Source organism: Haemaphysalis longicornis, unplaced genomic scaffold, assembly GCF_048455015.1.
Source record: "Haemaphysalis longicornis isolate Haplotype H1 unplaced genomic scaffold, Haemaphysalis longicornis Haplotype H1 scaffold_7, whole genome shotgun sequence".
In the NCBI taxonomy this organism is placed as follows: domain Eukaryota; kingdom Metazoa; phylum Arthropoda; class Arachnida; order Ixodida; family Ixodidae; genus Haemaphysalis; species Haemaphysalis longicornis.
Window position 1 is genome coordinate 65,561,455 of NW_027526422.1, and position 144,179 is coordinate 65,705,633.

The window sequence follows — 144,179 nt, forward strand, 5'->3', positions numbered from 1 at the left end:
GGCTTTTAGGCGCGGGATGAGCAGCTCGGGCCGTTGGCGCCTCATGTCGCCGTCGTCGCTCGACGTCGTATTCTCATGTGGTCACAGAACTAAAATAGCGGGACACTCGTTTTGTAACGCCTAGCGCTAGAACGTTTAGTTTCCATGCGCTAAAACGCGTACTAAAAGAACACAGCGGGACACTCGTTTTTTAGTTCTCGTTTTCTTGCTTTCTCCTATTTCACTCCGCAATCACTTTAACTTTAAAATTTGCAGTTCTCCATTTTAAATTTCACTTCTCTTCCGTCTTCGTAATTGGGATGTCGTGTGTATCAGAGCGCGCCATGTGGCAAAAGTAAGACTAACAGTCTTTGAATCCACTTATACGCTGCATGGTTCTCCCCTCCCCATATTTCACGTTAGTGGAGATGGTACGGTTTTTTGCTGGCGAGAAGCAACCCACAAGCGAGCGGCAGTGACGAGCGACAATAGATGGCGTTGGCGGCAATTCATTAATTTATTTCGCTTTGTACACGACACCTTGTTTGCAAGTTCCAAACTGTGTGGCATGCCTCTTAGCGCAGCGGTTGCTATATTTCTCGCTGGTCATAGCAGGGCGCATCCGTGCTAGTTTGGCAGGGGCTGAAAGCACGACGTCAACGCCACACTTCCCAGCCACCTTTCTAAAGAGATGGGAGAAATTTTGAACGCAGGGGGCGACCACAGGGGACGACCACGCCTTTACCTACTGGCCGACGACACGCCATAGTTTGGGTGCACCGAAGACAAAAAATTATGGGTCTGTTTTCAGATTTGGGCGGTTCTCCACCGGGGTCTTGAGCCGTGGTGTGATACAGCTGCTGATTAGGTTAAGTAGGAACGGTGCTCTTGGATGATGAAAAAAACTTTATTATAGTCGTCTCTGTTAAGACGGAGTCACTGCTTCGGAGTGGCAGTGTCCTCGTCCCTTCAGACGGCGGTCAGGAACCCATGGGCCCTGGCGGCGTCTTCCGCCAGCTGGACGACTGCTGTTTGGACGTCGGGTTGGGAGCTAAGCAGCGCGGCCTCCCATTGCTCGTGCCTCGTAATGCGTACACCTGGTGTCTCCGGTTTACTGGGACACGCCCAAACCATGTGTTGGAGCGTGGCGGCTGCGGCACCGCACCACTTGCACTTATCTGTGTATATTTCTGGAAAGTTTCGGTGGCACAGGGCGGGGTGTGGGAAGGTGTTCGATTGTACCCTGCGCCATGCAACCGATTGCCTTCTGCTGAGTGTACGATGAGCGGCTGGAAGTGTACGTCGGCCTAATCTATAATGCTGGGTAATTTCTTGATATGTAGCCAGCCTGTCCCTCCCCCCCGTCGATGACGGCACGTTATCTTCGAAGTCGGCCTGGTAGCTGTATCCTCGGGCCGCTTCGTGTGCCATCTCGTTTCCCGGGAGAGACGAGTGTGCTGGTGTCCATATCAAACGGATATGTTGTGAGGGCAGGATTGGTTTGCTTTGAATTATCTTGGCTGCAGCTTTGGATATTCTCCCTCGTAAATAATTTCGCACTGCGGTCTTGGAGTCGGAGATAATGGTCGTGGCCGACGTGCCCGCAATGGCCAGAGCGATGGCTACTTCTTCCCCAATTTCGGGATTAGCCTCTGTGACGGAGCATGATGCGACTGTATTGCCCTGCTGGTTTACTACAACAGCCACTGCCGCTCTTCGTCTGGGGTAGTCCGCCGCGTCAACGTAGCAGACTTCTGAGTTGGAGTGGTACTGCTTGTGAAGTGCCGTGGCTCGGGCCAGCCGTCTCTCTTGATGATGCTCCGGATGCATATTTTTAGGTAAAGGGGCCACACTGAGGTGCGCGCGTAACTCGTCCCCAAGCAAAATTTTTGTTCCGTGTTGGTCTGCATAGGAGATGCGGAGAAGATCTAAGATGGCTCTTCCGGTGGCACTTGCAGCTAGTCTGTTGTACTGTGCTGTGCGCTGGGCTTCGACGAGTTCGTCTAGGGTGTTGTGTATGCCCATCTCCATCAGTCGTTCGTTAGAGGCTGAGAATGGGATGCCCACTGCAAAGTTGATGGCTTTGCGTATAATACGCTCAACTTTTTCTTTCTCTGTTCGAGTGAGCTTGAGGTACGGGGTGACGTAGGTAATTCTGCTTATAATGAAAGCATGCACGAGACGTAGGATGTTGCCCTCTTTGAGCCCATGGTGTCTGTTGGCTATTCTTGCAATTAGCCTACTAATTTGAGTAGCCGTGTTTTGCAGGGCCCGTATTGTGACCGTATTGGTTCCCGTTTCCTGTATGCGGAGACCGAGAATACGCATACACTCTGTTCGAGGAATGCATCTTCCCTGTAACTGAACCTGTATATCCGGATCATTTCTCGGCCTTCGACCGGCTGCGGTGGGTCTGAAGAAGAGGCTCTCCGACTTCTGAGGCGAACACGCGAGTCCGCGTGAGGAGACGTAGTTTTCAACAATCGTGGCAGCCTCTTGTAGTCTTTCTTGAATGTCTCCGTCCCTGCCTCCTGCGGTCCAGATTGTTATATCATCAGCGTAGAGGCTGTGATGCACGTCAGGAATTCGCTGTAGTAGGGGAGGTAACTTAATCATGGCCACATTAAATAGAAATGGTGATAAGACCGACCCCTGTGGGGTGCCACGGCTACCCAGACTTATAAGGTCAGATTTGAGGTCCTGTACCGTTATTCGGGCGGTCCTTTGGGTCAGAAAGTCGCCTATGTAGTTGTACGCCTTGTTTCCCACGTTTAAGTCACTGAGATTATGAAGGATGGCACTGTGGGCCACACAGTCAAAGGCTTTAGTCAAGTCAAGCCCCATTATGACTCGAGAATCAAGTGGGGACACACCCGGGTTGTCAATTATTTGATGTTGAAGTTGTAACATCACGTCTTGGGTCGATAGGGAAGACCGGAAACCCACCATGGTGTGCGGGAAAAGGTGATGCGTGTCCATGTGGTGGTTGAGACGGGTCAAAACCACGTGCTCCATTAGCTTCCCGAGGCAAGAGGTCCGTGAAATAGGCCTCAAGTTCTCTAACATTAGAGCCTTTCCAGGTTTGGGAATGAGCTTAATCAGGGCGCTTTTCCACGTGGGTGGAAGGTTTCCCGTGTTCCACACCTTGTTCATGTAGGCGGTAAGAGCCTGTATGGACGAGTCATCAAGGTTGGTGATTACACGATTGGTAATACCATCAGGGCCTGGTGCAGATCGCGTGTTGAGATGAGAGATAGCCTCATACACTTCTGCTTTGGTGATAGGTCTGTCCAGCTCGAGGTTGGGTTTACCGGCATATGGCCTAGCTGGTTCTGAGGGGGCAGTCTGAATGTAGAGGTCCCGCAGCTTTTGCAGTAATGCGGTTTCATCTCCTTGATGCTCGTGTAGAATACTCAGTAAGTTGTTATGCTGAGTGACGCGTCTTCCCTCTGGGTTTAATAGGCAGCGGATGGTGTGCCATGTTTTGGGGGTATTCATCTGCACCTCCATCCGATCACACAAAGTGTTCCATTGTTGGTTGCTGAGGTACGCGGCGTGTTTTTCGATTTCCTTGTTTAGTCTAGCGAGCCTTCTGCGCAAGGAGCGGTTATGCCGCTGCGTGCGGAGCCTCTTCTGTATACTGTCTTTGGCCTCCCACATGTGCAGAAGTCGTGAGTCTATATTTTCAAGACTAGCCTCTTCCGGTACTACGTGTGTGGACAGGTCAACGTCATTTTGTAAACTTTGCACCCATGTGTCCAAGTCCTCGATGGTAGGGTCCTCTTCTGTGTCCGGCACCCGCCTTAGTTTACGGAACGAGTCCCAGTTTACTATCTTGTGCTTCCGGCCGGTGGGTTTAGACGGTCCTGCTGTAAGCGTAGTCTCCAAGATGAAGTGGTCACTACCCAAGTCTTTAAAGGTGTTTGTCCACGTAGCGCTTGGAGCATTATATACGAGTGTGAGATCAGGGGTGGTGTCTCGTTGGACACTGTTGCCTCGCCTCGTTGGGTGTGCCGAATCCGTCAGAAGTGTCAAATTGAGTTGTTGTATGGCTTCCCAGACTTTCTGCCCTTTTTTAGTTGGCCTTGTGTAGCCCCATGCGGGGTGTGGAGCATTGAAGTCGCCCAAAATAGCCAACGGGTGTCCACGGGACGTGTGGAGGGCTTGGTGTAGTAGCTGCGTGAGGTTGCGCGACTGTTTGGGTGCGCTGTACACATTTAAAATGTACAATCTCTGGACGTGCCGGGCAGACGTAGGAAGAATTTCTAAAAATACGTATTCAGGGCCAGGGCTGTTGACATACAGTTGTTTGGCGGGGATGTTTCTGTGCAGCAATGTTGTTACCCTCTGCTTCTGTGGGGCGTCTGTGTCAGCTGCGGTAGAGTGATATGCTTTATACTCTGAGAGTTTGGCCGGAACTTCTGTTTCTTGTAGGGCGATTACATCGGGCGTTGGCTGTGAATTATGATACAGGAAATTTAGGTACTGGTGCAATACTCCCCTTTTAGATCTGTACCCCCTACAGTTCCACTGCCATATGCGGTAGCTGTTATTACGTCTTGTCGTTATCATTGCGAGCTGTGTTTTGTTCAATCTCGTTGCTCAGAATCGTGGCGGCCTTCATTGCATGCATACGAGCGTAGGGAGGAGGCCGCGTGGGACCTGGGGAGCTGTGCGGAACACGCGTAATGCTATATTCCAGGGATGTCACCTTCCCGCCAATCGCCTCTTTGAACTTGGCGAGTGCTCCGGCCAGAGTGGTTACCATGTTGGCCAGCTTGTCAAATCGCTCATCGAATTTCTTTTCCAGCTTGCTTTCCAGTAATTGTAGGTCGTTGTGTACTATTGATTGTTGACGGGACGTGTTGTCCTCGGCTCGTCGTTTCGGTGGGGAAGGGGTCAGTTCTGAGGAATGTTTGACTTGAACTGCGGGCGTCATGGCCGGAGTGGATGTAGTGGTTGTGCTACGTTTCAGTTGTGCTATTTCTGCCTTGAGCTGTCTGTTTTCAGCCAAGACTTGATCAAGTGTAGTGCGTATGCTAGCTAATTCGGCGTGTGCGATACCGGTTGATGTTTGGGAGGGGTCTTGGTGAGTGTGTCCCTGCGAACTGCCCTTTAGGGAGGCCGTCGCTGCCCAGCTCACCTGTGACATTCCATCCGGTGTTCTGATGCTCTGTCGATCATGCTGTACAGTGGAGCTGTGCCTCGGACCACGCTTCTTCGATTTAGAGCGAGGTCGTCGCTGGGCTGGTACACTGTCGTCTCTTGCCGATGCTGTGCCTGCAGGAGGCCAGGCGTCGGGCAGCCTGGGGAAAGAAGCGGAGCGGTCCCGTCGGCGTCCTTGCGAAGACTGACGAGCGGCTTGTTCTTTCCGCCACTGACGCTGTTTGAGAATAAATGGAGTGCGGTAGCGCTGCGCGCACTGTTTGTCGCCCGTGGGATGGTCTTTGCCACAAAGGGCGCACTGGATGACACATTCATGTTCGTCCATAGGGCTAGCGAGTCCGCAGGCACTGCAGTAGGAACGGTCCGGATAAGGGCACACATCCATTCGGTGACCCAGCTTGCCGCAGGTTGAGCAAACCTCATGCTTCTTCTTGTGAATGTAGCACCTGTACTCGGCTCCCCTGTAGTAGACGAAGTACGGCACTCTATTGCCGGAAAAGGCGATAATCGCCGAATTTGTTCGGCCCATGCGTCTCGCATGCAATGCGGTGGGGTTCCTTGAGTAAACTATGCTGCGAGCTATATCCTCTGCTGAGTCGTATGCAGGGATATTGTGGATCACGCCTTTTACGGAGTCTTCTGGGGTCGTGACATACGCTTTGGCGGAGAACGAGGTTTCCCCTACTTTGAGCTCTTCGATGCGCGCATAACGTTCAGCTCGATCTAAGAGTGCAGTACTTACCACGAGGATGTTCTGCTCGTGGTTAACTCTGAGTAGGTCTTCGGGTGCTTCGGCCGGTTCCAGGCCGGCGGCTTGTAGTACGCTGTCCCTCAACGTCGCGTCACTTACACGAGCTACATTCATGCCTTCCCGCGGGCGGATGACGACCTTGATATCGTCTCTGGGTAGTCTGGGACGGGGGCGCTTACTTGTACGGAGGCCTGGACGTCGTTGTCCTTGGGGGGTCTTCCCATTGTTGAACGTCGCTGTGTCGTTGACGGTGGTGGAGAGGTGGTGTGGACTCGTTGCGTCACGCTGGAACTGCTGCAGGGCTTGGCCGAACTTTCGGCGATGGCATGGCAGCCATCCCACAGTGTCACCGTGCTCTTGAGCTGTTATCGGTTCCCCTTCAACAACGGTTACCATCCGCACCGCTGTTCCAATGACTTGCCGCGACGTGTTCGGAGTTTGAGCGACGACTGTGCACTCGGGCGATGCGTCGTTGCTCTGCGCCGCAGCTGCGCCTGCTGCTCCCCGTGGCTCCGCCATGCCGGGAACAGCGAACCCACCACCGCCTCGCTTGGGCTTAGCGAAGCGGCGGTTCGGGCTTGGCTTGAAGCGCCGATAGCGTGGTCGCGGGTGACTCTGGAAGCGTTAGGCGTACCTCCCCGGGTGCCGAAACACCCCAGGAAGGTCGTACACTTGTCAGGTAGGCGATAACTCGCGAGTATTCGGCGTTAGGTCATGGAAACCACGGAGCCGATGTGGAGATAGACTGTTCGCTTCTAGGCGCACGTGCACCCCTTGCACGTGCACGTGCACGTGCACGTCACGGTGCACGTCACGTGCACGTCACGTGACGTCACGTCACGTCACGTCACGTCACGTCACGTGCACGTCACGTGCACGGTGCACGTCACGGTGCACGTCACGTCACGTCACGTCACGTCACGTGCATGGTGCACGTGCACGGTGCACGTGCACGTGCACGTGACGTGACGTGCACGTCACGTCACGTCACGGTGCACGTCACGTGCACGTCACGGTGCACGGTGCACGTGCACGTCACGGTGCACAGGAATGCAATTGCCTGCCTCTGCTTACCGCCCCCCCCCCCCCGGTTTACCATACCGGCCTCTCACCCGGAGTGGTCTGCGTTAGCACATTGCTCTGCGTTAGTGTTTTAAACGGGATTGTATTTCATGGGCTGCCAAATCAAGAAAATTTTTCTGTGCTGTCTGTCTGTCTGTCTGTCTGTCTGTCTGCCTGTCTGTCTGTCTGTCTGTCTGTCTGTCTGTCTGTCCTTCAGCTCAGTCGCTAGGCCAAAGGTACAAGAATTCTTGAACAAGGCATTTATATAGGCAAAACATTTCCGGACTACTAAATCTGGTGGCATATTTCATGCTTGCCAACACTGCATGGCAAAAGGAAACATTTGTTTAATAAAATAAACATGGCCGCAATTTCTTGAGACAGAAAACACAAAAATGTGTTTCAACATTACAGATCCTAAATACAAAACCCGCCCGTGTTGAAGCCGAGAGGTCATTGATCGAGCGTCAAGAATAGATGGCGTGCCAGCAGTGACAACGCGCTGTTTCAACGACGGCAGAGGGAAAATTGAGTTCAATTGAACAACGTCTATGGCGTTTATCACGGGAGGACCGAGGCAGGAGGCGAACACCGTGAGAGGTTGGCGGGGAAGGAAGAGAGGCCGTTGCGTTGCAGGGGCTGTAAAAGACGCATTTCCAGTCTTGGCTACAACCATTGCCTTTTTTCATTCCCATGGTGTGGTACTTGGAGCGTTTGCTTTTTGTTGCACCCTGGGCACGCGTCCGCATATTGAGACGGGTAAATTTTTTTCGATATGTTACCTTTGGGATGGTGCTTGTCTGCAAATTCGTCTGGTGCATACTCTCCTGACGGGAGCAAGACACTATAAACATAAGAAACTGCTGCGATTGTAAATGCCGGATGGCTCCCAATCTGTGATGTGACTTGATTGCTTCCCTTCATCTTTTTGTGTCTTATTTCACGTTATATTGGCTAGCCCTACCGCTTGGTCATCTTTGGGTCGTCCCAACCCGACGTCCAAGCGGCAGTCGTTCAGCTGGCGGAAGACGCCGCCAGGGCCCATGGGTTTCTCACCACCTTCTTCTGAAAGGACGAGGACACTGCCACTCTCAAGCGGTGAGTCCGTCTGGAAGAAACGGCAATTAGGTTTTTCATCATCCTTTTCATCCGCAGCGTCTTTGCAGTCACGATCGGCCTACTTGTCATCGCCATAACGAAGGCTCCCGGAGTCTCGCGCGTTTGTATCAGTCGAAGAAGAAGAGAAATACGACGTTAGTGAACAAGATGGTCAGCAGCCGTTGCATCCAGGCCATCTGCGTCATCTGCGCAGTAAGCCGATTTGGTTTTTTTCTGCTCTTCAGGCTATTTAAGGGAACGGAGTTTGCGCACAATTAATCATTCGCTCCGTCAACACGCTGTTCAATGCAGTAACCATGTGGGACGCGGCATGTAGGGCTACCTCCGATATCAGTTCTCTTGCACGAGTATTGATTCTGAATAACTGTACATTGAGCAAGGCATTTGAGTAAAACGGCAATGTTCCTAGACACAAGTATCAAGCATCGCCATATAACAGCCCAGGGCCTTAATTGTCAGTATTTCTCTGTCAGTAATTTAAAACGAAATTTCGCTCCTCCTTCCATTACCCAAAGCTTCCAGATGGGTTATGAGCGTTATCTTTTTTCTTACCCACAGTTCGCGTGGTGCAGAAATTTAACATGATCGTGGTTGCACTGCTTCCATGGTTGTCGCGTGAGGTTCGAAAACTGGCTCTAATTCTATTGAGATGCAACGTCCTTTGAATGATTTGCCCCAGTTTTGCTCGTAAAGATGAAACGTGTGGCAGATATGATCATAGCGGAAGTCAAAGACAGCCTTAAGCTGTGTATGTGAAAGTCTCCTGCCGGGTGGCTACGCGTTTCCTAGATTTTTCAAGGGCACTGCACTTCTTATAGCTGATCACAATGCTAGTGCTCACCTGTGCCTACGCCGTAAGGAATTACGCCTTAGTGCTACAGATGCGAACCATGTGAAAGGACAGGAACGCAGCGCTTCTGTTTCGAAACATGCTTCGAAGTGTACCGCAGCCTGAGGAACAGATAGCAGGCGGCGCTGTGTTTACAGATAGCAGTAACGCAGTGCTCTTCACTCAGACGTGGGTGACCATTTAAAGAGCTAACGTGGCTTTCCGATATACCGTGCATTTTCTTCTTTGGGCGCTTATTCCAGTCATATCGCACCGGGAGTGAAAACGTGTGTTTCAGCTTGTGTGCCATGTTTTTAGAGCGAAAGCTCTACTACAGCGTGCTACGCAAGGTCATCCAATGCGTCGCAATGACCTTGAGACGCGGGAACCCAAGTGTGGCAGTGAAGACGCAACGCGACAGGCTTCGCAGCTCTGAGGCGTCGCAGCGGCGCTCGCTCAGTGCTTTGTCCCTGCGTTACCACGTGTATATACCCGCGTTTCGCGACTTCTTCGCCGGCGCTTGGTCTCTCAGTATAGTTAAGGGTGGCGCACCGACTTGGGCGTCTTTGCGTGCGCTTCGGCCCAAATGACGGGATGAATCAAATCATGAAGTCATAGTTCGGCAGGCTCACTCATGATTGCACTCACCCCCCCCCCCCCCCCCTCACCACTCACGAGTGAGTGGTGATTGAGCCTCGCCATCGTTTTGGACTGGTCAGTGTGAATGCGAGTAAGTGCGAGCCACTCGCAATCGCGAGGGGCATTCCGAGTGGCATTTGCGAGTGCGAATGCCACTCGTCGTGAGTACCGCTCACCACTCGCGAGTGCACTCGCGCTGCTCGCGCCATTTTCGGGGCTTACCGTGGTGAGCGCCACTACTGAGCTTGTACTCGCTGTTGGCTATTCGTCGCAGGAGCCGCTATAGCTGTGATGGTTGTTGATGGCGGGATTGCTTTTAGATTCGGAAATATGTCGTCACTGAGCTCCTGCTATGGGGAACCTTAGAATTAATTCTGTGGTGACGCGTGGATTTACAAATATGGTTTTAACCGCCTTCGGACGCCGTAATGTACTAATACTGTTCGGTTTAATGACTCACGGAAAGTCTGCTGCACACACTCGCGTGTGAAGGGGGACGACGAGTGGTGAGCGCGAGCGCGAGTGAGTGCGAGTGGGGACGGTGAATGGTGAGCGTGAGTGAGTGCGAGTGGCGATGGCGAGTGGTGAGCGCGAGCACGAGTGCGACTGGTGACGGTGAGCGGTGAGCGTGTGCGCAAGTGAGTCGATTGGCCACGGCGAGATAGTCAGCGTGAGCGCAAGAGGGGGCGAGTGTTGGAGGGCGCGTACTGACCATGAGTGTTAGTGAGTGCTACTGGTGAGGGCGACTGGTGAGCTTGAGTCCCGCTCTGAGTGAGTGCGTGAGGGAAAATATATTTTTCTGTGTGAGTGTGAGTGGGTGGCGCCCAGTTTTTCCGAGCTATGGATATAGCTGCACGGCAGTCTGCCAAAAAAGGGAATGTGTGCTGCTTTGGCACAATATTCAGTGTTTGGTGCAGCCAAACCTTGTCATTTTTTAGTCTTGCGAGTAAAATGTGTTTAGGAATCTGACAACCTAAAAATCCCTGTAGGGAGTATTTTTGTGTAATCGCTGGAGATGTAAGACAGAAATAAGCAAAAGCCAACTCAAAGGCCAGCTTTAGCCTATGGGCTTTTGACGGGTCACTCTGAGTTAGCACAACTCCCAGTCACTTCTATCTGGCATCTCCGGAGCTAAGTACACGGCTTCAGGTGCCGCTGCGTGTAATTTGGAGAGAGAACAATGATATATTTTGATTGAAACAAGATAATTATAGTCGCTATTTTCTTTTTCATGCTGCATTTTTATTGCCTTTACAAATACCTACTCCGTGGAGCATCCTGATACCGCGTCGTGTAAAATGTATCCTAATTTCGAACATTTGCCTCTGCTCCTTTACAGGCACTGAACGTCATATATATTTTGCAAGGAGGTCTTTTTCTTTTACTTTCGCCTTTTCGTAAGTATCGTATGGTGGCACCACAAATAAGCTAAAACAGTTGCAGCGCGGATTACGTTGAAGAGGTTTCATTTATACTTGATCACAATATTCCGCCTTGCATTTAGATTAAACAGCAAAGCGTTGACATCTAGCAGCAAAACTTCGACGTGGCCACTTGCAACTTGCAAGGTTATGCCGCCTTTATAATTCCGCGAAGCTGCTGTGGTGGCGCGTGAGAGCCCACCTTTCGCTTTCCTCTCGTAGCCACACGCCAAGTCATGAAGGGTGCTAGATCGCCGTTGACTGATTTTCTAGGGGTCGGCAGCCATAGAATAGGGGGAGATCGAATGGGTGTGGCCTGGCAGCGAGCGGGTTTGAGATCTCCGACAGCCATAAATCGGATACGCGGTGCTCACTACTAACCTGCAGACTCAGCACTAACGTTACTGGCTGTTCGAGTTGTTTATGGATATACCGTAGTTATCGCGATGACCTAGTCGTCAAGAAAACAAAATGACCACGTATCTGCTCCTTTCGTTGCAAATGTCGGCGAAAGACGATCGTCGACTGCCGCCACGGCCAAGTAAATGCCTCCCTCCTCTTTCCCGCTCACCTCTCATGCTGTTGCTCCCCCGTCTCGTTCCTCCGAAAATAACACGCCGAAGGTTTGCTCAAGTCAATTTATGTATACCGTGGTCCATTGCTCCACGCCAAATGCCTCGATGCCAGTGCTGCCGTAAGGCGGAGACGCGCGTGAATCGAGGCACCCTGCTACAGCGTTTATAGAACCACGTTGCCCAAGGGGAGCGTAGAACATATCTAGTGGAACCTTTCGTTGCATTTGCCATATGATTTCTCAAATGCCGCCAGGAGCTATAGTAATACAAGCGGCAGCAGGCGATGGGTTTCTGCAGTTGATGTAGTATTTAATTTGCTCTCGCAAATGCCAAACATTCATGAATTTTTAAATACATGAACACTCAAACATCATTTAAGTATTGATTTTCTGCCCTATATTTCCGTAATGTCTTGTTCTTGTTCAACAGTGTTGACAAGTATGAACATTGACAATGGACTTGGACTTTTAGACTTGGCTGTGGGTATATAAGACTATTCCGCATCTTCTGTTTCACTTTGGCCGAGTGGCTGAGTCGAGTCACAGACAGACAGACAGACAGACAGACAGACAGACAGACAGACAGACAGACAGACAGACAGACAGACAGACCAACATTTCTCCGTTTAAGTTAGCCAAGAAGGACTATTGTCTTCAAAAATGCACTGACGGTTACTACACTCCCTAATGCGAAATTTGGGCACAGCTCGAGCTGCAGACTTCTCGGTAACGTCGCATATGCTGTGTTTAAGTCAGTGATCACGGGATCAACGAACGCACGGTGGTGCGCACGAGCCTGTTGTTATCGCGCAGCGCAACGCCGCCGCCGGCAAGCGTGTTGTTGGAAATCATGTTTGAAACTGCCGCGTAAACGTCACGTGGTTCGGATTTGCCACGCACGGGGAAGCAGCGAGCATGTTGTTGCAAATTGTGTTTCAACGTCCCGCGGAAATGTGACGTGGTTTGGATTAGCGGCGAACGGAACAGCGTCTGAGGAGGGGAGGGCGCGAAGGACGCTCTTTGGCGGCGACCACGGAGCAAAACATGTACACCATTTGTCAAAATTTTGTGGGCAATCCTCAGCCTTCTTGACCACAAAGAATTTAAACAATCAGGTTTGCCTTTCAATGTGGAAAAAATATTTTAAGGCAGTAAGAAAGAAAGGTATTTTCTCTAGCTTTCCTGCATAAAAAGTTTAAGCCTCGCTTGGGATGTCAGCTTGTACATAGAATTTTTTGCCTCCTGCGCGTTTATGTCTTGGCCCACAAAATTTTCACAAAGACTGTACATCCTTACCCCCCCAGGGCCCCATGGCCTCTCGTCTAATAAAGTTTTTCACTCACTCACTGTACATTCTTGCTCCGTTGCGGTGACGCATGAAACAAGAGGGAGAGGGTGGCCCCGAGAAAAATGACGCCAAAGCCGCGCGTTCCGTCCTCCTCCTCACCCTTCGCCAGACGCTCCTCTCCATTTTCTTTCTGCCATCGCTGCTGCGTTCGGTCACTTGGTTACGCGGCCGCCTCCGCCGCGAAACCCAGGTAACGGCTGCCAGAGGGCTGCGTCCAAATGACAATGAAAATGCGCTCTCCGGCCTGCTCTACAAAACATGATCCATATTACTCGCTTGAAAGGCCCCAAGATTGCAAGCACTCAAATCAGGTTGAAGTAGACAAAGATAGTGTCAGGCGAACAGCGCCATCTCGTGGCGGAAGAGCGTACCATGTCTGTCTCTAGTGGGTAACCGGGAGAACTGCAAGGCATCATGATTCTTTTAAAGGATGCGCTGACACGTCATTCTGGTAAGCTGGGTTGCTTCATTATGGCAGAAAGGTCTAAAGTGTCAGAAACAGCGCACCGCCCGCATGTGGTGGCTCGAATCTTGCGGGGAATTTTTTCCTTGATTTTAATGCATAGCATTCTTTGCCGAGTACCCCACAGCCAGGACCGTGTAACGCCCTGCATTTCCACAAAAATGCAGATATCGCAGCAGTTCCATCTGTAATCGCTATAACGGTGCAAATGGAGATAAGTGGTCGCAGGAAATCTTTAAAAACTAAAATACAAGGAAAATATAAAATAAATATGTAAAATCACGGACCGTGAAAAGCCCTGCATTTCCACAACAATGCAGAATTCGCGGAAGTTACAAATTGAATCGTTGTAATAATGGAAATGAAGATAAATGGTCGAACGAAATTTAGAAAAACAAAAATATTAAAAAAGGTACGGAATATGGCAAAACGTATAAAGCATGACATTTCCACCATATTACAGATTTCGCGAAAGTTCAACCTGTAATGGTTATACTAGCGTAAATGGAGATAATTGGTCGAACTAAATTTTGAAAAACTACAAAAATATAACATAGTTTCGGAAAATGGCGAACCGTGCGACGCCCTGCATTTCCACAATAATGATAATTTACGAAATTTGTAAATGTACCGTAATTACCCGATTCTTACTCACACCTTTTTTCCGGAAAAATAGGCCGAAAAATCGCATGCGCGTTAGAATCGGATACGAAACCGAAACTGCCGAAACAGCGAAAATTTCGTCCCACCCATCGCCATCGCTATCTCAAGATGGCGCCAAAGCCTTTAGCAACATGGAGGAAGACTTCCTCCATGTCTAGCAACAATTTTTTGAACGCAGGAAGCATAAGCGCCTATGGTTTTCTATCGGCGTTCACACAAATCGTCAAATCGTTCCACTTGCGCACTTGATAACAGCAATGGCAGCAGCGGCTCTCACGCGTTCAAAACGAGCGGTCGGCTGAAGCGTACGGCTCTGGAGAAGCTCACGGGATGGGTGTGCGAGGCATGGGCCACTATCCCATCGACCGTGGTTGAACGTTCGTTCAGAAGTGTGGCATCGCGAACGCTCTTGGCGGCACCGAGGACGAGATGTTGTGGTCAGCGGAAAGCGACGAGGAGTGAGACGAGTGAGATTACTTCGGGAAATAAATAGCCCATTTCTCTCGCATTCGTTGGTCTGGGTTACAAAGTTCGTGCACGTTACAATCGGAGGTGCAAGTTTTTTTGTTTTTTTTTCCAGGAAAATCGGGTGCGCGTTAGAATCGGGGGCGCGTTAGAATCGGGTAAGTACGGTAGTTTTACGAACTAGAAAAAAAATACCGAATTCGCGTAAAAACATCATTTCCTCTAGCTCAGATAGCTACCGTCTGGTACTGACACTTGAAAATCCGCTGGGAAAAGGAACCAACGTCACGCTCTTGTTCAGACATTTTCCACATTGGAAACTAACGTCTTCAAGCATAGTTATTCCTTTTGTAGATGTAGGCTGTGCAATTCTCGTGGGAAATCAGCAACGCAGTCACTATGCCCTTCAACAACAGTGGCTATCCATTTGTACACCTGCCATATCGCGTCGCGCTGGTTCCACCTGAGGTCACCACACCGCAATGAAAAAGGCGGATATGAAGACAAACGGGCTGTCTCTGAGGTTCTACAGGAGACAGACGCCCGCACCTTGGACATCGACCCAGGTCTTTCTACCCCGACAAGCATCTTGCAGCGTCTTGAGCATCTTCCCAGCGTGTGTCTTGTCCTACTCTCTCCTGGTGTACTCGTTTTCAAGGCTGGGTTTCACCGTTCTTCAAAGTATATACCAACAGGGCCAACACCAAACTCTACTACTACATGCTCAAGGATCTGGCTGATACAGGTGCAAGCCCTTATATGCAGAACTTTGTTCAGGCGTTCTTACGACGTCGAAACTTTGAGTTTGCTGTCTCAACAAGAGGTATCATCTCACCCAAGGTATTCCATGCTGCCGGTGTGGAGTACCTTAGGGGGCCGTTATATCGCCTACCCTATTGGACACCGTGATGGCTAAGACCGCCCGGGTAACAAGCGAGACACCAGGCCTCACTCGACTCGACTGCCTACGCACATGACGTGACAATCCGAGCTATTCCACAGCAGTATACCACCACCGAAGCCACAGTTACTGCGCTTCAAGCGGGCCTCAACACGCTCTCAGAACACCTTAAATCAACGGGCATGCAAGTGTCTCCAATTAAGATGCAGTACCCGGACATTCGGGGCTCTGAAGCTGAGCGTGCCCAACGCCTTAATCTATATAAAAATGCCTTGCCGGTATCAACAGATGGCTGGACGCGAATACTGGACATTTCCTTGCGGGAGAATGGGAGCCCCAACGAATGTTTATCGTATGTCTGAAGGTTGTAAAAGTCGATACTGCACGTAGTACAGGAGATCGATAGCCGCTTCGGCGGTGCTTGCACCGAAATGCTGAGAACGCTTGTTATCACTGTCCTCACATCCAAGGCTTTCAACGGAGCCGTGGCCATTGACCTAACCAAGGCACCAATTCTGAAGTGCTGAAGCTAGAAGTTTTGCACCGATACTCCCTTTGGAGGTCACCGTTCAGCCATGTCACCCAAAAGATAAGGACTTACTTAGGTGCACTCCACTGCCATCATTGAAGGCCACGCTCACTGTCAAAAAAGACAGCAACGCATCGAGGCCAACTATAACGAACGCTGGCAGGCGCATCGTACGCCTTAATGATGAATGGGTCAGTCCTGAGTTACCCCTCTAACGCTTGACCCCACCGTAGGAGGACACGCTCGTTACTCGACGTAAACCACTACCACGGAGACGAAACAAGGAGCGTCCTACGAAGGAACAGAAGGCTGGTGCACGAAGCAGCAATGACCGAAAGCTTCAGACAACTTCTCTTTACTCAGACGCTGCTTGGAATTAAGAGGCTCGGGAGGTCACTCTTGCAGTAGTCCCACCATTTGGGTCGTACAGAAGGTCACAGGCCTGCAAATATCACGAGCCTAAATGCACATAACTAGAGTTCGATGTCTTGTGAATGGCGAAACTCGTATAACTCACCGAGGTGGCATGCTCACTTTGGACGACACGACAAAAAATCCCTGCAGAGCTCCCCCACAGCATCCATCAAACGCTCCAAAATACAAGCATCTGTGGTTCAGTGTTCCACTTCATTAAGAAGAGGTGCAGAACACCAGAAAACCAGCACAACGTCCAGGTATGGATCGACTGTTATGCCGGGATAAACGGATATCCTCGGATATGAGGTTGCTCACGCGGTGGCGGGCACGTAAAACTCCACTCGCTTCCCGACCACTCGGTGCCACCACTGCTTGACGTCGACCCGGCCACCCTTGTTGAACACGAGAACAACGAAAAAGGAAGAAGCTGCATGGCATGCATGACCCCCCAAAATCAACACCCTCTTCCAAAGGGCTTACCTGGCGGGGTTCAAGGTGTAACCTACAAAGCCCGGACACGGGGCACCCTCACCCGGGGATGTGGTGCGCAAGTGGCGCTCCTAGCTTAAAGTCAAAGCGCGTAGATACCCACAAAGGCACGGCGGCTCTGTCACTCTCATCGGTTCACCGTACCCCTGACCGGACTCAAGGACTCCACAGCAAAGCAGTGCATTGGATACCACCTCCTGTGGGAATGTGGAGACCTTCGAAAACTCCGAGCAAGACACGTCCACGAGGTGCCACCCTATGAAGAGTGGACGACGCCAACGAATCCCAGTTATGCCAAAGAAACATTACTCTCCCTGTGGGAATTCGCAAAAAGCAGCAAGTGAAGCCCGAAGAAGTAATTTAGGGCTTAGAGGAGCCCTCAAGATTAATACATACCACCGCATGACTCGTTCCATGAAACATAGGGATCTAAGGCTTGTGCGTTGAATAGTGCATCGTTTTATGTGCTGGGGCTAATTCTAATCTCCAACCTCAGAGGTGACGTCGTAAGAGGAGTGGTAGCAACTGGAACCAAAAAATGCGGACATACTATGGCGGGTTGGGACTCTAAATTAACGATCGGTGAAGTAATTACTGATCACGATTTGGCAATGCACAGAGACAGCGGTACTTACGCAACTCGTGAACTCTGTCGCCGAAGAACCACAGTGTGCTGTGAATGTGTGCCAAAATAAATAGTGGCTGCGCTCACTTGCCATTGCAGGAGAAGGCGCAAGAGCTGTGAAGCCATCCATTTTTATTCGACACCGGCTTTAACATGGCTTTTTCTTGTGGCTCATGATTGAAACTCTCCCTTTGCCGCCATTCTTCGGCGCGTGGGACTCAGTACCAGCGTACCCTTACCGTGTACAAGGAGCATATACTTGTTTGTTGGGCTGCTTTCTTCTGGCTCGTATTTAATCGTGAACACGAGCAGAGATGTTGAACAAAGGGAAAGGCGATGGCGGAAATCGTAGCGGCTCCAAGATCACGGCGTAAATGGTCGCTTACGTTGACAAGGCAAGGAGTCGGAGACCAGAAAAAGATACGACCAAAGCACTCCCGGGACATTATTAAGTGCAGAGCACTTTATGGGCTCGCCTTGTCGTCTTAGCTCGCTAACGGCCGTTGCGACTGCCGTAATCAGGCGGCGCAGCGAGATAACGGACCAAGGTAGAGCCTTCTATATCATAGAGTTTCATACTAATATATACTAGAGGGAAATCTGGCGCCACTGTCTAGGGGAGCCGCGCTTCGGCGAGCGTTCCGTCATGTACCAGGCAGGCACGTTCCACTTGTCCTTGACATGGCTCATGAACAGGCTGAAAAGTTGGTCTGGATGCAAAAAAGCAACAATATTACTGCATAACGTTCATCAAATTTGTTTTGTTATCATAAAAGGGAACCTATGAAAAGATTCATTTTTCGGTGATTATGTAGAAGCTTCAGGCACGACGAACAAGAAAAAAAATTCCCCTGCATTACCCCGAAGGGGAGTATGAGGAAGTGCGAAGCACGGGGTGATGCTATGAGCGGGAGTTTGTTGAAGTTTGGTGGCATTTTGCCCGTTAGTTACATTAACACCCCCTCGTGATCACGTTCGGCTTAACACGCCTCGTTTGTCCCTCTGCGGAAATCTTGGTGAATTAACGTGTATGTTCGAGAGGAGGAGCGCACCGCACCGCAGCGCACCGCAGCTGCGAAGCACCGACCGGAGTGAAGGGAGATGAGGCGCAGTCACGTGAGAGAATGCAGAACTAGCGGGTTTGTAATGAGGCGCAGTCACGTGAGAGAATGCAGAACTAGCGGGTTTGTAGTATCACGTGTACAGCACGCAGTTATCAAGCCGCTATAACGCCGCTGAGTCGCCAACGCACGCCGCTGACGACGTAGTTTGAATGCGTTAAAGATATAAGGCGCGTTACTAACAAGGATATCGACGCCGTGCCCGTGGCTTAGTCGGTAGAGCGTCGCGCTGCGGCCGCAAAGTCCGCAGATCGAAACCTGGCGCCGGATGCTGTTTCTTTTTTTATATAGTGTAGTGGCCTGGCTGGCGCGCCGAGAGAGGGTGTTGCGAGCTGGAGAGTAGTAAAGGGGCTTTAGGAGAGTAGGCGAGGGGGGAGAGGAAGCGCTATGCGAGCGCGGCGATTCAGGCTCGCTTAAGAAGTGCATTCGCACTTATTCCTGGCCAATCTCCCACGTGGGTATGTGCCATGTCAGCGGCCAGGCAGCGCGCGCCCATCTCGCCCCGTTGCTAAGGAAGACGAAAAGCGCGCGCACCCACAGCTGTTGCTATGCGGACGGCGGAAGGTTCGGGGTCGCTTATAAAGTGCATTCGCACTTAAAAAAAATGCTTCCCTTTTTGTTGACCTTGGCTTCGAGACAAAAAAGAAGACGTATGGGTAGCTAAGCTAAGTGGGCAAGGAACGTCGCTCGCGGCAATGGCGCCGCCCACGGCAGCATGCGACGGCAGCGACAGATTTCCTCTTGGTGTATATTAGTATGAAACTCTATGTTCTGTATCGGCGTCGGGGAGTCGCGTTAGGCTTCGAAAACCACGTGGTTTAAATAGACATAACCATTCAAACCTCGGGAACCGCTGGCGCTTGTCACACATCTCCCCGTTATTTAGCGCAAAGAAAACTGCAGGTTCATTTCAGGCAAAATCTGTGTATATAACCGGCAGCCCCTGCGTTTATTTAGTTTGGAACGCACGTTGGGTTGCGTTTTACGATAGTAAGCGAAAACAGCGGCCGTGCAAGAAAGAAATGGTGCGTTCGAAATGTCGCAGAAAGCCTCCAAACACGCAAGAAAAAAAAAATGGCGCGTTCGAACAAGGCTCCAGCCATGCAAGAAAAAAAAATGGCGCGTTCGAAATGGCGCAAAACCGCTCCAGCATACAAAATTCAAGCAAGCGCAAAAAGAAAGAACTCCTACCGGCGCAGCACGCAGGGTGCGCACGAGCACTCCGAAGGCGGGAAATTTGAAATGCATTGGGTGGCAGCAGTGAGCAGATAACGGCGCTTCGAGCGGATAACGGATAACGGCCGTAAACGGATAACAGCTTTCCCATTGAGTGGAACGGCTTTAATATATTCTTTGTTCGTGCTGCATGATGTCCGCGTGAGTCGTCAAGCTGAGAGAATTTTTATTTCAACGAGTCTTCATAGTTTACCTAGAATCAGCTCTCCTGCCCCTTTTTCTCGCAGCTTTCGAGGCCGCTATTTGCTGCTTGCCAAGCCAGAAAAACCTAAAATCAACTAATTGAATTTTTTTAAAGATTCACGTGAATGACACACCAGCGGCATATTCTGCGCAATCCAGGTTTTTCCCACCTTTTATTGGAAATGCATGTGCAGTGTAGTGTCAGAGTCCTTCAATGCTTCTGACTCTGGTAGTGTGAAACTGTGCTTCAATGCTTCTGACTCTGGTAGTGTGAAACTGTGCTGTACTTCGCCAAACAAAAGCTATAGTTTTTTAAAGCCATGCCTTCGAATTTTTGCCGTGGCTTCTTTGTCACCCTTTTCTTTGCTGCGGAATGTGCGAGATTTACTATTTTATGCACTACCGTCTTCTTCATATGTTTGCAGCGTATGCAGTAGTGTACAGCTTGGTGGACCTGGGGGCAACGGTGATGAGCTTAGGCGCCGACGTCCTACTGATACTAGCTGTCCTATCGGCGGTACGTTCTACTCCAAGTGAAAATATTTTTTCCACAGACTTTCTTTCCTGCCTAGCGAAGCAATTTTTTGATACAAGTAAATTCGTGCCACATATTATAAATAAAGTTCTATCGAATGGCCCTAATAGAGCATGTAGTTTGTAATTCTTAAGATTTTGTCTATTGCGCCATTGTGGGACACTATCTGTGTTGTATAATAATGGTCGTCTTAAAAAAAACCGGGAGTAGACAGTCAATTTTGTAATGCAACGAGGCACGTGTTGCTAGCAGTGCAAACACTGAATTGTGCCCAACACGCTCCGCGTGCGAGTAACAAGCCCACCTGCCCTAAATGGAGCACTTGTTGCTAATTATTTAAGCGCCTGCCCAAGATGGAAAAAACAGCACACAATATAATCAAGAGTTTGTACCTTTTATCCTAGTAAGCCTCAACTATACCGATTTTGTGTGCTACTAGAAAGATTTCAAGCAATTGTAACGGCGTTCTTTTGAAGCGTCCCAGTAATCATTGCAAGCCAGCTCATTCAGCCAACGCTGCCCAGAAATCACACGTTTACTTTACTCAATGTGTCTAAACATCCGCTTCCTTTCCCCCTTTTCACGCTTTTCACCTCTCACTAGCCTTTCCAGGTGATGTCCCCATGCAGCGACCCACAGTGTGGAAAGAAAATGTCCTTGTAGCCTTCGCCTTAAGTTGATGCAGATTCTAGAGGAAATTTATACAATTAGTTGTGGAGCAGTGATTGTAGAGTAGCAAAGATTACAGCTGCAAACAAAATAACAGTGAACTGTAGTGCCGAGAAAGGTTGGAAATGGCAAAGGGCTTGCACCCTGCGTGCGAGATTAGATGATGGGGCATATTCTTCTTGACTGCCCATCTCGCCTAACTATAGAGAAGGCAAATACGCCTCCTTACGTTTCAAATTTCCTAGGATATTTCTGTCCACGAAGACCGTAATCACTTCTCGCTTATCGCCACTAATGGCCTTTAACGCTCCAAACCCGCTCCTTCAGGAAGCGGAACGTTCCTTGCGATTATGCGGGATGGATGCTTTGGTATTCCCGCCCGACAGCTTTCAGGTTTTATGCTTGTGTGACACTTCATGCACGTTTCACTCCATTGAAAGTACTTGCTACTGGAGTTCCATGTTTTTAAGCTGCTACATCGAGTCTCAATATGTCATATTCTCGCCCTGTTGCTATATCGTCACTTCGTCTAATTGTAAATGTCTGCGCCATAATTCCTCGCATGCTAACTGTTGGCCTCCATCGACGTGCTTCTTCCCACAAGCTCTGCCGACCTAAGTTGGCACGGTTCTTTCAGTTCGTTTGAGACGGACCGTGATGGTTAATATGCGGATACAATTCGGTCCTTCGTAATCATCTTTATAACCATCTTTCTCCATTGAGTATTTATATTTTTAGTAGGAAGCCATCACTTAAGTACGCAACAAAGGGGGGAAGGACTGTAACTGGAGAGGGACCCCAGAGTATGACACTGAAAGGGACATACAAGAGCCACAAGATTTCTGGCTAAGCAAGCGTAGGTTATCTTGTGGTTTATCTAAGATAGACGAGGCCAGTGGCACCGCCACTCACCAACGGAGGACTACGACGGTCAGCAATTTTAGAATAGCCACGAAGAAAACGGGTAAAGGAAAGGGGTTTACGGAAGATGCTACTGCTTAACACGCCATGCCAACAAAAGCTTGCTCTTTTTATTTCAGCCGCAACGAGGACAAGGAGACCTGTGGAAAGTAAGCATAAACGGCCGTCACTTGGAAATGTAACGTGTGTTCACTATGAAGGCGTAAAACATAACGTCTAATAGATGTGTGATCATCGTAGGTTAAAGTTTCAATTACACGTATGAGCCTTACGGCTCTAACCGCTGGTGAACATCGCTTGTAAATGAACGCTTTTGTACCTATTGATATCATTTAAGGGTAGGAATACAAGTGGTTTAATGCGAAGAGTTGTTGTTACGGGCAAACGAGGCAATCGCACCGCATCTTACTCGGAATCTGAAACAGCCCCTTCCGGCCCTGTGGAGGGAGTAGGGTACGGCACAACACGGCGAGAGCAATGAAACTGCACAAAAATTTCCAGTATATGTATACTGACAGAACTTGTTCACAGTCCAATAGTCCCCAAATACTGTTCCTCGAAGGCTATTTCGCGAGATATTTTTTGAACAATCCCTGATGATATGAGATAATATAGCCTGAACGCCATACAAGCAACAGGTCGAAGTGAGACATAGCTTTAGGTGCATGTAGGTCAGGACGGCCGGATTTAGTGTTTGTCAGAATAGAACGCGCAGTTTGAGAATTATCGAAGTGTTTTTCGCAGTGTTTACTGTGCTGCGTTAGGACTTCCATGGGTGTATGCTCTCCTGCTCGTCTGCACTGTCATATCCTCCCAGTGTATGCCGCTGCTAACTTCAAGGATGTTCTGCAATGCCGCTGGGAATTCTTTGACCTATATGTTGAAGAAGACGGGCGATGCGCCTTTTGTTTCAGAGTACCTCTGAAGCCTAGGCATAGAAGTCAGCTCGAATTGGTGACGCTGTGAGCATTGATATTGTCACGAAGACAAGGACGATGCAGTTGTCTTGAATGAGAAACACGTTTATTGGAGCGAACTTGTACTCCCCTAACAACTCAGAAGAATACAGAGGCGGCGAAGCAGCGGTCAACAAAGTGACTTGCACAGGCGAGTGTCGTCGAATCGAATGCCCCGGCGTCCGCACTGCAGGCTTTTTATCTTTTGGCGCGCGTGGTTCTCGAAACGTCGATTCGCATCGAGAACATAGTAGATCCAAGAAGATTATTCTGGGCTGTTCATGTTAGATCGGAATGCTCTCCCTATCACAACAGATAACACATGCGGCACAGAAAGAAAGAATGGAACACGCGCTTCCCTTGGCGCAGAGATAACACAGACCGGCGCAGCCGGGCGGTAAAAGCAAAACACAAATAAACAAACCCAATGTATGGTTCGCGGCATTACCCCCCCTCTAAGAGGGCATCGACCCGATGCTAACATAAGCGACAGTCCGAACAAATGAAAATAAAAGTTCGTCATCGTCCATAGAAAGGTTTTAAGCGAACGACGTGGACGACTTCAGGCCGCGTGCGTTGTCGTACTGTGCCGGAGTCACCATCGGGGATCACTTCGTAGGTAAGTTGGCCAACACGTCGTAGAATCTGGTAGGGTCGGAAATACCGTCGCAGGAGCTTCTCACTGAGTCCGCGTCGTCGGATGGGAGTCCAAACCCACACACGATCCCCTGGTTGGTACTCGGCGTCTCGGCGTCGGAGGTTGTAGCGGCCCGCATCCAACAGCTGCTGGTCCGTTATACGAACTCGAGCGAGCTGGCGGGCCTCCTCCGCACGTTGAAGATATCCGTGGACGTCGGCGTTGAGGTCGTCGTCTTCTACGTGCGGAAGCATGGCGTCGAGCATCGTAGTCGGCCTTCTACCGTAGACAAGCTCGAACGGCGTCAGCTGTGTCGTCTCCTGGATAGCCGTGTTGTACGCAAACGTGACATACGGGAGCACTTCGTCCCAAGTCTTAAGTTCAACGTCAACGTACATTGACAGCATATCTGCGATTGTATTGTTCAGACGTTCTGTTAGTCCGTTCGTTTGGGGGTGGTACGCCGTCGTTCTTCGGTGATCCGTGTTGCTGTAGCGTAATACTCCTTGCATCAGCTCCGCAGTAAATGCCGTTCCGCGGTCTGTGATTAGGACTTCCGGGGCTCCATGTCGCAGCACAACTTGGCTTATAAAGAACTTCGCCACTTCTTGTGCAGTCCCCCTCGGAAGAGCGGCGGTCTCTGCGTAGCGCGTCATGTAGTCTGTCGCTACGACAATCCACTTGTTCTGTGATCGTGACGTAGGGAACGGGCCTAAAAGGTCCATTCCAATCTGTTGAAATGGTCTCGATGGGACGGCGATCGGTTGCAGAAGTCCGGCGGGTCTTGTCGGCGGCGTTTTTCGTCGCTGGCAGTCACGGCAGCTCCGGACGTAGTGGGTGACGTCAGAGGTAAGGCCGGGCCAGTAGTACCTCGCCTTGATTTTTCCAATAGTGCGGGCTGTGCCCAGATGTCCGGAAGACGGGTCGTCGTGGCACGCTTCCAAAATTTCGTCACGAAGGTCCGCGGGGATGACGAGAAGGTAATTCGCTCTTGTTCCGGGGCTAAAATTCTACTTCACAAGGACGGAGTTTCTCAGGCTGAATGCTGGTAAGCTGCGTTTGAAGGTCCTAGGAACGGCAACGTTGCATCCCTCGAGGTACTCGATTATGACGCGTAAGTCGGGGTCGGCACGCTGCTGGGCGGCTAGGTCGCTCTCCGTCACGATCCCGAAGAACGCGCTGTCTTCATCAGAGTCTTGTGGTGGTGGGTCGACGGGGGCGCGGGACAGGCAGTCGGCGTCGGAGTGTTTCCTGCCGGATTTATAAACGACTGTAACGTCGAACTCCTGCAGGCGCAAGCTCCACCGCCCAAGACGGCCAGAGGGGTCCTTCAAATTGGCGAGCCAACACAGCGCATGGTGGTCTGTTACAACCTTGAATGGCCTTCCATACACGTATGGGCGAAATTTTGAAATCGCCCATATAATAGCCAGGCACTCTTTCTCAGAGGCAGAATAGTTTTTCTCCTCTTTCGACAGACCACGGTTGGCATAGGCGATTACCCTTTCGCAGCCGCTTTGCTTTTGGACAAGGACGGCACCCAAGCCTATATCACTGGCGTCCGTGTGCATTTCCGTTTCGGCATTTTCGTCGAAATGAGCAAGCACGGGCGGGCTTTGCAGGCGTTTTTGCAGATCGCAGAATGCTTTTTCTTGGTCGTTTTCCCAGCTGAAAGGGATGCTATCTTTCGTCAAGCGCGTGAGTGGCTCTGCAATGCGTGCGAAGTTTGCGACGAAGCGCCGGTAGTATGCGCACAGCCCGAGAAATCTTCGCACGCCCTTCTTGTCTTTCGGTCTTGGGAAGTTCGCAATGGCTGAAGTTTTTGCAGGGTCAGGTAGGACTCCCGCGGCGTTGACGACGTGGCCCAAGAACTTGAGTTCCCCGTATGCGAAACGGCACTTTTCAGGCTTCAGCGTCAACCCCGACGTACGAATGGCCTCGAGTACAGACTCCAACCTTTCAAGGTGTTCGTCAAAAGTCCGGGCGAATACCACTACATCGTCGAGGTATACGAGGCAGGTGTGCCACTTAAGGCCAGCTAGCACAGTGTCCATGACTCTTTGAAACGTCGCTGGTGCTGTGCACAGCCCAAACGGCATCACCTTGAACTCGTATAGGCCGTCTGGGGTTATAAATGCAGTCTTCTCTCGGTCTCTCTCGTCCACTTCAATTTGCCAGTAGCCGGTCTTCAGGTCCATCGATGAGAAGTAATTCGCGTGGCAGAGGTGGTCGAGGGCGTCGTCGATTCGGGGGAGGGGGTACACGTCCTTTTTCGTGATTTTGTTCAGTCGCCGGTAGTCAACGCAAAACCTTAATGTGCCGTCTTTTTTTTTTTTTACGAGTACGACGGGCGCAGCCCAGGGGCTTTTCGATGGCTGTATAATGTCGTCGCTGAGCATGTCGTCGACTTGAGTGCGGATGGCTTCCCGTTCGTGTGAAGAGACGCGGTACGGTGACTGTCGGGTAGGTCGGGCTCCATCTTCGGTTATTATTCGGTGCTTCGCTAGAGGGGTCTGACGTAGTTTTGCGCTCGACGAAAAACATTCGCTATAGCGACGCAGCAAAGCAAATAATTTTTCCATTGTTCTTGCGGTAGCGCCGGATTCACGTCGAATGGCTGCGGGAGCTTGAAGGTTTCTACGGGTGTGCTTTCAAAGTCGGCGACCGCGATCACGTCACTTGCTTCTTGCGTTTCTTCGAAGAATGCAATTGCCGCGCCCTTGTTTAAATGCTGGTACTCCTCGGTGAAATTAGTAACCAAAATGTGGGATTGGTGTTCCTTGAAGCGCGCAATGCCTCTTGCGACAGACACACCACGGTCGAGAAGCACCCTTCGATCAGTGTCTACGATAGCGTCGACGTCAGGAGCACCATCTTCACAGTAGACTGCGACCATCAAGCTTGCGCGGGGTGGCAGGGTGACATGATCATCGGCAATCCTTACAGCAGCACGTCGTTCGGGGTTCGGTTCCGGCGTCATGGAGTGATGGGGGGAAAACGTTATTGACTTAGTCTGCAGATCGATTATTGCACCGTTGTCCATCAAAAAGTCCATCCCAAGAATTACGTCGCGGGAGCAGTTAGGGAGAACGACGAACGCCGCAGGGTACGTTGTGCCGTGTATGGTGACGCGCGATGTGCACGTTCCACTTGGCGTCACGAGGTGGCCTCCTGCTGTGCGTATGTGCGGACCGTCCCATCTGGTCATAACTTTCTTCAGTTTAGACGCAAATGGTCCGCTCATTACCGAATAGTCAGCTCCCGTGTCTACGAGGGCGACTACGTCAAAGCCGTCGACGGACACCTTGACGTCAGATGCAGTCTTCCTCGAGTTCCGGGTTCGTCGGGGCGTCGTATCTCGCTACGTGTTGATGGTCGGGCACTGTGCAACGTCGTTGTCGTCGTCTTCCCAACCGACGTCTCGGTCAGGTCGGGTACGCGTAGCGCCGTGTAGCTGTCATCGTGTTCGGGAGTCTCGTCACAGTTAGTTCGGGTCGTCGGGATGAGGGCATGTCGTGAATCACTGTCTTCAGCGCGTCCTTGCGTCGTTGGAGGGTTTCCAGTTTTTCTCCGTAGAGCAACTTCACCTCCAGAAGTTGCCGCCTTTAGTTTCCCCCGCGTGGGCTGGGAGACCTTCTACGTGCGAAGTCAGCACTGCTACGGCGGTCCGGCGACTGGTACGGGTAGGGCGACGGCGAACGGTTGAAACGGGCTGGTCCATGGCTGGTGTTCGACAGGTATTCTTCAATCTCGGATGGGTGCTGGCCGGGTCGGGGGCGTGGTGCGTCGACGGAGAAACCACGTAGTCCGAGTCTCTTGTATGGGCAGCGACGGTAGATGTGGTCGGCCTCTCCGCAGTGGTAGCACAGAGGACGATTATCCGGTGTTCGCCATACGTCAGTCTTCCTCGGCGTCTGGGTTTGTGCTACCGGGGGTCGGGCGGGCGACAGTGGGCGGCGGTAGGGCGGGACCTCTTGACGACGTGCCTCTTGACGACGTGTTGGAGCAGGGCGGGGTCGGTGAACAGCCGCGGAGTACGTCATAGCTTGGGGCTCGCAGTGTACTTCGGATGCCACAGAAGTTCCCAAAGCGTTTTGAACTTCTTCCCGGATCACGTCAGTTAGGCAAGCGACTTGGGGTTGCGGCGTCGTCGGGAAAAGTTTCCGCAGCTCCTCTCTCACTACTGCGCGGATGGTCTCGCGTAGGCTATCAGCCGGAATCCGCATGTTGTCGACGTACTTCGCACTGGCCGCGCCAACAAATTCCGGTCATACTGCTTAGCACGCATTTCGAGAGCCTTCTCAATCGTGCTGACTTCGGTCACGAATTCAGCGATGGTTTTGGGCGGGTTGCGGACAAGTCCAGCAAACAGCTCCTCCTTCACACCGCGCATCAAGAAGCGTAACTTCTTTTCTTCCGTCATTTCGGGATCCGCGCGGCGAAATAGTTGTTTCATCTCCTCAACGAAGATCACGACCCCTTCGTTGGGGTGTTGTGTCCGAGTTTCAAGCAAAAGCGCAGCTCGCTCTTTTCTCACAACGGTAGTGAATGTCTTAAGGAACTCCCTTTTGAAGTGAGTCCAGTCGGTCAAAGAACTCTCATGGTTCTCGAACCAAGTTCGAGCAGCATCTTCTAAGTAAAAGAAGACATGACGGAAAGTTTCTTCGTCGTCCCACCTGTTGAAGATGCGGACGCGCTCCAGCTTCTCCAACCATTCTTCGGGGTCTATAGCGGGGGCTCCCCGTAACGATGGCGGTTCCCGGGGCTGCTGCAGGACGATTGGCGACGTTGTTTCTTGAACCATGGTGTTGGTTGCAGCGTTCCTTTTCTTGGGCCCTTCTGGCATCAAACCGAACTCGGGTGGTAAATCTTGCAGGCGGAAGCTGGCTCTTGTTGGACTGGCTTGGCGGCTTCCCGAGGTTGTAGTGGGCATGAAGGGTGCGTACCCCGCACACCAGATGTCACGAAGACAAGGACGATGCAGTTGTCTTGGATGAGAAACACGTTTATTGGAGCGAACTTGTGCTCCCCTAACAACTCAAAAGAATACAGAGGCGGCTAAGCAGCGGTCAACAAAGTGACTTGCACAGGCGAGTGTCGTCGAATCGAATGCCCCGGCGTCCGCACTGCAGGCTTTTTATCTTTTGGCGCGCGTGGTTCTCGAAACGTCGATTCGCATCGAGAACATAGTAGATCCAAGAAGATTATTCTGGGCTGTTCACGTTAGATCGGAATGCTCTCCCTATCACAACAGATAACACATGCGGCACAGAAAGAAAGAATGGAACACGCGCTTCCCTTGGCGCAGAGATAACAGAGACCGGCGCAGCCGGGCGGTAAAAGCAAAACACAAATAAACAAACCCAATGTATGGTTCGCGGCAATATCATGACGAGAAGACGAAGATGTGAGTAGGACCCGCCCCTGTGAACGCAATCATCGACAACTAAGAAGGTGTGCGTCGCGCTGATTGCGCGGGCTTGGTCACGAACGTCATCTTGTAAATGGAGCGCTTCTTATCTACCATGAATCGTTTCATTTGTTCTCCCGCCTCGTAAAAGTATTGTTGGGAAACCTGGGGCTTTATTGTTGAACCTCAGTACGATATTTAGCGAAAAGTGAAGAGAGGAATATTTTAGAGTATTCACAGAGGGTGACACTCCGAGACAGGTGGCATCAGCATTGCTGACGCGGCACGCTGACCTAACAACTGTTTTCCGTATACTTTTCGACCAAGCAGACCCTAACAGCTTGCACCTAAAGCTGCAAGCTGTTTCAGTATAAAAAAAAGATAATTGGTGTGAGGGGATTCCCTTCAACATTGGCCCTTCGATAGTACTTTATTGAACGTAACCATGTTGACATTTTAAGTTGAATGCTAATTTTAACTGCATAACTGCATTTATCTAGTTTCCGTTAACGTCATCCTTGGTTTCAGGTTGCTTGGTATATTTGATTCTTCCTTCTAGTCCACAATATAAATAAATTCAGATGAAGGTTTCATACCGTGACAACAAAATTACATAGATTCTAACAGGACAACATGTTGCCAACGCCGATAGTTGTGTTAATCAGAATTACAACTTCACGAAGCCTTCAAAAATACCGGAAACAGGTTTCAAGGCGTAACAAGGCTTGCTTGGGTTAACCACCAGCACTCTTTCCCAAACAAAAGGGCTGGACACGGCCCTTCCCACGCCCGAAAAATAAACTGCCTGAACAAGTACACGTTTGCTGCTGGTGGCGGAAACACATGAGTGCACTGCTAGGTCCAGTGAACAAAATATAAATAAGCCATCAATAAAAAAGGCAGCTTCTCCACTCCGTGGATGATGGCGAGGATGCGGAGTACGGGGAATCGAAATGACGTTTAAGTTGCGCCCCGAGTGACATCCGATGTGCGCCCCGACCGTCATTCGATTTGAGCCGTGAGTTGCAACCTGATTACTCCCTAAATGAAACTGCAACTCACGGCTCAAATCGAATTTTGCTTGATTTTCGCTTGATTGTTGTGTGCGCATGGATGGACGCGGACGGACACTGGGAGGTCCTAAGGTACTCCGCGCCGTTACAGGCGAGGGGGTAAGCTGTTTGACTCTGGGGTACTAACTCACGGTCGTATCCCGATGGGTAAGACGACTGACACTAACTCTGTCTGGTCTACCAGACGCAGGCTCGAATCGTGCTGGTGCCTGTGTGATTTTTGCGATTGCAAATGCTATGCACGCGGACGCGGACGGACATTGTGCGGTCTTAAGGTACTCCGCACCTAAAACAGGAAACAGCGGCAATATAAACACACGTAATCTGCATCTGTGTGCATTTGCTTTCTGTTAACCTCTTTTTTATCGTATGCAAGTTCGAACCCAGCCTCGCTGATCCTGTTGTCTGCTGGCTGTGAAATAGAAAATGCTTATGTGTCGGCATGTTGGTTTTCCTTAAAGGGACACTGAAGTCAAAATACAAATTGCTAATAAATTAGCTCAGCGAGAACAATAATATACCCCTCTTCCGCGTAGCGTTTTTCAAAAAAGAGTAGACGGTAGTGAAAACGTGAAGACAGGTCCCGCCACTGTATATGGCGCGAAAATTGCACCGGAAGAGCCTCAATCGTCAGGCATGCGGAACGCCTGTCCCTGACTGCCGCTGAATGGCGCTACTCGTCCATACTTGGGCGGAGATACCATTTTTGACGAAGCGTCCGAGCTACGCACGAGCGGTTGGTCCGACGCGAACAATCATGCGACCTCAAAAGGATAATATATTTTAAAGCAAACCTTTACTACTTTCGTCCAGCGGTGTCGCCGCGGGTGCGCAAGAGCACCTTTTAACCGCAAACACACACCCTGCCACACACCACTTGAAGTGCATCGCGTGATTCCCCGCGCCCGCTGTCCGCGCTGCGCACAAGGCCCCGTTTTACGTAGTTCTGCTCAGCTAGCGGTGGCGGCCCACGCGCTTGCAGCCGCTCAGCTGATCGGCAGCTGACCAACACCGCCGCCTCCCACGCATTTGCCACTGGGTCGTCTCGGGCTGCGGTACTCGTCTCGCGCCCGGCGAAGAGGAACGCCGCGTTCGTCGGGAATGAAAGTGAGGCTGGCCTCCTTCTGTGAGCGTTGCAAGGGACCGAACTGCGTTGAGCCGTGGTCGGCAATATAGCTACATCAAAGTTTAACTAAACAAAACCAAGACTTAACCAGACGAAGCCAAGTTTTTGCTTTCCATATCCAAGGTTAGCTGAGCATTTTTCTTCAACACAGCGCCAATACCGATCACGGGCCCATGAATGAACATTTTTCTTAGTGTTCCGTAGCTGCAAGGTACGTGGCAGCTCGAAAAACACGATTGATTTGACAGAAAACAGACAAAACCACTCGGTACATGGTAGCGTTGTATTCGGTTGCTTAAATTCCGCTGTACATCACCGCTGCAAGCTTGCTTCCTGTTTTTCATTACGCAAGCAGCGGCTGCAGTCGCTGTTTGCATCACGTTTCATCATCCTTTGATTTGCAGTTTCCCAGCAATTCAGGCGTCTTTCGGCACCGAATCAACGTTAAAATGTCCATGGGAAGGCGATAAGTTTGTTTGAAACCGATGTTCTGGTTGCCCTCAGTGTCTCTTTAAAGGTCCCCAGGTACAATGAATTTTGTAGCGTAAGCTACACTGGCCGAGGTTCAGCAGTTTCGCGTGGACCTTGAAGGACCGTGCTGCGCAAGCGCGAGGAGCACTGGGTTGGATTTGGATTGGATTTGATTAAATTGGATTGTACTGGATTTGGATTGGATTAAAATAAATTAGATTGGATTGGAAACCCAATCCAATTGGAGTACGGGTGTGTAGAGAATTGGGTCTGCACATTCACCGGTCTGCGCATTCCAGACGAGTGATGTCATAGCCGTGGCAGGCGCACTGGCGCCGGCGCGTGCCCAGTGCCCAGCTGTGCGCCTCCGTTACGCAGTAGCCAAGTCTGACGCTTCGCCGGAGCCGCTTGATAGCCGTTTCGCGTGGCTCCTAGAGAGCCGTGCTGCGCATGCGCGAGGAGCAGTGACTGGACTGGACGGGACTGGACTGGACTGGACTGGATTGGATTGGACTGGACTGGACTTGATTAGATTGCATTGGATTGGAAATCGTTTTAGCAGCAGTAAGCATGATAATAAGCTAATCCTGGACAACCACGAAAACTAAGAATAACCAGCTGAACCTTAGGTCACGCTACGTACATCCTGGCATAGCCGAGCTAAGCCACTGCTAATTTTTTACTTAGCTCTGGGTTCATACACTTCAAAGTTATACTTACAGCAGATTAGTTACCGACTACACACCACTGTCTTCGCGCCAGCTTGATGCGATGATTTCCTATTGTTATTTCACAGCGAAGCTGTAGGTCGAGCCTTTTCGTCTTTCTGGCGTCGGTCGTTCGTCACACAGTGGTAGGTGCAGGTCCCCACACCCGCCGGTTGCCTGGGTCTGGGAACCGCCTGACCGGTGGTTCCTAGACCCACCGATAGAGGACGTAGTGGTCTCGAAGAGGCTGGTTCCCTTACCTCCCTTAGGGGAGGGACAGTGGAGTGAGCCTCGCGCAGCTGACGTTTATCTGCCGGTTTCTTTGCGCCAATCAACCGTAGAATTGGCGCTGCGACGACGCTACCATTTTCGGGCGAGCACCCGCTTACGTTCGAGCCGACGCAAGACAGCCAAAGCTCCCTGTTTCAGCAGATTCTACTCTGGGTGGAACTGGGTTGAGTTTTAACAGCAAAGCTGTTCTTGGTCGACATTTTCATGGGACGATGCGTAGTAACGCGGGCAGTGATTTGGAGAGAACATGCCCTGGCGAGCGGGAGAGCACGCGCCGAACACACGTGCAGCAAGTGTAAAAAACTCTTTTTTTTTTACTTTCTTTACAAGCATTTCTACACTACTAAACCTGGTGGAAATGTTTCTATTTGTCAACATTGTTGAGCGAAAAGTTATACACATTCTTGCTCCAAGGCCTCTATACAAAACTCATACTTGCATTGTTCGTTTAATTAAAAATTCATGGCTGCTTGATTTTTGTGATAGCCATGTGAAAAAATGCTTCTTTCAAAATGTCTAGAAAAAGCACTCACGGCGCCCCCTAATGGGAGCATTCCAAGTTCAAACGTAACAAAAAGGTTCTTGTAGATGGCGCGAGCACAGGAACACGGTGAAATTGAATTATGGCTAGCAGGAATTGATCTGCTGGCTTTGAGAAGTTCTATGAAGCTTAGACTTCAGTGTCAGTTTCAGTTTATTATTCGTTCAAAATAACAAAGTTCACAGTCAGTAGTATGCAGACGAGGATCCCAAAGTCGGGCGGCTGCAGCGGGTCCCTCTTGTTATAAGAAAACATGAGGTCAGTGAAGCTACGCTATTTTTTTTTTTCGTTTACCGCACGCTCTTCCCTTTCCGACCTTCAGCTGTACTACGCTTATGTTAAGATTGTCAAACGCCCGTGACTGCGATCATTCTTCATGAGGTACTCCCTCAGCCTCGGTTTTTTCCCATGCGTCAATCGGGCGGCCAATTACTGTGACTCCATGGTGTAGCCGACGTTGCAGACGTCAGTTTCCCTGAAGAAGAAGAAGAACAAGAAGTTTATTTGTCGTAAAACAAAAGTTACAGTTCATTACATATGGTACTATTTTAGTGTGGTACAAAGACATGGAGCTGTAGTTTTATATTACTAAAAGCCTGCATCCTCCAGGAGCGTTGAAACATGCAGCACTCAAGATTTACCGTTGTTTAGCATAGAAACTTCCAGGAGTTTTTTACAAACTCAAGTTGTGTTTACCTTTTTGGTTTAAATCAATGAATGTGATTACCTGAGAAATAGGAGGACAGTTCCCTTCACGGAGCCTAACTAAAGCCCGGAGGTAAGGCGCCAAGTCAATGTGGGCAATTTTACGTTATAGCTTTGGTGAGAGTGGACAATTTACAAGAATTTCGTTGAAGGTTTCTATCGCAACGCCACTATATTACCAAAGGAGGCCAAAAGCTTCGGCGAATGCATAACCTTTAACGTTTTAAGGGCTGTTCATTACTATCATGACATTTCACCTCGTGATAACAATTTTTTTTTCTGTCGGCATACGCGCGCTATTCCAGGATGCCCTGCAGAAAATGAAGTTGGCACTCTGGTTGAAACTGCTTGTCATAGTCATCCACTACTTCCCAAACCTCGGGTGGTGGTACCAGTTCTTCAATCACGTAAGTAAATTGAGCGAGTCCGGTTCTTTCGTGCTTAGCGGATATACGCAGAAGTTGCCCACGGTTCGCCTAATACGCTCGCACACATTTACACGCACATACACACGCACCCGCGCACGCACGCAAGCGCACATGCGCACACGCTCACGCGCACGCACACACGTACGCGCACACGCACGCGCACGCACGCACCCACACACACACACACACGCGCACGCACACGCACACGCACACGCACACGCACACGCACATGCACATGCACACGCACACGCACACGTACGCGCACACGCACACGCACACACGCACGCACGCACACGCACGGACGCACACGCGCACGCACACATGCACATGCACATGCACACGCACACACGCACGCGCACGCAAGCGCGCGCACACACACGCACGCACACACACACATGCACGCACGCACGCACGCACACACGCACGCACGCGCACACGCACACGCGCACGTACACACACGCACGCACACACACATGCACACGCACGCACACACACGCACACTCACACGCGCGCACACGCACATGCACGCGCACGCACGCACAAAAGAAATAAACGTACCTAAATATAAAGGCACGGGTGAAACCCTTCTCCTTTGCCTTCCTCGGCGTTCTTGACCGCTGGGCTTTCTTTCTGTACTTATAAATGAGGCGTTTGTTTCGAAATGAGCCAAATCCACAAACAGAAACTAAGTCACATAAAGCTGCAGTGACAAGAAAAACTGGGCAACTTTCCCCTCATAAAAAGGCGGCAAGAAAATAGGTACGATAGCGCCCTGCAAGCGTGTGCGCAGGTCGTATAGTTCGTATCAAAAATGAGCCAGATCCTGCTGTTTCCCGGAGCTAAATGAGCCAAATCAATTTGCCCAATAGTAGGTTGCTTCTCGCTTCTGTGCTCGGACTGTTTCGTAGGCGTTTTGAAAAGATCTTTTTTTTTTTTTTGCTTTTCGGAGCTGGATTATCATGAATTAATACGGAAATGAGGAGATCGGCGAAGAATCTGTCCCCAAGCGTCGACGACAAAGTGAACGGAAGAAGTGAACGAAATGAAACTGAGAGATGTGAAACAATCATTTCATCTCGTCTCCCCCGTCCCCACGGAGTAACTCCGGTAGTATATTTTTACACCCATATCTACCATTTTATTCCTAACTAAACAGGCACCATTTATAAGCCCTGGCAAATCTCGCATCCCCCCCCCCCCCCCCTGGAGGTACGGACCGCTTCATTAAGGTGAAGAAGGACTTATGAACAGCCTTCTTGTGAAGCGTTTTGAAAATTCGTGGTAAGGCAATGAAGAGCTTGCTTACTTAGTGAGTGTCTTCTGGCGTGACCAAGAAAATTATACTATGGAAGAATTGCAAAAGAGTTGCCCAATCCTGTTAAGAGGACTCACCTTCTTTTCATGTACAGTTCTACTGTTCTGAAGCCCAGTCGCGTATGCTTAATTTTTTTTTCCACCTAAACTCCATCGCACCATTCTTGAAAGTCAAGTTGAATAAAGTTTTCTTAAGAATTCCGCATTAACTTGAGTGTCTCAATCGAATACGAACCAAATCCAAGCTGAGCACGCCAATATTGCTCAAATTCACCGCAAAATCTTTACTTAAGTGGTGCCAAAAATGTCCCCTAGCTGACATGTAAAACATACCATATAATACCTTTGACAGCATTGCATTCAGATCCGGTAAACAACCTCTGCTTTTTTCTCAAATTCACTATAGGTGTATTTGGTTAATTTCGAAAAAAAAAACTGGGCCAATTACACTAACGCTAAACCTCGGGAGGGGCGAAGCGTGCAGTGTATAGGTGTATTCAAACATTGCAAGTGTCCCTCTTGCCATACGGCGCGCGCTGATATACGCGACATCCCAAATACGCAGTTGAAGGAAAACTTAAATTCGAAATAGAGAACTGGAAATTTTAAAGTTAAGGCGAGTACGAAGCGTAATAGCAGCAAGCAAGCAACCGCGAACGAAAAACGAGTGTCCCGGTGTGTGCGTTTAGAAAGCGTTAAAATCTAGCGCAAGGCGTTATAAAACGAGTTTCCCGGTGTTTTATTACCATGACTACATGAGAATACGACGACATGAGACGCCTACAGCGCGAACCTCTCATGTGCTTCACCCCTAAACTGCCTCATCTGTTGGTAATGGGCTCATATAGTGTCACTAGATAAGCTTATCTAGTGACACTAGGCTCATACATGTCTGGACAATGACCCAAGCATTACGACTCAAGATGACCACGACGGCGACGACGACGGCGACGACGAAGCGGCTGACCCCTGTACATATCGTCAATACATCGCTCATGTTTCTCAAGTATCATTCCTATCACTCCTTCCTGCCTCCACGTAATCTGTTTGATGGAGTGTGCGTGTTCTTCCTAATCCAGGCCCCGCATCGCATCGTCTCGGCCTGGACGAAATCGTCGTGGGAACGCGGGCCATGTAGGGTCACCACCTACAAGCACAGGAAGCAAGTATATCAACATAAATACCCGAGAAAGTGGAGGGGAGCACAGCCCCTCCGGCATCATAGGGGTCATCGCACCAGACGCGTATTCTGGAGGTCGTGGATTCGGATCCCACCCGGCGGGCATGTTTTTCTCCATTTTTTCTTTCTTTCAAAAAACTGTGCCTGTTTCAAGGATAATAAAATTACCTACCACACATTCCCGCTTTGATTTCCTTAGCTTTCTTGACTGCCTATCCTTATTTCTGTCTGAATAAAACGAGCCCCTCATTTCCCACTCTGATTCGCTAGATGCATAGCGAGGGCCTCTGTTCTGGCATTCTTGGTGCCATAGGTAGCTCAAGAGGGTTCAACGCTGGTCGACCGCTCTCGACATGTCGTAGACGCTCGAGTCACGAGCCCGTACGAGCCCGGGACTCCAAACGATCCGGCGAAACAGCTCACTTTTCCTCCTTTCATGCAGTACATGGCTCAGGTTGCAATTTGAATTGCCGTCCTATTGCTCCCCATTGCCTCATCACAAGGGAAGGCTATGGCAAATCAAGAACGTCGCTGATAGCGCACACAGCACACAACACAGCACACAATATTCACGGAAAGGCACAGTACCCGAGGCTTTGCTTACTCGGGTAAACACAATCATGCAACTTCGCCGAACACAAATTTTCCTCTTGTCGGGAAATGTGAACCTGCTTTTCATTTATGTAAAGAACTGCCGTGACAGAATCGTGGTGCTGTACCGACATACCGAATCTGTAGACATTTTATAGCATTTTATCCCTGCTGTAATGTATACCTGACGTCATTGGCGGTCCCAGGGGAGGGGGGGAGCGAAGGGGGCGATCGCCCCCCCCCCCCCTTCCCCCGCAAAGAGGCCTTAGCTTCCTTTTTTTTTTTTTTTTAAGCATCCCACATGTGCGAGGTCGCAAACGTGCTGCGACCGTCATAAATGCGGGCTCGAGCCAGCCGTTTCACCACCAAAAGGGAGCCAAAAACCACTGTGTCGCTAAGTGATTTGTGCGCAAGCGGGTTACACCGCATACGCGGACTCGCCGGCATGGTTCTCCGCAGAACTTGCGCAAGGAGGGGAGTGGTTCTTTATTGCCCCCCCCCCCCCCCCCCGCCTCTTGCCCCCCCTCCTAAAAAAAAGTTCGGCCTCCTGGACGTAGGAGGCTGACTACGTCCCTTTCCAGCCCCCTTGACTGCTCAATAAAAATGTTTTTTACCCCCCCCCCCCTCCTCAAACCAATCTCTGGGACCGCTACTGCCTGACGTAGTCACATGAACCCGAATGACTTCTTTTCGTTTCCGTCACGGAGCTAAACTCAGGCTATGCTTTTCTACACAAGTCATGACACGGGCTCAGATATTACTCTTCTTTCATGTTTCAGAAACCTGTAAGTAGCGTCTAATTTCTCTCCTTCGTTTCTAAGCAGAGCACTGCGAAATCCCGAGGTTTCGGGTATGCCCGAGCCAGGAAGCTAATACGACCGTGTTTTTTTATCATACCAAAACGCACAAATTTCGATCCGTCCATCCATACTTTCTTTCATTAGTCTGTCTGTCTGTCTGTCTGTCTGTCTGTCTGTCTGTCTGTCTGTCTGTCTGTCTGTCTGTCTGTCTGTCTGTCTGTCTGTCTGTCTGTCTGTCTGTCGGCCTGTCTGTCTGTCTGTCCGCCCGTGCGTCCGTCCGTTCACCCGTTTTATCAGCCGCTTGGTGGAGAAAAAAGAAGTCTTGAACAACTATACATAGGCGAAATCTTTCGAAACTGCAGTCCGGTATGATAGTTTATACTTGTGAACATTGTTCTGCAAAAAGAAACCGTGAGGCATATTTGATACACAATAATAATGCCAAACAGATACTAGAAGTGTTCTTCCAAATCAAAATACATTTGGGCTTGATGTCTCCGCTTTGCAAGTAAAAAAAAAATACTCGCTAGGAACTATTTTTGACAAGTGATACAAAACAAGATCACGCTGCAGCGTGAGGCAGTTTCCCAGGCCGAAGACAAGCAAAAGTGGCAACAAATGGCGCGCGAGTAGTGCGATTGCGGCTACAGTGAACTGAGTTGAGCACCCGACATGGCGTTTATCAACGGAGGAAAGGGCCTGGAGGAGAATAGCCTAGAGGGGGGAGAGGAGAGAGAGGAGAGGCACTTACGTGACAGGAGTGATAGAAGGCTATCGTCTTTCTACGACATTTTCAGCGAAGCGAGCAGACACAGAGCCAGTGCTTTTTTTTATGCTTTGTTTTTGGTAGGGAGGATTCTGACAGGCTCCTGAATCATCCTTTCGCCAATACGGACACCCTCCCACATAGGGAGATACTTCCAAACGTACGAAAAAGAACTGCGGTAGTTATAGCTAAGGAACGCCTTCAGAGAAGTTGCACACTGCTATAACAGCGGGTATAAATATTTTTCGCCGGTTTCTATACGCTGTTTTCATGCCCCCGGTTCGTGTGCTCTGAAGGTGGTTAGGAGGTGTCGTTGCGTTTCGTTACAAGTTAGAGTGAACTGGCCAGCATGTCAATGAACCTGAAAATCTCTAGCATAAAAAACTGCGCCCTTAACATTGTTCTTTGTTTTTATTTACAGCTTCTGAGAAGCTTCCTTGAATCGAAGTCATGGAAAGACGTAAGTGATTATCACGTCATGGAAAACTTCCTAACCATTTGCAGTGGCAGCCAGGAGCCCCTCTATAAGCTGTCAATTCCCTGTTTCCAAGGCAGGCAGTTTCCACGGCCACGTTAGTCTCAAAAAGCGGCAGGAATTTTTGGGTGCTGTTGGCCGGTACATCCTCCACCTGAACATGGGGTGTACTTTGAGAAAAGAAAAGATGTCATGCGTTTCAGAAAGCATTGCGTATTTGGCCGTAGACCAACACCGCTGATAAATTGTTTTGCCTTCTAATATGGGCCTTGCCACGTTGTTTCCTGTGTATTGATTAATCAAATCAAATCCAATCATTTTTATTTCGAGTATCGACGTGACACTGAAGGGAACGCAGACATAAGGCACTAAGGCTTCACATGGACTGCGCCCCTTTAACACTAACATATAATCGATATCTTCGGACATATGGCAGCATATGCTAAAAAATCGATGCTACACATTTTAACTATATTGAATGCGATGGCAATAATATAACATGTCAGTTTGGTATGCCGTGCGTGTATTATCTTTCTTCTTATAGTTTTGCAGCAGTGTAGCAGAGCAGTTTCTCTTTTACAGTCTTCCCGAAACCAGCTACCCCGCAAGCTGACTAACCTGGAATCACTAATGGTGAAACAGTGATAACTTGATTGCAGCAAACTAAGCTGCTGCTAAGCTTCACGCAAGACACCCAACAGGTGTGGAGCTGCCGGGAAGAAAACTCGTTTATCTAAATGTCATGAAAGGACTCCGATTCGACGAACAATCTTAGAAAACAGATTTACAAGCGTTGCACGCATTTTTAAAAGAAACTGGCACATGGTTGAACTCGAACCCATTAATATCCTGTGAAAGGAGGGCCCTGTAGTCCTTATATTCGATACCCTCCGGTATACGACAACAGCGCTCCTCTCGAATTTCAGGATTTCTGGCTTCAATATCCCGTTTCCGCTTCCCCCACTATTATAGTATTCTAGTTCACTGCAACCTCGCCAACGAGAACTCACCAGCATATCAGTTTCAATGTGCGTGTGGTCTGCCAGCTCGGTCGTGATAAATGAAAATGGGAGCACGAAATGGTTACTGTTGCATAGAAACCATTACATAAAATAACTGTAAATTAAAGCACGTCCAATCGGTGATTCGAACTTGCTCACTGTGACGCAATAAATACAGTGCTTCAGGCCACTCAACCATGCCACCAAGGTTCACTTGGAGGAAATATGAAGTCTATATCCTAAAAACTGTTTCTTTTTTTTTTTCATTTCAGCAATCCCAGTATCTTAAATGAGTATTTCTCGAACACCGCTTGTGCAGTAAGCTTCAACCGAATTCTCACGAATATCTAGTTATTGGTTAATGCGTTCATTAGGGTAAAAAGCGATCGCAAATGTGTCGTCGTAATGCTGACCGCTGTCCTAATTTATCCTGCGCGAAACCACGGTTCCCGCACCTTGTTTTTACACTTCACAAGAAAAGTTTTGTTTTATTTTAATTACTCATTACCAACATTAACCCGCTGCCTCTTCTCCCAGCCTTAACTGGTCTTACATTTCCAACGAACCTACCAATTGGACAGGCGTGTGTAGCTTGCAGTTCTAGTGAAGCGAGTCAGCGAAGTGCCGCAAGTGCGCTTGCGTGGAGCTACTTTTACAGTATCCACTTTACCAAGCGTGATGCAGTCAACCAAGGAACAGACTAAAACCACATTCTGCTTGATACAAATCTCGTTATGTCTTCGTTTTACTGGGACAGGGAATTGCGACGACCTGCCTGCGGCCGGCCGACTTATTCCGTTTGAGGCACGGTGAGCCGCAAAGTAGTTGCAGTCAAGCCAAGCCTAAAGGAGTGAGCGCAGGGCCGTAGTCAGAAATTTTTTTCGGAGGGGGTTATGGGATTTGGGAAGGGGATAGTCTTGCCAAAAGCAACAGTAAGTATTGCTAACGCGCTGCCTGGAAAAGATTTCGGGAGGGGTTCGAACCCCCAAACCCCCCCTCTGGCTACGGCCCTGAGTGAGCGGCAAAAGAAACCATGAAAGTTCGCCAAACGCGGTATGCAGATAAGGACAGCACTTTAGAATAAATTAAGTGGCGTAAACGCACTGGAAGTTGTCGAAACATGACTCGTGAACTCGAGACTTCGATTTGCGCAAATAATAGCAGGGTGTTTAAAAATAACCTTAGTGCCCATTTAAAGGGGCTGCGAAGACAAAATACAAGCTTGGTTCATTTGAAATACTGCTTTGTCCCGCTAACAATAATAGCAATTTTCTCGAAGACATCGAAAAAATAGTAGAGATATTAAAGAAAACATGCAAAGCAGTGGTGACCCCCTAGCCACAGTGTGGCAACTTTTCTATGACGTCACACAATCTTGTTTGTGCGGTTGACGGCAGCCGAACTAGCCCATCGCTAAGACACATGATTACAGGATTGTAGTGTGGCCGCTATCTCTGCTTGATTGCATCACTCGAATGCTAACGTGCCCTTAAAGGGGCCCTGCGACACTTTTGGTAAGCGCTTTCACTCTTTCTTTCGCGCCTGGAGCCACTGTGAGGGCTGTAGTTACCGCCGCATGGAGCGGCTTTGTGAGATTTGCTCGTCGCACCAGACACGCCTTCCATTGCTGCTTTTCTTTTGTGGGTTTTTTTAAATTGGCTATCGAAAAGCGTTCATTGTTACAACTGAAGGAAAACCGGCCAACAACCGCTACACGGCCTTAGTGACGTAATTCGAGCCGTTGAAGAACATCAAGACTTGTAAAGAGTGAAATTTTTTTTGGGTGAGTTTACAAATTATCTGGTGGGCATAGAGTAGTAATTTTTGGCTGAGGTACTTCGCTACACGGCCTTAGTGACGTAATTTGAGCCGTTGAAGAACATCAAGACTTGTAAAGAGTGAAAAATCTTTTGGGTTAGTTTGCAAGTTATCTGGTGGGCATAGAGTAGTAATTTTTGGCTGAGGTACTTCGCGACACCCTCAATCTAAGTACTGGGTGTGTTCAGGGGCTACATTCTGCAAGCATTTAAGGTTTCAAGAAAAGTTGAAACAAGTGTAGCAGGGTCCCTTTAACACACTGAAAATTGTTTGTAGTACTGCCCCATATGACGTCACTCCTCTCCATAGCACGTGACTGTATTGCGAAATTTTTGTTTTTCAATACTTCCTGCTTTTTAGGTTAAGAAAATCTTTCGTGGCTGGTACGGATCCGAGTGAGATACTGAAGCCTAGTTCTTTCGAATTAAGCAAAATTGTAGTTACTCTCCATGGCGCCATTAATAATCCAGAGGAACAAACCACCGGCAAACACCGGTGGCCCGTTATATCTTCACTGGCTAACCCTGTCTACGGAGTACACGGGCGCAATTTGTTATAATTACTTGACATTGAACTAGGCTTCGGGCCGTTCGCTTACTAATTGCTATCCACTGCGCTCCAAGAATGAGCAGTGCAGGTTCAGTGATCCGGTGTAGTTGATGCGTCTGTTTTTTATTTACTTTGTATTGCGCGTTTCTAAGACATGCTCAAACTTCTGATTTTCCTCCTTCGTTTATTTTTTTGCGTGGGGATATACTCAAGGTAACTATTTAACCCTCCTTTGTACATTTTAATTACCCGAAAGTAAGGTTCCCAGCGGATTGGCATGTTTTCTTTATAAAATTGTCCTTTGATATCCGTAGTTCCATTAGCAGGCAGGCAGAGTTAAGGATAGACGTTCGCCGTCCGTTGGTAGAGTGAAACCGGATATAGCCCTAAAGGGACGGTTAGGACGGACTAAAAAAATACCTTAGATGTAAAACTACCCGGTGGTAGTTTACTCTTGTTCATTGAGGCTCGCAATGTCTTTATTTTACCAAAAGAGAAACAAGGGATATCGAGAAACACTAAAATTTTGCACTACAAAACGTCGGAAGTCGCATATAGTATGGAAAACACGAAGCAGAGAATTAATTTGCTCTTTTAATGTTCTCCTTCACAGTGGTACGCAACTTCAGACAACGCTACTATCACTCACTAATGTTTGTTTGGGTGGAAATGGCCGGATACCTAAATTTGCACTCATAAGAAATCCAACTCGGGTCATAAGAACTAGGCAATAAGGTCGGTGCTGAGTCCCCGCATCTTCTTCTGTTTTTATTATTACCTGGAATGCCATCTTGAAGTGGGCGTTAGCAGTGACATCACTGTCATTGGGACAGAGTATACTTTTGAATCAATCAAACTTCTATTGTGCAATGATGTTTAAGGGGAAGTTTGGACTATAAACGGTAAGAGTGCCGACACTTTAAACCCCCCACCATTCTCATTCGTTTGTCAAGAAATGCAACACCCGCTGTAAAGGAAAACGATGTTCTTCGAGTCAACATTGCAGTTTAACAAAGAAAAGTGAAAGCGGGTCTACTGCATTTAATCAGAAGTTCGTAATTTCGAACGTTGTATTAAACAACGAAGCCCGTAGTGAGTCTCACCAAATGATGCGGAACGCCCTCACTGCACTCGGCGCAGATGTCACACGGGACACACTCTTGCTCTGAAGTGAGAATGTGCTGTTTATTTTCAGTCTGATCACCTGACTCCTATTTGTGTTAACCCCTTTCAGTACGCCAAACATGGGACAAGCTTGGACTTTGTTGCCGTCAGCGTAAGTGCACACCTGATCCTAACAGAAGAGAAGAGAATAAAACTTTCTTCCAGAGCGTAACCCGGAGGATGGAAGTGAGAGATGACATTAGGAAAGAGCAAGCGAGCTATTATAGATGAGATTACCGAGCATCTTGTTTTAGGGGAGTAGAAAAACGATTGAACGTGGAGCAAAGAGGCTAGAAAGCAATTACAATTGCAGGAAGTTAGGCGAACAAGTGTTCGAAAGCGCGTCTTCTTGGAATGAATGCAATGATCCAGGCAATAAGCAGACAGCCTTGAGCGCAGAGTCCCTATCATCTATGGGTACACCACAAGGCGTTTACTATCGCCACTGCTCTTTATTTTGGCTGTAATGAACGTACCTGAAAAACTCCAACAAATTCCCCAGCTACACTTCAGTATATATGCCGATGATATCACCCTCGGATGTCTACGAGATCACTCTTGCCGGGGCGAAAACAAAGTGTAGCAGGCATCAACCGCTCTGCCGCGCACAGCCTCATCACATCCAGGAGGCATCACCCATTCCTAAATCTAACTTCAATCAAAGAATAATTGCCGTTTGCTCACTAGGCCAGGGTGTTTTTTTTTTTTTATTGACACCGAACGATCCTCAAGTTCACCGAACAGTAGCCTGTATATAGAGTAGTGTGCTTTTAATGCGTAGAATTCCTTGCCGAGAACTCCCCCCCCCCCCCCCCAGCTTGAACCGTGTCGCTAACACCACCCCTCCCCCCCCTCCCCCGCCGTTCCACTAAAATGCGTAATTCGTAGAAGTACCACATTGAATCGGTGTAATATCGTAAATGAAGATACATTGCGAATTTCATTTTGAAATTAAAAAATAAAAGTAGGACAAAATTAACTTTACGACAATGCAGTTACGAAATAAAAAAATATGCATCCCATATATCTCCTACAACAAACGAAGATGAAACTGAAAGAGCCCTGAACAGAACGCTAGACATAAAAATAAAAACCGGTGAAAAATCGCAAGGCGAAGTCCAGTCTTGTCATAAAAATGAATAATTGGGTGGAACTAACACATGGTATTACAGCGTAAGTAGGGATAACTAGCCGGAACATATATTGAAAAACTAAGAAATACAAGAACAAAAGTAATAAGCGCTAACGAAAAATGAATATAATGAAATAAAATATACATTGTAAAAACGCCCGCTCCAAAAATGGCAATTGGCGAATGCGAAATACCAATAGAAATAGAAAAATTGACGGGCAAACCCTGCACTTCGTTTTGCATACTCAGAAAAATACACAATTTGTAAAGTAAAGGCCACTAATAGCCATGATTATGCAACGATATATCATTGGCCGGAAAACAAACACAAAAGGAGAAATGATAAAATAACTCAACGTATTTTCCTTCTCGGAGCCAAATCGCGCTGTAAAAAAACTAACACGTAAGACAAGCGTGGTAAGAACGCTCCGCATTAGTATACTCTGAATCCCTGCAGATTTTTCCTCGCTCGCAGGGGACATTTGAAGGCGCGTATTTACGTGAAATATCCGTTGTTTGAATAATAAGCTTTTGCAACGAGAGAGAGAAGGTTCGTAAAAAATGATACAGTCGACTCTGGTTAATTCTAAGTCACTTAAATTGAATTTTTCGTTATGCAAGTTCCGTCCTCTGCAATTTTGCATGCAATTAGGTGAAAAAATGCGCTGGATAATGGGAAGCAAAAACCTATTTATGGGTTGATTGCAAGTTATTTTGAATAAAAGGCCTGGAGCTGACCGCATTTATCGATGACATCGGAATCTGAAGCGTCAAAACACCACCGCGCACTGTGTTAGGTCGGCGCCAGCGCAACTGAGGTAGCGCATAGTCGTTAAAGCGGAAATTAATTTGAGTCTTGTGACAGTGTGCGGAGCCCTCTCTTTTCAGGCCCTCAACATCTTTTGTTGCGCGGAGCGCAGTGTGAGCAGTTTGTGTGGGGAACGCTTCAAGCTTTGAGTTTATCGAGAAGTCAACTATAATGACACTGACGCGTCGCACGCTCGACCTAGCGACGACAGTAGAGATTCTCAACCAAATCCACAATGGAAATGCGCTGCGGATTAATAATAATGCTTGTATGTTTGTTTAACTGGAAGTTAACTTTATTCGTGGTTCGTTGTGGTCCTCGTTGACTTTATATGAGCGGGAGTCGAATATATATACCTTCTGTCAGTCCACTCTCACGTAAGTTATGACGAATGTCAATAACTTATAGCAAGGCGTTTTTTGATTGCTATGGCGGACCGTCAAGAGCGCTTTACGAATCCCTGTTGCAAAGTTTTATACGGATCCAACAAAAGGTTTTATACCATCGATTCCATTCTCGCTGATAAACTCGTAAAAATGGATAGAATACATGACTCTTGCTTGATGCTAATTGATAGCCCCTACTCTAATCGCAGGCTTTTCGTGGACGTACCGGTAACTACGTCACCATCCCTTGCAGCTTGAAAAGCTTCATTTGCCCACTTTACTGACTCACATCCGAAGGACACTAGAACAGTAGGGACGTCTCTGTAACCGTTACGCAAAGCCAAGCAGTCGTGGTAAGCTTAACGCAGGCTCAAAAAAAATTATTTTAGCACTCTCTTCTCTGGACTTAAAGGGGCCATGAAGACAAAATACAAGTATGTTTTATTTGAAAGATTTCGTGCTTTATAATGCCCCGAACGCTTGTCTGGATGAAAACGATGTTTTATTCACTGAGAAATTAATCAGTTTAAGTTAAAATGTTGATTTTCCCACTAAATCTTGTGTTTTAGGGATTTGCAATGACATCACAGAAACCGACCACTCTGCAGCTGGTTGTGAAGCCTTGTTTACCGTTAGTGAACCTAGATGGCGCCACCATACCGCGGCAAGCCGTTATATCATTTGGTTTGTTTGTGACCTTATTTAAAACTGGCTTGTTTTTGTTAATGGAGAAAAGAATCGTTTCGTGAAACATAGTGCTCGCTCGACAAATATGGTCACGTAAGACAGCGGCGCTTGCGTCAATTGTCCAGTGTCGTCTGAGACAAACCCAAAGCCCCGCAGTCGTGAGCAGCTAAACCAAGCATAGTGCCCGCAGTACCAACAGCAGTACGCATCAGTACTGCTATGTTTACGTGTGCTTTCGTAACTATCACTGTTTGTCCCACCATTTTTACTGCTTTAAAAAAATGTGCCGCTAAATTTAAGCGCAAATAGCTCGTTAGGCAAGCTAACAAGCTGTGCCGATATGCGTTTTCTTTTGCCGGCCTCCGCCAATCACCGAGCTGGCTGGTATGACATCATAGGTTCTTTTGCGGGAAATTAGGTAGTTGGTCGCATGGCCATTCCCTTTTTGTCTAATTATATAGCTTACCTGAGCGAAGTGTTCGTTAAAAGTGGTGTCAGTATGATTCTAACGAGGCAATCTTTTGAATGAACCAAACCTGCATTTTTACTTCATGGCCCCTTTAAGGCTCTTTGCACAGAGCTCTGTACTTCGGCTTACCGAGCTCTTCCGGTAAACGACCTGCTGTAGCACCTCTACATAATCCAGCAACTATAACGACAGCGTATTGGCCCCAGTTATCTAGGCAACTATCAAGAAACCGAATCTTGCAACAGACTTGAATGGGCATTGACTCGGCTTATTTCGGCCACAGTTTGCACAAACAGCTGTCTGAAGGTATTTCCGAAAAACAAAAACGCCGCCCTCTTTCTGTGTCCAACACCGCCTGAATAGTATAGCGTGTCGCGTCCTTTTTTTCCAATGGGAGCAATAGGGATGCCTAGTTCGGGCGCTCAACCGTGTTGTGACGAGCGCAAGCGGGTGTCTCTACTTGGCAACTGCTCCAGCATGACACGCAGCTTCAAAGCCCGACGCTGACAAACATATCCTTCTAGCGCCACCTCGCAAACTGCAAGGAAACCCTCTAAATTGCATCTTATATATATTTTTCGCATAGCGGACCTTCTAAGCAGGACACTTCTTTAGACGGGAACACAAGTGAATGCTAGCACGCGGGAAAAAACAAAATCAGCAGGAAAGTGGCTGTTTGGTCATATTCGGCTGCCGCGACAGGCAACGTTATTCGGGTGGTGTTGCTTTATTGGACTAGGCGTATACATTTTGTCGCGCAGCAAATTCGCATCAGTCAGTTTCGTCGAAACTCTGTTCAAGAGTGAAAGTTACCAAAAATGAACACGCTATCATCCATCAACCATTGCAGGCAATATATCTGGCAGCAGCAACGTTACATTAGTCGACGGTAATGGCGCGATTAGATCATAGGCACTATAGACTTTTCGGTAAAGTATGAACTCGTTACTCAACAACTAATATAGCATTATTTGGAGTGTTTTCCACAAACAACTACAAACAACACGGTCACTTTGTGCCAAGTTGCAGCGGTAAATTCACAGCTTAAGCATTACTGTATACTGAAGAACGACGAAATGCGTGAGAATATTGTCTGCCTGCCTGAAATATCACTGAGCTCTATCACTACAGCTATCACTGACAGCGATCCCTGCGAACGCGTCTGCGCTTGAGAATCATCCAAGTTTCGTAAAAACATCGCGCGAACCCCGTCAGTAATGCCCAATCAAAATAATATATCTGCTCTTAGAAATAAAACAGACCATTCCTTGATTAAAGCTTTCTGCAGTGAAGAGCTTAAGCAGGCATGGTCAGCGGCTAATGATGGCGTTTTATAAGTGCATTTTATTTTAATCGAACCGAAGACACTGGTACACGACTGAAAGCGTTGCAAGACAGTTTCAATCCTTTCTCTCCTTTTTCCAGATTAGGCTGTTTATGCCAGCTTTATTCTTTTACACCGCTGCTGCCAGTATTAAAGTAAGTAGTGCAACTCACTAACTGTGAATTTTATGACATAAGTAGCATCTATTACTTGCAATCATTCCTCTTAGTTCTACAAAAGTAACCACTGTTAAACCCAGAGAAAACATGCTTTCGCCTATTCCTCCTATGCCGCTGCGCAGCTGCGTTATGCAGCGTTCTTCTTGTGCAGCTGACGATGTCATCTCGTGTTGATGATATCCGTGGCAAGTGCCTCATACCGTAAAGCGACGATCTGGGACTGTGAATGCCCGATAGCAAAGCCCAAACGTCAGCTTATGCAGATGTTTCTTACATGGCCGTCTCTCTGGATCCATTACGCACTTCCGACGGTGGAAGAGGTTCGCAATTGCGCCTGGGGCAGGAGTGTGAACCGCTAACCGAATGCGGGAGGTGGTTGTGACGTCACGCATCCGTGAGCACTCTCTCCTCAGGTGACGCCGAGCATTTATAACTTGTACACCAGGGGGCGTGAGCTTACGTTCTAGTTGGCGTGAGCTTAGTTGTAGGAGGAGTTAGCTTAGTCATTAAGAAAAAATTTCCACGCATTTCCCCGAGGGGAAGAATGTGAAAGTGCGAATGCACGAGTTGAATTTGCGCGGTTCGGTAATGTTCGCGAAAGAGAGATCACACACACACACACACACAACTACAAAGAAAGAAAGATGCATTTATTCACAGACACCTATTTGTGTTGTCGTTGTACTTGATTGCTAGAGCGGATCTCAGCTTTGAAATTTTGTGTCAGTACTCCTTTAAGCGGGTTCATTAGCCCTTCTCACGCCCGATTCCTGGCCAATCCCCCACGTGGGTATGTGCCATGCACAGACACCTATTTGTGTTGTCGTTGTACTTGATTGCTAGAGCGGATCTCAGCTTTGAAATTTCGTGTCAGTACTCCTTTAAGCGGGTGCATTAGCCCTTCTCACGCCCGATTCCTGGCCAATCACCCACGTGGGTATGTGGCATGTCAGCGGCCAGGCAGCGCGCGCCCATCTCCCCCCGTTGCCAAGGAAGACGAGTAGATTCCTGGCCAATCCCCAACGTGGGTATGTGCCATCTCCCCCCGTTGCCAAGGAAGACGAGGAGCGCGCGCACCCGCAGCTGTTGCTATGTGGACGGACGGCGGTCAACGGAATTCAGGGTCGCTTATAAAGGGCATTCGCACTTAAAAACTAGCCATGAAATTCAGAAAGAACAGTGGAGAATCACAGACACCCAAGGTATCTAAAAAAGAAGCCAGGCAGATACAAACCAATAAATGGAGAGAAAAAACGGAAGATAAAACGTCGTTAGAGATGTACAGGGCATAGAAATTGGACATCAGAAAGGAAAAATTCGACGATAATTCCAATGACAGTGTTTTGCTTTTTGAGGCTACAGCTGGTTGTTTGAGAACTAAGAGCTTTGTGGGGAAGTATACAGAAAATGATGGGGTACGCATGGTTTGCGGAAAAACGGAAACTACGCGGATCGTAGTGTCGGAATGCGAGTGTATCTATCCAAATCGTCAAGAGTGAGATATTCAGCTTCCAGGAGCCCTTGGATTAAAGGGTACAAGAGAGAGTGTTAAAGGGCAACTGCGCTCAAAATTTTCACCTCTAGAAAACACTAATTGCGTATAGTCTGCTGAAAAAGAAAGCAAGATGCAAAATACGACAGCTGAATAACGCGCGTGGACGCCGCAAGCGGTCAGCAAAAATTGGCGATTTTGAAACCGAAATCGAGAAGAGCGTGGCCATTGAAGTGACGGTGCAGCCGTCCAGCGACCGGCTGGGTGGTCAGCAGCTCGGGAGCAAGCCGGATCGCATGGGGCAGCAAATCGGTGAAGCGTTCGCAGCAGAGCTCAACCGGTCTTCCAGCTGCGTGGCTGGCCAGAAGGAGAAGCCCCAGTCGGTTGACGCATCACATGCGGGTCATGGCTGTTTACGCGATCTGCCGGAAGGTGCAGCGAGGTCTGCGGCGGAGCTTTTTTAACCTCTTCTGACTGATTAAAGAGGCGTTTCACGGGCCTACCACTCGTGTCCGATCTGATTTGGTGGTACTTACTACACATTAAAAATAAATTTGGTGGAGGTGAAATATGAGTGCAGTTGGCCTTTAAAGGGACACTGAAGTGAATTTGTCAAGCTCCCGTTTTTGCTTGCACTGCGTACACTGGGTCAAATTAGCACACTTTTCATCGTTTTTACGATTGACAAATCGGTAATTATTTTACAAAGCGCGAAAGAAGAAAAACTACCATGCGCGGTTTGCGGCGGCTGCACCAACTAAAGCTGTGACGTCAGGAGGAGCGGGCACCGTGATTGGACGATGCCCAAGGTGAGCAACCAAACAAGTTTCGGTTTCGGTTCTGTAAAACACAACCGTTGGCGTTGTTGGATGGACATTCTCAATAACTCAGTAATCATGGTACCGCGCTTCCGCCATGTTGTCAGCTGTAAAAATGCATAAAGATAAGCCTCCTAGGACGGCTTGGAATCGTAGCATTCACTAGCCGAAACCTACGCAGTGCATGAACGCCCTCCCCGTACCCGCAGACGCCCAAATGTCATGCGCTTTTCCCCCATATTTGGAGCTTGCCTCCCTCATGCCTGTATCGTAAAAAGCGCGTTCGCACCAGGCCAAGGGTCTGTTCATTCTGGCCTGTGCCCACTGCCTGCAAGCAGTCGGTGCTTATGGCAACAGCACGCCAACGAGAACTCGCTAGCGCGCCAGTGCCAGCCTGCGCGCGTTTTGTGAACTGTTCGTGGAGCCATGAACGTTGCGGCCCAAAAAAAGGTGAACTCAATATAGAAAACATCGGCGGAAAACGAAAAAGTTGACTTACAGAAAAAAAAAGCACGTACCCGCGGGGATTCGAAGTCCTGACTTGCAAAATACTTGCGTTGGCATATCTAGCGCCCCAAACAACTCGGCCACGGAGCTGGCTCCGCTGGTCATGGTAATATAAGGTATATATTGTACAACCACTTTACACTTTTATTTAGTTTTGGCATTTAAAGCAGCTTAGGTGACTATTTGTTGTATTGCGCTCGTGCAGTAAGCGTCGCCCGAGTTTCCACAATAGCTCACGTCTAGCGATTGCATTTCGTAGACGGAAAAGCGTTCGCAGATGCGTAGTCGTGCTGCTGACCGCTGTGCTTGTTCGCCCAGCACAAAAAAGTGCTTCCCGCACCCTAGTTTTACGCTGTACGGTAAAAATATCAGTTGATTTTATTTCCTTAGTACCTATATTGACTTCGCTGACTCTTCTCCCGCCTTCAAGAGGCCTTATATTTTCCTACTGGCGTACCAGTCAGCGAAGCGTCGCATGTGCGCTTGTGCAGCGCTTGTGTGAAGCGACCTTGACTTGGAGCTAGATACAGTGTACAAACTAACCAAGTAAAGAAAGGCAGATTCTACCACTCACAAACGTGTCCTGGCTTCGTTTCAACTGAGCGAACGAATTGCGACGACCAGTCGGCGGCCGGCGGACGAAACGCTGGGCCGACTGACTGTCTGAAGGCAGGGGAGCCGTGCAGTAGCGCAGCCAATTGCGAGCTCGGCTCCTCTCGACGTCACACGAAAACGCCGCAGAAAATGGGCGAGCGTAAAGAGAGGAGGACAGCATTTTCGAATTAATTTTTCTACTAAATAAAATCGCGTAAACGCGCCCAGAGTGGTCGAAACATGGCCTGGGGACTCCGGACTACAATTTGCGCTAGTAATCCCGCAATGTTTACATATCACTTCAGTGTCCCGTTAACTTCAAGGCTGTCGAGGCGCCAAAAAGAAGATTAGAATGCTGGTGGACGAGAAGAAGAGAGTGGTATAATGCTTATTACAACTACCACCTGCAACAAAAAAAAAAAAAGCATTTTGTCCCTGCCCTAAGAAAAGCACCTTTTCTTGGTAAGATGACACGTCATCACCCCGTTCCAAGGGGCATACCAATAGCGATCAATGAAAGAGGGAAGGGGTCGGCCTTGGAATACTCCTAAGCAAGCAGCGGTGTTTAATTTATTGCCCAATCATTTCCGTAGTTCCGGCGCCGTTTTAACCCGGAATCATTGTTGGCTGGGTAGCCCATAGCATAAAACGCAGGATGCCGGGAATATGCTAACAAATGCGTAATTGCGAAAGTTAGCACTTTTAAACGGTATAACAGAAAGGTGACAATATAGATAGAAAAAAAGTTTGAAAAAAAAATGGAAAAAAAATACCATAACAATCAAAATGAAAAAAAAAAAAATAAGAGCCCTTTCAGTCTCTCTCAATCTGAATGGCCAGCTTGTAGCTGTATAAAGTGCACATCCAACACGTGGTTATCGATTGTACAACTATTTATTTTTCTCAATAATCGGTATCGGTACGCATTGTGGCTTTGTGATTACTTCATGAAATTTGGAAGGACTTCCCTTTTATCCAAGCAGATAAACATGTGGCTGTCCCCACCCTTCCCGGAAATGCCATGTATTGGCTGCAGGCGGCTATTATGTAAGGTTAACAGCTTCACTGTGAGCTATTTATGACGGACAAATTAAAGACGGCGCAATCGTAATATGGCCAGCGGGAATTTGTTATGTAAATTTGTTGGGAAGCTCTTCATAAAAAACGTTCTAACCGTTTTGTGTAAACGTCCTCGCACCGCCCATGCGCGTGTAGTGACAGCAGACGGTAATTATGTAACGTGCCGAACTATACTGCGAACAGCGAAAAGTAAATGACGCGCACAATAATGATACCATCGTCTTAGCGGACACTCGTCGTATAATTTTCAGGAAAGTGTAGATTGAAAATTGAGGTAGGGTCATTTTCTTCTAGGCGTTCGCGATAACGTTGGCTGTCCTGCAAAGCCTTTCTGCTTAGGAAAAAAATTTGACGTGGGGAAAAAAATGCACACAAACCTGCCCCATACAGGACCTCACTTTAAAAACGTGTATTTTAGTACGTGGCATTCTTCGCGGAGTGCAAGCCCAGCCTCAACTGTGTCACACCGGAATTTGTACAAAAAGGCATAATTGGGCGCTTAAAGCAATTTTTCCGCTATATTTTATGTTTAAAATTGCTTGCCGATTAAAACCAAACCCAAGCCCCAACCGTTTAACACCCTGCATTTCAAACGCTAATTTCCTGAACCAACACTTTTAACCTTTCTGATAGCGTTAATTGAGATAACTACATGAACAAAATGTAAGATATCATAAATTACGAGAAGTAGAACAGGTTTAAATACAAATGATACTCACGATATCAAAAGCATGCTTCTTGTACATCCTACCCACCCAATGCGTAGGCAAAAATCACGAATGGATACAAAATTCATGAAAACAGACCAAGCGTGTTAATCCACATCTGCGTGAATGCAGGCGTTGAAACGGATGTTCCTCAAATTATTCAAGATTGCCGCATCCAGGATAAAAGCTGTGCCGTAGAAAGGTACGATCGGCACACAACAAATAAGGAGAGGAGGCATTCATGCGAAATTTCCCGAACCGAACGGTTGCGCTGACGAGGCCTACGCGAGCCTTATGGGAAGGAGACTCCGTAATAATAATGATATGGTTACTATATAACATTCACAATAGTATGTTTGTAGCACTGTTCCCATTCATAAAGGGAAGAGAAAGTTTATGGCATTTGTTAGTGGGCGAAAAAGGTAAGTCTATTCCTTTAGCAAGCCATAAGTAGCATTCCTAACAATGTTCTTCACAATGCTGTCAATTTCAGTTTGCGATAAATTGGAGCAGAAGTAAAGACCACAATATGCATGAATGAATGCAAACTAGGGAAGGGAGTAATCTTTTACGTTTTAGGGATAGGAGCACGGCATAGTCAGCGGCATGGCATAGAATGAATTTGAGAGCTTGCACGTGTAGTACCAGAAATGGGGTTTGCGTAATCGCACCTCTCATTACCGCTTCCACCCTGCTACTGGACAGGCAACGTTAGATTGTGAACATATACGAAGCTTGCTGCTTGCCGGGGCCAGTTGGTAATGAATTTTGTCGCATTTAGAACCAGGGGCCCCAAAACACCTTCGCTCTGTTGGCACCGCGTGCGCCGTGCGCAATACCGGTCTGGCGGATCTGGCCAGTCTGGCGAAGTACAAATCTCACTTTTTTGCTTGATTAAGCTATGACAGTGTACCAAACTAGAAATTAAACTACAGCAAACGTTACCAGTGTTGCCGAAAAGCAGAACTTTTTAATACTGTCTAACACTTGGTGCCCTTACACCGGTGCTCACAGATCGTGGTCCTCTTTGCCATCCACGACTTCTACGAGGGCGTGAAGCAACAGGGCAGGTTCTCGGTCAATGGCCTGCTCGACGTTTACGAGCCGGTGGAGACCGAAGAGCAGGGTGCCCCCCAGAGCTTCAACCCGGCAGGGACTGACTTGGCATTCCCGGGTGCCGTGGCAGCCGCGGGCCCATACGCCCCTGCTGGAACTTACGCCCCCGCTGGCCCTTTCCCCATGCCGTACCCGAACCAGCCTGCACAGGTAACTCGCAGTAAGCGGTTGAGCCACGGAGAGAGGGAGAAGCTCTTTATTGAAGAAAAAATTGCAGAGAGGATTGTCAACATGTGCACGTAGACATGCTACTCTGCAGGAAACGGAATGGGGAAACTTAGATTAGTAAAAGGAGGAGTTGTAGAGGAAAGGATAAAATAAAACACAATAGCGTCATACAGAATAGAATTCAATATATCGTGGTTTGCCCGCACGAAGGGGGATATAATGTCTCAGCGACACCAATATCTTCAAGGTAGCCAAACAATGCGCCCAGGGCTTTCCGTGAAGGAGAAGGGAGAATGGTCCGGGATGAAGATATTCCATCTTCTGTTGTAAACGGCTCCTTGCGTCGGTGTTGGCGGAGCACTGCAGGATGGTTTCGGGGATGAGCTTGTCGCAGTATGAGCTTGGACTCTGGCCTATGCGATGTAAGTAGGCATTAGTAAACGCCGCATCGAGTCGCAGTCCATGAAATAACGGCAGGCTGTATCTCATGTGTGGGTCCTGAGAGAAACGAAAATTGTGAGGATGCTCCTGAAGGGACCATAACCGGTTACTTTCTGCTAGAGGTAGTGCCTTGGTATTGTTGAGGTATCATTTTTTTTTAATCTTCATTTTTTCTTTTTTTTTCTAGGCCCCTGCGTGCACCCTCATCTGCTCCCTGATTTCCCAGTTCACCGCAGTGTAAAGGGAACCATTGAAGGGTTAGGCGATGGTCAGGAGCGTACGCGAGATTGTAAAGGTACTTTAATTCGCGCTGGATGTGGTCATGGCTGCTGAAGCAGCTAGCACATCGCAGGCTTTTTTGGGCAGATATCGAATCGGTTAAAATGGTCGAATGTGTCAGCAGCTGACAAAGGATGTACCGGATGACCTCTTTGGTTCCATAGAGCTCAGCTAGTGTGGGCGAAGTCGCTGCTTCAAGCCGGTATGACAGCTGGCGGAATAAAAACTCCTGAAGAACGGCGCTCAAACGTTGCCGATCCATCTGTGAAAATGTGGGTCGTCGCTGAGTAAACTCTGCGAATATGCGCGTGTAATCTGAAGTAAGGCATTTCGGGATATGCGTTTCGGGATATGCGATGGCGTAGAGATTCAGCGATGGCGTAGAGATGCAGCGATGGCGTAGAGGTAGAACACCCGCCTCGCGTGCAGAAGGACCGTGGTTCGAATCCCGGTGCCGGACAATTCCCACTGGATTAAAAAAAAATCCGCGTATTGATGGAATTGCACAAAGGGGCTTGGGGTGCGGCCTGACCCCGGCGACCATTGCCGGTAATGCACTCCCTCACCAGAGCAGGATTGGCCACCCTGGTGTAGTAACGGCCACAACCTCCCATGAATACACCAATTAACCCTCGGCCCTCAGTCCCCAGCGGCTGCGAAGCAACTGACCACGGCGGCGGTCAGACCTGTGACGCAGCAGAGGGTGCTAAGAATCCCTGGATCCGGACAGGCCGCCAATGGAATCTGAACCTGCAACGTTTAACGCGCGAACCCTATCTAGCCAAGCAAGTCTCGAGGTGTTGTTCGAGGAATTAGAGGGCATTAAATGGGATGTAATAGGGCTTAGCGAGGTTAGGAGGGCAGGCGAAGCCTTTACGGTGCTGAAAAATGGACACGTCCTATGTTACCATGGTCTAGAGGACAGAAGAGAACTGGGAGTGGGATTTCTAGTCAATAAAAGCATAGCTGGTAACATAGACGAATACTATAGCATTAACGAAAGGGCCGCAGGTCTTGTAATTAGGCTCAATAAGAGGTACAACAAGCTCAAGGTGGTGCAGGGCTACGCGCCCACATCCAGCCACGACGACCAAGTAGTGGAACGCCTCTATGAAGACGTGGAATCGGCAATGGCTAAAGTAAAAACACAGTATACCGTAGTTATGGGGGACTTCAATTCTAAAATAGGCAAGAATCAGGCTGGAGACGAGGCAGTTGGGAACTATGGTCTGAGCTGTAGAAATAGCAGGGGGGGACCTACTAGTTGAGTTTGCGGAACGAAATAACCTACGCATAATGAATACCTTCTTCTGTAAACGGGAGAGTAGGAAATGGACCTGGAGGAGCCCGAATGGGGAGCACAAAAATGAAATAGACTTCATATTGTGCGACAACCCTGGCGTCATGCAGGATGTGGAAGTGCTCGGAAGGGTAAGGTGTAGTGACCACCGTATGGTAAGATCTCGAATTAGGCTAGATCTGAGGAGGGACCGCAACAAGCTAGTACGAAAGAAGCCGATAAATGAGCTAACAGTAAGACGTAAAGTAGAAGAGTTCAGGATCGCGCTGCAGAACCGATATTCCGCCCTCAACGAGGAAACCGAGCTTACGACAGAGGAAGCCAGCGACAACCTTACACGCATTATCACGGAGTGTGCAGTAGAAGTCGGGGGCACTATGGCTGACAGGATACAGGTAAACTCTCAAAGGAGACGAAAGATCTAATCAGGAAACGGCAAACCATGAGAATCTCTACAGCAGCTGACAGAATAGAACTAGCGGAGCTTTCGAAGTTAATCAATAAGCGTAAGACAGCTGACATACGGAAGTATAATATGGAGAGGATCGAATACGCTGTACAGAATGGAGGTAGCCTGAAAGCAGTGAAGAGACGTCTTGGCGTGGGGAAAAATCAGATGTATGCACTTAAGGAAAAGCAAGGCAATGTCATCACAAATAGGGATAAAATAGTCACAGTGGCCGAGGAGTTCTATAGGGATCTGTACAGTAGCCGGGACATACAGGATAATGCCGAACGAGACAGTACTTCAGAGGAGATAGACATCCCACCAGTAACGACCGAAGAAGTAAGGAAGGCTTTGAAAGAAATGAAAGGGGGCAAAGCACCTGGTGAGGATCAGATAACAGCAGACCTCTTGAAGGATGGCGGCGAAATTCTACTTGAAAAACTGGCAAACCTGTATACGCAATGCCTAATGACCGCAATGGTACCGGAATCTTGGAAGAACGCGAACATCATCCTAATCCATAAGAAAGGCGACATGAAGGACTTGAAAAACTACAGGCCGATCAGCTTACTGTCAGTCGTCTACAAGGTATTTACCAAGGTAATCGCTAACCAAATCTCTGCAACCTTAGATTTCAGTCAACCTAAAGAACAAGCAGGGTTCCGTAAAGGTTATTCAACAATGGACCATATTCACACGATCAATCAGGTGAAAGAGAAGTGCGCTGAGTATACTGAACCCCTATATATAGCCTTCATAGATTATGAGAAAGCATTTGACTCAGTCGAAACCCTAGCAGTCATTCAGGCATTACGGAACCAGGGGGTAGATGAGCATTATGTAAGAATACTAGAGGAAATCTACAATGGGTCTACAGCTACCATCATCCTCCACAGGGAGATCAGTAAAATACCTATAAGGAAGGGTGTCAGACAAGGAGACACAATCTCTCCAATGTTATCCACAGCATGCTTACAAGAAGTATTCAGAACGTTGGATTGGGAACAGGTGGGAGTAAGGGTTAATGGAAAATACCTCAGTAACCTCAGATTTGCTGATGACGTTGCCTTGCTAAGTATCTCGGGGGACGAATTGCAAAGCATGCTTTCCGCACTGGGCCAACAGAGTAGAACCGTGGGCCTGAAAATTAATATGCAGAAAACTAAAGTAATGATCAATAACCTCGGGACAGCACAGCAGTTTGAGATAGGTGGCGAGGCAGTGAAAGTGGTAAGCGAATATGTCTACTTAGGCCAAGTTGTGACCCCAGATCCCAACCATGAGGCAGAGATAATTAGAAGGATAAGAATGGGGTGGGGTGCATATGGCAGGCATTCTCAGATAATGAATAGCAGCCTACCATTGTCCCTGAAGAAGAAAGTGTATGACAGCTGCATCTTACCGGTACTCACCTACGGGGCAGAAACTTGGAGGCTCACTAAGAGGGTTCAACTTAAATTGAGAACGACTCAGCGGGCAATGGAGCGGAAAATGATAGGTGTAACATTAAGGGACAAGAAGAGAGCGGAGTGGGTCAGGGAGCAAACTGGTGTTAAAGACATATTAGTAGAAATTAAGAAGAAGAAATGGACGTGGGCAGGGCATGTAATGCGAAGGCAAGATAAGCGCTGGTCATTAAGGGTAACAGAGTGGATCCCCAGAGAGGGCAAGCGTTGCAGGGGGCGGCAGAAAGTTAGATGGGCAGATGAGATCAAGAAGTTTGCGGGGATAAATTGGTCACAGTTGGCACAGGACCGAGGTAATTGGAGAATAATGGGAGAGGCCTTTGCCCTGCAGTGGGCGTAGATAGGCTGGTGATGATGATGATGACGTATGAAATATTTTATGGGAACAGAGCAACATCCATTGATTACACGGAGAATACCTCAGAAGGAGCAGGGTGCGGAAGCCCCTGTGTGTAGAACTCTTAAGGATGAATGGCTGCAAGGTTATTTTGAGTAAACCTTCCTTTTGGGGAATGGGATGCCATCCAGTTTGCTACCGTTGTGCTATGCGTTTGCCTGCTTTATCATTGCAGCTAATTCGTTATCTCTGCGAATGTGCCTTCTGTTCTCCGACCTCAGCAGAGTCAATCCATTACGATTCGCGACACGTTCGGCAGTATGGAGAAGCAAGTGACGCTGTCTCAACGGCGGAAATACTCTAATACGCGCCTGGCTCAGTCCACCGGAAATATTAAACATTAAGTAACATTTTCCCCTCTACCAGATAGAGCGTCACATAAGGCATAAAGCCTCTATCGCTCTCGTCGGCCCAGGCAATGATATCAGTGAATTCCCAAACTGATTGGATGGGTACATACTTTTCTGACAAAATACAGCAGCTTCACAAATGAGAAAATGTCACAGTACGCAGAGTTCTGCGTTGTCGCTGCCTTCTGTTTTAACAGTAAAGCAGCTGTACGAGCCGTACGTTCGTCGCTGGATAAAAAAATACCAAGATTAAAATGCCGCCGCTCCTGAGCACGTGCCCCGCGGCGACCACCCAATCCCTGGCTGGCGCAGTGGCTATAGCAAAAAAAAAAAAAGAAGTAGAAAAAAAACTCCAGTGCTGTCCTCAAGCCATACCGCACATGTAACAGAAACTCCAGCGCAAATTCTGAAGCTGAAATGACACCCTGATTGGGAGAGGTCATCGCGGCCACCGCATTCTCTAGAAACCATTATGGACAATTGAAGGCATGGTCACGAGGGTGCCAATCCTTCCCGAGACCACTGGCAGACTCCGGAACCGCTGCCTCGCGTCGATGGCGAAGAGCTGGTGGAAGTCTACAATGCTGAGGATGACTTCGCATCCACCACTCGCCGCGAAGGAGACGACGACGTTTTCGGTGCATATGACAACGATTACTAGCACTGCAACTATGCGTATAAACAATGATACTGAAACTTAACTATGTGTCCGGCCATGCTCACCTACAACAGCTTCGTTCTGCAAGTCTTGCTCTTAAGTGCAAGCTTCCCTGAATTTTTTTTCTGCTGCTGGCACTAACCTATTGCTTATTTGTGCTTTGTTCGCTATACAATAGGCGGTATACGGTGTACACAGACTAGTTAAAGTTCCCAACGTAAAGATTGGCGCCAACGGTCCACGTAAAAAGACTACAGGCAAAGAAAGTGCGATAAGTGCGATAATGTCAGTTTTAATGCGGAGTCAATGGCAATAACGGCGCAAGAAAAAACCTTGACGGTGGAGAGAGCAAGAGAGAGAGATTTAACATTTAATTTAGGCAATCGCTTTAGAGAGCGGTGTCTTGGGCCAGGGTGTTCCTGGGTTTAATGACGGATGTTCTTTACAAATTACTGTTTGTTCACACGGCACTTTCGGGGGTGGACGAAACAGACCCTGATCTGCTCCCTCTATGCATGTGCACGTAAACAGTCTAAAATGAATATCGCTAACCCAGGATTTTCTACTGGGTCGAGAACATCATTTCCACGCTTTTCGTACGTCAGTGCCAATGCGCACTTGCCCTATTAATTTCCTGTTTTCGGTAAAATGCAAGGCGGTCTATAGGTAAACACTTGGCTCTACACTGCTCTGTCCTTCAAGTGCACCGCCAGTTCCACTCTCCTCCCCTTTTCCTAAGTGTTAACCTTCCAACGCGCCCTCTTTTTCTGCGTGCAGATACAGGGCCCGATGTTCCCGGGATTCTACGCCATGAACCGCCCAGGTGGCCATCAACAAGTGGCACCCCCGGCGGCCTTCCAGTACATGGCTCCTCCGGCTGGTTCCCAGCAAATGGCTCCTTCAGCACGCTTCCAGCAAGTTGCCCCTCCGGATGGTATTCGCCAGCGACAGCAATACAACGTGCCGAAACCTCCTCGCCGCTGATCCCCTGCCAATAGCTTGTGCTGCTCGAAAATAGATTTCAATACCTGAAGGCTTTCCTGCACTGATACCGACTTAGTGATCTTCAGCATCAACGGAAGGGCTGGGGTTAGCGAAGGAGCAATCATGAGAATTCATATTTGAGAGATTTTTGACATTCGTTGGGTTCTCGATTGCATTCCTATCAACGTGCGGACCAGCGCTGCCACGCAGCAGCACGATTGGTTGATTGCGGGAAGGGTGGAAACGAACCCTGAGAGCGACCAGTCCACGGTCGCTCTCAAGTCTCAACTGGTGAGGCTTCTGTGCGAAAGCGCATGTTCGACCACTTCAACGTGGAAAATTACTGAGATAGTTTTCGGAAAGTGTTCCTCCCTTTAACTATGTGCATCGTCACCCCATTGTCCAGAGTACCACATGTAGACCTTCGCGCGCTACGAAGATGGAGACGCCACGCAACCCAACACTGCAGTGGCTAAAGTACCAACCCCATCCTTCAGGTCTTAATCGAGCTAGGGCTGAATCGAGCCACACTGATGACGACCTATAGAAAACAAATGCGGTGCGATACAGCGACAATAGTGGCACTTCACCCCAACAAGGCAGCGGGCGTGAAGACAAAATCTTAATCCATCAGCTGGCAGTAATACGAATGCATCCTGTGGTGGAAAACCAGCCACGGAGGCGTCTTGTTGAGCGTAATTTAGGAGGGAAGATATTGTTACGAGAAGACGGAGAAGGCCGCAGTAGGGCTAGCGGCTGTGCGCCTGACGATCCACGACGACGAAGCTGTGTGGGAGGCGTGCAGACGGCGATAACGCTCTATAACAGCTGTTTTGTAAACAATGTAGATAGACCATCTCTTCCTCTAAATATATCTCTTTAACAACCATGATTCGCGGCGTCTGCTCCACCGCCACTAACATTTTGGTCGAGATTCCGGGCATCGATCCACATGGTTGCCCTAGACTCGCCAAGTCACGGCTTCTGAAGCCATCGCTACAAGCCTCTTGGATCACACCGCCCTCCCAAGCCCCCCTGAGCCACGAACACGGCCATCCCCAGCCCCGTTTCCCCAGGCAGTGAACCAGCCGCGATCCAACAAGACGACTATGCCGATCCCCTGCCCAGTTCTCCGACGTGACTCCAAGGGTTTTGGCCTCTGCTTCGTTGCATTGGCAGGTACCGCTGTTCTGCGGCCGCTGGTCACCGAACTCTCCATCATCATCAGTGGCGGTCAGAACTTTTCCATTCTTTTCTCCTCTCACTCCCAGCCTCACCGCACCCGAACATTTACAGTGACCTCGACTGGGACAATCAACTTCGACGCGGGGTTAAAGTGTTACGCCGCGGTAGAACAGATGACGCGAACCATGGCTGATGGTGAAGCGATATATTTACAGGAAGAGATGGTCTATTTACATTATTTACAAGACAGCCGTTACAGAGCGTTCGCCCAGGCTGCACGCCCCACATGCAGCTTCGTCGTCGTTGATGGTAAGGCGCACAGCCGCATGCCCTACCGCGGCCCTCTTCGTCTTCTTGCACACTATATATATATATATATATATATATATATATATATATATATATAGCAGAACAGAGAGATACGGGACGAGGGACTCGGTAAAGATACATATCAAGGTTGCAGTCGTCATTGCCAGTGCTATTCGGCTTTTTTCGAAATATTTAATAGGGCCGAATGACGTGTGCTTGTCACGTTTCTTTGATTCATTGATAAATAAGCGAAAATATAAGTCGAGAAAAAATCCGCCGTTTTTCCGGGAGCGGGACTCGAACCCACATCTCCGCATCTCCGAGTCCCGCATATATATATATATATATATATATATATATATATATATATATATATATATATATATATATATATATATATATATATATATATATATATATATATATATATATATATATATATATATATATATATATATATAGACAGCTGACGCGCCGGTAGCCGGTTGAGGCAGTTTATTCGCTTATTCGCAGGGCGAAGCCGATTGGAACACAGGCCCGAAAGTTGAGATCACCAAGCTCGTTTTCTGGCGCATGCACCTCTTGGGGTTCATCGCCGCCGCTGACCTCCTTGGCGCATATCCCCGTGTGTGGATTGGCCATCATCATTCATGGTCTATGCTGCTTGGGCGCATACCCCGATTGCTTGATCATCTGTCGCGTCTGTTCATTATATATATATATATATATATATATATATATATATATATATATATATATATATATATATATATATATATATATATATATATATATATATATATATATATTAAATTAGAGTCACCACGGAAAACATAACAATATTTAATACGACGTTTCGGCTGGGAACCACCTCAAGGCTGGTTCCCAGCCGAAACGTCGTATTAAATATTGTTATGTTTTTCGTGGTGACTCTAATTTAATATACTATTCAGCTGCCAAGCCCTGCACTGTTTTATATATATATATATATATATATATATATATATATATATATATATATAGGGTTTAGAAATGAGGGGCTCGTTAGGAAATACAGAAAGAAATGCCGGCAGTCTACAACGCCAAAGAAGGCATAGGGGAATGGTTGGACTATTTGTTACCATTAGTGACGTTACATTATTATTATTATTATTATTATTATTAATATTTTATTAATTACGTGATAAAGAAAGAAAGAAAAACACGCGCCCAGAGTGGGGACCGAACCCACGCCTTTCGATTAGATCTCGAATGCCTTACCAACTCGGCTATCTGGGCGACTGTGTTCTCCTTCGCTTTCTGGGTTATTTATATTTACTACAACTGTATCTGACGCTTGAGGGTGGTAGCCTCAAGCGTGTATCTGACGCTTGAGGGTGGTAGCCTCAAGCGTCAGATACAGTTGTAGTAAATATAAATAACCCAGAAAGCGAAGGAGAACACAGTCGCCCAGATAGCCGAGTTGGTAAGGCATTCGAGATCTAATCGAAAGGCGTGGGTTCGGTCCCCACTCTGGGCGCGTGTTTTTCTTTCTTTCTTTATCACGTAATTTTACTACAACTGTATCTGACGCTTGAGGCTACCACCCTCAAGCGTCAGATACAGTTGTAGTAAATATAAATAACCCAGAAAGCGAAGGAGAACACAGTCGCCCAGATAGCCGAGTTGGTAAGGCATTCGAGATCTAATCGAAAGGCGTGGGTTCGGTCCCCACTCTGGGCGCGTGTTTTTCTTTCTTTCTTTATCACGTAATTAATAAAATAATAATAATAATAATAATAATAATAATAATAATAATAATAATAATAATAATGTAACGTCACTAACGGTAACAAATAGTCCAACCATTCCCCTATGCCTTCTTTGGCGTTGTAGACTGCCGGCATTTCTTTCTGTATATATATATATATATGTATGTATTGTGTACGCTTATTGGTGCCTTGACTCATGAAGAAGACTCATGGCATGAATTAATTGCTATTCGCTAGTGTTCCAATCTCTCACCTGTACATACACATTATATTCAATATTTGTGGGTTATCGTCTTCGTCTGGGGTCGTTCTGCCGAGTCACCGACTTCCCTGCGAGCTGAGTAAAGAGACGTGCCTTGGAATTACCGTTCCCTTGTTCCAGTCTGCTTTCCTCTTACAAGTGGTGGAGGTTCCGTTCGACCGCCACCTCTACCTGAACTGGCCGCACCCCTGGAGCTTCGTTCAGGACGCCTTGTGCTACCCCCAACCCGCCAGATGGAGCGAGAAGAAGCGCAGAATGCCACCGCTTCTGCCCCGGCATGGATGGTGACCTGCCGCCCGCGCGAACCTCCTTTCTTCGCTGGCCTCCATAGTGACGACGTCGAGGAGTGGCTTGAGTAGTAGAACCGCGTCAGCCAATTTAATGGGTGGAACGACACTTTTAAGCTACGGACCGTCAGGTTCTACTTGAGTAAGGTTGCCGAGACGTGGTTCCAAAATAACCAACGTGGCTGACTGGGCCGACTTCACTGAGCGGCTGCGTCGGATTTTCGGCACGGCATCTGCTCGCTCCGATGGAGAAAAGCGTGCACTTGAAGCCCGCGGGCAGCGCTCTGGCGAGACGTACGTATCGTACATTGAGGACGTCCTTGCCCTTTGCCGTCGTGTCAGCCCAGACATGTCGGATGCTGACAAGGTTCGTCATAACATCAAGGGCATCACAGAGTCCGCATTCAGTGCACTTGCGCTGCAAAACCCATCCACCGTGAATGACATACGGACCACATGCCAGCGTCTTGATGAGCTTTAAGCAATGCGCCTCCAGCCAGCTGATGGACAAGCTCGTCTTTCTGCAGAACCAGACTTGCGTGTTTTAATACGCAGCATAATCCCTGAAGAACTCCAGCTAGAAGCTTCGCCCTGTACTCATGGAGACCGCTGCTCCCAGCCTGCGACTAACTTACGCGAGATTATCAAGGAGAAATTGGCGTCGATAACGGGAAATCCACGCAATGGTACCCCAGTTGTTTTCGACGTGCCATCTTACGCGGAAGCAGCTTCCCGTACACCGGTCTCGAAAATGGAAATTTATGTGCCTCCGTCCGTGCTCGGTAGAGTCGCAGCCGTCTCCTCGCCGCCTCCGGCTCAGACTGGCCACACGAACTGGCAGCCGCGTCTGGATCTTCGGCCTAATGACCGCCCAGTGCGCTTCTACTGTGGTATTCGAGGCCATATCTCACGCTTCTGTCGACGGCGCCAGCGAGATGAGCAGCGAGGCTACGCTCCGTACGAACGCCACGTTCGCTACAACTACGGTCCTAGGGAACGTGCGTATCCACCTTGACAGCGCTCTCCGTCCCCTCAGGATTCGGGCGACCCTTCCCGTGGTTACCGTGATCAGACGAGACACCGTACGCCCACGCCTCCGCGCCGTTTTGTGTCACCTCTCCACCCGTTCTGCGCGACCCGGGCGGCCAATCGGAAAACTAGATGCTGCAGGTTATGGAGGGGAAACTGCATCTATCGAACTAATCCCAACTCCTTCAGAGCGCCCATCAGATATTTTGGCAGTAATAGTGGAAGGTATGTCTGTGCAAGCTTTGAAGGACACTGGGGCCAGTCTTTCTGTGATGAATTTGGATTTGTGTTCACGCTTACCAAAAGTGCGATCCGAGGATACTCTGGCCCGGCACTATACAACGCCAATGGACATGTTATAAAGCCTGTTGGAACATGTACAGCACGCGTTTTCATCGGGGACGATCGACACCATATTGAATTTGCGGTTCTGCCAGAGTGTGCGCACAAACTAATTTTTGGTTGGGATTTACTTTCGTCAGCTTCCGCCATTATCTCCTGTTATCAACCAGCTATTCACATTACGAACACCGAACCTTCTTCTGCTCCAAGTCTCCGACATCAGTTCTTCACTTTGCATGCCGAACACGTTCTGGCATCCGGTAGTGAAGAGGTCCAGATGATTTTCTCAAGCAGCATTTCTGACGGTGATGTGGTGGCCTCGCTGTCAACCCGGTTGCTTCCTCGAGGAATTGCCATGTCGGCGTGCCTTCTCCGCTTTTCACGGGGACTTGCAGCTCTGGCCGTCATGAACACCACGGGTGAGCCCATTCTATTACCGAAAGGCATGACCATCGCTTCAGTGTTCGATGTCGCACCAGCGTCTGTCGTCTCTAGCTCCCAAACGTCTTCAGGCATGTGCGGTCTCACTACTTTGGATGGTTTGTCAGCTCTTACCTCACCATTATCCCAGACCTGACAACCACACAGACGAAAAAGTTGCTTCAGGTATTGAAGAAGCACATTTCATCTTTTGATGTGAATTCCTCCACGCTAAAACGAACGTCTGTGGCCGCACACCGGATTGAAATAGATGGCTCGGTGGTTACACGCCGTCGCCCCTACCGTGTGTCTTCGCATGAGCGGAAGATTATAGAAGACCACGTCACTGACATGCTCAAGCGTGATGTTATACGTCCATCAGTGAGCCCGTGGTCATCGCCAGTCGTGTTAGTAGAGAAAAAGGACGGCTCAGTTCGCTTTTGTGTTGATTACCGTGCCCTCAATAAGATGACTCGGAAAGACGTATATCCGATGCCACGCATCGATGACACTCTCAACCGCTTTCAAGGAGCGGAGTTCTTCTCCAGCTTTGATTTACGCTCCGGTTATTGGCAAATCCCGATGCACGAAGATGACAAAAAAAGACGGCCTTCGCCACTCCAGGTGGGCTTTACGAGTTTAATGTTATGCTTTTCGGGCTGTGTAATGCGCCCGCGACCTTTGAAAGCATGATTGATATCGTGCTCCGCGGCCTCAAATGGAAAACTTGCCTCTGCTACCTGGACGACATTTTTGTTTTTTCAACCGCGTTTCAGCAACATCTCCGACGTCTCGACGAGGTACTGGCGTGTCTCTCAAATGCCAGAGTCCAGATTAATACAAAAAGTGCACATTCGCCAGCAAATCGATAAAGGTGTTAGGGCACATCGTGAGCAAAACAGGAATACAGCCAGAGTCTGCGAAGATTTCTGCAGTTCTAAATTTTCCGCGCCCGCTAACGCAGAAAGCCCTTCTCAGCTTCCTCGGACTAGCATCGTACTTCCGCCGCTTCATACGAAATTTTGCAACAGTTGCTTCTCCTCTCAATACCCCCTTGCGTTCTGGCAGAGCTTTTGCTTGGAGTAAAGATTGCGAACGGGCTTTTCAAGCTCTGAAAAACGCTCTCACGTCGAGCCCTGTGCTTTGCCACTTTGATGCTGATGCACCGACGGTTCTACACATGGACGCCAGCGGTCAAGGCATCGGTGCAGTCTTGTTGCAACTCGATTCGTGCAAGAGGGAGCCAGTGGTCGCATATGCTAGCCGCACGCTGACGTCGGCAGAATAAAACTATATTATCACGGAACAGGAATGCCTTGCTGTTGTGTGGGCCATCCAGAAGTTCCGCCCTTACTTGTACTGTCGACCTTTCAATGTCGTCACTGGCCATCACGCATTAAGTTGGTTGTCGACGTTAAAGAACCTCTCGGGCCGCCTCGGCCATTCGGTTCTCCGTCTTCAGCAGTATCATTTTACCAACACGTACAAGTCCGGCAAGAAGCATTTAGATGCAGATGCCCTCTCAAGCTGTCCCTTATCGCAATCGGCCGTCTGCTCCTCGCCGGCGAGCAGGCCTGATTTACTCATGGCACCCATGGCTTACTCCACGGTTGATGACACCAGTCTCCCGGCCATAGAGCGCGACGATACTTTTTGTCGCAGAATAATCGACCGGATAGACGGCTCCACCCCAGCCCCCAGCAGCCGCTTACGTCGGCAACTCCAGAAGTGTCGGCTTGAAAACGGGGTTCTGCACCGTTACAGCCACCACCCTACAGGCAACAGCTGGGTCCCTGTCCTACCTCGAGAGCTACCAGCAGCTGTGTTAGAGGCATTTCACGATGATCCGACTGCATGACATCTCGGGTTTGACAAAACCTACGACCGGATTTGTTGTCGCTTCTCTTGGCCTGGGATGTCGACTAGCGTGGCAAAGTACATTTCTTCATGCCCCAAATGCCCACCGAAAACGCACTACGTCTCCGCCAGCCAGCTTGCTACAACCGGCACGTTGACCTTCGGCGCCCTTCGAAGCTTTGGGCATTGACCTGTATGGCCCGCTTCCCAGCACCCCAAACGGCTATCGGTGGATAGTGACTGCTGTCGACCCTCTAACCAGGTACGCCGAGATGGCCCCTCTACGACTAGACGGCCCCTCTACGCCGAGACGGCCCCTCTAGCAAACCTTTGGCGTCTTTACCTTGGGAGGAGCGTGACGCAAGAGGAACAACATGAGAGGTGAGCGGGAATGCGAAGGGAGGCATTTACTTCGCAAAAGTCAATAAAGACTATCGTCTTTTGACGACATTTGCAACGAAAGAAGCAGATACGCGGCCAATTTTTTTCGCGCCACCTCCCTTCCTCCGTGGTGCGAATTGACTTGGCGCTGTGGTTTTCTTTTACTTTTTTTTCCCCTCTGGTCGTGTGAATGCCCCGCCGCACCCCGCCAAGACTGCCATGTTCGCTACCCAGTATCGCTAGCAGTGGTGGTCACCCCCAACTTTGTTCGCCTTAACCGAAGAGTACGGGTAAGGTAGTACGTCTTAAGCGGACAAAAGCGGATGTATTTGCAGTGGGTGTCTGCGAAACCCAATATATATACATGGAAGCCTTTCTGCGATTCTCCAGCTCTGTCATCACCTTAGCCGAGTCGCAGGATGGCTCCTTTTGGACGGGGTACGAATGCAGCGAGAATAATGGGCCCATACTCAAGTACGATGAGACCATCAGGGTATGTGGTTTGAATAGGCATCAGCCTTGTGGATAAGTAGTTCAATCTAGCCGGGAGGGTATGCACTCGCGCCGGGGTCAGTGGAATAAGAAGCACCGCAGAAGGCGCTTGTGCGCATTAGACCGGCCATCGCCTTCACGCTCAGATCTACGCTCGTCTCACTTCTCGCCTCTAAATGAATCCCCTGAACCATTTACGTGAGCCTCGAGTATCTCCCTTACAAGATATATATAAGGGCGGAGAAAGGTACCTGCAAGTTAATGCCTATTACTGGGTTCGCTGGGAACATGGGAAAGATCCCAATATCCGTGTTACACGGGTAGTTTCGACTGCCGTCACACCAACGGCTGTTCGGATGCTCCACTGGCTCTCACCTACTCAACAGTTGAACGTAGTGACCCGGCATGTACGTCGTCTGGTTCCGTTGAACCATTGGGTAACGTGATTAGCTAATGCGGATCCTGTGTCCGCGAGGCTAAGTCTGGTGTACGCCCTTGGTGCGGGCCGCAGGAGGCCAGGTGCACGAGGCGTGGTCTTCGCAGTGCAGGGCAACTTTACACCAAATGCTCTGCTGTAGCGTGTTCAGCAGGAGCGGATTTGAGGGGGAAGGTCGACTGAAATGGGTCATTATACCGAGGTGGCTAGGTCCTCGCAATAGCAGGCCTGAGGGTCACCCCCAAGCGAAGACGTCGGAGCAAGACCTCATCCAAGCGGATAACCCGCCAGGTGAATCTGAACCGCGGGAAGTATCAGTACAAGCGCGGCATGGCGAAAAGGTTTTTTTCTAGCGTCGGGGCAAAAAACCGCTAAGGAAGGTGTAGGGGAACGTGATATCGCACACGCTCCGGATGCGTACCCGTATCCGCAGCCTCAATTCCAGGGTGGCTGTTACGTTGAAACCGTCACACGCGAACACGTCAGTCGTACTAAGTCGTAGATACTAAGTCGTAGATTGCGGCACTAAGTCGTAGATTCCTTAACTTCTCCGAATAATTTGGGGAACATCCGCTTCAAGGCCTGCATTTGTTCAGGCGTGAATTTACAAGCTTGGTCCGTTTTCGTGAATTTTGTAGTCATGTCTCCACCAATGTTTTCAGGGCTCCTTGAGTTTGGCCTACGCATTGCGTGGGTAAGATGTATAAGATGCATACTTTTGATATTGTGAGAATCATTTGTATTCACACTTCTACAATTCGTACTTTACGGTATTTTACATTTCGTTCATCTAATTGTCTTCATTTACCCTACCAGTACAGCTAAATGTGCTGGTTCAGCAAATTATGCCTTGATGTTAAAATGCAGGGTGTTAAACGGTTTGGGCTTCGGCTGGGACTTAATCGGCAAGGAATTATGAACATAAAATATAGCGGCGAAATTACTTTGAACTGCCAAATATGCCTTTTTGTGCTAATTCCGGTGTGACACGGTTGAGGCGGGGTTTGTACTCCGCAAAGAATGCCACGTATTAAAATAGGCGTTTTTAAAGTGAGGCTCTGTATGGAGCAAGTTTCTGCGCATTCTTTTCTCTACGTCAACAGTTTTTACGTTAACAGAAATGCTTTGCTGGAAAGCCAACGCTTTCGGGAATGCTTAGCAGAAAATGACCATACCTCAATTTTCAATCTACACTTTCCTGAAAATTATAAGACGAGTTACCGCTCAAACGATGCTATCACTACTCCGAGCTTCATTCACTTTTCGCTCTTCACAGTGTAGTTCTGCGCGTTACATAATTACCGTCTGCTATGAATACATGGGCACAAGCTGTGCGAGCACGTTTACACAAAGCGGTTGTAACGTTTTTACGAAAAGCTTCCCAACAAATTTACATAACAAATTGCCGCTAAGACCATATTATTATTGCGCCGACTTTAATTTGCTCGTCTTAAGTAGCTCACAGTAAAGTTGTTAACCTTACATACTTGCCGCCTGCAGCCAATACATGGCATCTCCGGGAAGGGAGGGCACAGCGATATTTTCACCTGCTTGGATAAAAGTTAAGTCCTTCCAAATTTTATGAAGTAATCACAAAGCCACAATCCGTACAATACCGATTATTGAGAAAAATAAATAGTTGTACAATCGATAACCACGTGTGGGATGAGTACTTTATACAGCTACAAGCTGGCCATTCAGATTGAGAGAGACTGAAAGGGCTCTTAATTTTTATTTTTTATTTTTATTTCATTTTTGTTATTACGGTATTTTTTGCATTTTTCAAGTTTTTTCTATGGATATTGTGACCTTTCTGTTATACCATTTAAAATTGCTAACTTCTACAATTACGCATTTGCCGGCATATTCAGGGCGTCGCGAATTTTGTAGTACGCGGTACCCAGCCAAGAATTATTCCGCATTAAAACGGCGCCGGAACTACGGCAATGATTGGGCAATAAATTTAACACCGCTGCTTGCTTAGGAATATTCCAAGGCCGACCCCTTCCCTCTTTCATTGATCGCTGATGGTATCCCCCTTCAAACGGGGACGTGTCATCTTACCAAGAAAAGGTGCTTTTCTTAGGGCAGGAACAAAATGTTTTTTTTTTTTTTTTTTGCAGGTGGTAGTTGTAATAAGCATTATACCACTCTCTTCTTCTCGTCCACCAGCATTCTAATCTTCTTTTTGGCGCCTCGACAGCCTTGAAGTTAAAGGCCAACTGCACTCATATTTCACCTCCACCAAATTTATTTTTAATGTGTAGTAAGTACCACCAAATCAGATCGGACACGAGTGGTAGGCCCGTGAAACGCCTCTTTAATCAGTCAGAAGAGGTTAAAAAAGCTCCGCCGCAGACCTCGCTGCACCTTCCGGCAGATCGCGTAAACAGCCATGACCCGCATGTGATGCGTCAACCGACTGGGGCTTCTCCTTCTGGCCAGCCAGGCAGCTGGAAGACCGGTTGAGCTCTGCTGCGAACGCTTCACCGATTTGCTGCCCCATGCGATCCGGCTTGCTCCCGAGCTGCTGACCACCCAGCTGGTCGCTGGACGGCTGCACCGTCACTTCAATGGCCACGCTCTTCTCGATTTCGGTTTCAAAATCGCCAATTTTTGCTGACCGCTTGCGGCGTCCACGCGCGTTATTCAGCTGTCGCATTTTGCATCTTGCTTTCTTTTTCTGAAGACTATACGGAATTAGTGTTTTCAAGAGGTCGAAATTTTAAGCGCAGTTGGCCTTTAACTCCCTCTGAGCTACCCTTTAATCCTAGGGCTCCTGGAAGCCGAACATTCCCCTCTTGACAATTTGGATACATACACTCGCATTCCTACACTACGAGCCGCCTAGTTTCCATTTTTCCGCAAACCATGCGTACCCCATCATTTTCTGTATACTTCCCCACAAAGCTCTTAGTTCTCAAGCAACCTGCTCCAGCCTCAAAAAGCAAAACACTGCCATTGGAATTTTTGTAGAAATTTTCCGTTCTGATGTCCAATTTCTATGCCCTGTACATCTCTAACGACGTTTTATCTTTCATTTTTTCTTTTGATTTATTGGTTTTTATCTGCGTGGCGTCTTTTTTGGATACCTTGGCTGTCTTTGATTCTCCAGTGTTCTTTCTGTATTTCATGGTTAGCCTTGTAGTTTTTCTTAATGACTAAGCTAACTCCCCCTAGAACGTAAGCTCACGCCCCCTGGTGTACATGTTATAAATGCTCGGCGTCACCTGAGCAGAGAGTGCTCACAGAGGCATGGCGTCACAACCACCTCCCGCATTCTATTAGCGGTTCACGCTCCTGCCCCAGGCTCAATTGCGAACCTCTTCCACCGTCGGAAGTGCGTAATGGACCCAGAGAGACGGCCGCGTCAGAAACATCTGCACAAGCAGGCTTTTCGGCTTTGCTGTCCGGCTGTCACAGGCGCAGATCGTCGCTTTACGGTATGAGGTACTCGCCGCGGATATCATCAACATGAGGTGACATCGTCAGCTGCACAAAAAGAACGCTGCATAACGCAACTGCGCAGCGGCATCGGAGGAATAAGCGAAAACATGTTTTCTCTGTGTTTAACCGCGGTTACTTTTGTAGAACTATGAGGAATGATGGCAAGTAATAGATGCTACTTATGTCATGTTATGGGAGCAGCGGTGGTGTCATTCTAGTTCCGGTCGCCCTAGCGTTCGGACGTGCGAATCATGAGCTCCGGCGGAGCGGTAATGGCGGCTCAGCAGAGCCGCGGAAACAGGCCTAACGGAAGCGACAGCGAGGATTATCAGGTAATACTGCCCCAACTGCCCACTGGTCGTATTGTCCTGAACACGTTATTTTTGCACGGTGATGTGAAAGCAAGACCATTCAAGGTCGAAGACTTCAGGGCCGCGCTCGCACGGACTGGTTTGCTCTCCGAGGTTGTCGCCTTGGGAGCCTACCAAATAAACTACGTGTGGGCGATAACATTCAACAGTGCCGAATCGCCGAAGAGGATATTAGCAGTCACCGAGCTACAGGTGAAAGGCCGGCGGGGCGTCATCATTGACCCGCAAGACCAACAGGTACGACTGAAACTGCATTGGCTGCTGCACGGCGTCGCCGACGAAGACATTCGTGCGGCCCTTGCGCCGTACGGCAAAGTGGCCGAAGTGAACCGCGAACGCTGGCGTGTCCAAGGCGTTACAGACAAGGGGTCAACGACGAGGACGGTGCTGCTCAAGCTGAAAAGAGGCATCAAGCTGGACGACTTGCCACATCAGATAAGAGTCGCGGGAGAGCTCGCCCTAGTGGTGGTGCCGGGCCGGCTTATTCAGTGTCTTCGCTGCAATGGACAGGGACATGTGCGCCGTGAGTGTAAGGTGCCGCGTTGTACCCAGTGCCGGCGTTTCGGACATCTCGCCGCGCAGTGCGTGCCCTCGTACGCGTCGGTAACGGGGCGCGCTGACCCCGATGCGTCTGCTGAGCACCTCATAGACGTCGCCGAAGCAGAGGAAGCAGCGCAAGGAACGGGTGGCAGCGAGACCCCGGGAACTACCGCGACGACACCGAGTGAAGCCGACGCTGACGCGGAGGAAGGAGACGCTGAGGACTCACGCGGAACGCTGACCAGCGAGGAGGAGGGCGCGGATAAGAGCGACGAAAGACGCTCGAACGCCGGGGCCTCCGGGGAAGCGTTGGTGCAAGGGTATATATTCGACTCCCGTTCATATAAAGTCAACAAGGACCATAACGAACTACGAATTAAGGGAACTTCCAGCTAAACAAAAATACAAGCATTATTATGAATTCACAGCTCATTTCCATTGTGGATTTCGTTCAGAATGTCTACTGTCGTCGCCGGGTAGAGCGTGCGACACGTCAGTGTCATTATAGTTGACTTATCTATAAACTCAAAGCTTGAAGCGTTCACCACACAAACTGCTCACACTCCGCTGCGCGCAACAAAAGATGTTGAGGGCCTGAAGAGAGAGGGATGTGCACACTGGCACAAGTCTCAAAGGAATTTCCGGTTTAACGACTGTCCGCTACCTCAGTTGCACTGGCGTTTCCTGTGCCTACTGTACCTGCTACTCACAGCTCACAGTAGGTACTGTATATAGCTGATTAAATACTTATTGTATTTCTGTTTCCCTTGAGCTTTCCACCTACGGGTTTATTTATTTGTCTTAATAAATTGTTTTTCTAGTGTCTCCACTTAAATTACTCAGCTCTCTCTCTCTCTCTCTCTCTCTCTCTCTCTCTCTCTCTCTCTCTCTCTCTTCTGGCTACAAACTTTCGCGCTAAAGACTCACTTATCGAGGACACCCCAGCGGATTGAGCGGTACACTAAGCGTAGCTGTTTTCAGAGTGCTTTTAAGCTTGGCTACAAACACCGGAAACCATCCCGCCACTTGAGCTTCGATTCCGCGATAAGAGTTTTACGGGGAAGCGATATTGAGAAATCAAGAATAAATCACTGGCTCGCTTTACCCTTGAAATTTCGGCGAAGTTTTTAAATACCTTTCGGAGAGGTAAGAATATGCGAGGCCATGCGGAACCACGGGTCAATGGACGCGGCGAGAAAAGGATCGCCCACACCTCCGCCGTGAAGGCACAGGCATTATTGAGATGTATCACTGGACATTCAGTGGGCTTTTCAAACGTTCTAAAGCGCATACATTTTCTTCTTGCTGTTATTGTATATCAGCACCAGAACGCCCCATCACTAAAATTTTGTCCCAATCGTTTTCTTTCCTGGGTAATTATTTTTTTTTATAAGGTGATCGTTTAGTTGCACTTTAGTTAGAGGAGTACGGACACTAAATTTCAAAGCTCACATAACTATTTCAAAAGCTTCCTTTGTGTATATACCCCTTCGGAAGTTTAAATCGTAACCGTTCAGTACAGCACATGTTAAATCAATTGTAGTCCCCACGCGCTCGAGAAACCTCATCCGCGCCTTCGAGCAAGCTCATGACAACATATGCGCTTGACCCAAAAGGCCGACGTCAGGGCTCCCGTGATGTACCGAGGCGGCCGCGCTGCTGTTGGCGCGCGCTTTTCCGCCTTGTGCATCACGCCACAGTTTGTGGGACTGACGTCACGTGTGACTACGGCCGGTCAGGCTGTTCTGACGCGTGCGCCAACACCGGCATCGGCTGTGATGCGACGAGAAGAGTGACGATCACTGCGGCTTCCCGTCATGGCGGCTGCCTCGGGGTTCGCTTCACCAGGAACAAAAGTGACACGAAAAAACGGAGCTGTCAGTAATTATTTATGCGGCGTTTGCCAATATATTTGGCCATTCTATGATTAGTTGGTTTGTAGGCACCGATAGCCATGAAAAAAAACGCAACACAAAAATTTTGTGTCAGTACTCGTGGAAGGATCGCGGCACTGGCTTCTTTGTTGTGTCTTTTTAAACCGGTGCTTTCGGCTTTTTCGGTGGGAAAAAGTATTGTAAAATACTTGTAAATACTTGTATGCAAAAGTATTGTAAACATAGTATTTCGGTGGGAAGCGCTTCGTGGGTGGTAAGAATATTTCTTCAGGAGAGAGAGAGAGCTGGAGAGGGAAATGGAGGGGCAGAGAGAGAAAACCAATAAGAATATGGATGGGGATGCTGTGACCCTGCGAAACCAGCGTCCACAAAATTCCGAAGTATTGCTCGGATGGCACTGATCGCGGCTTTTCCCTTCAGCGAAGTTTATTGGTGTCACGCGTATCCATCGGCAAAGAAGAAGGATGCGGGAAATAGGTGCCGGCTTCACAAAAGACGTTTATCAGAAAGCTAACATCCAACCAACAGAACCGAGTAAAGGAAAGCACACACGCGAACGAACTACGAAACTCTCTACAATAAAATATATACGTTGTCCAAAGACGCTAGAAAGATGAGGCACTACAGGCCAGGCTTGCGTCATTCATGGGGGTTGACGCGAGGAAATTGCAGCGTGGCCGCGAAGAGCTAGTGCCTGCGTGCTGTAGTCACGACGTTGGGGGACTGGCGTAGTGCGACTCGGTTCGGGAGCGCCGCCGTTGTGGGGAACGTCGTAGTTGGCCTTTAAGCTTCTTCGCTCTTCGGAGGCGGTGGGCAGCAATTTCGCTTTCCTTCTCCACGGCTATACCACACTGGCAAACGCCCCGCTATATGTATACCTCCACTGGTACCTCTGCGCATGCGCACAATATGAGAGGCGCCATCAAGCGGCTCTGGCACAGCGTCAGACTTGGCTACTGCGCAACGGAGACGCACAGCTGGGCACGCGCCAGCGCCAGTGCGTCTGCTGCGGCTATGACGTCAGTCCTCTGGAATGCGCAGACCAGCGAATGTGCAGACCCAATTCTCTACATACCCGTATTCCAATTTCTAATCCAATCCAATCAAAATCCAATCCAGTCCAATCCAATTCAATGCTCCTCGCGCTTGCGCAGCACGGCCCTTGAGGGTCCACGCGAAACTGCTTAACCTCGGCCAGCGTAGCTTACGCTACAAAAACCACAAATAAACTACAAGTACAAAAAACGCGAGACGTAGCACCAGGAAGTGTCGACACCTGGTGCTTCCTTCCCACCTGCCTGGACCTCCCCTGTTCCCTCTCTTCTTCCACCTCCTTCTCTGGCTTGTCATTACGGAGATTGCCTTTGATTAATGACCATAGGTCAGCATTCACGTTTCAGCGCACGCGTGGTGTCGCACTCTCGCCTGCTCTACGGAGAGAGGGAGGCCTTTCAATGCCTAATGTCGGCATTTATTTCAAGCTCTTTTTTATGATGTTCATTAAAACGTACCTAACCAAATAAATATAATACAGTGCATTCATAAGCCGCTGTCAATACAATTGGGAGAATGAAATATATGTTGGCACCGAGCCTAGCAACATGGTCAATGATAACAGGTAATCATGTGCATTGTCGAAAGTATCAAGGATTCCAGGGACGGGGGCTAAAGTTTGTAGAGAAGTTTGCTGAAAAGTCTCAACTCATCAGACTAAGATCGACGGGAAAAACCTCACTTCAGGTAGCATCATACTGGATGGACAGAACATCCCTTCCCGCCCCGCGATAAGAATACTAGGCATGGTCACTCAGGAAGACAATAAAGCCACAAATACTCTCAGCAAGCTCGGCAAGACGGCTCAACAACTGGCCAGAGTAGTAAGAATTACAAGAGCTATAAAGGGCATAAGAGAGGAAAACCCCCTCTGCCTTGTTCAAGCCCTCATAGTGAGACGCATTGCATATACCCTCCCCTTCCACCGGATGGATCCCAGACAAGAGGATAGGGCCGATTCAAAAATAAGAACGGCTCACAATACCGCTGTAGGACTACCAATTTACACGTCCAACGAAAAATTCCTGAAGCTCGGCCTACACAACACCTTAAGCGAAATCAAGAACATGCTATCGCCCAGAACGCCCAGCGAAATCAAGAACGCCCAGAAAGAACACCTCCTCAAAAAATTACCCCCCCCTTCCCGCGAGGGGAACCCTGTGGAGATGCGACGCATCTTGGGGGTTTACTTGGTGTTTCCGTTGGGTCGATTCTCTAATTGCGAGAAACGTGTGATTAACGCGTATGATGTATTCTTTATTTAACACGCGGCGTAACGTTAACGATGACGGCCTTGTGGTCGCTGAAGTGTACGGGTAGTGGATGGTGAAGTAACGGGACCACCGCGCAATTTGCAGCGAAGGTCAAGTCTATGCACGTGCCGGAAATCGCAACGCCGATGCTGGAGCGACCGCGGCTATGACGCAACGTGGCGCGGCTATGACGCAACACAATCCAACACAATCCACTTTAATCCAATCCAATCCAAATCCAATCCAATCCAATCCAAGCCAAGCCAAGCCAAACCAACCCAATCGAATCTAATCCAATGCCCCTCGCGAGAGAGTGTTCGCTATCGGAGAGGAGAGGGGGTGAGCGGCGGAGAGCGCAGCTCGTGCGGCGAGGAGAATGGGGGAGGGGTGTGGACGGACAACAACAATGCCGTATGGAGGGAAAAGGCGAGTGAATGAGATGCAGTCGCATCTAAAACCAGAAGGGGCAGGGAAATTCTCAGAAGATCGGGACAGGAGGTTCATGCAGCCTTCATTAATAGGATGGTTGATTTAACACCCACTCAAAGACGTTGTATCAAGACATCTCACATTACCACAAAAATGGACCCCACTCACAATAAGGGCAGAAGATTGGCAAGAACTCGATACATTCGAAAAACATACCAGTACAATCCAAACGCAATCTACACCGATGCGGCCGTAAACAAGCAAGACAATGCATCAGCAGTAGCTACCAACGAACATGGGAAGTTGGTGGATTACATCATTACATAAAAAAACTAAATTGCAAGAAGCAGAAACTGCTGCCGTCATACTAGCAATCAGGTGGGCTGAATTCAACAACAAGGACTCAATAATTATCACTGACTCGACTAGGACCATAAGGAACTTAATCTGCGGCATCGTCCCAAGGAATGCTGAAAGACTTCTTCCAAAGATTCTAAAAAAATTCCCTCGCACTTCCCCGAGGGGGAGAGTGTATAAGTGCGAATGCATGGTTGTTGATTGCGCGATTACGGTGGATATCGTGATCTTAATGAGTAGTCGAGAGATTACACACACGCACACAACTGTAATGTTCGCGAAAGAGAGATCACACACACACACACAACTACAAAGAAAGAAAGATGCATTTATTCACAGACACCTATTTGTGTTGTCGTTGTACTTGATTGCTAGATCGGATCTCAGCTTTGAAATTTCTTGTCAGTACTCCTTTAAGCGGGTGCATTAGCCCTTCTCACGCCCGATTCCTGGCCAATCCCCCACGTGGGTATGTGCCATGCACAGACACCTATTTGTGTTGTCGTTGTACTTGATTGCTAGAGCGGATCTCAGCTTTGAAATTTCGTGTCAGTACTCCTTTGGCCAATCCCCCACATGGGTATGTGCCATGTCAGCGGCCTGGCAGCGCGCGCCCATCTCCCCCCGTTGCCAAGGAAGACGAGGAGATTCCTGGCCAATCCCCCACGTGGGTATGTGCCATGTTAGCGGCCAGGCAGCGCGCGAACATCTCCCCCCGTTGCCAAGGAAGACGAGGAGCGCGCGCACCCGCAGCTGTTGCTATGCGGACGGCGGCGGAATGCGGACGGCGGCGGACGCTTCAGGCTCGCTTAAGAAGTGCATTCGCACTTAAAAGAACCACCCACTTGTCTGGACATCGCCCATCAGAGGCTAGAGGGTAACGAGGCGGCCGATTATCTTGCGACCACAACCATACACCGCAGAGAGCCGGAACATTCGTACGCCCTCCATGTTTACTGTACGCCCTCCCTGCTTACTGTCAAGGCACAGACAAATTAACATCCTATAGACTTCACCGAAGATAACTGCTGAAGAAGCGGAAAATCTTAGAAAAATACAGATCAACACCTACTTAAGTAAGTCCAGACCCTCACTTATGTTCCCAGAAAAGTATACTGAGGACTGCAAGCAATGTCACCAGAAGGCCGATTAATTCCATTAAGTTTGGAATTGCCCAGTTGCTCGGGACCAAAGTAGCCACCAAACCTCATTAGAGTCCTGGGAGGACGCCCTGTCCAGCTGGGACCCTGCACAGCAGCTTGCGCTGCTTAGTAGGGCCAGGGATGGTCGAATAGCTTCTGGGGTACTGGAATTTGGATTCCACCCTTGATCTCTCCCCGTTTACCTTACCCCTTTTCACAAAATAAAGCTTACTACTACTACTAGAGCAGTTTGAAGATGTTCGTAGATTTTTGTGTCATCTGTCATCCTGTCATCTGTCATTTGGCATCCTGCACATTCCTGCTTACCACAGCTGTTATACTGTTGAACACTCCTTCACAAAGCTCCACTCTACGAGAAGGGGTGAGATATCTCATTGCTTCGCGTGTAAGTTTTATTGGCCCTGCAGTACTAACATAGCTGTTATGGCTTAGATTTTGTACGAGGGTAGGAGTGGAAAATAATTGGAGTGTACAGCTAGGTGTCGAAAGGCAGTATCTCTTGTTCACCTTTATCGTATCTTCAGGTTGGAAAAGGCTACAAATTCATAAAGAGCCACTAATCATGTCAACTAAGTGCTGTCGGACAAGGACCCGAATAAGACAAAAAGAATGAAGTCCTACATATTACTCAACAATTAATATTTTAACAGGACAATTTATTTCATGTTTTAAAATAAAACGGCGCTAAGAGTTAAATGTCAAAATGTTGTATAGAAAGTAAAATAAATAAAAAAATGTTCGTCTATGTCAACACGCACTTTTCCTTTGTGTTCATAGGACTGCCCGGTTGGCATGCGTACGCGTCCCCGAAGTATTTAGTGTTGCTGAGAGCCATGTTCCAATCGTGGCCGGTAGTGGAAGCGCGGTTCTCGTACTCGCCGCTCTGTTCGCAGGCTTGAAGCACCAGGGACAAAAAGAACAGCTGCTTATCGTTGAGAGTTCGGTTCCCGGCGAGCTGAAGGGAGAAGGGGTCCCGCAAACCCCGGACAGCTTTCATGAAAAGGTCGAAAGCGAAATTCACCGCCAGCACTTCGCGAGTTCTTCTAAAGCCTGCATCTCTGGGCTCTTGGCCGCGGTCTATGCAGGCTTCGAGACTGCGCAGTGTGCGTTCCGTTTCGCCGGTAAACCACGACGGTACCTTGCCTGGCATTCGCAGCTCCTTCTTCGACAATAGAAAGGCGAAAGCGCAGCGGTAAAGGCGGGGCGCCAACCGAGAGAGTTGCAGTTCCTCGTTGCCCCCTCCCAACGTATCCGATATGTTGAAGGCCAATATAGGAACGTAGATGGTATCTGGGTTTGGCTCGTACCAGCAATTTGGGCTGAAGGCAGAGCGACTCCAGCGCTGCCGTGGGCGGAGCCTGAGGGACGTCTGGAATGCATGCTCGTAGAAGCGCACGTACGTGTCCAGCGCGTTTCCAGCACTGTTTATTCTCGCCAGCTTCTGTACGTAGGCGTCCATTGAAGCTTTGTCCTTGACCCACTCTGGGCCTAGAGCGCGTATGCTGGTCGCGGCAAGCACACTTCGAATGGCCAGTTTTGATTCCGGTGTAAAATGGGGAGAGGACTCGATGCTTCGCCGAAATTCCCAGAAAACTGTGTTAGCCATAGTAGTAAGTCTGGAAGCAGTAATGTGGGCGTTAAGGTCGGCGAGGATAGCGGCGTATGTGATAGGGAAAGTAGCTTTTTCCACAGCTCGCACGCACAGTTGCCAGCGTGGTACCCCAGCTCGACGTCGACCGTAGATGAACGCGCCGTAGAAGTCTGTTAGCCCTGAATCGGGGATGAACGGAGAAACTTCAATCATGAGTCGAACACCAAAGTAATTCATTACGGTATGCAAATCGGTGTTTTTAGCAAGCTCGACGACTTTCGTAATCGTAGGACTGACCATGGCATGAGATTCGTTGTCGAAGTCAACTATTGTGGAGCCATTGAACACCTCGAGGACAGAAATCATGAGCAAGTCATGGACCTTGATCCATTTCGGAGCATTGCTGCTGGGCGCGGAACCGACGAGCTTTTCGAGCTCACTCGCAAATTCGGCTATTTTCGCAATAAAAACAGGTGGAACGTACTCCTTTTTTAGTGCTCTCACAGCCGCGAAAGCTGCCTCAGTGTACAGGCGACTGATAGAATTTATGTCTGCGTCGTCAAAAGTCATTACCAATCTTGGGGGCCCCATGAACACGACGTCTCTGTTAGGATCTGATGGGTGAGATGACACCTCCACGCTGAACAGCGTAGAGGTTCCAGTCATTCGAAGCAGTCTGGCTGCTGTCTTCCAGACGTCAAGGCTGTGCCTAATCGGTGGAGTGAATGGGAATCCATCTAAGAAAGCCTGAGACATCAGTTCTAGCAAAGGGTCCCACTTATAGTTTTCGATAGACTTGTCGTCGACGCACTTTCTATAGAGCTTGCTGGCTGATTGGACGGCACTGTCATTCGTTCCTTGAGGTGCGTTTTGCAGAAGCTCATGCAGCCTACCTTCTAGGTACGCCACGTAATTGTCGTCGGAAGAAACGAAATAACCGGGTTCCGAAGCAGTGTAGCTGCCCGTCCACTGTCGACAGACGAAAGCGTAGAAGTCGCGGCAAGGGTTAACGTGGTCCCAAGAGAGGAGGCTGTTTAAGTAAACGGCATCTTTTATGCAGCGGGGTGACACGCATACAGCGCCAAATGGCTTATTGAGAGCGTTGGGTTCTTTAGAGGAGGAATTCGCTCCAGGAAGGAGGATGCAGACCAGGAATATGAAGAAGGCCACAAGAAGACACGCCGTAAGAGGATAAAGCATGCGCTCTTCGAAGGACAACCTGTTATCAAGTATTTCATGGTCGGCAGGCACAACAAGGTTTTTGTGAGCGTGGGGCATTTGTGCGTGCTCCCAGGACTTTCCGATGGTTGTTGCGGAACTACGTTTTCGGTTGCGCCGCATGACATCACTGGAGGTCATCGGAAAAAGAGGCTTGGTGCAAAGCCATGTTTTCCCCTGGAATGAGTGCGCCATGTCGTCCAATGTAAGTCTCGTCCCCATTATGGGTCGACCTTTTCTTGCGGCTTTTATGAATTGTTCCTGGCTTATCAGCGGAAGGTGGTCCTCAGCCTTTGCCGCTGTACGATTTTTGATCGAGGTCCTTGAGCTTTTTCTTCTTTTCCCGATGGCTATTTTTTGGGGAGCTGTGTTCGGAGGAGATGACTTCGCATTAGCACTATCTTTTTCCTTGGAGTACTCCGTCAACCATACTGTTTCCCTTCGATCGGCGGTCGCCTTGACGGGAGTTCTTGATGCTGAATTCCGAGCGTTAGCCGTCGTCTTCAGCTGAGGCCTCGTAGCACGATTGTCAGCAAAGTCGCTCAAATCAATTCCGCTCGATGAGTGTGAGGGAGGTTTAGCCGCCGCTCGTAGTTCTCCCATCGTTTTAGGTCGCTTTCTTTGTGACGCTGGCTTCTGCTTCACATCAGGTTTTCTTTTCACGTTTCTGTGACCCGTGAATTCGGCTGCTGTTTCCTTAGGCGATAGTTTCGTTGTAGATGAATGACCGCTAGAGCTAGAATTATCTGTCGACCCAGTTCTGTTTGGAAGTGCCTTGTTCTTATCGCTGACCACCTTAACGGGGGGCTTTGCCATTGAAGTTGCAGCTCGCGATGTTGTCCCACGGGCGGCGGTGGGTTCATCTGCCAGATATCTGGTATTTAAAATTTTGCTCGCTGTCAACGGTGAGCTCTTTTCGGGTGTCTCCGAGCGGCGCTGCTGTTTTCTTCCTGAAGGAGCATTCCGTCCGTTCAGTGGCGCCGGGATCTGAGTGGTGTCGTTGGGCGCACCCTGTGAAACCACTGAGGCCTCTGACTCGGTTAGGGGCTCTGTAGACGCTGGAGAACCTGACCGCCGCTTGGCCGATTTCCCCAGAAGGCCGTAGTGTACCGCCTTAACCCGAGATGGTGTGGGTACGACGGGGCGGGGACGTTGCTTTTGCTCGTGGCCGTCTTTGTAGATTTCGGGCGCACCTGGAGTCCTTTTCTTCGATACACTGTGCGCTCTTTTTCGAGGTTGAGAGTGATCGCGTGATGATTCCTCTGGCGACAGTGTTTTGGCAGCGCGCGCGTTGCTCTTGGGGGCCACCGTCGCACGATGACTCGGGGCGCTGGGCCGCGTACCACTGCAGGGGGGGCCAGAAGCACGCCGCGCTGCTTTGTCGGCGCCGCCATCAATGTGAGATGTCAGTCTTGTTGTTCTCTGGACTTTTCCTCCGGCGGGGGACAGGGAATCTTCAAGAGTTGGTGACTGACTTTCGGTAGAGCTGGTCATGTTGGAACCGTACTTCTTCCTTCGCGCTCGACACACGGCACACGCCCAAGGCAAAGAAAAATGGTTAATGTGATGATGATGATGATGAGCACGGTGACCGGGACGACGAAGATGATGCCCTCGCCAATTTTGTTTAACCTTTCTATTGTTTCTCGCACTGTTTATTTTACTTTTCTGACTATCTCACGTAAGTCTTGGAACACAGACTTTTCAACCACTTAAGTTATTTTGCTAGTTAGCCCGATTATAAGATATAACATTTTTAACTCCTGATTGTTGGTAGGTCTCCTCGTTTTCTATATGATATTAATAAAGAAACAGCAGCAACAAGAATAACGATAAATTTCTCATGTGACCAGAAGGCCAGGGCCGAGAGATATACTTAGTCCGTAAGTTCGGGCTAGAACCAGTGGAGAAATATTAACTAGTTAAAGAGGAAAAGAACGGGAAAGGGAATAAAATGATGATAAGCCACCGCCATGTTTTTTAGCGATCTGATAAACACGGACAGCAGCACTTTAAGGGAAAGCCTTGAGAGCCCCAAACCACGAAAAGGCGTCGTCGTCGTCGTTGTTGTCCGATAAATAAATTGGCCCCCGGTGCAAACACATGGGTGATTCGATGGAAATGGAATTTGAACCTGGGTTTCCACAGTAGCAGACCAATTCGCTGTTATGCGCTCTTATCTTTTTTTTCTGCTTTTACTTCAATGGTATTCAATTCAGATATAGCGCAATATACTTGCAAAGACTATTTACAAACCTTGGCGCCTCATATACAAGGTGAAACGGGCAATCCGTAATTCGGTGAACGAAACATGTTCATCAACGTCGCAAAGCTCGAGAACTGAAGGCTTCATTGTGTGATACTCCGCGAGAATTAGTAGATAACGCAGTCTCGCATACGCTGCCAGCCCTACCACAGCGAATGCTTCCGCCGTGGCAGTTCGTGCAATTGAGCGGCAACAAGCCAACTGACCTCCGTCACCCGCAGTCGAACAATTCGGCAACTGCCCTTCAACAACACATCACCGACATCGATAGCCACCTTGAGCTAGGCTCCACCATATTATATACAGATGCCAGTATTGAAGACACTGTGACTGCCAGTGCCATTCATAGCACTAGCCACCCAGCCCTCTGTAATACATCCAGATTTAAGGTCCCGGACCTCCAGCATCGTTCTGTGCGGAACTTGTAGCCATTAGAGAGGCTCCCCTGGCTGTAACCGGACTCAGTTTGCGGCCCGGGGCTTGCATCGTAATTCGCACCGATGCCCTTCAAGCAGTCCGCTTCCTACGGTTAGTGAGCCGTAGCCCTATGCTGGCCCAGAGTATTCACCACCTTGCGGCACGAACTGCTCACAAGATACTGATTGAATGGGTTCCGTGCGACCTACTGACGGCCCACTGCGAGGCAGACGTAGCAGCCCGGCTAGCAGTCTCCATTCCAATTCCGACTTTCCCGTTAGAGCTGGATGATGCGACTCTCCTGCTGACTAGAAAGGAACTCCTCCGGCGCCGCGCACGTGCTCCAATTCAACTGTGTGCTGCCACCCTCCCCATGAGTCTTACCCGTGCCGAGGAGGTTGCGCTTAGGAGGATCCAGTTGGGGGTGGCCTTAACTCCCGCCGTGACCCGCCAATGGCCTCACTTCAAAGATTGTTTTACAGACCCCGTTTGCCCAGTTTGCCACCGCAGCGATGCAATAGCCGACATACTTGCTGTGGTCTTCTTGGCGTCCTACGATACTGCGATATTTTGCGGCGACGGGCCTCCGCGTAGACGATGCATCAGCATACAACACATGGATATATGGGCCCCATCATCGTTCCTTACTAGACTTTATACGCGTAGCGAACATTATCATGTTTATCAAACAAACTTTCCTCATCATAAATTCATACCCCTTATCTATGCCCTGTGGCAAAATAAACGCCCCCCCCCCCAAAAAAAAAACATTCACAGTAAAAAATTTGCCGCGTATCTGCTCCTTTCGTTGCAAGTATCGTCAAAAGACGATAGTCTTTGCAGACATTTGCCAAGGAAATGCCCCCCTTTGCTTTACCGCTCACCTCTCATGCTGTTCCTGTACCGTCGCGCTCATTCCAAGGTAAGCACACTAAAGGTTTGCGCAAGGCGATTTGAATTTACTGCGTTCTGCTGTTACAGGCCGGATTCCTCGATGCCAGCGCTGCAGTATGACGGAGACGCGCGTGAATGGAAGCGGCCGACTAGAAGGTTTATATAATCGCGTGGCCGTGCTCCACGTGTGTTTTAAGCAGAACGTGGAAACTAGCTAGTGGAACCTTTCGTTGCTGTTACCGCGTGATTTTTCATATGCCGCCAGGAGGCGGTGGTTTTATGCACTAGATGTAGTATCATTTGTTCTCGAGAAATCAAGCATCCATGAATTTTTAATAAACGAACACTAAATATCCCTTGGGTACTAATTTCCTGTCTTATATTTGCGTAATGTCTTGTTCTTGTAGAACAAATTGACAAGTATGAACATATAAACCGGGATTAGACGTTTTAATTTGGCTGTGAGTATATAAGACTTTCCATTACAGTATATACGACTATTGCGCAATATCAATTTTACTTTGGCCGGGTGGCTGAATCGAGTTACAGACAGACAGACGGACAGACAGACAGACGAAAATTTCGGGATTTAAGTAGCCCATGGCGATAGTAATAGTAATAGTGAGGAAGTGATACACACCGGTGCAAAACAGGGTACCAATCAGGTCTCATTTTGGTCCTATTAGCCTTTCCGCTTAGTTACAATTTAACTGAAGTGCAAGTTGGGCGTTACCTATGGCACAGTGTTTCTGTCTAACACGCGTGTTTTCGAAAAACTTTCTAGAGCCATCAGAAAAAACAGGTCATTAGGCACATCATCGCTGGGAGCTGCAAGGTACCGCACACTGTGTGGTGTTGCTTGAAAGTATTTTCGGAGTGTCCGTTGAAGCACATCCCAGAACAATATAGCGTCTTTGCAGTCAACGAAACAAGGCTCATTCGTATCTGGAACATCACAATGTCTGAAGTTAACACAAGGCACAGAAATGCTCCTTCTGCGTAGGCATGTTTTAAAGGGCAAAGTGTCTGCATGTATCTTGAAAAAGAAAGATTCTGTGCACGGTGAAAGAGATAACTCGTTTAAAGTCTTCATGGCCGGGTAAACCATCGTAAAGAGATCTGTAGAGGGGTGTAGGAAATAGAATTGATATTAAATCACTGTAGAGTTATGTGCGCGACACCGTAAATAAATAGTCAGAGGAAAAACACGCCAACAAAAATCTGACAGAAGAAAGAACCTCACGCATGAATTCCCACAAACACGGCCGTGAGAAAAATTTAAAAGAAACAGTAATACCAGGAAAACATCCACAAGATTCACTTGACAAAAGGTTCCAAAAATGGGATGGGATGAGTCACGAAGAAACCAATAACGCGCGACTCCAATAGAGATGCGTGAGCCCGAGCCCTCCCGCACAGGTAAACCTAAACAGTCTATCCCTTCTCATAGGCTCAATAGAAGACGACAATACAAGTGTCGCGATGGTTCTGTGCAAAGTCTGAATGGGGAGCCGCGCGCATAGCGAAAATGGGTAAGACAAACAGGCAATTGGTAGATGATAAACACGTTTCACGCCTTAGCTCTTCCGAAAATTGAAAGATTATGCGGCACAAAACTTTCACCAAACTTAAGGAGTGTTTTCCCCTTTTCTGTCCAGCGTTGTGTGCTATTCTTATAGTTATCCACTGGTAGACCAGGGTATCTTGGTGGCCGACATGGTAATTCAATGCCTGCATATTGGGACAGGGCGAGCTCTCATGAGCCAAACTAAATCTCAGAACTCTTAGTAAAGTTCATTTTAGCGCTTGGAACAACCAGACATTCTTCGGTGAATTAGAGTACCTTGTCAATACTTGGCTTGTCAGCACAGAAGAAGGCGAGCTCATCGGCATATGCGAAGAGCTTACGTTCATTGCCGAAAGCATTAAAACCAGAAACACTGGGGCATTGAAGAATTCCCTAGCATACGGCTCTAAATAAAGAGAAAAAGAAGTGGGGACATAGGAAACCCTTGTTTAACCGGCAATCGTGTCGCCACGGACCTCGAGAGGCTCCCATTAACAATCAGTCCAGTTGAACAGTCACAGGTAGTTCAGATTTGCAGAGGCGCATACCATTAAAAACAACTGAAACAATGTTTACATGCTTAAGGAGTGAAAACAGAAACCAGTGGCGCACCCGGTCAAAAGCTTTATATGGGTCCATGTGAAGTACAGCGAGCTTCTCGTAAGTGCCGGAGAAAAAACTCCAGGGCCGTATGAAAAATGTGCAGATTGGTCTATAATAAAAGTCCGCGCAAGCCGCATGTTTGGTGAGAACTCATGAGCATAAACACTGGCAGTGCAAACTGAATTTGTTTGGACAGAACCTCCGCAAAAATTTTGTAGTTAACATTAGAGAGAGTGATTGGCCTGTAACCATCACAAGACTGGAGTTTTTTGTTTTCGTTTTACTTGGGAATCAAAACAGTGGCTGGGTGAATGATCGGGAAAGAGAATTTATATCCTCTTTTTATTATTATCCTCATCTGGTAAAGACGTAATAAGGGACACAAAGCGGTGCAGAACATCGCTGTTAAGGTTGCTGTTATATAACTGGGCGTGGACGCGAGTCCGTGGCTGAGCCAAACCGAGTTTATTTGCTTATTTCTTCTCTAACCCCTGATGGTGATAGTAGGCGATTAGTCGACTGGTCGTTTTTATCTTTAATGAATCAGGAACAGTTCCCTGATGTAGTGGCGCGGTAAACAAATTGGCCGGGTGTAGAGTGCCATCCGACGGTATTATAAGCAGTCCACTATATCGACGTACACCGGTATTTTGTGGTAAAATTGCCGCGTCTGGCAGTACACCGCTCTAGATATTGTAAAGCTAGGCAACCTAACCTAAACCTAACATAAGATAACCTAACGCACGCAAAAAATCATTTAAAACACCAAAAGTAACCTAGGTCATAAAAATTACACTTAAATTAAATCATGAAAACAACCGAGGCAAAAGCCGGTATCGAAGCACCTACTTTGGGATCAAGAAGCTGCGACGGATCCTCTACACTACAACGACAGAGTCTTTGGCCAGTGTTAGCCCAGTGTTAAATATTCGAATGTCGCCGGACGGCACTCTAGCCATGCCTGCAACGATCAGCTAGAGTGCCGTCGGACGGCACTCTAGACACTGCGAAACAAATTCGAGTAATGTAGCTCCTACTGTGACACAATTTCTTCCGCGGTGCTTACTTTCAGAATGGATCTGCCTTATAAACTCAGCAGCTGCGCGGTGCCGCTCCTCTAGTAAGGCCTGTCGATTAGGAAGCTCGCAATGCAGGACACGATTATTACGGGAACTCACAACGGATCCTCTTTACCTCGACAAGTAGTATCGTTAAAGCTGACACTTCAGTAGCAATTTTTTAAAGACATGTACCTGACCCCCCACATTCCAATTCGTATACAGTTGGTACAAACTCCTCCTAACTAGCCCCAGGCAACACAGGACTGTTCGGCCTTACTCAAGCCGGTGTACTTTGGCCGGTGATTTTCTGCCCGGCCTTTCTCCGGCAACCATGTTCGGCCCATGTCCAAATGTGGACCTTTTGGCCGTATACGGCCGTACTCCCATCACTGTCCAACGGCCAGTGTCCGTCGGCCAGTCGACCGGCTTACGTTCATATACGGCCAGATTCCAGCTGTAGGGCTCCGGCCATCCCAAAGCTACCCGTGTGTGGCCGAAGTACGGCCGCCGGAGGACAGCCGAGATGCGGTCGTCGGACTCCAGCCGGACTAGAGCTGCCGGAAATTCGGCCGTGCTACGAGCATTGTAGTTCAGCCACAGTACGTTAACTGTACTGAGGCCGGTGGATAACCACTGCATGCAGCGCAAGCAGATGACTCAATCGCGCTGTCCAGCAGCACAAACCCCCCATTTTGGATCCACTGTACCCACATCAAAGTGAGCCCGCGCGCAACCACCAGCCATCCAGCCTTAAGCGCAGCCTGGCTTAATTATCAGCGTCAGTTTACACCAAAATTAATTTATTCAACAGTGCTCACCAATGGTCGTTCCTTTAATTGCTGTGCGTATTTTACTGTCGAATACAGCAAATATTCATTTCGTTGCAGAGCTGGAATAGATGTTTTGTCCAGGTCCTGATGCGGCTTACCTGTAATAAACAAGAAAGGATGAGGGGGGGGGGGGTGGAAGGCGCATACTTTAGTGGGTTGAATTTCACAAAGATGAAAGTGCCGCTTTTAAGCAATTTCTGTTAAGACGATACTTTCATGCTCTGACTAAATCAACTATTTTTACAACAGCTGCTTGACCAGTTTTTTTGTATATAAAACCGGTGCGAATGCCTTTACGAAGCGATTCGGTACTCCACAAAACACTCAGCAGCATTCAATATAATTTACTTCACACAAAAAGTATGTCCAGTATTTGCCCATTTTTCTTGCAAAGAAATTTTCTACTACATCAACTTTTCTGATGATCTTTCACAGGGCTGATCCTAGAAGAGATCAAAGAAGTACTTGCAGTTTCAATATATTTTTTATGTTGTTTTCATGAGTTATGTGCACACTCCTTAATAGTCCAAAAGAACATAATTTTCCGCGAAAGTCGTACTACGTTAAGAAAATTCTAGACGTGTTGCGAATGACGCCCTTCAGATGGCTGCAGTTGTATCCCTCTGTGTTCACGCAAGGAAAGGCGTAAGACAACAGTTTCATATTTTGTTTCAAGCAAATAACTTAGCAATTGTAGTATTCATACAGCAAACCTTGCATACTGCAACCAATAAAGCAATAAATATTTCATTGGTCAAGTTTGAATGCGTAGGGTTCTCAACCCGTCGGAGGCGATCTTGCGGCTCCGCAAGTTTATTTATTTATTTATTTATTTATTTATTTATTTATTTATTTATTTATTTATTTATTTATTTATTTGATACCTGCTTGCCCTTGCATCCATTATAGCAGGGAGATACATAACACTAAGCATCAAATATGAGACCAAATAACAAAATAATTCTACAAAGCGCGGTGAAAATCGTCATTATAAACAGTGGATAAAATCATACATGGAAGATAATTACTCTCATCTTGATCTAAAATAAAATGAATCGCGCAAGGCGTCACCTTAAAGGAAAGTTAATAATTTGCTTCAAGCCACCGATCCCACTTTGGGATATGTAGAATGGCGCTTGGATATACTTCTCCCCTTCTATTCCAGTTTTAGAATGCATGATAGATATTACGAAAAAATTTCAACCTCAGGTTTCGTCTATGATCTTTCCCGTCTTACCATTTAGGTTTACTTTTACTTTCCCTCATCCTAAGTTGACAGTGCCAATACCTAATACGAATCGCACTGCCCTATTGTGTACGTTTTCGAGCGTATCAACCAGCTCTTTGCTGTAGGGATCCCAGAAAACGCATGCGTACTCCTACATTGAGCGCACATGAGTGAAATACGATTGTTCATTTAAGTTAGGTGGAGGTTCGCTGAAATTTTATCTCGGAAAGCCAAAAACACGTGCAGCCGTAACTTTTATGTTGTGAACGTGCCTATTTCTCTAACAACTCGTTAAATAAACTCCTCGTTATTTATATTCCCCGGCCGGTCTTAAAGCAGCGTAATTTACTGTATATGCATTCAATTGGAATGAAGGTTTTCTTGTAAAGTTGACGTTAACACACTTTTTAATATTCCGCAACTTTTCTGAATGAGCACACCAGGATGTTATTAATTGGAATAATGGTGCAAGTATTCGGAATCACGTTCATTCGCTATAGTCCTGTAAATTATACAGTCATTCGCGAACATTTTTAACAAAGATTTGAGGCCCCACAAAGAAAAGAGGGCCCGCAACTGAGGCTTGGAGAATTCCTGAGGTCGAGGGAACATATCCGGAAGAACAACCATTGAGAGCGACCAACTGCTGTCTTAGAGAGATATACTCGGCTATCCATGCAATAACCGATTCATTCAGTTTATTGCCCGCAATGTACTAACAAGATTGGTGATATGAAACACCGTCAAATGCTTTTTTTGCCGCACAAGAAAATAGTCAGCTACTTTAGGCTTATCTAGTACTAGAGCCAAATCGTGCGTGAACTCAACAAGCTGCGTTGAGCAAGAAAAACCCAACGAAATTCGTGTTTGCTAGGAAGCTGGCGATTATGTTTAACCAAATGAGTCATATCCAAAGTGTAGCTAATCTCAATTTCAAACACGGCGACTAAATTAACATCCAGGCTTCGTCATTCACAAGGCTCTGTTGTTATGGCAAAGTTGAAATAACACTTGTTTCTAAATAGGCAGTCATAAAATCCCATGAAGTAACATAGTGCAGGGCACGAAGTTGAGCCTACCAATGCACGAGCTTAGCCTCTTCTACGTTTATCACAAAAATATAGTACACATTGTTTTTCGCAGTATTAGTGTGAGAAGAATAGCCGAAAACTTGCGCTTTTGCGCGCCCTTACCTTTCTTTGGTGGGGAGTCCTTCACATTGCGCCTGTTGTGCTCCTGCGTGGGGGCCGCTTGCTCGACACCCTTTAAGGCCACTTATTTTGGTGAACCACCGCCATCTCGGGTCGGACATCGCTGCCGGGTCGATGTCTCCAATGGTCTCCATTTCTTGAGGGGGCGAATAGCCTCAAGCTGATGTGTCGACGAAGCCGACGGGCGAGGCATTGTAGCGGCTATGACTGGCGAGGCTTAGCTCACCCGTCGGTGTGGCACAGTCTTCTTGTGGCCATAAATGGCATTTCGATGGCCTAAACGTTTCCCTGGTAATGTCCAGTGAGTCCTTGCACCTTGCCCGTTCACCTAGAACACTGATTACTGTTTGACAAACGTAGTTCGTTCATTTAAAACGCAGAAACACCGAGCGGATGAAAAACGTGTCTGCGCCATTCGACTCCTAACGGCTCTTTCTTCACCCAGGGAAAAACCGGTCCTACATCGGCGGGTCTTCTTCCAAGCACGTCGGTGCATGAATTCTCGGCGCCCAGACGCGCGCCGTTGTTCGCATAATGACGTATAACCTGATACCTTACGAAGGCCGGTCTCCACTTGAACACCGTTTGCCGAAAATTCTGCGGCCGTTCGCTTGCCGTAATTCGGTCGAGGACCGCTAATCAAATCAAGAACGTACATTCTGAGGCCGTAAGTCGACCGGTCTCCTTGATAATACCGGCTGCCCGAAGAAAATGAATTCTGCGGCCACGGACGCGCGGTTCACCGTTGAAAGAGCGGATGCGCGGCAGCCGCGCTACGGCCGGTCTCCTTTCGAACACCAACTGCCACAAGAATACGGATATCCTGTGGCCGTATTCCGAAGGATAAACGGATGCCCTAAAGCCGTACTCCGGCCGATTTCTTTCTCAACATCGGCAGCCGAAAGGAAACTGAATATCTGACAGCCGGGCAGCTGCCGTTGTGCGTCTGAGCACGGGCGGCCGGAGAAATACCGAAGCGCTGGTTGCCGAATGTTGGCCGTTCACCGTATCATCAGTGGCTGCCAGAACCTGGATGCTGTCCCGACATGCCAGAAAGCGGCCATAGACGGGCCGGTCTTGGGACACACTTTCTGTGCCGCCTCTCACCGTCTATCATGGTTGTTTACCGAAGCTGCCTCACTTGCGAGCCCGTTAATTTCCTGTATGAACATTTCTCAGGCAGCAGATAAAGGCAAGTCTGCCGACAAGCAACTTGTCAATACTGCGCGTGCATTGCTGCATAATTAAACCTTCATCTTTTGGAAGTAATGAATGAAGTTTCCAAAGTTCGCACAGGGGTCGGAAAGCAGAATGAGCGCCTCCACCTAGATGCAGAAAAACCTGGCAGCGGCCAGAAAAAAAAAAGGCACTGGCTGAACATTATAATTGCTGTTCCTGCAAAGTAGGGTTGAGGAAATGTAAATCCTGTCAAGACGAGCATGGGAGTTTCCTTCAAGGTGTGGGTACGAGCAAGGAGCTCGAAACGGCAGTCCGGTATCAAGTAGCCCAGCAGTCGCAAGAAGGAAAGACAAGACTTCAGCGCTCCTGTCCCGATAAGTAGCCGTCTCAGTACGGTCCGCCCATCAAACAAGAAATCGATCTGTGCTTAGATAACTGGCTAATTTCTTGAAAAACGGGGTTCCTTGACACTGTCATTGGGAGCGTACACGTTGATCAGACGCCGTGGTGCTCCAGACAACAGATAATCCCAGATATCAACCGCTCCTCACCATCCACATAATACGTGAGGGAAGAATAGGTCAAATCTTTCCACAGAAACAAGAAACAGCTGGCTGAGAGACCTGCTGAGTGTGACACAACCACTTCGTAATCAGAGAGGAACGGCCGCAATGCTCTATCAGTCGTAAACAAGCCGTTAAGAAAGCTTGTCCCGTCGTTGTTTCGCGTGTCGTTGTTTCGGTCGCGCTCTAATTTTATAAACTCTATCAACCGCTTCCACTCTCCATTTTTGTCTCCTGCACAGCAATAAAATCTACACGATTTCAGGAGGATAGCTGCGGCAGCTGCAGTTTTTTTAGGGGTACTCAGCTCGCTCACATTCAAAGTTGCAAATTTCAGTCGCACAGGTATCATGTTGATAAACGCCTTATATGTCCATGCCATGTATATCGGACTTTAGATAGAGACCCCGCTTGATTTTTCTCTGTATATACCAGAGTTTGATCGACGGGGCTTCCCTTTTAAAGCAAAGCTTTCTACCTCTACTAGCCAACGGTTATTTCGTGGCATGCAGGACAAGAAACTCCCAACGCGGCTGCGAAGGGAACTGCGGTATTCACTCACGGAGCATAGTGTAGATGGCGCAGCGAACTTACCCAGCGTTCCCCGCGCGCTTACACCGGCGGGTGCATCGGCGCGCCCTTAGCCGGCTGCTTAGCGACGGTTGTCTTGGGCTTGTTTAGGTGCAGCTTCGCGGCCTTTGCGCGCTTCCTTCGCACGGCTTGATTAAATTGTTCGACAGAACCTCCTGGGTAACTTGGAAACGGCGGAATTAAGTGGTCGTACGGCAAAGATATGTTAAAAATTAATTTGCAGGGCTCCAAAACAAAACGTACAGACCACAAACAGACACCTGGCCGCTAAACAAATACCACCTTTTGCGCACTGCTTGCCACGAATGGGATTCCGTTTTCTAAATTAGTTAATACCAATTCGGTTGTGTGTTAGGAGGTATTGCAAAAGGCGGAAGGAGCAACTGGTTCTGAAGAATATCTATTATACGAGTTCCCTCAGCTTTCTCGCAATTCTCTAACTTACTGAACTAACTAGTTTAAGTCAGTATAAATGGAAATCCCTATGCTCATATGCCAAATCGTTTCAGGGTCCGCGCTTGGGTCGCGCGGTGGTGTAGCCCCAAACTAGCACATCATGATGGCTAGGTTCGCTCTGTTTCACCCTTCGAATGACGCTACTCGCCGTTTTCTTTCTGCGGACGCACGTCCGGGCAACAGCGGCGGCGTCCGCCGCTCTAGCCCAGCCGTCAGCCGTGGCCCACGCTTCTGCTGTGCTCGGGACGCCGCCCCCGCGAATTCCGGGTAACGGCTGGCTGAATCTCTGGATTCACTTTGTAGAGCCACTTCGGTGAATTCAAGCGGCGCGCATGGGAAATTGTTGTGGTTGTCGTTTAATGCTTTGCTTTCCAACCACCTTCACAGCGTGGATTGGAGCCATTTTTTCTGCTAGTCCTACCTTTCCTGTCTCAGGAACGGTCTTCTGTAACACCAGCTGGAGAGTCTTCAGACAGTCTGTCAGCGGGATCCGCAGCCGTGCACAACGCAGATCATTTTGTAGGGATGCCTGGCGGAGGCACGTCGGCTAAGGGTAGTAGTTAGCATGGGAGCCGGACGACGCATCGTCCGGCTCCCATGTACCTTGGACGCAGGGGGTACAACACCTTCAACTACACCTTGTCATGCGGCAAGGTGATGGTGAATCCTTCTCATCACCTGAAGCACCACTGTCACACACAGTAGGTAACTGTACTAGGGAATTTACCTGATGGCTCCACACAAGGGGAAGGAGCCACCTGGGTGGGCACTAAACGCAGCCGCTAGCGCACTACTAACTTCACTGGTATGCGTCTATGTGGCATTCAGTGAAGTATAGCCTTCAATTCCGATGTTCGAGGGATGTAGAAGATAACTAGAAGTGTCCAGAACCTCTCAAGCGTACATAATGTTTTCCCGCAGGGCATTGTTAAAGGGGCGTGGGACATGTCGAGGGTTATCTGCGTACGCTCTCCTCGGCGAAGCGACCAAACTTGAAGCAGCTGTTCCAACGCGGTGCACGGCAGTGACGCCGGATACGCCTCACCCGCTCAGAGTGCAGAAAAAGGTGTGGCCGACCAAGAATCAAGGCAAGCCTCTGAATGCACCAAACGGATAGTACATGAGGCACTTTGTTCACATAAACACTATCCGCGAGTTTCGAAACGATGTCCGGGTTCAGCGTGCGCATGACTTCCAGTCCTGAGACTCTCAAACTTTCCCTTGAAATGGAGATGACCGCGCCGTACGGTTGAAGTGCTTCGCGTATGTATATGTCCTCAAGACCCTCTGGAAGCCAAAAAAGCTTCATGCGCACTTGAAGCCTGGGGCTCTGGGTCAATGAGCATGCAGCGGCTATCTTTGGCCGTAAACTTACCTTGGGACGGCTTGGAGGAAGTTCGGCCGGCTACGCTTGTCTCTTCTTGCAGTTTATTTTAAAAGGGTTTTAACGTTTTGTGTGTCGAATTTGGTACATCACATCAGCCAAGGACATGCTTCGTGCCACCGGGCTCGCCTCCTATCTTGCTGCTGGGTGCTACGTCTGATTGTCACCTCTCTGCCCCCGTTCCGTGGGCAGCTACCGGTCCCTTGAAGATGAAGCCCTCTCATCAGGCAACCTCCGAAACGGTTTCTGAACACGCTGTCGCCGATACCAGCTGGTCAGGCAAGTCCCCTCTTATCTCCTTTCCCGTCTGATCAACCACTGCCGGACGATGAGGATGCCTTCTAAGACATGACAGATGCAACTTCTGCAAAAATTATTTATGCTAAAGAAAACTCGACTGGCACGGACGAGCAAGAAAATTTCCAGGCCTTGATGCCTCCTAAACAGCGGCGTGGCTCTAATTAAGAGACAATATCTCAGTCTCAGCTTCCAGCCTTTCAGAAAACTTCCGAATCACGGGCGCGTAGTAATTCTCAAACCCACAAAGGTGGAGAGCGTCATTACTCGTTTCAACCTGCTCGCTCTGAAAAGTGGCCTTGAGTCTATGGCTCCAGATGGAGTCCTTAAAGTAAGACCAAACTATCGGCTGAACCTTCTAGCAGTGGACACACGAAACACTGACGCTACTGCACGTCTCCTGAAAACAAAAACCCATTCAGAGCATCCCTATCCAGGCGTACGAGCCTCGCTCGAGTGAGTGCGGAGCAGGAGTGATCAGGGATGTTCCAGTTGATATGTTTGACCGTGAAATCCTCGTAGTTCTGTGTCAGAAGACACCTGTCAAATCTCTGCGTCGTCTAGGCGAGTTATCCAAGAGTCTGCGGATTGTTTTTGCCACTGAAACAGCGCCTGAGCACGTTTTCCTAGGCTGCACGCGTTACCGCGTATATCCTTATGTTGAGATGCCCAGGCAATGCACAAAGTGCCGGAGTTTTGGCCACGTGGCAACCATGTGTACAGTTCCGAGCGAGCCGCTGTGCTGGGTGCGGCGGCAGTCACGAAAGTTCTGCGTGTGACGCTGGTAATCTTCGGTGCCCCAACTGTGGGAACAGTCACGAGTCGACGTCTGCCCGCTGTCCGTTCCTCCGGAAAGAGAAGGCCATACACAAGATTAAGGGTGACAAAAACATTGACAACAAGTCAGCGAAGGCTACCCTGCATGAGCAGCAGGGAAATGGTGATGCTTGGAAAAAGACCTCTGCAGAAACCCAGAAGGCACCGGAAAGGGAAGCGCCAACCTCCAACACTTTAGATGCAAGCTTCGACGATGACTTTCCGCCCCTGCCTGCTTGCGGACCCGTGAAACCGGCGGCGCCCGCTACAGCGACACCTAGGCCGTCATCCGAGCCTGCATCCGTGGAAACGCCGGGGTCGTTGCCTGCACCTGTAGCTACGTCCTCAAGCCCGACAGCGCCTGCATCTGCGCCGTCGTGTGTGACACCGCCAGCGAGGTATTCCGCTCAGCAGGCAAAGCAGAACAGGCCCAGGCACCGTGTTCACCAAAACTCTGGAAACATTTCTACGCTCCTAGTTTCAATTGTGGAGGCCAGTTTTCCTGGCTCAGCTCTCGTCTCCGGTGACCACGGGCAGAGGCACAATCATTGACCTCGCATTGCCTTTCCTCGCGCGATGGCGATAGGAGCTGTGGCGCAAAAAACTCTGAAAATACGGAACAAGGCCACTGTGTTTCAATGGAACGCCTGCGGTCTTCGGAACCGCCTCCCAGACTTCTGATGGTTCATACCAGCACCGCTTTCCAGTCATCGCAATATCAGAGTCGCGGTTGCAGTCTAGAACAGGTGAGGCTCTTTCAAGAGTTCTGTTCGCTATAAGGAACGACCTGACCTACATATAACATACCTTGCCTCCAGGGGCCCAATTCTCTAAAACGACGGGCCGTCGTTTGAAACGACGGGGCAGCGCCATGCAAATGCCTCTGTTCCGGGGTTGAGGCCGTCGCTTTGAGGGGCGAGAAAGCGGGCAAAATTGCCCTCCGGTGCACCGGCAGCAGGGCGCAAAGCGACACGCACTGCACCCCATCGTTTTTTTTTTTTTTGCACTCATTGCGGGCTAGCTGTTAACGACTGGGCTGCCCAGGAGGCAAAGAACGTTTCTGCAAATGCAGATCTTGTACGTCTGCCCTTCGCAAGGACGGACACGACCGCCCTTGTGTCTACCATTCTCCGCCACGCCTCGGCGAGTCACTGGTCCCGCCCTGACAATCGTCATAGAAGACTACACCACCTGAACCCCGACTGCAAGTTTCGGTTACCTCCTGGTATTTAGAGAAACTACGCTACACTGTTTCACCGACTACGGCTTGGAGTAGCCTTTACCCGTCGCTACAAGCACCTCATTGGCTTTACGAGTGACCCGGACTGTGAGACATGCCATGTACCAGAGACTATTTAGCATGTTCTCTGCCACTGTCCACGCTATGCGCATCCTCGAGAATAATTAGCGAGAACATTGGCCCATTTGGACTGTCATGTGGTGTCGGAGGAAGTGCTTCTGGGACCTTTGCCAGACGCGAAGCGTTCTCACAAGGCATTTAAAGCTGTGATGACATTTCTGCGGAGCAGCGGCCTGTCAGCGATATTGTAGTTGAGGCAGTATCGGTATAGGCATCTTCTATACATAGCCATTTATTTATTTCTCCGCCATCTTCATCTCTCTCGTCCTCTATCCACACTCTTTCCTCCCCTTTCCCTTCCCACACACAGAATAGCTGGCCAGATATACTACCATCAGGCCGACCTTTCTGTGTTTTTTTTTCATTTCAATAAAATTCCTTTCTCTCTCTTGCGCCATGCTGGCGGTGCCGCGGAGTGCCATTTGGCCCGCTTCCTCAAAGCGACGGCCCGTCGTTTTAGAGAATTGTGCCCCAGATGACACAAACGAGTGTGTCACAGTGACTATTAAAAGTTATGCGCATCGTATCGTGGCATACATTCCACCTGATGCTGCATTTAACGTGGACCGTCTCCACCACATAGTACGCTCGACACCAGAACCACGCGTGTTAACTGGAGATTCTAACTCACACCGCCCTTCCTGGGGGAGCATTAGGACCACAGTTAGAAGCAGGCGCCTCTTTGACGCGGCTTGCCGTAACGGCTGCAATGGCATTAAAACCGGTGAACCCACGTTTAGCCGAGGCACAGTATCGAGCACACTCGATGTCACCATGGCCTCCCTGGGACTGTCATGTAGGACCCAGTGCTACGTCGACATCGAGTCATATGGAAGCTACCACCTGTCTACATATATCTTGCTGGATGGTCTATGTGGAGGGTCATTCAATCGCGAAATTCGTTGCCCGGATTGATCTCTATATTCTGTTCTTATTGAGGAGCTCGATGGTAATATTGAATAGTACAGCGACCTATAGATGCCATGACACGGGAGAGAGGTACCTGTACGAAGTTTTTCCATTTACCCTCGAGGTTTTCTGTGGCCGATGCGGAGTACCAAAGGCTTCGCGCGGTGCGTCGCAGGCCTGCAAGGCGTGCTTGCAGAACACGAACATCCGAAGAAATACAAGCCGCTTTACGCACACAAAGGCACGCACAGCGACATATGAAGAAATTGTCTCAGCGGCAATTGATGTCGCTCAGCGAAAAATTAGACCCATAAAAACCTCTCACGAGAATATCGAGCTTAGTACGTAGTCTGCGGGCACCCCCTACTGACCTTCACCCTTTCTACACTATTGCTTTGCGACAGAACCGCCGTGATCTAGATGTCACTGAAAATTTCTGCACCAAGGTCACAGCCTTGCCGGCTCCAGTTTTACCTTCCAGCCTGACAAGTCTTTTACAATGGTGGAACTACTGGCTGCATTGTCTTCCGCAAACAAGGCTTATATCTGCGCCGGGTCCTGTAGACATCAGCTATGCAGCTTTGTCGCACCTTGGAAATAAAGCTAAGCGCTTCCTTTTCGGCACATACAACCACAGCTGTGAAACGAGCCGCCTCGAACCGGGCTGGAAGCGCGGTTTTCTTTTTCCTGTACTCAAACCTGCCAAAATCCCTACGGAAATTGATTCTTACCAGCCCATTGCACTCCTGAGCTGCGTGGTGAAGTTGATGGAGGAAATGGCCCTTGTTCGCCTAGACTGGGACTTGACAAAGCGGAACGTGTACGCCACACAGATGACTAGATTCAGGCAGTCTCGCAACAGCATCGACAGCGTGCTTGCCCTTGTCAATGACATAAAGAGTGCAAAAGCCCAGAGTCGCATCACCCCAGCAGTGTTCATTGAGATTAAATCAGCGTTTGACTGTGTGGCCCATGAGGCAATAAGATCTGCATTAGAGTCGGTAGGCATCAGTGATCGTGCTTCAGCAGTAGCTGTACAACGCTTCGAGCGCATATGAGGGATGGTCAATGCGCAATCAACACTCCCGTAGATTGCATAACACTTGCATAAGGAAGCGTTGAAATGCCTAAAGACGAAGAGGTATTGACTGCGCCTCATGGAGGATCTTCTTGTTTCCAGCTGCTTGAAGAAGGCCAAGAGGCAGCCTAAGCCCTTTTAAGTGCGAATGCACTTCTTAAGCGACCCTGAACCTGCGTCCACCGGCGATGTCCGCGCACGTGGAGATGGGCGCGCGCAGCCTGGCCGCTGACATGGCACATACTCACGTGGGGGATTGGCCAGGAATCTCCTCGTCTTCCTTGGCAACGGGGGAGATGGGCGCGCGCTTCCTGGCCGCTGACATGGCACATACCCACGTGGGGGATTGGCCAAAAATCGGGCGTGAGAAGGGCTAATGCACCTGCTTAAAGGAGTACTGACACGAAATTTCAAAGCTGAGATCCGCTCTAGCAATGAAGTACACCGACAACACAAATAGGTGCCTGTGAATAAATGCATCTTTCTTTCTTTGTAGTTGTGTGTGTGTGTGTGATCTCTCTTTCGCGAACATTACCGAACCGCGCAAATTCAACTCGTGAATTCGCACTTTCACATTCTTCCCCTCGGGGAAATGCGGGGAATTTTCTTGTGTAAAGATTCCAACCGCTCGTATTGCGTCTCTGAAGGCGATATGAGAGGCAGCTGATACAGCATGCGGTTCAAGATCAAGGCTTCGCGCAACTTGACCATAGAGGCTGGGTGATTTCTCCATGTCACACAGGCAGTTCTCCGCCGAAGCCTTCCTGCTCTACCGAGTAAGAGCAGACTCAGCCCGTACACCAGCTTGGCTAAATAAAATCAACATTGTTTCATTCCCTTTGTGCCCGTCGTGCAGTATGACTGGTGTCATGAATCACTTCATTATGAACTGCTCCAAACCAAAACTGAGTGCCCGAACTTTTTTCCTGATCTCCATAAGTTAGGAGTGCCCCGTGCTACATCGGAGGACATTATTTTTCCTAGGGACCACTGGATTGTGCGAAGAGAGGTGTCTCATCGCCTACACGGATTCTTGCAATCCACGGGACTACGTGTGGTGTGGTGACACGGTGTGTCTGTTATTTTAGGACTAAGTGAGGTGTGATGACTTTGAGAGTATCTGATATTGTATTGGAGACGATTATGCCGAGCAATTTCCGGCAGTGATGAAAGGCTCCGTCCGCCTCATTCAGCAATACTTACTACTATACTACTACTACTACTCGGTAAGCATAGGAGGCCGTATGTACGCGTCGATTTCCGATTATCTGTCTGACAGATATGTCTTTGTGTCCACGAAGGACGGCGAAACAGCTTCTCACAATGTCCCCCGGGGTGTGCCACAGGGCGGAATTTTAAGCCCAACCCTATTTAATATCAGCCTCATTGGAATTGAGGAGTGCGTGTCACACACTGTTGAAATATCCCTGCATGTCGATGATATCTGCATCTGGAGCTCTGGCCGCAACAGGTGAGTTCTACAAACTCGCCTTCAAAAACCCATCAATTCAATAGCCGACTTTTTGACAAGACGCGGCCCCGAAATCTCGGCCAGAAAATCTACGGCATTAGCCTTCACCAAGCGTGATGCCTCCCGCGATAATCTTACAGCGGCAGGGGTCCCCATACCCTTCGTGGACTCTCACCGATTTTGACAGGTCACTGATGTGATCCCCTCACGTTCGTCTCCTGAAGCAGAAGCTGGGCTAATTTGCTCAGGTGTTACGCATGCTGACCAGCCGCTCAGGAGACTGTTCGATTGGGCCTCTCCTATCTCTTTACTCAGCACTCTGCGAATGACTGCTCCGATACAGCCCCCCAACACTCGGCCCTCTTTCGAAGACTATACAAGGCTGTAAAAAAGTATGCATGCCCGACCTCTGCGGTTTTATCTTTTTCTTCCGAAGAAAGCTTCTACGCTGGGGACCACACGGGAGTCCAGGCGCTTCTTACCCAGTGTACTGATCAAAGAGGAGCAGCTTCGCCTACGTCTGCGGCTGGGGACTAGGGCCTATGGACACCCGTTGAGTTCTAGCTCCGCCTTAGGGGTACAAGTCACTCTACCCCCTTGTGTCAGGAGTACCCTGCGCCGCTTGTTCTCCCGCACTGGATTTACTCTCCCTGGCGGATTGTCACCTCAATACCGGACATCCGCAGAAAATCAAGCTTGCCAATTCCAACCCTAAAGTAATTCACTCTAGAGCACATGTGGAATTGCTACACTAACCACAAGCATATATACACCGATGCATCGGTGATGTCCACTTCAGCGGTGGTCGTAATCTGGGTTCTATGGACGCCAACCACAATTGCGGCCATGTTAAGCCACAAAACAACATCGACGACCTCAGAACTGGCTGCCTTGCGCTCCGCTTTGCAGTACCTTCTTGGGCAAGAAGCTTCTGTGTGGGTCATTTTCAGATTCACGGGCGTGCTTCAACAACTACGATAATTTCCGCGCGAACAATTGGCCCACGAAATACACACCCTGCGCACACAGGCTGCCAGCTTGCTTCACGAGGTAGTGTTACAGTGGCTACCTGGACATAATGGGGTGAATAAAAATGTGGTGGCCGACGAAACAGCTTGCGCGGTCCACATCCAATCTAGCGTCATCATTGCGATTCCTTTCTCTCGACGTGATGAAGCGACACTTGCGTGCTCCGTGGCGCGGCAGTTACAACTCCCAATGTGGACGGACGGATCTAAAAATTATCAGCCATTGTACAGAATTCATCCCGCCTTCACTTCTCGAATGCTGTGTGGCCTGGGAAAGCGCGACGAAGCAGTTGTTCACCGCATTCGCCTCAACGTCGCTTTTAGCAGCCACTACTTGCACAAGACGCGCCGAGTTGTCTTCCCTCACTGTCACGTATGCACGTATGCAGTGTTCGTGAGGGCATAGAACATGTACTGTGTGTGTCCCCATTATGACACCTTGCGGCTAACCTTGAAGACAACGTTGGGACTGCCTGCCGATGCACCATTCGAACTTTGCGACGCCATTGGTCCATGACAGTCAACTGCCGCGGCAACACGGAGCACACGGTCCTTCGTATCATTTCTACGTGACTCCGGCTTGAACAAAACCATGTTAACGTTTACGTTAACTTTACTACTGTGCGTGTGCTGTGTGCGTGATACTGTGTTTGTCAGTTTCGATGTGTTTATTTGTGTTTGTAGCGTCTGTATGAGTTTCACTGCAAAGCGGTACATGTCTAACGCCCCAGTTTTCATTCCGGTGTCATCGATTTAATCGGCGCCGCTCCGGGGTCCTCCTCACCCCCGCTAACACCTCTTTCACAACTATTTTCACCCTCGCCTCCACCGATAACCCTTTGTCAAGTTGCGCAGTCGGCAGCTAACGACGCTAAACGGTAATCAGATGATTCCGAAAAATAAACAGAAGCACGGATAGGCGTGAAAATGCACTGACGATTACTACACTCCCTAATATAAAATTTGTGCGCAGTGCGAGCTGCAGTATTCTCGGTCACGGCACATTTGTGCTGCGTCTCAGGAAGTGTTCGCATGATCAGCGAACGTACGGCGGCGTGCGGTACTCTGGTGCTACTTCGCAGAGCGCCGCCGCGGGCAGCATGTTGCAAATCGTGTTTGAACCTCCGGCACAAACCTCCGGCACAAACCTCCGGTTTGATTCCTTGAATCCTCGCGGCGGCTTCGGACGTCCGGACTGCTGTAAGTTGTGCTTCCGGTGTCGAGCTGAGCAGAACAGTCTCCAATTGTTCTGCCGTCTTAATTATGTATCTTTTAAGTGTATTTATATCGGATTTACTATTACGGCCGGTTGAATTTTTTTGGAGTTCATGGCAAGACCATGTCATGTGGTGTAGGTCGGCTCTGCTGTTGCACAAAGTGCTGTGGTTTGAGTAAAGGTCTGGGTAGCAGCGGTTGAGGGAAATAGGGTTTCCAAAAGTGTTTGTCTGCAGCCGTCACCACGTGACTGCCTCTTTCCTGGAAAGAGTGTGGTGGGCCGGTAGGTATTTGCATCTGTATAACCTGTAGTGATTTACCGTATTTACCCGATTCTAACGCGCCACGCGCACCCAATTTTCCTGGCAAGAAAACCGAAAAAACTTGCACCTCCTAGTGTAACGCGCACGGGACTTTGTGACCCAGACAAACGAATGCGAGAGAAACGGGCGATTTATTTCCCGAAGTAATCTCACTCATCTCACTCCTAGTCGCTCTCCGCTGACCACAGCATCTCGGCCTCGGTGCCTTCAAGCGCGTTCGCGATGCCACACTTCTGAACGAACGTTCAACCATGGTCTATGGAATCGTGGCCCACGCCTCGCACGCCCATCCCGAGAGCTTCTCCAGAGGTGCACGCTTCAGCCGACCGCTCATTTTGAACACGTGGGAGCCGCTGCTGCCATTGCTGTTATCAAGCGCGCAAGTGAAACGATTTGACGATTTGTGTGAACTCCGATAGAATAGCGTAGGCGCCTAGGCTTGCTGCGTCCGAAAAATCGTTGCTAAAAGCTTTGGCGCCATCTTGAGATGGCGATGGGTGGGACGAAATTTCCGCTGTTTCGGCAGTTCCGGTTTTGTATCCGATTCTAACGCGCATGCGATTTTTCGGCCTATTTTTTCGGAAAAAAAGTGCGCGTTAGAATCGGGTAAATACGGTATTATATATCTGTATATGACTAGCCTGTCTTCGTGAGAATCTAATAACTTGTGCTTGTTCTTGGCTTTACTGCGAGATCTCGTGTGGGGATGATTGTAGTTGTGGTGGCGTCGTAGGCAACACCGCTCGGTTGACCAGAGCTCGAGCGATTGCGGGGGCCAGTTCATTCCCCTGTAGACCGCAGTGGGCCGGAGTCCATGTCAAAATAATTTTTCTTTGGTTAGTGCTCTTCTCTGACAGCTAGGATACTGCTGGAGGGGAGATCCGGCCTTTCGAGAAGTTAGAAATGGCGGACATCGAGTCTCTTATGACTGCGATTGCTCGGGTAGAGTTATTGCAAGGGCTATAGAAATATTTTAAGTGCGAATGCACTTCTTAAGCGAGCCTGAATCGTCCGCCGCCGTAGTCCGCATAGCAACAGCTGCGGGTGCGCGCGCTCCTCGTCTTCCTTAGCAACGGGGGGAGATGGGCGCGCGCTGCCTGGCCGCTGACATGGCACATACCCACGTGGGGGATTGGCCAGGAATCGGGCGTGAGAAGGGCTAATGCACCCGCTTAAAGGAGTACTGACACGAAATTTCAAAGCTGAGATCCGCTCTAGCAATCAAGTACAACGACAACACAAATAGGTGTCTGTGAATAAATGCATCTTTCTTTCTTTGTAGTTGTGTGTGTGTGTGATCTCTCTTTCGCGAACATTACCGAACCGCGCAAATTCAACTCGTGCATTCGCACTTTCACATTCTTCCCCTCGGGGAAATGCGGGTAATTTTTTTCTTGCTAATTTTTCTTGCTTGTTGCTCCACCACAACAAGCAAGATTAAGTTCGCAGACGACGTTCAGAGGCTCCGATGACGCGATGCACGCGCTGAAAGCATAGCCTCGCTTGACACTAACAAAGCAAACAAAGTCGCTAGCAAAGCTGACCGCAAGAAGCTCGCCGTCCACCTCCCATCTATACTCATAGGCACTCATCACCTTGCTGATGCAACAGAGCTCCGTATTCTGGGCTTGCATATTCACCAGGCTGGCACCACCCAAGATATCTATTTCTCCTTCATCAACCAATCTTTTAAGCTGACACTGCTTTCTCCGAGCACCCAGACCCCGTACGTTTAAGGTGGCAAAGCGTAGCGGTCTTTCAAGTACTGCCATTATTTAGAGTGAAGACTGCGCCGCGAGGAAGGTAACAAAAAGGGTGAACTAACCGATGGTTGCAGATACAGAAACGATGAACGGAAGGTCTGCTGGGCATGGCTTGCTGAGGTAGGTTGCACCTCGTACTTTAAAGCGTCTTTGCAGTGTGCTGCAACGCCGTTCCCGTCCCATCACCACTCTGTAGTCACACCAAGTCACAGGGGGTTTAACCTTGGATCTTGGAACCAACGTGTCGCGTTAGTCCTCGACATTGTACGGACTAACTTTCACGTCGGCGTCCAGAAAAGTATGGTTCAGGGCAGATGGCCCAGACGGCGGATGGGGCAAAATGACTTCTTATTCCTGGCTGGCAGTGTTATCAAAAGTTCACCTGTAACCACGGGCCGAAAGGCCCGCCGAAGCCGCTACTTGAACGGAGCTCGCCATGCTGCGTCCGCACTGCGCAGAATCCGGAAGCAGAATCCCGGCTACAACCATGAGTTGTACAACCCGAGAGCCAAACGACTTACTCACTCAACTGTGACTCTAAAGGGAGTAATCACGCCCCCTGCTCGACTTGGAACACGTGATAGGGTACACGTTGCAGGTGCGGACGCCTAGTTTAAGTGATCGCGTTCGGTTCTTTCGTTCTGCTTCTTCGATTTCCTTCTTCGCCATTATAGCTGCAACGGTGCAGAAAATGTTGTTGCAGAAGTGAAGAAGAAGCAAATCGACTGCAATCTTGGACTTAAACCATCGTGATGGTCGTGAAGGCTGCGTACAGCTTCGCCACCTTCAAATCTTGCGCGTTAGTGTGAGCTTCCTTCATTTTTTCTGTTCATGTAAATTCAAGCTGACTCTCATTCGATTATAGACCAACTAGCACAAATCAGAGCCAGTCTTAAAGTTGCCCAGATGCACAGAAAAAGCACAAGCTGCATTCAGCTAGGGGTTTATCGCAGCAAGAGATATACTTACGTTCGTTTTCTAAATTGGCACACTTGCCTGACCAGAGAGGCACAGCGGCATCACTAAGTGCATTCCGACAGTGTGGAGTGGCACGCACATGTCATCAGGTCTAAATGAGGCGACAATATGCAGTACCAGCACGAGGCGACCTGTATCTGCCGTGCTCACCGGGTGGGCCAAGGAATGGCGCAATAGCGTAGGGAAAGAGTTCTTCGCTCTTTAGAGCGGAACCCGGGACTGCAGTTTTTGTAGCGCAAGCTACACTACGCTACTTCGGGCAGTCTTCGCGGGGTGACCAGTTTTGCCCTTGAGCGTTAGAGGTCAAACCACACACCTTTCCGCAAGCGCCTGGCACGGAGCAGCGGTCTGATAACGGGGATAGATAGGCGGCAGAGAAGCGATAGGTGAGGAGGGAAATTAAACATGCGCAAGACGTGGTGGAGGAAGGAGAGGAGGCCACCACCGCCGCAGCGATAAGCGCGCGCAACGAAGGAAGGCCACGGTGGTAGGTGCGGCGCCCAACCATGTGCTATACAGGAAGACGAGCATCCAGCTGCGGTCCCTCGTACTGTGGCGAGGCTTAACAAACGCCATGAAGCGAAAATTGGAAAAACGCTACTGTTGCGTACAGCTTCGCTACCTTCAAGTCTTACGCATTAGTGTGCGCTTCCTTCATTCTTTATATTGTCGGAAAAACATGCTATTCGTCACATGCGAAACCCTTAGCATAGGTAGTTCACGTAAGCGAGAAAGCAAGCAACAGAATGTTATGAATCTCGAGTCCATGGGAGCATGATCATTTCTGATGGAGGCTAAAAGCGAATGCGCCCGTGTGTTGGAAATGTCGGCACACGTTAAAGGTCCCCAGGTGGTCAAAATTAATCCGCAGCCCTCCACTACGGCGTGCCTCATCGCCCGTCTAGCGTCCACGCGTTAAATACCCGTAATCAATCAATCCAAGTGAGCATGAAGTGAGGCCCCTGCTAGTTGGGAGAGAAGTGTACTGTTGGGCTACTTGGTAGGGCTCGTTGAAAGAGTGAACAGCGTGAGAAGGAGAAAGCACTGGACGAGTGCAGCCATTTATATCCTATTCATACCTATAGCGGTGCCGGAAAGGTCACTTGAACGATCAGTATACGGCGAGTGGAAAGTATATCGTGCAGAGGCCCGGCACGGAGCAGAAGATTGTACAGAAAGTGCGGAAAGCCTCGTGAGGATAAAAAGCCCATGTTTATTTCAGACTATGCGGTACACTGGTCAGCCTAATCACACGAAGCAATGTTTAAAATTCATGTACAAATATCGAGCGCGCCCGGAAAGTGAGAATCATCCTAGGAACGAGTGCAGCGCGCATCGCTTGAAATGACAGCCGTTAACGCCTGGTGACATTCGCTGCGCCGAGTGCCGTTCTCCAGGCATTCATAGAACAGTCGGCACAGCCGCCTGTGGAATCGTCGCTCGCAGCCTGCCGCCAGAAGCCTGCACAGGTCGTCCGCCGAAGGTGCGTTCTGCGTCCGGGGAGTGAGCTCGAACAGTGCGTCCGGTTTTGTGGAGCTAGGCGCTGAGCTGGCGGTGGTCAGGGCTTGTGTCGGGAAGGCGTAGCCGGGCTTCCCTGATATCAAGCCCGGGATAAATAAAGGAGCGTCGGTGTAGGTTGACCCACAGGAAGATGCAGCAGTTGTGTCGAAAGTGACAGCAGTCCAGGTACTGGCAGTTCCTGAAGTTGAAGGCTCAAGCGGGACCTTGCAGGTGCGGGTCTGGGGTGAGTACAGCGCTCGGGAAAACGTGGGCGGCGGGGTCAGCTGTTGTGACCTCGCTATGGCCTTCACCGGACGTCTCGGTAGTTGTCACCACGGTGGTAACGGTTCGGCCAGGAGAGCTAGCCGGAACGGGGTGCACAGGGCGGGCTTGACCGGGAACTCGGTACGCGTGACCTAGAGGTAGCTCGTGCACCGACTACGCCAGACCAATCAGGAGCAACACCAAAATGTTTCTTGAGGCAAGTGCAGGCCGTTCTATAGCATTAGGTTGCCTGTGGGGAGTGTGTGTGTGGGTGTGGGAGGGGGGCGCTATTATTGGTTGTCAGTTCGGGCAGCGCCACCAGCAAGACTGACGGCTCGTTAACTGTCTTGTCACTGCTTGGCAAACTGTAAAGCCTGTTGTCTTCCCCACTCTCAATTGCTATGTGAAGCCTCTATCTGCGGCGCCTGAATGGGGTCATTTTAAATGCAGAGCATTTCAGTAACTCACGATGTCACCCGCGTTGGCGTCCGTAGTCCGCATCCGCATCGCTCCCCCTACACTATATAGAAAAATAATACTTGCCGGAGCCAGGTTTCGATCCTACGACTCTGCGGGCGGAACGCAAGGTGCACGGTACTCTACCAACTGAGCCACAAAGCCGACACAGAACGGAGGGTTACGAACGTGCCTTATATCCTTGACTCATTCAACCGTCGGGCAGAGGTGCGCCCTCTCCCCCGCGTCCTCCTCGCCTTCTCTCCGCTCGCAACGCCCTCTCTCGCCGCGTTCGGTTCGGGCGCACAACAGGTGGGGAGGTGCGCAACACCCTCTCTCGCCGCGTTAGGTTCGCGCGCAAGAACAGGTGGGGCGCTCGCATCGCGCTCTCTCGCCGCGGTCGGTTCGCGCTTAAACCACATATGTCGTTCGCGCGCGCTGCGGTCGCTAACATCTGTGGCGTGATCGTGACGTCAGCATCACGCGTTCGCGTGGTGGCGATTTCGGCGCTATAACACTCTCTCGCGAGGGGCATTGGATTGGATTCGATTGGATTGGCTTGGATTGGCTTGGATTTGGATTGGATTAAAGTGGATTGTGTTGGATTGTGTTGCGTCATAGCCGCTCCACGTTGCGTCATAGCCGCGGCAGGGGGTTCACGGCACGTTTCACCATCGACTTCATCGACAATGTCTACGCTGGAAGACAACAATTACAACAACAACAACCAATACGTAATCCATACGACTTGCAGGTGCGCCCCCCCCCGCAGAAATGCTCTGCATTTGATCGTGCCCCTCGCGAGGGGGATGTTTTTTTATGAGATTTAGGTCACTGCAGCTGCCTTGTTTGTGTACGCGTGCGAGATGGAAGGCGGGGAATTTATCTGATATTCTATCTCGAACAGCGCTGAGAAAGCGAAGAGCGTTGCACCATAAAGCGCGGTGGTGAGGTAATGTGCGAGCCATGTATACACAGGGGGCCCAAAGTGGTATAGAGAGCGTCGCGCTAGCAAGGGAACAAACTGTTGCACATGACCGACGCAGCGTGTTCCTTCTCTTCCGAACATCGTGATGATTCAAGCGCGGCACAGCACTTCGAACGCCCCCCTTTATAGGAATTTAACGTGCCGATGAGGCGCGCCGTAGTGTAGAGCTTCGGATTAAGTTTGGCCACCTGAGGATATTAAACGTTTGCCGAAACTCCCCTTTTGAATACTAGTGCCAGAGGCGTAACCAAAGAGTTACCGAATACTCTCGCCCTCGTCTCTTCGCTTTCTCATGGTACAGTTGTTACACCAAGCTGTTTACGAAACCTCACGCTTCCGGGCTACGTCGCAATTCGTGTCGACCTGCTAAGAATGAAGGGGGATTTTGTTTACTTTCAGTAGTTGGACTCGGCAGTCATGAAGTTGCCGACATCGGTACATTAGTGACAATGCAGCTTGCATAACAGCAAAAGGACCGGATTAGCAACACATCATTGTGCATTGCAATGCTTTTGTTCGCCTGCTGATATATAGCGAATCAGAATGGGGAATGAGGGGCTCGTTGAAAACCTCGGAAAGCAAAAGGGAGGATGTGGTAGGTCATTGAAACAGATAAAGAATTTGGAAAGACAGAAAGGGAGTCGAGAGAAAATGCCCGCCAGGTGGGATCCGAACCCACGACCTCCAGAATACCGGTATGGTGCGATAACCACTATGCTACCGGCGGGGCGATTTTCCCCTCCACTTTCTGGGGTATTTATGTTTAGGTGTTTTTGTTTCCTGCGCTTGGGGGTGGTAGCCAGCGCAACTCGGACTACTCGGGGTGAAAGGGACCTTCCTTTTCACCCCCGGGCCGTGACTCGAGTGTCTACGACATGTCAAGAGTGGTCGACCAGCGTTGAACCCTCTTAAGCTTCCTATGGCACCAAGACTGCCAGAACAGAGGCCCTCGCTATGCATGTAGCGAATCAGAATGGGAAATGAGGGGCTCGCTGAAAATAAGACAGAAATAAGATTTGGCAGTCAAAGGAAACCTCAGAAAGCAAAGGAGAGGATGCGGTAGGTCATTGAAACAGATAGAGAATTTGGAAAGAAAGAAAGTGGAGAAAAATTATGCCCACCTCCCCTCGCGGGAACCCTGGTGTGATGCGACGCTGACAAAGGTTCCATTGTGCGTTTCCGTTGGGTCGATTACTCGAATTGCGTGAAAAGTACGCGCAGCGCGCCCGAATGAGAGGAGACCGCGGAGAGAGAGAGGGCGCTGCACATGCGCACAGCGCGCTTGCGCCACGCGCAGCGCCGCCCACCGGCGGAGTGAGAGAGTGCGCCGCACTGCGCGAGCCACAGATGTTGGGGGAGAGGGCGCGCTATCACGGCGAGAGGAGGAGGGGCGCAGCTGTGCGGACAACGACGACGACGGACGCACGCAGGAGTGACAGAGGCGCCGGCAAGAGATGCTCTCAGCGTAGCATCTAAAAAATGCCCGCCAGGTGGGATCCGAGCCCACGACCTGGTGGGTTCGGATCCCACCTGGCGGGCATTTTTTCTCCACTTTCTTTCTTTCCAAATTCTTTATCTGTTTTATATATTTATATTTAAAAGTGCTCCGAGGAAGGTCAACTAGCGCCCCCCCTCGACCACCGCGGGAGGCGTAGAACGTCTTTTTTCCCAGCGACCGCCACGTAAGACGTGGTCGGAGGTCGGGGTTAGCAATTGGCATATCCGAACTGCTGGAGCCAGAGCCCTCGTAATGCATGTAGCAGAACAGAAAGATGCGGGACGAGGTACTCGGTAAGGACACATATGAAGGTTGCAGTCGTCATTGCCAGTGCTATTCGGCTGTTTCCGAAATATTTAATAGTGCCGAATGACATGCGTTTGTCATGTTTCTTTAAAACACTGATAGATAAGCGAAAATATAAGTCGAGAAAAAATCCGCCGTTTTTTCCGGGAGCGGGAGTCGAACCCACATCTCCGCATAACGCGTGCTCTGCATTGACTAATTATGCTGTCCCGCAGCGGCTCCTCTCTCGACTTTAACGGGGGTTTATATTTACAAGCTCTCCGAGGACGGTCAACTAGCGCCGCCCCTCGACCACCGCGGGAGACGTAGAACGTCTTTTTTCAAGCGGCCGCCACGTAAGACGTGGTCGGAGGTCGGGGTTAGCAATTGGCATATCCGAACTGCTGGAGCCAGAACCCTCGTAATGCATATAGCAGAACAGAAAGACATGGGACGAGGGACTCGGTAAGGACACATATCAAGGTTGCAGTCGTCATTGCCAGTGCTATTCGGCTGTTTCCGAAATATTTAATAGTGCCGAATGACGTGTGTTTGTCATGTTTCTGTGATACAGGGATAAATAAGCGAAAATATAAGTCGAGAAAAAATCGGCCGTTTTTTCCGGGAGTGGGAAACGAACCCACATCGCCGCATAATGCGTGCGGTGCACTGACCAATTATGCTGTCCCGCAGCGGCTCCTCTCTCGACTTTAACGCGTGGGTTTATATTTACAAGTGCTCCGAGGACGGTGCCCAGTGAAAGAACGTTGAACCCGTGTGCTCTTTCCGAATAACTTTTACTTCAACCGTCACTTCCAAGGCACGTCTAAGAAAAGCGACGTTAGTCAAGGAACTTAAACCTTATCCTTAACGCGTCTTCGTGCATTTCCATCCGCACTGTTCTATGTCGTCATCCTGCGTGAGTAGGCGTGAAGCAATGGTCGCTACGCCCGACACTGCTTTAGGCCTATCCTTGAAGTCTGGTAGCGACATACCTCCCCGCTCATTTTCTTCACAGTTAGGTCTATTTGTTTTCTACTGCATGCACGAGCAGACCATGGTATGCCCGGGACAGCTCGGAACCAACGTCACAGGTGTCTAACAGGCAGTCGCACCCCGGACGGATTTCGCTCCTAGCCATACGTCGAGTATCTCTGTACCGCTGACTCGGTGCAATTATCTTGCCCTGCGTAAAAATAAATATTTTCGTATCAGAAAGCCCGCAGCATATAATTACTGCATGAATGAATAAATTATTTAGTAAACCACATGTGCTTTTGTTCGGTGAAGGGGATCCTTAGTCATGAATTCCCTGGCTGTTGCTGGCTGCGCGGGCCGCGTTCACCTGGCCAAGCTCTATCGCAGGATCCTTGCTGGCCGACCGTGCCGCCCACGGTTGAATGGATGTATTGGGGACGGGTTGCAGACCTGGTGTTGACTGATTTATCTCCAGCATCAATGAATTGTCGCTGGAGGGGTTATGCAAGCAAGTGAAGTTTAAAGCCATTTTGACATTCGTTGATTGTGCTGTGGTGGCAGCACGATTAGCGGATTGCGGATTGGCGCTGACGGCAGTGCACGGTCGAGCCTGAACGAATTGGTGCAGTATCAGCGCAAACGGGTGGGCTTGGACTTTTTAATGTGAGACCATTAGCTAGCTCGGTTGGTCGGCAAGACGGCGTCGTGTATAAGAAGAAAAGGGCACAAAAAATGGCGGGGGGGGGGGGGGGGGGGCGTGCAGAAAATAACTGTACAGTGATCCGACTGAAAAAGCTTTTTGACATGTGATTTATTGGGGCAGAGTGGACGTTGGCATCCTGGATAGCACCGTGAAGGATTATGGTATGCTGTTCATTAATGTGGTGGGCGGTGGCATTGCGTAATGTTGCATGTGCTGGTGGCAGTTATGTGGGCTTAAGCACAGAAACGATGACACGAAAAGAGAATACAAAAAGGAGGTGCTTTCTCGAAACTCATTTTGTTTGCTGCGGGCAAGTTCGTAAAACAACACTTGCAGCAGAATAACTTAGCCGGTAGTCAGCACTTTTGTTTTTACCCGTCCACACGCGTTGTGAGCGTCATGAGCGTGATGCGTCACCCAGCACGCACTGCGCAAACTTGGCGTCACCAAGCCGCACTACAGTCACTAGCCAGTCGGTGCATTCTGCGCGGCACAAGAATTCTCAGCAGAATCGACCAAATGGTTCCGATCTACAGCCAAAATGCTAACGTAGAAACCAAATAACCATGAACCATGTTTAGCGCTTCTAAACTTTGTTCCACTAGCGAAAGCAAAGACTGTGCGCAGTGTTTCGTAAAAATTTGCCTTTGCTTAAAATTTCGCAGCCTGCTGTCCAGCTATCCAGTCCAGCTGTCCAGTCCAGCTATCAATCAATCAATCAATCAATCAATCAATCAATACTTTATTTCAAGCCTACGTACAAATTGTTTGCAAACAGCGGTTTGATCAATCCGCAAGGGCTAGTTGTGGGTCTAACTTTGGAAATGCATAGTTAGAAACAGTCTTATTTTTACCATTATTGGATTGGATTATTGGATTAATCATTGCGGTTCTGCTGTAGGGCCCGCACAGACAGCCCAGCTTTCGCGCCGTTGATAGCGAGACTGAGGGTTCAAACGCCGGTGAAGTAGCCTTTAAACCCTCACATAGTTTCGTGGTTCGCTTGCGCTGAAGCGCATGCGCAGACAGCCCAGCCGCTACGGAACAATCAAGCGCAGCCGAAGCAGCCGTTTCACCCTCGTCTAGTCACGTGGTACGGCAACAACGAGGCTCCGAGCTAGCGAAACGATAAGGAAAACAAGCGCAGCTTGCACGCCGGCGGCTGAAGGGCACTGGCGGTGGGATGAACGGCCTAGAAAGATGTATCGCGCACCTTTCGCTTTAATAACCCGGATCAATTTAATCACGCAACCGGGAAACAATACTCGATGAGTAGAGTAGAGTAGTTTATTAGATAGGATGGCGCGAGGCCTAATTCAGGAAGGGAAGGTTAGGATAGGGTAAGTGCGGCTCATTATGGAACTTTAGCCGACTAAACTCCATAGTTAACTAATTGTCTTTTAAATGCAGAGCATTTCAGTAACTGACATGTCACCCGCGTTGGCGTCCGTAGTCCGCACCACACCCCTCCCTACTATATAAAAAAAACAAATTCTATCCGGCGCCAGGTTTTGATCCCTCGACCCTGCGGGCGCAACGCTTTGTACCTGTTGCTCTAACCACTGCGCCACTAAGCCTTTTTTCTTTCTTTATTGCCGGTCTTCGACAGTGCAACACAACATGAAGGTACTACAGAAAACACACAATCTACAAAAAGGCCGCCATGCCATGATGGACTGGCGTTGTCATTTAAAATTCCCTAAGCATGGCGAGGGGTTCCACCCTTGGCAACCACTCAGGAACAGAAAACTTCGCTCTCTGAATTTCAATGAACTTGGAAACAGTTTCGCGGAAATATTGTCGCGTCGGCCGCGCGTCTACATCACAGTTGAGTCATGCCATGCGCGACCGCCACATACTGTGCAGGCCCAACAACATGACGAGATCGTACGGCACCCCATCCTCTCTCTCGATACATAAAAACCGTATTCCATGGGGGTTCAGTGGAAAGTCCTTTCGCAGTGTCCTTTGGAGGACATCCCATAGAAACACTGCTGCCCAACAATGGAGAAAGACATGCTCCACCGTTTCCGGTTGTTTGCAAATAGAGCAGTCAGTTCCCCATGGCATAGAAATCCCCTTACCCTCCATCCATGTTGCAACTGAAAGCGTACCCGTGTGTAGTTTAAAGAAGAAAGACTTCGCTCCTGGGGATACTTCCATTCCCTTAACCCTTTTTAGAACATCTTGTCCTGGGCCTGCACAGTATAAAACTCTATACATTGGTACAGGTATGACCACATCGCATACATCCTTATATATTTTTTTTCCGCGTGACGTTAGCCAAATAGTGCATCGAAAATCGAGCAAACAAAAAACGGGATGACACAACAATCTCTTTCAAGTATCTATAGATGCCCCCTGTCATACTACTCGTAGAAACTACGAATTCGGGCAAAGCCCGCATTAGCCGCACTTGAAGTACTGTGCGCAGAAAAGGGTCTTGAATGTCCCGCAAAAACAGAAATCGATTCACAAGCTGTCTTACAAAAAGGTGCGTCAGCCCTAAGCCACCATCGCGGGTTCGTCGAAACAAATTCATTCGACTGGTCCTCTCCCAAGTAGAAACCCACACAAATACAGCGAACACGCGGTGAAGTCGTTGTATATTCACCCGAGAACAATGCAGCGCTTGCATAACATACATTAATTTGCTAGCCAGAAAAATGTTGCACACAGTTGCCCTAGCAAACATAGACAAACCATTGGCTCTCCATTTATTCGCTTTCTCACGCAGCTCCTGAGCTTACGCACGCCAGTAGGGCTCGCTGTCTCTGTAAAACTCCAGTGGAATGCCCAAGTATTTCACTGGATGGGTGACCCAAGTGACATTGGCGAAAATGTCTGGGGTTGTCAGCCAATCACCATGCCAGAATCCCACACACTTTCCCCAGTTTACAAAGCTACCTGTTGCAACACCGTACCGTTTCACGATTTCTACGACAAGAGTGACACTTTCCTTGCCTGAACAGAAAACTGCAACTTCATCAGCATAAGCGAGAAGCTTGACTTCAGAAGAGTGTACACGAAATCCTCGAACCTGGTTGTTTTGTATGATGGTTAAACACAACGTTTCTATGTAGATACAAAAAAGCAGAGGGCTGAGGGGGCAACCTTGACGCACCGAACGTTGCACGCTAATGGGCGCTCCCAGTGAATTATTTACAATCAACCGCGTGGTGCACCGTCGATACGCCAGGCTAACGCCCTCACTAATGACAGATCCCACATTTACACGGTCAAGAACAGAAAACAGAATATCATGGGACACGCAATCAAATGCCTTTTCAAGGTCAAGCTGGAGAAGCGCGACGGCTGCGCCACTAAGCCGACATAGAATGTGAGGCTACGGACGCGCCTTATATCCTTGACTCATTCAAATTACTGCTGACGAGCGCTCTCTCGTCAGCAGTTGCCACAAGTGCAACAACATTAACGTAACGCAAACTACTTAACGTCGTGCGCCACCGGAAATTCTCTGCATTTGATCGTGCCCCTCGCGAGGGGGATGTTTCAATGCGTCTTCCTACTGGCCAGTACACTCGTCGCCATCTGTCGGATGTTGTGCGAACCCTTTGCGGCTGATGGCGCGCGATTTGAAACGACATTTGCATATGATCAAACTGAAAGGCTCTCCAAGAAAAACAAATACCAGGGCCAGAGTTTTTTGACGTCAGTCCGTGGCAGTATCCCGTGTTTCGTGGGATACCCCCGACACGGGCTGATGCTCGCCGCAGATCGACTTCAGTCCCTCGCACTCCAAACCGAGGTGACTCACCTCACGGGTCACTTCACTCGCACATCCGTAGCACTTCATTGGTGGTGGTGATGGTATACGCTGTCGAGTTCAGATATTACTCGCAGTGCAAAACTCAGTGGAGCGCTCAGAGGTGTTCAATAGAGTTCCGAGGCGTACAGTTTCGCATTCCTAAATAATAAAAAATGCGTAGGCGTCCTCAATTTCTCCCTCATTTCCTTGAAGCTTTCTCCCCCTTCATTCCTTCGAGCGTCTTTTGAATCTCATGTTTATAACGGCGAAAGCAATAAATTATCCACTGAGCGCAAAACCGCCTGCTGGCTGCAGGGACTTTAAAATTTGCCTATTTCTATCTAACTAATGGCGGTCATCCACGCTGCGTCGCTGGTTGCAAAATCAGCCCTTGCACTCTTTCTAAGCTGCTCATGGGGTACAGCTCCAAACTACGCGGGATAAAGCCGAAACACAATAGTATAGTAGCAGGGATTTAGATAGAAATGCGTGAGAAAAGGACCGGACAGTTCCGCAACTTTGCAAAAGCACCGCACGGACACAAGACCAAAGTCGAGTGGTAATATTTAATTGCAGCCGTTGAGGAAGCATTCATACGGAGGGACAGCATTTGTAGGAGAATGAGGAGATGTATCTTTGTTTACCCATAAAAGCTATTCTATTAAGCCCAGTGTAAAAATTCCATAGAGATACGCTGCCTCTGCAAACAGCCGTACACCAAACGGCGTTTGCAATCCCTCATTGAAAATTTTCGCGGTCCTTTGTTGTTGTTTTTTTTTTGCGTTTCCTTTGTAGATTTTTTCGCTCCGCCTTTGAAGTGTCTTCGCAGTACTTAGGTCGGCCCCACACACAGATGCATATTTTATCGAAGACGACTGCGACAAGAATGATCTCCTTCATCATTATCAGCAGTGCGCTGTTGCTATTTGGTAATTTTTAGTTATCTCAGGAAGACGCTGAAGAAGAAGCCAGGCAGCAAGATGGCGAACGCACACTCTGTCTCGGTTATCAGCACCATCTCCCTAGTAAGTGTATTAGTCCTCTCAGTGTTCTACGTGCCCTTCTAAAAGAGCCTACGCAAGCGGCGGGTAGTTGTGTTGGCGACCGTTGCCGAGCCCTTTATTTCAAGCGGTTTTCCACTGAGCCTACCAAACAACGCTTGGCTTTTCACGCGATGTCGTTATCCTTGTGTAGTTGATGCCGTTACTCGAATACAACCTATGCTGGGCTCTTACTTGTTGCTCGCATGCAGGCGCAAACTGAGGGCCTATATTGCCCTTTGAAGTGAGACTGCAAGAATATGCTCACGACGCCGGCACGCAGCTCTAGGCCCTAGTGTACTGCTTACAGTTACTTAGGGCCGTCGTCCAACGTCTTCCCCGAAATAACCAATCTTTTGAGGTAAGCGGTAGCAACCTAACGACAGGCGATTCACGTTTCCGCGACACATTGATGCGAGTAATGAGAAAACGGGTCAAGATCCCACTTAACTGCCACTTTATCGCATTAGGACAGCAATCCCCCTCAGAATGCCATCTTTACATTATCCCCATCATTTAACCATCTGAGGAAGCCTTTGTCTACTTTTCGGCTGATGATTTGGCCATTGAAGGCGAACTCCTGGCCGCAATCCCACCATATACAATTTCAACCTTCCCGCATCCCACCTCGTCGAAGTACCTTATGCAGTGGCGTAAACAAATTCTGCGGACCACACGAGTATGTGCAATGTCGACGCGCCGACTTATAACATAGCACCTTGGTATTCAGGCGACCCTTTATTTTGTTGTCGCTCAGCGGCCTGTACGACGGCGTTCGCGTGCCCCATCCAGCTGCGCAGAGTTTTTCCAGAGACACGGTTTTTTTTCTGTAAACACGCACATCAACTAATACAACGCACTCGCGTGAAAACGTTCCGTCTATCATAAATTTTGAACCAATTGTGACGGCATTTAACATAACGTGGTTCTTCGTACATCGACAGAAACTGCACTCGCATTTCATATTCAAAAATACCGGTGCCAATATAATGCGGGAACGAATAAGTATGAAATTTTTTATCCGCCATTTCACAATATATATAATTTTTAGTATTCCACTACTTTATCATTATAGGACTTTACAAATTTAAAACAATATATATGCAAGTATATAAAAATTACGAGACAATGTTTCTAACCAAACGCCAAAGGTGTATTTAATACAGCGCTTCCCCGCATTTAACTGAAACATTTCAAAAAACGAACCAGAAATCAGAGGTTCGACTGTATAATTCGACTCGGTTAATTCTAACTTCTACTTTATTTGAGCTGACGCTGCGGTCCCCGCGAAGTTATGCGTATTTAAATAGACTGCGCTAATTAGAACTTCTTTCATTTAGAACAAATTTTCGGGCCCCTTCGAGTTCTAATTAACGAGGTTCGACTGCATAACACACCCTGTTAGACGATTTGCTCAGGAGGCAAACAAACAGAAACAAAAAACGACGCCGTATTGACGAAGAACTATGCATGATACGCTTTACATGAAAATTCCACAAAGGGGAGCTTGCGCTCATTTTTTTAAATATAGTGTTTCTTGGGCTATTTAAACACGAAAAGTATGGTTTGTCTGTCTGTCTGTCTGTCTGTCTGTCTGTCTGTCTGTCTGTCTGTCTGTCTGTCTGCCCCCGCGATACGTATGTGGTGCGGGTTGGGCTTTTATTTTATTCTATAGCCCTTTACCTTTGTCTGTCTGTCTGTCTGTCTTCGACGAAACTGCCAGCAAAGCGAGCAGATACGGGCTTTTTTTTTATTTTTCAAGTTGATTGAGAAGCAACTACTACAAAAAATGCGTTTACCTGGGAATTCCGCAAAAGAGACGATCTAAGTGCAATAATTAATGACTGTAGCGCCGATATAATCGCTTTAACGGAGACTTGGTTGACGAGTAAAATATCTAATACAGAGTTATTTAGCTGTAAGGATAGGTATTTGATTTATCGCAGTGATCGATGCGATAGAACTGGTGGTGGTGTGTTGCTAGCTGTTAAAGAATGTTATGAATGTTTCCGTATTCCCATCTCTTCTGAACTCGAAGCAATGTGGTGCTGTGTGAAAGTGAATTTTAAGAAAGTGATTATAGGTGTTATGTATCGCTCACCCTCAACTGATTCATCATTTAATGATGCGTTGCACGACTTATTAAACGCTATCACGGTTCGATACCCCGGAATAGGAATTCTTTTGATGGGTGACTTTAACTTTGCTAACATTGTATGGTCCGCATCATGTCCGTTTTCTGATCCTTTTTCTTCCGAGGCTAGCAATTTCATCACTGTTTGTTCGGACTTCGGCTTGTCGCAGCTTGTTATCGACCCTACACGTGTTACACAGAATTCGTCATCCCTTCTAGACCTAATACTTACGTCATCACCTGATATCGTTTCAACCATAACGCACTTGCCTGGTTTAAGTGACTATGATGTACTGCAATTTTCGCTTATTTTCCCCCGTTCGGTATCACAAAAAAGTTTCAAAAAGATTAGAGATTATAGCAAAGCTAACTATTCAGTGATAAACAGTGAACTGGCCGGTTTTCTTGACATATTTTTGCCTGATCACCTCGAACGTTCAATTGAAGTTAACTGGAACATGTTTAAAAACAAAATAAACGAGCTAATTAATCGGCACGTTCCTCTCAGACGCGTATTTAATAACAAAAAGGCACCCTGGTTCAACCGAAATTTGTTACGTCTCTCTAACAAAAAGAAACGGCTTTTCCGGAAGACAAAGCATTCATGCAATGCCGCACACCGGTTAGCCTACAAGGCAGCTGGGGCAGCCTATTCACTTGCCTTTAAAGTAGCTAAATCGACCTTTTATAAAACCACACTACCGAATATTCTTAAAACAAACCCTAAGCGTTTTTGGACAATTGTTAAAGGCGAAGAGACTAACAAAATTTCTTTGGCTACACCTTCAGGTGAATTTATTCCAAGCAGCTTATGTTCTGAAGTGCTCAATAACACGTTTGCCCATTCATTCTCGTCGCCCATAAACACCGACATTCGTCCCGAGCTGGAGCCTAGAAATCATTTTCAAATGGATCCAATAGTTTTTTCCTATGCTGGCCTTAAAGCAATAATTGAACATTTAAAGCTAACTTCGTCTTGCGGAATTGACGGAATTAACAACAAGTTTTTGAAAAATACGAGTGCAAATTGTTCCATACTTTTACAATGCTTATTTTCTCAATCCTATAATTCTGGTACTTTGCCCAAAGACTGGAAAACTGGAAAAATAGTACCTCTTCACAAATCCGGTGATGCTAATAACCCATCAAATTACAGACCGATAACTTTAACCTCTGTTCCAAGCAAAATAATGGAACACGTCATTTTTTCAGATCTGGTAAAATTTCTGGAAGAAAATTGTTTCTTTTCCTTAAATCAGCACGGATTCCGAAAAGGTTTCTCCTGTGAGACACAGCTCCTAAAACTTACTAATGAATTACATGTTTGCCTCGACTCTGGTTATTCGGTTGATTGTATATTTCTCGATTTTGCCAAGGCTTTCGATAAAGTTAACCACTCAGTCCTCCTGTACAAAATGAGCGCGCTAAATATTGACCCCACACTCCTTAATTGGGTACGCCACTTTCTCACATCACGCGTCCAATTCGTTACGGCAAATGACATTGACTCACCTCTAATTCCAGTTGATTCTGGCGTTCCCCAAGGGTCTGTCTTGGGTCCGTTATTGTTTTTAATTTACGTTCATGGCCTGCCTCACAACATATCCTCTCAAATATGCCTCTTTGCTGACGACTGCGTGATCTACCGTAAAGTTTCAAATGATACCGACAACTTATCCATCCAAGCAGACCTCAACAACATTTCCCAGTGGTGTCGCGTATGGAAAATGGACCTCAATACTAACAAGTGTAAATCCATGCGTGTTTCCCGTACTAACTTGGAGTGCGCAAGATATTACCTCAACAACAATTGCCTAGAATCAGTCAAATCTTACCGTTACCTGGGCGTCCACATTACTAACACCCTTTCATGGAAACCACATGTAGAATACATAACGGCCAAGGCTAATCGCACTTTAGGATACCTCAAAAGAAATTTTTACTTAGCTCCGTTATCATTAAAATTACTGCTGTTCACCACGTACGTTCGTCCACAGTTAGAGTATGCATCTTCAATATGGGATCCAGGCCATGCTACACTAACACACGCAGTCGAAGCCATACAAAACCGTTCAGCTCGTTTCATCTTGGCTAACTATCATCGTACAGCTAGCGTAACTGTCATGAAGGCGACTTTACATCTTCCATTGCTTGCTACCCGCCGGAAGCAGTCTCGAATTCTCCTCTTCCACAAAATATTCTATCAAAATCCTTCTTTGCGTTCCCTTTGGATTGAACCTGCACGATTCATATCATCTCGACGCGATCATTTACAAAAGGTCAACGTGCCTCGCTGTAACACGTCAGCATACCAACAGTCCTTCTTTCCCAGAACCAGCAATGAGTGGAATTGTCTACCAGCCGCCCTAACAAGCATAGCCGACGCCATACTATTCAAAAATGCATTGTCAAACCTGGTTTAGTTGTTTCATGTATCATGCACTTCTATGTTTCTTATTTATTTTCTCTCTTGCTGTCGATATTTTTAAATGTTGCATCTGCTTCCTTGTATACTTTTGTGTATATTTATTGTATCCTTGTCCCTCCCCTCTGCAATGTACTTCAATGTACCCTGAGGGTATTATCAATAAATAAATAAATAAATAAACTGTGGCATACCTTTCTTGACAAATATTCGAATTAAATGCCTCATTTTTTGTACAGATGACGGCGAACGCATGCAAAAAAAATACAGAAACAAAGATGGGTTTTTTTTTCGCTAAAAGAATATCCCGCCAATTTGTAAACCGCCTTTTCACTGCACTTACAATTGACAGCAGCGCGTGGTTGTGTTTTCTAACCGAAGGGACAACACCGTTCCCAAACGTTTGACGCTTTAACCAAACTTGTAACTTCTTTATGGTTTCAGGTGTTCAACCTACTATACCTTTTTTATATGGTTTCGTCCTACCCCGACGATTATATGAGTGAGTATATATCATTTTTTTTACTTTAACGTTACCTCCAAAGAGTGGGGACGTCAGAAAATACGATCGTTTTGTTCCAAATAATATCGCATGGTTTTTTTCTCCAGGTCTTTTCTTTTTCAATAAGAAAGTCTTTGTTGAGCTGCGGAAACACAAAAATTTTGGTCTGTCTGTCTGTCTGTCTGTCTGTCTGTCTGTCTGTCTGTCTGTCTGTCTGTCTGTCTGTCTGTCTGTCTGTCTGTCTGTCTGTCTGGCTGTCTGTCTGTCTGTCACTTGATTTCACCGCCCCAGGCAAAGTGAAATAATGCTTGAAAAGTAGGCCTGTAACGAAGCCTGTAACCTTCTTTTTGTGCTGTAAGCATATGGCTAAGCCATGCAGTATTATGATTTCGCATGCGCCAATGACGTAGTAGTTCTTGATTACCTCAGTGCACAGCTTGTTAACTTTGATCATGGTGATGTCTCTGTACTTTGGAACACTTTCAAAAACATGTGTTATTTTGCCTAGATCATTTCGTACCCACCAAAACTAAGAAAACGAACAAATTCACCCCCTGGATCAATCGAAAGATAATTCACTTAAAGCGCAAAGTCAAGCGTTTGCGATCTAAGCGTTGTGCCCCTTCTCAACTTAATCAAGTTCACTCTGCGCTTACGCAAGAGATCCGTCAAGCCTAGAGTTTTTATTTCAAAACTATCCTGCCTAATTTTATAAAAGAGGACCCCGAGCAATTTTGGAGCTTTGTCAGCGAACGTAATAGGAAGATTTATAAGAGTTCACACAACGGCTCATTCTTATATAACCCCTCGGATATCGCTTGCCAGTTTAACCGATAGTTTCACAGCGTCTTTTCTAGCTCTCGTGTACCCCCTCCAAATAATTCCAGATTCCCAGATATTAACGTAGTCTCGTAAGATGGCGTTCTTAACATCCTCTTCAATGTACAGCTAAAATCTTCTCCAGGACCCGGTGGTTTACCCAACGCTTTCTTGGGTCGTTATGCTGAACGCTTAGCCAATTTCATCGTTATTGATTTGATTGATTGATTGATTGATTGATTGATTGATTGATTGATTGATTGATTGATTGATTGATTGATTGATTGATTGATTGATTGATTGATTGATTGATTGATTGATTGATTGATTGATTGATTGATTGATTGATTGATTGATTGTACGGTTTAACGCGCCGATGCAACGCAGGTGATGAGGCGCGCCGTAGTGGAGGGCTCCGGATTACTTTTGACCACCTGGGGATCTTTAACGTGCGCCAAATCTCGTACACACGGGCGTTTTTGGTTTTCGCCTCCCAATTTCCTCGTTCTGGTTTTTCAGGCGTCCATCAGATCTGCTGTTATACCTCAGGATGTTTAAGTGGCACGTGTTGTTCCTATCTTTAAAAAGGGGACCCTCTTTCTTTCGCTAACTATCGTCCACTTTCTATTCTCTCATCCTTATGGAAACTTCTAGAGCATATAGTAGGAACTCTTATCTTAAATTGTCTTGACGAACACCGATTCTACCTTCACTGTAACATGGTTTTAGGAAGGGCTTTTCAACGACCACTCAATTATGTTCAATTGTTCATTCTTTTGCTTCGACACTCAATGATGGTGGGCAGGTAGATGTAATTTTTTAGACTTCACCAAAGCGTTTGATTTAGTACCGCATCATAAACTAACTTACAAACTGCATCTCATCGGGCTGCCTTCCTTTCTTGTAGCATGGGTTTCGGATTATTTCTCTAATCGAAGCCAATATGTAGACATTGATGGTTCTATTTCTAGTACTCTTCCAGTCACCTCCGGAGTCCCTCAGCGTAGCGTTCTTGGCCCCTTACGTTTTCTAATTTACGGTAATGATATTGTCTCCGTAATCAAAGAACCCGTCCAGATTAAACTTTTCGCAGACGACTGCGTTATCTTTAATAATAATTATTACATTAGTGACCAGGAAGCTCTAAACTTTTCACTCACTGCAATCCTCTCCTAGAGCCTTGAATGGGGAATGGTACTAAATCCCGAAAAAACCGCCTCCCTTCACATCACCAATAAACGGAATCCTCACCAATTTTCATACTCTCTCGCAGGAAAGCCCTTGAACCAAGTGCAGGAATATAAATATTTGGGCCTAACGTTAACAAAGAATTTAAGCTGGAACTCGCATGTTACTAATGTTTCTTCCTCTTCCTTTCGTAAATTATGTTACTTCGGCAAAAGCTTTGAGACGCTCCAACTAATGTTCAACTACTGCATACACAACGCTAATTAGACCTAAACTAGAGTATGCTTGCGCTGTTTTGGACCCTCATACGTCAAAGGATATTGACTTGTTAGAAAAGATCCAAAGGAGAGCCATCTGGTTTGTTTATTCAAAATTTCATCGCACAGATTCGGTTTCAGAGCTCATGCATTACAATGGAATTCCAACCTTACAGTCCAGAAGACAGTTTCTCCGCCTTAAATTGTTGTATTTACTTATCACCGCAAACTTGCTTTGGACTGCAGTTTCTTCTTGAAGCCCCTTGCTACTCGCCGTACTCTTCATTCCCATTCTCTGTCCTTAACCCCAATGTTAACTTCTGCCAATCTGTCTAAATCTTCTTTTTCCCCCCGCACAATTAATGATTGGAACAACACACCCGCAAATTGTCTAAACTCTCTTGTTTCATTAGAAGCAAATGTTTAGTTGTGGTTGTGTTGTTGTGCCTATAGCGTACACTGTTTCATACTTCTGTTCTTGTTTCTGCATTTTGCTATTTACTGTTTGTATTAACGTTTGGTTGATACTGTTGACACATTATGCTCCTCCTGCTTGGGCCTCCACAGCCTGCAGTAGGTTCTTAAAATAAAAACATAAAAAATATTAGGGGACAGCCTTTCCAAACTACGGACGCTGATGACATTTATCCTATATGCCTACTTTATTCAGCGTTTAGGCACATTTAAGGCAAGATGTAAGTGCATAATCATGACTACCGGCATTCTTCAACTAAGAATAACAGTCGAATGAATTTTTACAATAGGAAATTACACAGGCAATGTGTTAAAAACGATGTCCAAGAGGGAAAAACACTAATGCAAATTATGTCGCATCGAGCCGTTCAAGTCCCAATAGGCAGTGCACGAGCAGTGCGAACACAAGAACGTCTTTGCAGTTAGTTTTTTATCTATCGACGGTTCTGACTATTTCTGTTCGTAACGTTATGTTATGGAGTGCGAAGTAGCCTGGTACACGCTTTACGGGCTATGTTTAACTGGAAGGCCGCTAGATGGCACTTCGACACAACGTAACTTGAGTTTCTGTATATAGCTCCCTTACGGGCGCAGAGGGGCGCGTCCACCCGCCATTTTGAGTTCCAAAGCCGTGCGGGTGAGCCACCCGCCACCCGTGTAGGAGCCGCCGCGCCGGTTGCAGCAGCGGAGCGAGGAAGGAGGAACAAATGTGTCTCTAAAGCAGCCAGCCCTGGGGAAGAGACCTCATTCCAGGACCACTTCTGTCCGTCCGGCTTCTTGAGCTCTGCAGCGAAAGCTGGTCGTCAGGGTTCTAACTGGACAGTGCTATCTCCCAGTGCTCAAGGGAGGCGGAGGGGAAGGGCAAGGGGGGCTACTTGGGGTCCTTATCACAGCCCCACATGATATGGTAGACGGTAGAAGCGGCATTGGTATGGTATGGTAGGAAAGGCATTGCGAGGAGTACAGGGTGGGGACCAGATTGTGGGCTCTAGTTAGGTGGGGAAAGGTGTTGGTTTGGTTGCCTCGAAGGCGGCGTTCTTGTTCTAATACCCGTGCCAAACATACACAAAAACTGACATTAAGTGTTCAAGGGCTCAAGATACCGAATGACCTTAACTGGGCGGGCCGTGGGACACGCGAAAACGCAAAGGCATAAATGTGTTAGGCATGATGGTGATCATGACCAAAAAGTGAAATTCTCTCATGTTTTGGAAGTATTTAACGTAGAGAAAAACGTCTTCCAAGGGCTAAAAATGTTTTTTATGAAAGAAAATATTATGAGAAATTGTGTTTTCTTAAAAAATGGTGTGAGCTGTTCCTAAAAATGGCTTCAGCAGCTACCGTCGCCCGCCAGCTGTAGCCCAATCCGAAAAATAACAAGGCGAGTAACACGATGTTTTGCCTTTTGCCGCTGTTTTAGTGAACTTCGCCTTCTTCAAACGTTCTCCACCAAGAGTTCACAAAATATCGTCTTATTTCGAAGTTCACCTACGTTTCCGCGTCAACACTCTGGTGCTGAAAGTTTCGTTGGTTTCATCTGGTGCTCATCGCGTTCGAGATCTATTGAAGGCCTTCGTGAAGGTGAATGAGTTGTGCGGAACTCCTTTAACCAAAAATGATATTATAGGGAATGGAATTAGATTTTTGCATGTACCGGTGATTTAATGGCAATAAAACTTCAGGCATGAAGCCCTCAATGTCATTTTTCGTGTACGTGTGACACGGGTATAAGCCGGCACGTGCGAGCGCTGCCGGCTGCGCCGGCCTCTGCGCGGGACAGCCGTAGCCTCTGACCTTTGCACAACTGGATAAAAACTTCGGTGGGTAGCACTGAGGTCACGGTGAAATTGGCGGCCCGGCGGCTCATGGAATTAAGACACGCAGCTCTGGCGAAGCACATACGTGAACTCTAAACGTAACTATGATAACGGGTGACCTTCAAGCCCATTATTTGGATTGGCTGTGAGATGGGATAAACCTTACTAGTTTCACCGTCTATGTGGTCCGCCGGTCTTCTCTTGACAGGTGGATTACGCGAACCACCATTGCATTCATCGCGAGAGGGTCAAGAGGAAAGGGGAGAGTGCGAACGGCGGAGAAGGGGGAGATGGCGGCACTGTGAAGTGGCAGGTGCGGCAGAATAATACCGTCCCTTTATGACATTTGCAGTAAAGCAAGCATATCGGCAGCTCATGTTTTCTTTCGTGAGCAGTTCGCGTCATGGCGTTGTTGAGAGCGAAAAGCAGCACGCAACACCAGACTTCCATAACCGGCGCCGTAAGGTCAACCTATCAGTGACGCAATGAGGCATGAGCGTTCGTACAAGGGTTTAGAAAATTCGCAGCTGAATTCCTGGCTGGCGAAAGGAGTGTTAAGTGGAATACCGGTTTCGATTTCTTGCTCCAGTGTGAGAGCGAAGCGCAGATCTGAAATACTGCGTTCGCCAGAAGTGGCGATGCAACGGAAATCTCGGCTTTTCCATCTCCTATTTTAGCGAAAGAAGAACAGGAAAGAGATTGGATCGCACAATCAATAATTGTGTTTTCAGAAACTTGGCACCTAATCAAGAACATGTACTGTCAGGGTGAGGGAGTACGAAGGGTGGAAAAAGGTAGCCAAGTTACCTTTAGGTGCTAGTAGGGAGGGAGTTATCCCCGATTCCCTGATCCTTACTGAACCAGTGTTGCGATACGAGTGAAGAATACATATTGAACACGAGTTTCGGCACGGACAAGAATCGTGAAGGTCACGCCTATCTTCGCAGCCGACCTGATAGCGATGTAGACGTTTGGGTAGATTACCCTGAAGGCGCAGTGCGACATATGTAAGCTACATGGATTCGGTTCTATGTAACATCCTGGCACATGCACCTCTTTTATGCGTATTTTTTTTTTGCTCTAGCCGTAATGGAGTCATTTTACGATAACCAATGGACGTCAACATTGCCTGTGTGAAGCTTCGGCGAGATTGAATGAGAGGGCGGAGGAATAAGAAGAAGGATGGAATAGAGGTAGTGAAAGCATGGTAGGCGGATTAGGAGGGGGACAGCGGGGAGTAAGTGATTTTGTTTTTTGCATTTATATTTTGTTTGTACTTTACTTATATGAAAAACATGTCATACAACCCTAAGAGCACTGCTACGTGTCCAGCTGGCACTGCCGCGTCAACCGCGATCCCCCGCAAGTTCAGTTTTCTCAACTTTCAGCTTTCGTTTTTGTGCTAGTGTTTAGTTTTTTATCTGACGAGGGTTTTGACTGTTTCTGTTTGTAACGTTGCGTAATGGAAAGCGAAATATCGTAATATGCGCCTTCCGGTAGATGCTTTAATGGGAAGCCGCTGGATGGCACTGTCGACACACCGTAACAAGAGTTTCTGTATATAATTCTCCAATAGGGGAGTAGAGTGGCGCATTCACCCTTCATTTTGTGTTCCATGGTCGTGCGGAAGAGCCATCCGCTACGCGTGTAGGAGCCGCCTCGCAGCTGGGCTAAGTCGGCGCGTGCGTGCGCTGCCGGCTGCGCCGGTTGCTGCGATATGCAGCCGCAGCGTCTCTCCTTTGCACAACCAACCGGATAAATACTTTTGTGCGCAGCACTGAAAGTGGGCTTTCCTGTCATGGCGGAACCGGCGGAATGCCGGCTCGTGGAGTTAAGACACGCCACTCTGCCGATGCACATACACTTAAACCTGGATATTACGAAGTTGACAAAAATGCCCTTTTTTTTTACGTGCAGGCTTTAGTTACATACAGGTTTCGAGTTAGGGCTCGAGTAAGTGAAGAAGAAACGAAACCAAAACGGTAAATATCAGTGACGGTCAACTCACCCTTCAAGGAATTCATTTCAGACTAAAAACTGGGTGATTTGCGCCAGCTGCTTGCCCACGAGCTTGCTCGCTACACGGCACTCCAAAAAAGCAATGTTACTTACCGCCACGTTCTCAAACGTAACTTAAGTATCCATTTTGCCTTTTGACACTATTCGGTGCCTTAACGCGTTTCGAGGACCAAATGTACGCTGAAGGGGCGCCTTTTCGTGAGTTTGATGAACATGGTGCTCTTTTCCGCACTCGAAATCGGTGAGAGGGGGCAAGCTAGGATCCTCTAGCGGATGGCGACGTTTTTCTTTCTTCTTTCCCGCCGCCGGTGACGGCGGCGACGACGAACTGACACCACAGATGGCAGTGGAGACGCGCGACTACCCGCCGACAGGCAGGCCTAGCACCTAACCGGCATCGCATTCACACGTGGAACCGCGCAATTGAATTGCGATGCGGGCGAAATTATCTAAATTAGTGCAATTTTTCAGAAAAGGGGCGAAAAGCAATCCCTCATAAGCGAGGCAAATTTTTTACATCAAGGTGAACCGTCGCAACGCCTTCGTCACATAGCGGTCGCAAATGCAGGGGCTTTACTGCAGCTGGTAATGCGGAATTGAACAACTTAGTTAAATTGAGGAATTCATTCCACAGAGGTTCGTTACATCCAGGTTTAAGCGTACATTAATTATAAACGTAACTATAATAACGCGTGACCTTCAAGCCCAATATAAGGATTGCCTATGAGGTGGGATAAACCTTACTAGTTTCATCCCCTATGTGATGCACCAGTCTTCTCTAAACATTGAGCATCAGTTTAGAGTTTAACCCCAAATGAAAACGAACAAGAACTTTGTCCAGTTTCAAAGAACTGGACTTTGGTAGCTCACTCAGACTCATTCCAGACACGAAAGGACTTTTTTAAACAAAGTATGGAGTAAATATTAAAGAAACGGTCAAATTTCCCGCTATAGTGTCGTACTATGGGCAGGAGGGACATATATGGCCCGCACTAAAGTTTCTTTTAGTGTTCACTACGTGTCTGCATTCGAGTGATGCAATCGAATAGAACTAGATCCCCCACCACAATCTCTCAGTCATATTTTCAAAGGGACCCTGCAACACTTCTTTCACCTTTGTTTCGAATCTTAAATGCTTGCAGCACGTACTCATCCAACACACCCAGTACTAAGATTGGTGGGTCGCAAAGTACCTCACCCTCCAGTACCCCAAAGCACTGCTCTATGCCCATCGGCTAACTTGTAAACTCGCTCAAAATACTGTTCTCTCTTTCCCGGTATTGACCTTCGTCGGCGGCCCGAATTACGTCACTAAGGCCATGTAGCGGCTGTTGGCCGGTTTTCCTTCAGTTGCCGCAATGAACGCTTTTCGACAGCAACTTCAAAAAAAAAACCACGAAAACAAAGCAGAAATGGAAGGCGTATCTAGTGCGACGAGCAAATCACGCAGTGCCGCTGCGTTCTGGCGATAACTATAGCTTTCGCTCTGGTTCCAGACGAGAAGGAAAGAGTGAAAGCACTTACCGAAAGTGTTGCAGGGCCCCTTTAAAGGGGCCTAGGTCAGCGGCCGCCAATCACCCAAACAAGATTCTATGACATCATATAAAAAAATTACACCATCTTCCCGGGGGGAACCCTGAGGTGATGCGAAACATCGCAGAGTTCCAATCCAATCCAATCCAATCTAATCCATTCCAATCCAATCCAATCCAATCCAATCCAAGCCAAGCCAATCCAATCCAATCCAATCCAATCCAATGCCCCTCGCGAGAGAGTGTTCGCTATCGGAGAGGAAAGGGGGTGAGCGGCGGAGAGCGCAGCTGGCGCGGCGAGGAGAATGGGGGAGGGGTGGACGCCGACAGCGCCGACAACAACGCCGGATGGATGCAGGGACAAGGCGAGTGAATGAGATGCGTCGCATCTAAAAAAAATCGTCGGAAATTGGCATGGCTTGGGAGTCCCCGCTGTTGAATCGGTTTTCTTTAATATCTCGATTATCTGTTCGAAGTTAGCGATAAAATTATTCGTAGTACTTTTATCACGACAAAACCGCCTTTTTTGCAATGAAGTGAACTTGTATTTTGTCTTCATGGCCCTTATAACCTCGGGAAGAACAATAAAGCTTGAATACGAAAGATACGAAAGGAGCTTCATTAAACACAGCTGTCGGGCAAGTTGGTGCATTATGATTGAAAAACAGAGCGCGACGTCGACAGCGACACACAGAAAGAACGACCGGACAAGCGCTTGTCTTGCGGTGTGTCGTTCCCGAAGTCGCGCTCTCTTTTTCAATCGATATACGAAGGCTCACTTATTAGCTTTGAGTTGACACATTGTGTTCCGAAATCATTTTAATCAAGATTAATTTATCCTAATCAAGATTACTTTGTGCTCTCACTATAATTTATTTTCCTTTGCGATTTCATGGAGGGACGCTGATCAATCAATAGAAATATAAAGAACATATTTTCAATACATTTGAGCAATAAAATCCCGCAGCATTTAAAAGTGGCTTTCACAGAAATGTCACTGGACGCATGGCGTTGTGCCCCGGGATTTCTTTCGTCGTTTACAGGAGGAAGAGCTTTTCAAAGCTGCGTTTCTAATGTTGGTCTGGAACGCGTGATGGCTGACCCTATAATTACAAATGGTTACACGATGTTACTCATTTTGACCATGATACGCTGTTTGTTCGCTCGCAGAAAATGCATGGATTTACTACATTTTCGAAGTCGCCGTGTGCGGGATAAGCATCGGCGCTGACGCGATGCTGCTAAAGATCGTCGGCTTCTGCGTAAGTTGTTGGCTGATGCATGAATAAATAATTTTTTTTTTAGTTTTAGAGAGAAACTTCTGTCAACTTTCATTGACAGACTTCATTAACAGATTCCTGAAGCCTCAATTGTGAAGCCTCTCATGCTTTCCCGGTTCGTACCTCGAATGCATAAGTCCCTTTACGGTAGAGGGAGCTCCGCGGGTATGTACGGCTCAACGTTAGGCCTAACGCGAAGCTTGCAAATCTAACTTCTGACGCCAAACGAGTTGCCAGCCAGTTTTTTTTCCTGAACTTCGAGTGAACAGATACACATTGCCACGTACCCAGGTACAATGCAGGCATCTTTCAGTAAACAAGTTTATTGGAGTGAACTTGTCCGCAATGACCTTAAAAAAACTGAAGCGTCGCACCCGCCGCGATGGATCAGTGGCCACGGCGTTATGCTGCTAAGCGCTAGGACGCGGGTTTGATTCCCGGCCGTGGCGGTCGATTTTCTGATGAAGGCGAAAAGCAAAAAAAAAAATTCACCACCTTCATGTAGGGGAACCCTGAGTAGTATGAGAAGTAGCCATGGGGTCGACTCAAGTTCCCATTAGTTTTCAGCTCGATCACGGCGTTGCCGGAGGAGAATGAGGGGAGTGGAGCGCGCGCGCGCGTCATTGATACCGCGGAGCTACAGTGGCGCCCGCCGCGGAGTATGCAGCGGCTACCGTCACGTCTCTAACTCTAAGCTGCTTCGCATTATCGCGCGCGGAGCCGCAGGTGTTGTCATTTGTTGCGCAATCCAGGAGATGAGAGGAGCTTCGGAGAGGAGAGGAGGAATGCCGGAGAGGAGAGGAGCATCGGAGAGGAGAGGAGGAATGCCTCGCATACTACTCAGGGTTCTCCTACGGGAAGATGACGACGGTGGTTGAACGCGAAGCTATCTCGTGATGGATTCTTTGGTTGGCCAATCCCTAGGGGAATCCTGCCACAATCATCATCAGCGATGCCTGGCCCGGCATGCGCAGTGGAGGTGTGGACGCCGCACAACGGCGCCCACACTACGGCGCAGGGAATAGGCTCGCCCATAAGCTGCTTTGCATCTAAAACAAGTGTGTGTTCGAGATTTTGGCGCACGTAAAGGTCCCCAAGTGGTCAAAATTAATACGGAGCCCTACACTACGGCGCACCTCATCGCCTGCGTTGCGTCGGCACGTTAAACCCCACAATCAATCAACACACAAGCATCGATGAGAGAGAGAGAGAAACAACATCTTTATTGTCCGGCAAAAAGACGCGGCCTAAACGTCACGCTGGACGGCCACCCGGCGCTTGCTACCTACTCGCACCCAGCCTCCGAGGAGGCAGTGCTGTCGGCCGCTGGCGCTCGAGGGCCTCTAGAGCTTGCTGGACGGCCTCGCGCTGTGCGTCGTAGTCCACACTCGCCACCGCACTCGCTAGGCGCGGCGGCAACGCGTCTGTAACACCGTCCTCCACCTTGCAGTTCCACAGCATGTGCGCCATGGTGGTTCGGTCCTCGCCACACACCGCATACACGTCACTCGCGTACACCTCCGGGAACACATGTTTCGCCACGGGGAGTCAACAGAGTTACGCGCGCAGGCAATAGTCGGTGAAACGAATGATGTGGTGTTGGACCAGCGAGAAATTATCTCATAGTGTTATTCATTCTGGAACCGTCTAGTTAGACTAGGGACACTGGCGATTAAAAGGACTCAACTTTTTTCGAAATATTGAATGCTTGCAGAACGTAGTCACCCAACACACCCAGTATTTAGATTAGGGGGTCGCAAAATACCTCAGCCAAAAATTAGTGATCAATGCATACCAGATAACTTAGAAACTTGCTCAAAAGATTTTTCTCTCTTTTCCGGGCTTGGCGCTCTTGGACCGTTGCAATTACGCTACTACAGCGGTGTAGCGGCTATCGGCCGGTTATCCTGCAGTTGCAGCAATGAACGCATGCGATAGGCGCATTAAAAGCCACAAAATCAAAGCAGAAACGCCGGGTGGATCTGCTGCGATGAGGAAATCGCGCAGTGCCGCGCCGTGCTGGCGATAACTACAGCTTTCGCAGTGCTTCCAGCCGCAAAGGATAGAGGGAAAGCGCTTATCGGAAAAGTTGAAGAGCCCTTTAAAGAACAGTCTAGTATACGCCTCGAGATTCGCGATCGCTGCGCCGCCTGCCGCCGCTTCGCCGCGGCGTTTGCGGGATTAGCGCTGCGTGGCTGATAGGTGGTCATGCAGTGTTTTGGTTCTCTTTCGCTTCTCTTTGCCTTTCCGCGCACTAAACAACTTGTTATGGTGACGTCTATAAGCTAACTGCACGTTTAGGGCACTTAAAAAAAAACAGCTGCGTCTTGGTAGAGCGCTCTAACGCCAACAAGAGCTACCCGGGGAGGCGGTTCTGCGCGCTTCTTGGCCGCTCTTGCGGGCGTCGGCGACGGCAGCAGCATATCACCGCTGTCACCTTCGAACACGTCAGCACAAGTGATCGCCTCGTTTAGACCTCATATTGGCACTGTAAGAGGTTGGTTCGTTTTGCAGCGCAAACAAATGCGGCTTTTCTTCGAATATGTATGTACGTCGTAGAAAAATATGTTTCGGGGATGTGATAACCCAATAGCTGACAAAAACTTGTGCCTTTTATGGGAATATAAGCCACGCGAAAATGTTAAGTACACTCAAAGGCTGTGCATTGTCAGATATGTGCCCACTCATGCCTTATAGTAAGAACCAAGGTATATGTTAATGAAACCACGGGAAAATGAAAGGTCTGCAAGTAAGGAATAAATAGAATATTCGTAGGGGAATGAAAAAAAAATGAGTGCAGCTTCTGAAATGCTAAAGACGTTTGTTTGAGCAAGGTAGTATTCACCAGACCAACTAGATGCGAAATGCACTGATATTTCGCTAGACATGGGGGGGGGGGGAGGAGGAGGACGCTCAACTATCGTTGTTTACAAATGCGGAGCGAAATCAACGAATGAATGTTTTAGTAACCACGCACACAAGCTGCGTGTTCACTTTTCGTTTGTTTTTCGCCTTCAACGAACGGCTGATCACTCGGCGGACGCATTTTTTGAATACAGGGTTGGCAGTTCACAAGCATTCGTTGGAAGAGTTGATTGATTGGTTGCAGGGTTTAACGCGCCGACGCAACGGAGACCATGAGGCACGCCGTAGTGGAGGGGTCCGGATTAACCACCTGGAGATCCTTAACGTGCGCCGAAATCTCGTACACACGGGCTCGTTGGAAGAGTGTCGTATCTGATAAGGGCCTCTGATTTCGGTTTATGCTAGATTCTGCAGTCTCCCTGTGTCATATGACGATGTTGCGAAGAGTTTGGTCACGGACGCGGATTACTCTATAAGCCCATCTTCGCGCTTCTCGTGGAGGATAAATGTAACAGATGAATCTTTGCGAGCGCTCACCTCGGGACAAGACGACACAGCATTAAATTTGTCGTCGTGCGCTGACTCCGGAGTGTAATTTTGCATTATCCATCGTACTTCTTTGGTACAATGTTTGTGAAATTTATGCCGCATTGGCTTGTTCACGGTACTGATCAATATCTGATATGTGATATTGGCAGGCGTAACTTGCGTGCTGTCAGGTATGAGTGCTCCGCTGGATTTTGTAAGTGCACAAAGTCGATTTACATCATTATGTGTATGGCTGCAACATGACCATTGGAGGAAACACTGCTTACGGAGACACTGCCACTAAATTTCAGGGCAGCGGAATTGCAATCAGCTGCATGCAAATGCTGGCTTCGGGACGCCGGCCTGTGACACACGCCCGGCGCTCATATAGATCTCACTAAGATCGCGTCATAAACGTTTATACTCTCGTGAACACACCACGCTTGCAAACAGAGTGCCTGCTCCACGTTATTCGGTATTTTGAACGCGGACAAACGGTAATTCGCTGTTTTGAACGAGCCCCAAAAGCAACGGCGACAGGGGGGAGCGGGCCGGGGACTCCCGCGCCTGCTTTCGAAACAGGCCGCTAGGGGGATTTCAGTGGCGCCCCTACAGGCCACGCTCGAGGCGTATAGTGACAACAGTGACAAACACTTTTCCTATCAAATGAGATAACCTGCACGGTCTACAAAAGAAGGGGAAAAAACCCGCATTTCGCTTTGATGACACATAACACAGATGGGTGCGGCCCGACGCTGAAAACAAAACACATAAGCAAAGAAAACAGAAGGAATGGTTTGCAGAAATATCACTGGAACCCACGGCTCCGCCTCTACTCGAGCGCCTCGATGTGGCTCTTAGCTTGGGCGTCGGCGGGAATATCGATCACACGAACTACGCCAGCTCCTAACGGTCTTCCGGCTAACGGAAGCCGTCAATTCTGTGTACTACCTGGACTTTCAGGACCGCGCAGAAAACGGTGAGCCTAATGCTGTACGAGGATATGAAAAAACAAAACAAAAATGACGTTAAGACTATGATGCCATAAACACGAAGTGGTGGTGAAATTGAGAGCGTTAGTCCACTAAACAGTTCCTTGGAGCTTGGTGGCGCTATCCGCATAGATTAGTCAGGGTGCATCACGGCTTACATGCCTACTGCAGTCGGGCCACAGTATTCTTTTAAGGTAAGTGCTGCGACACACGGCAGAGTTTTGGGTGATGGGGTCAGTCTATAGCTAGCGCAAAACGCACAGGAAGTCAACGGGGAACGATCAGGCTGTGACAGAATATCGAAGGAAGCAGGAAACCGGCCCGACCCGAGCGAGGAACCAATGAATAGCCACGAATGAGCAGATGACATTGGTTGCAGGAACCCAGAATCGAACCGAATAGGAGGGCAAGCCGACACAACGGTCTGTTAATCAAATCGTGGGCCGAAGGTGTGATGCAAACATCTGACGCTCTGGTGTGTATTTTCTGGTCCAGCTTGCTCAACGCCAGTTCTCAGCACCGCCGTTCACTGACGCCCCTTGTCCTCTTCGACTCGGGGTGGTTCATTCACCCGGAAGACCCATGGCACCTCAAACCATGTTCGTTTATGTTCGTGATCCTTTGCGTTCCTTTCCGGAACCACCCGCCACACTTTACATTTTACTTCACCTATCCTACCTCTGCACCAGGCCCCTTTTGCCTTAGAAGCCAAGAAATACGATCCGTCAACGCTTTTACACCTCGGCTAGAGGAAACATGTACGCCCGCGTAGTTCAACTGTCTTCGACGTCTTCTAGAACCGTTGTTGATCTTATTTGTCCGGACAGCAGGCTCTGTCTCCAGCATTCATGTGCTGAGCAGAGCCGTCAGCAGGGCAGTACGACTTTCTGCCGACCTTCTTAGGCCAGTTAATAGCTCTAACGGAAAAAATAGCTCTAAAGATAATAGCTCTAACGGAATAGCTCTAACGGAAATGGATAATAGCTCTACCGGAAAGATAATAGCTCTAACAGAAATGGAAAAAAAAACAGTGCAGCTTCTGACAGGCTAAAGATGTTCGTCGAAACTTAAGCCAGGTAGGGCTCACCAGACCAACTATACGCGAAATGCACTGCTATTTTTTAAAACATAGGTGGGGGGAGGGGGGGGACGCTGTGTACAAATGCGGAGCGGAATCAAGCAATGAATGATTTAGTAATCACACACACAAATCTCGCGTTCACTGTCCTTCTTTCCGACTTCAAGGAACAGCTGATCGTACGGCGGACGCATTTTCGGAGAGTAGGTAGTTCAACAAGCGATGAAAAGAGTCGTTGGAAGAGTGTGGCATCTGATAAGGCCCTCTGATTTCCGTTTCTACTTTATTCCGCAGGCTCCCTGTTCCATGTGACGATGTTTCGAAGAAGCATTTAGTCGCGGACGCGGATTATATTCTAAGCCCGTCTCCGCGCTGCTCGTAGAGGTTATATGTAGCAGATGAATGTTTGCGGGCGCTCACCTCACGACAAGACGACTCTGTCGTGCGCTGATCCCCAAGTACAATGATGCATTGTTCATCGAACTTTTGTTGAATATTCCCGGAATTAACACAGACTGGCTTGTAAACAGTGGTGATCAATATCAGAGGTATAATATTGGCAAACGTAACTGGCATGCTGTCAGGTATGGGTGCTCCGCTGAATATGTAAGCGCACAAAACTGATTTACATCGTAGTGTATACCCGTAGCATGAACATGTGAGGAAGCGGTGGTTACGGAGACACTGCTAGTAAATTCAGGGCAGTGTAACTACAATCCGCTCCGTCATATGCCGGTTCCGCGACGCTGGCCTGTGACACACACCTGACGCTTATACAGACCGAATATACCACACTAAGATCGCGTAAGACACATTTACACTCTCGTAAACACACCCCATTTGCGAACAGAGTGACTGCTCCACATAAACATGGATTTTAAACGCCCGCAAACGGTGAATCTCGGTCGTGAACGTGCCGCGAAATCTGCGGCGACAGTGGGGAGCGGGGCGCGGACTCCCGCGGCTGCTTTCGACACGGGCCGCTAGGGGAATTTCAGTGGCGCCCCTACAGGCCGCGCTCGAGGCGTATAAGGAAGGGCGTCAGACAAGGAGACACAATCTCTCCAATGTTATTCACAGCATGTTTACAAGAAGTATTCAGAACATGAGATTGGGAACAGTGGGAGTAAGGGTTAATGAAGAATACCTCAGTAACCTCAAATTTGCTGATGACGTTGCACTGTTAAGTAACTCGGGGGACGAATTGCAAAGCGTTCGTTCCGGTCTGGAAAGGAGTAGAACCGTGGGCTTGAAAATTAATATACAGAAAACCAAAGTAATGATAAATAACCTCGGGACAGCACAGCGGCTGGAGATAGGTGGCGAGGCAGTGGAAGTGGTAAGCGAATATATCTACTTAGGCCAAGTTGGGACCCCGGATCCCAACCATGAGGCAGAGATAATTCGAAGGATAAGAACGGGGTGGAGTGCATACGGCAGATATTCTCAGATTCTCAGATAATGAATGGCAGCCTACCATTGTCCCTGAAGAAGAAAGTGTATGACAGCTGCATCTTACCGGTACTCACCAACGGGGCAGAAGCTTGGGGGCTCACTAAGTGGGTTCAACTTAAATTGAGAATGACTCAGCGGGCAATGGAGCGGAAGATGATAGGTGTAACGTTAAGGGACAAGAAAAGAGCGGAGTGGGTCAGGGAATAAACGCGTGTTAAGGACATATTAGTAGAAATTAGAAGAAGAAATGGACGCGGGCAGGGCAAGCAATGCGAAGGCAAGATAACCGTTGTTCATTAGATATAATAGAGTGGATCCCTAGAGAAGGCAAGCGTAGAAGGGGGCGGCAAAAAGTTAGATGGGGAGATGAGATCAAGAAGTTTGCAGGGATAAGTTGGTCGCAGTTAGTGCAGGACCGGCGCAGTTGGAGCCTATCCACGCCCACTGCAGGGCGTGGATAGGCTGGTGATGATGATGATGATGATGATGATGAAACAATTAAACAACATGGCGGAGAGAACATTTTGCTTATGATTCGGTAGTGCACTGTCAGTGATTCACTTGCAAGAAAACGGCGTCCCGCAAGGTGGAGTTTTTAGCTGGACGCTGTTCATAGTTAACATGAACTCTCTTGGGAAGATATTGCCACCAGAAATTTCTTACTCTACGTATAGATACAACGTACATATATCTTTTAAATGATGTAATAAGTCAGTCTGTGACCGTAAAGTTCAGCTGGGCGTCAAGAAACTTCATGGCTGGGCTGATAAGAGCAAATTTTAACTCAAAACGGAAAAAAGTACGTGCGTTGTTTTCTCTACAAGCGTAAATCCAAGCGGACCCTGCCATTACTCTCAATCCCGCAGCTATCCCTGTCAAAAGGAACACAAGTTTTCGGCATATTACTCGATAACAAATTAACGTTCATCCCACACTTAAGAAAACCTAAACAAAAATGTCTAAAAACAATAAGCATTCCTAATGTCATCTCACTACAGACGTATGGTGCAGACAAAGATGTCCTCCTGCGTGTTTATACTGGCTTGATAGGATCTTGATACCGAGAACAACGGCACTAAAATTCTTGACCCAGTGCTGCATCTGGAGCTTCGCCTGGCGCGTGGTGCTTTGCGCAATAGCCCAGTCCAGAGCTTCTACGCCGAGTGTTATAAATGGTCCCTGCATCCCCAGAGAATATAGATACACTTATTGTATGCCTCAAAAATCATGGCTGTGACACATTATTTTAATTCAACCGTTAATGATACATCCTTTAAGTAACTTTTTTTAATCGTTCATCCATTTTCCTGCCTTTCTCACTTGTGGTGAGAGAGGAAGCTTCTTAGCTCAATATCCCCATTTTAGACATGCACAAGACAGCTATCATTGAGTTTGTACCCCCCTGGAATCTCCGCCCGTGTCGTGCGAGCCGTCTTTTACGTAACTTGATAAAAAAGCTAGAGCACCAATAATGAAGATTCTGCAGCAGTTCCTGTTCCTGAAGGACAAGTACTGGTGGGCAGAATTTTACAGTGACGCATCAAATACTGCTACCGCTGTGTCTGCACAGACACGGGGAGAATTTCCGTGTCTGTAAAAAGATGAACGTCCATAACCGTATTTTCACAAAAGAACACATGCATCCTTAAGCGGAAACCACATGGAACGTTTTTCTCGCGTCTCGAGGGCGTCCGCGTCTCCTAGTGGTGACGCGAAACGGACGTTGGAGAGGACCATATTCAAGAGAATAAAGAGCCGCTCTAACCAATTAGGTGGTTTTTAGCTAACAAATCTATCTGGCAGACGGTGATTGGGGTAAATTGTGCTCTGGAATGTTTTTTTGCGCCGCCGCAAGGAGACGCCGACGGCCTCCGGATGC

At 48.5% G+C, this 144,179-nt stretch overlaps 2 protein-coding genes, 1 long non-coding RNA gene and 3 other non-coding genes across 6 annotated transcripts; 4 read left to right on the forward strand and 2 right to left on the reverse strand.

The window, feature by feature from the left end:
• Positions 1-7,941: 7,941 nt before the first annotated feature.
• On the forward strand, positions 7,942-20,461 carry LOC144146923 (uncharacterized). Its single transcript, XR_013317766.1, has 3 exons — positions 7,942-8,056; positions 8,114-8,269; positions 20,406-20,461. It is a non-coding gene; the product is annotated as an uncharacterized LOC144146923 (long non-coding RNA).
• A 1,770-nt stretch (positions 20,462-22,231) lies between these two features.
• Positions 22,232-61,898, forward strand: LOC144146320 (uncharacterized). The gene is made up of 6 exons (XM_077678278.1): positions 22,232-22,254; positions 34,328-34,429; positions 39,523-39,561; positions 44,179-44,220; positions 55,306-55,557; positions 61,692-61,898. The coding sequence occupies exons 2-6, from the start codon at positions 34,343-34,345 to the stop codon at positions 61,896-61,898; spliced, it is 627 nt and encodes a 208-aa protein (XP_077534404.1). The 5' UTR covers positions 22,232-22,254; positions 34,328-34,342.
• Positions 61,899-64,598: 2,700 nt separating this feature from the next.
• Trnar-ucu (transfer RNA arginine (anticodon UCU)) lies at positions 64,599-64,670 on the reverse strand. The gene has a single exon. It is a non-coding gene; the product is annotated as a tRNA-Arg (tRNA).
• Positions 64,671-64,839: 169 nt separating this feature from the next.
• On the forward strand, positions 64,840-64,911 carry Trnar-ucu (transfer RNA arginine (anticodon UCU)). The gene has a single exon. It is a non-coding gene; the product is annotated as a tRNA-Arg (tRNA).
• A 131-nt stretch (positions 64,912-65,042) lies between these two features.
• On the forward strand, positions 65,043-65,114 carry Trnar-ucu (transfer RNA arginine (anticodon UCU)). Its single transcript has one exon. It is a non-coding gene; the product is annotated as a tRNA-Arg (tRNA).
• A 16,785-nt stretch (positions 65,115-81,899) lies between these two features.
• On the reverse strand, positions 81,900-83,948 carry LOC144146321 (endothelin-converting enzyme 1-like). The gene has a single exon (XM_077678279.1). It carries the CDS (start codon positions 83,946-83,948, stop codon positions 81,900-81,902), a length of 2,049 nt encoding a protein of 682 aa, XP_077534405.1.
• Positions 83,949-144,179: the final 60,231 nt, after the last annotated feature.

Excerpts from the sequence above, each read along its gene's own strand:
- LOC144146321 (XM_077678279.1), bottom strand. The coding sequence starts at position 83,948 with ATGCTTTATCCTCTTACGGCGTGTCTTCTTGTGGCCTTCTTCATATTC.
- LOC144146320 (XM_077678278.1), top strand. The coding sequence starts at position 34,343 with ATGAAGTTGGCACTCTGGTTGAAACTGCTTGTCATAGTCATCCACTAC. Across the intron at positions 44,221-55,305 it reads TGGACTTTGTTGCCGTCAGC|ATCGTGGTCCTCTTTGCCAT; the intron begins GTAAGTGCACAC and ends CGGTGCTCACAG. Across the intron at positions 55,558-61,691 it reads ACCCGAACCAGCCTGCACAG|ATACAGGGCCCGATGTTCCC; the intron begins GTAACTCGCAGT and ends TTCTGCGTGCAG.